The sequence below is a fragment of the Adiantum capillus-veneris genome, chromosome 30, assembly GCF_014529385.1.
Source record: "Adiantum capillus-veneris isolate H3 chromosome 30, ASM1452938v2, whole genome shotgun sequence".
Classification (NCBI taxonomy): Eukaryota; Viridiplantae; Streptophyta; class Polypodiopsida; order Polypodiales; family Pteridaceae; genus Adiantum; species Adiantum capillus-veneris.
The window spans coordinates 48,633,876-48,778,054 of record NC_140960.1 but is presented as its reverse complement, the minus strand read 5'-3'; the positions used below and the strand labels follow the sequence as shown (position 1 = coordinate 48,778,054).

General features: G+C 43.3%; 4 protein-coding genes across 5 annotated transcripts; 2 read left to right on the top strand and 2 right to left on the bottom strand.

Annotated features, from left to right (window-relative positions):
* The first annotated feature begins 32,307 nt into the window (after positions 1-32,307).
* Positions 32,308-33,192, top strand: LOC147417916 (pentatricopeptide repeat-containing protein At2g33680-like). Its single transcript, XM_086507183.1, has 2 exons — positions 32,308-32,885; positions 33,005-33,192. Exons 1-2 carry the CDS (start codon positions 32,489-32,491, stop codon positions 33,046-33,048), a joined length of 441 nt encoding a protein of 146 aa, XP_086363309.1. The 5' UTR covers positions 32,308-32,488; the 3' UTR covers positions 33,049-33,192.
* Positions 33,107-36,476, top strand: LOC147417915 (pentatricopeptide repeat-containing protein At2g13600-like). The gene is made up of 2 exons (XM_086507182.1): positions 33,107-33,244; positions 33,343-36,476. The coding sequence occupies exon 2, from the start codon at positions 33,419-33,421 to the stop codon at positions 34,907-34,909; it is 1,491 nt and encodes a 496-aa protein (XP_086363308.1). The 5' UTR covers positions 33,107-33,244; positions 33,343-33,418; the 3' UTR covers positions 34,910-36,476.
* Positions 36,477-42,563: 6,087 nt separating this feature from the next.
* On the bottom strand, positions 42,564-130,080 carry LOC147417914 (calmodulin-binding receptor-like cytoplasmic kinase 2). Of its 2 annotated transcripts, none has more exons than XM_086506556.1 (8): positions 129,384-130,076; positions 128,671-128,931; positions 80,965-81,209; positions 80,690-80,858; positions 80,524-80,613; positions 78,409-78,707; positions 43,295-43,498; positions 42,564-42,939 (listed from the first exon to the last, which is right to left on the bottom strand). In XM_086506556.1, exons 1-8 carry the CDS (start codon positions 129,649-129,651, stop codon positions 42,814-42,816), a joined length of 1,662 nt encoding a protein of 553 aa, XP_086362682.1. In that variant the 5' UTR covers positions 129,652-130,076; the 3' UTR covers positions 42,564-42,813. The 2 variants fall into 2 exon arrangements, 1 of the variants encoding a protein (XP_086362682.1); XR_015187240.1 differs by lacking the exon at positions 42,564-42,939 and adding an exon at positions 77,851-78,070 and having other exon boundaries at positions 43,361-43,498; positions 129,384-130,080.
* A 2,789-nt stretch (positions 130,081-132,869) lies between these two features.
* On the bottom strand, positions 132,870-135,191 carry LOC147417913 (uncharacterized). Its single transcript, XM_086507052.1, has 4 exons — positions 135,019-135,191; positions 133,603-133,744; positions 133,151-133,436; positions 132,870-133,084 (listed from the first exon to the last, which is right to left on the bottom strand). Exons 1-4 carry the CDS (start codon positions 135,189-135,191, stop codon positions 132,870-132,872), a joined length of 816 nt encoding a protein of 271 aa, XP_086363178.1.
* Between the last annotated feature and the right edge of the window lie 8,988 nt (positions 135,192-144,179).

The window sequence follows — 144,179 nt, the reverse complement described above, 5'->3', positions numbered from 1 at the left end:
TACCAAAAGGACTAAAAGACACATCACCTCACAAACTCATGATTCATAATTTTGATGATGTCCTCCTTGGTTTTGCAAGATTCCAACACTCATATACCTTTTTCCATTCTACATTCTCAATGCTAGGTCCTAGCAATGAAACACACATTAATGCTTCAAGTGTTTCCACATTCAAGCACAAGCATCCTCTTTCGTATGACACAAATGACACAGGAAGAACCATCATAACCTACCACAACTTTGTCAGATTCGCATACGTCTACATCCAATTCTTACTAGATCAAAAAACACGCCATGCATCTGATATATTCATACATTTTCAGCCATAATACAAAGTATCCATGAACAATAGAAACTCTACCTTACAACTTTCAATGTTAACTGAATCTCCAAACTTCTCAAGCCATTTTGAGACTTTTTTCTCCTTGGACTTTATCTCCTCCGCGATCTTTGTTCTGCAAGGATAGTGATGAGGGTTGAAAAGTCTAGATACATTGAATAAATAAACATTTGTAAATCAATCATTGACACATTCCAATGTCACCCCTTTCCTTATCCAATGGAAGCCCATTTGTATTATTGCCTGGAGTGCAGCAGTCAATAAAATCTTTCCAACTCCCTTAACTGGATAAGAGGCATTGTTGGCACAACTGATTGTATTCCCATGAGAGACAAACTCGAGAGAGGTAAAAGTAGCACCACTATCAAAGTACCACACATGTAAATCTGCAGCAGTTGACATGCATGCATCATGGATAGAAGGATCATAAGTGCACTCTACACTAAATTCCCACGCTACATCTATATCAGCATTACAATCTCCTTTCACAGAAGATTCTACAATAGTTGCACTTATAGTGGAACCAGCCTCTTTCTTCTTCGCCTTTTTTGCCTTCAATTTAGGACACTACTTATTCAAGTGATCATTGGCCTTGCAATAATGGAAACACATATTATTTTTTCCCTTTTCACCAAAATTCTCAGACAAAGTGATGCCAGTAGAAGCATTAGGAACAAGTGATTTTCCACTCGTGGAAGAATCATGAGAAGTGGCTACATTGTTATTACCTCTTTTTCTTTAAGCAGTAACAAAAGCATTTTCAACTGCATGTTGTTTAGCCCTATTCTTTCTTGAAAGTGACCCTTGCAACATCAATGTGAATAATGCAACTTGACCACATCACAATTTCCTTGGGTGATAAGTCTCCAAGTACTAGCAAAAGTCTGGTAAGAATTTGGCAAAGCATCAAGAACAGTCTGCACAAAGAAACTGTCAGAAATGACTTCGCTTGCAGAAATGAGTTTCTCATTAATATCCTTGATACCAACAAGGAAAGTTCCATGTCATCTTCCTCATGCATATTTTTTCACTCTAGCTCTTTACGCAGCAATGCAATTTCAGCCTCATTGCGACTTGCATAAAGACCAGCCGGAATATCCCAAGCATGTTTAGCTGATTTAGTTGAGAGAATGTGAGGAGTAATAGTGCGCTTCATAGATAATGAAATCAAAGCATGAGTCTGTGCATTCTAACATCCCAGCGAGCCTACTCATCCGTAGGCAAAACAGCTCTAGCAGTAGCAATTCTTCCACCAAAACCTGCATGTAGCCACAGAATCCGAACGTACATCAATACCCTGCACAACCTTCCAAATTTCCTTTGGCACAAGAACATGTTGCACCATGTAATCCCGCATTGGGTAATTGTCCCCATCTAATTTATCCTTAGCAGCAAACATCTTGAACACATTCGTGTTGTTGTCAACCATTATGAGTGACAACATCTGATGTGAAAATTGCCTCAAAGGAGGAGAAACGAAGTAGGACTAACACATGCTATATATCACAACCCAAAGAAGACTGTAACGCACTTGTTATGCAAAAAAATCACACTGACAAAAATTCGGCACAAAAGGAAAAAATTGTCTACGCAATACTGCATGTAGTGGAAACAGAGGCCAAAATGAGCCCAAATGGAAATTCTAAGCAAACCCAACTCGACGAGCCTTTTTGAAGTGTTTGTCAACGTGCTAACACTCACCCAAATCGGAGAAAGTGAGCAGGCAGATACTGGCAACGTTGACGAGTATGCCCGGGAGGATGCAACCTGCTCTGATACCAATAGTTGGAAATAGGGTTGCAGGGAAATAAACACAGCTTGCAGAATATGAAGAAGCTCAAAGCACACAATAGAGGATTGTATTGCTTAGTGCACAATGGAAAGATAAGTTAGCCCTAGAATGATGGGTGTATATACAATGCACGAGGGAAAAGACCTCCTAATGAGGAAAAAAATGCCTCGACAATCCTAAGTGTGCTCACACACATCACTACCACATATGATGGTAGCATAAATGATTAGATGCTTCTCTAAAGACCTATTTGTAGTCTCATATACCATCAAAGCATAACAACATACAAAAATTGTGCTTCTTTGAACCACCACATCCACTATCGATCTTATTGCTTGAAAGACGGATTTCCCACCTCAATGCGGCAATGGAAAATTGCACATGGGAAACTTTTTCACCATTCATGCAAGCATGCCTTATTTTAAATTGGGATGAAAAATCTAAACAAACACTATACTAACAATTTCAAGAGATTTACATTCAAAATGTTAATATGCATAGCTTTTCACTCATCCAAGTTGATCAATAAACGACCCATTCGGCCATAGAACAATCCACTCACAATAGTTGATTAGTAAAATGTCCCATTGCAACAATAATACCCTCACAATAGAAATGTTATCCATGAGTAGACCAATCACCTGATGCTTTAGTGATAATGTGTTATTCCACCAGATAGTTCAAGATGCTTTGAACTATAAATTGTAATGACTATTTTTTTTGAGTGCCACCACAAAAGTTGAAGTTAAAAAATTAATTTGTGTTGAAATGTTAAGAACTAAGTGCCAATCAGTATCATTTATAGTGTTGAAATCCAAAGATTGAGTGAGGAGAGAGCCCTCACCCCTAGTGTAGTAAGAATATTGCTAATGCATGTGTTGGAGTAAACTGCTACCTCTCATTTTGGTCGGAGCACCAAAATCTTCATCTCTTGCAATGACATAGACACAAAAAAATGTCAACAATGATGCACAAAGAGTGCCAACTTTTAACTCCTTTCCATGCAAAATATAAGCTTATAATCATACCAAGTAAAAGATAGTGTCTTATCATCATGAGAGAAAAAAATAATGATATCCATGCTCATTTGCAAAGCAAGGAAAGAACCACAAATTTCTCTTTGCACAGGAAAAGGAGGCTATCACCATAGAAATAAGGACCCAAACTTGATCCCCCGATGGCACCTCTGTAAATTGTTCAAATTTGATTTTTCACACACACAAAAAGAGAGGTGAGAGAGGGTTGGGGGGGGGGGGGGGGGGGGGGGGGGGGGGGGGAGAGAGAGAGAAGAAGAAGAAGAAAAAGAGAATTTTAACGTTGTAGGAAGCTCCCAAGAGACCTCAAAGATCTATCTGATTGAACTCAAGACCTATTATTCGAGAGAGAAATAGTATCACACACACACACACACACACACACACACACACAGATTGTTTGAATTTCTAAGATGGCCTCAAAAGCTTGGCCATAAATTCCAAATGAAGAAAGAGAACATACACAAAGGGTAGTTGATAATTTATCTGTAACTAGCCTACATGGCCTAACTTTGAAATACTTTATACATGGACTTGATTGAGATGACAATATCTTGTTGTGTTTTCTAGCACTTCCTTCAATTCGATGCTAAGTCTGATATGTGAAGGTAAGCTATGGACCCTCGTCTACAACTTTCCCCATCAATGGGGCTTACTCCATTGCTATCAGTCATAAATATGTACACTTTTACAATCACAGCTTTGAGACAAACACCCACATTTTTAACGTAATCCGTTCTCATAAAGTATCATCCTCACTTTCACTAAAAGCAGTTATGTAGGAGAAGTCAGAAGATACACAATATGATGCTCTTGTTGAGATGGGTTGCATATGAATTCCATGAGGAGATTCCCATGGTAACAAAATGACTAGCATCAGTATTGACAAAATAGGACCAGAAGTGTCATTGCACCTACAACCTTCATGTGCGTCTCGCTTGTTGCTTTCTTCGTGAGCGATTGGGATTCTTTAACTGTATGAGTCTGACAACAAACACTAAGCACTTCACTCATAATCTTTCTCATTGATCAGTGGGGAATCCTAGGTGCATCCTATTCTAGCTTCACAGGGGGTACATATAGGTCTAATGAACTAGTGGCTTGCCAAGACCGACAAAAAAGTGCTTATAAGAAATGCAAATTATAGACTTTTCAAAATGTCATTAAGGTTCGACCATTCCATTTTTTTTTTAAAGTCTAAAGGCCTAGTGAATCAATTGAATAGCATATACAAAGATAGATTGCCCTTGTAAAACCAAAAACACCTTTCGAACTCCAAGATTAAAAACAGATATACAATATCCTACTCAAACAGGAGAAGACCAAACATCAAACGTTGCTGATCACTCAACATCAATCACAGAAGAGAGAGAGAGAGAGAGAGAGAGAGAGAGAGAGAGAGAGAGAGAGAGAGAGAGAGAGAGAGAGAGAGAGAGAGAGAGAATCAGCCTCAAAAATGTAATGTGTTATCCAAGGCACTCTCAAGCAAGGTACACTTTCAGAAAAATCATGGCATTCCCTTAGTCATGTGGCTGGCTTGAGTAAGTTCATCTCGCACAAACTTGTCTATATACAATGATGAGAATCAAGATACTCTTGCCACTCCAGCTCAGCCATCCTCTCAATTATTGCCTTTTTACTAGTTTCTTGCAATTCATCAGCAAGGATAAACTCATCCAATATAAGATACAACTTATGAAAAATGAAAACCAAGTCAAGTTTGCACACATTACTGAAGAAATGATCTAGAAAATCTACACAAAGATGGATGCTTTCCAAGTAGACAAGTTCATTGTCAGTGATGTCCACTATAAGACTGCAGGTGATTAGGCATACTGCTCTCCTCCCAACCTCCCTACTTATAGCCCTTGGATCATGCAAGTAGGACACCTTAACCATATGCCCTTGCCCTTGGCCTAGCCGTAGGACCCTTGTCCTGACATTACTCCCCCCTTGGAGAAGCATTTTCGTCCTCGAAAACAAAAGTGATAATGTCTTCGTAAGAACCAAGATAAACATCTTGATTTTCCAAATTGTTCTCCTGTTACAATTGCTTGTATCCAAGACTGGGTGAATACAATAGTGTGTAGACCCAATTGATAACTCACGTGAGTACTCTAAATGAGTTACTACAACAACTAAGAGGTGTCAAAATGCATAGCCAGGTTTAAATCTTTTTTAAAGTACTAGAACATGTAAGAATATCTCATTGCCACCTTTCATGAAAGTAACATCTTGCCTACATCAGCACCGACCAAGTCCTTGACTTGTTGTCGGTTCGATCAAGAGGCAACCCCACCATAATTGGTGATCAAGGTTGAACACCTGACATAAACATGCAGGGATTAAACCTAGTCATAGTAGGTTTTTGGATCATGATGACCAAACTCCAAATTAGAAAGAGAATCTTTGCCAGCTGGGTTACTTTTCGTCGCTAACGTACACTCTTAGCATATCCTTTAGCACTAAGCTTGTTGCTAATGTATGCTCTTCGCATATCCTTTAGCGGATAAATACTTACCAATGGCTCCATCTTAACCCATATATCTTTAGACGAGTGGTAGTAGATATGGTGGTTGGCTTCTGCCCAACCATTAACAGATAGTCTGCCACAAAATGACTGGTAAATGTGGGGTCATGATTACTTACAAAAGTGGGGGACAATCCATACAAACTATACAAATTGTGATCAACCAGCATGGTTAAAGAGTGAATTTGATTGAAATAAACAGATACAATTTAATCAATCTATCTACAAACACCCATACCGAGTGCACACCTCATATAGTAGTTGGTAGATCCACAAAAAATCTCATAGAAATACTGCACCTATGGTGCAGTATGTGTCGTAAGCTATCTTGTCCATGAATTTGCATGTTGTTCCAAACAAACATGTGTTAAACACTAGGGCCCATAACACCTAGTGTGCATGCTTTCTCTGAACCCCCAATTTCATGACTAGGCTTCCCACGATAACCACACGAAAACCGTATAGCAAAAGTTGGACCATAAGAGAATGTGAAAACTCAATCACCTCTACAATGAAACATTTTCATTATGTGAACATAGCCGTGCTATATATGTAAACAACCATCCGTCAATGTTGTTTACAGAACCTGTAATCTCAACAAGTCTGTACTTAGTACTCGACAATTTTTGGCACTGAAATTGCTCCTGGTACGGTGTGCGTAAAATGGTCTAATAAACGGATGTGACCAGCACCTAGGGACTCTATCGCGACACATCAGTAGTAAATAGGCGCCAGTGTCGATCCCAGAGACTCATATTCTCCACATGTGGAATATGTCTCAAAGAGTGATGTCAATAAATATGACATCTTGCAAGTACAAAATGTACTTTGTGTGGAGGTAACTACAAACACTCAGCGACATGAGTTAGAGGGACCCTCATATACTTGCTCCACACTGTCTAAACCGAACTCCATGAGTTCTTAGACCATGTTGTACACCAAATTCCCAACAACATGTGCCAAACATATCCTATCATGGAGGTCTGAAACTGTTACAATAAGAAACGAACCCATCATGGTGTCTTCATGATGAACAGTTAAGAGAGAAAGTGACACTACTTTCCCCAATTGCCAAATTGCTATGCTCATGCATGACCTTGTCATGTGGCTAAAGAGAAAATTGGATGAAAGTCGTCTAGCTTATAATCCCTAGTAGGGTGAAAGCATGTATAGGTGGACCGCTTTTGCCACTATATAGTATATGGTTTTTGGGGTTGAGAAAATGGGTGGTTTAGGCATTTGAAACAGTGGGATTAAATTCAAAATTTATGGAAAAAAAGGGTTAAAATTTGACGTGTACTAAGTGAAAGTGCTTACTCATTAATGATCACCTCGAGGTACGTTGAAGCACTTAATGCAAATATTCTCTCGAGTCTCATCCCTCCCACTCTGTCTTGCTCGTTCCTCCCCCCTGTCTCTGTCTCGCCAGCGCTATTCAGGTTTCTGATTCCCTCTTTCCTCCCTCCTTTGTGTTTCTCTGCTAGCCGAAGCAACAAGCAGCAACATCACAACAACAGCAAGCAAATTCAGGAGGAGTACTGTTTGATGGGCTGGTCATCAACTTCAGTAAAAATCCCCTGCAGCAACAGGTATGTGTCATCATGTAGCTTGAAGCATTCTATCTCGAATGTTGGTTGAACTTGAATGTGGGTGGTTTTCCTAGGTAGCATTTCCAGGGAGCATTGATCCATGTTTTAACATGCTTCATGAAGATGTAGAAGCGTTGTATGCTTGTCTCTGAATGTGTGGCAAGATAACCAAAGGGGGCTTGGCCTAGTGGTTAAAGTGAATGGGTGGGTGCGTAAGGACCCAGGTTCAACCCCTGGCGATATGGTCTGCCCTCTGTTGGGTGGCAAGATAATCATGGATTGTAACTATTAATGATGCATGTGTAAGTTTAGAATTTATTTCTGGAATGTATATGCATTGTGCACATCTAATTGATCACCCTTGTGAATGCTTTATAAAAATGCATCATGCAACTTGAAGCATGAATGCAGATTTTATCAACTGTGTGTGCATGCTTATACGAATGCATCATGCAGGTTCAAGCATGAATGCATTTAACTATTGATCTTGTATCTATGTGGCATTTGTGATTTTTTCAGGATGAAGAACCAGGCTACAAAAGGACCTTCAGACTCTAACAAGGGTACACCTAGGAAGGGAAAGAGATCTACGCAGGAGTCGCCTATCAAAACAGGTTAGATGCATCATGCATGCATTTCTAAATTTGGTTTTATGTCTTGTAAAATTTCTGAATTTTTTGCACATGCATGCTACAAAAAGAACTTCCGAGTCCCCCAAGGGTACACCTAAGAAGCAAAATGTTCAGCAGGTTAGATGCATGTATTTCCCCCATGGATTCAATTAAAGTGTTTCTTTATTAGGAAAAAGTAGTGTGCACACCACTAGTAAATATCAAGTGGGTGAACCCCACTTTTAAAGGATACAGCACCACTAATAGGCTGTGTTGAAGTGGTGCACCTGCAGCACCCTTTAAAGTTGGGCAGAAACCATGGTTGCATCACTACATAGTTATGCTGATATGGTGCACCATCTCTTAAAAGTGATACTGGACCACTTTAAAGTGATGGGCAGCACTAAAAAGAGGTAAGGTTCTAGTAAAAACTCGCGATACAATGGGTGCATCACTTTCCAGTGGAAAACCCTAACTATTTTGTGGTGAAGCATCACTTTTAAGCAAAGCATCACGATGGTGCACCACTTTTCAGTGGTTTTACACACTTTTAAGGTCCCGAATAACGTTCTAGTTAAGAAGCACCACTTTATAGTGTGTAAAACCACTGAAAAGTGGTGCTTTTTAACCTGAACGTTATTTGGTTTAAAGTGGTAAACACCAATAAAGTGGTGCTCACCACTTTTTGTGGTTCAAATCACATTTAAGTGGTGTTTATAGTGGTGAAGACCACTATAAAGTGGTGAACATCACTATAAAGTGGTGCTTCTTAACTAGAACATTATTCGGTACCTTAAAAGTGTGTAGGACCACCGAAAAGTGGTGCTTCTTAACCTGAACGTTATTTGGTATAAAGTGGTAAACACCAATAAAATGGTGGTCACCACTTTTTGTGGTTCAAATCACATTTAAGTGGTGGTGCGTGATGGTCAACCACTTTCACTGCTGTAGAACCACTTTTTAGTGATGCTTTAAAAAAGTTCAATAATCGTTAGTTCTGCATCTTTGCTAAAAGTGGTGGTTAAGTGCTTTTAAGTGATGAAGCTTTACAAGGAGATACCACATTCTATTGGTGTAGCACCACTTTTTAGGAGTGTAGCACCAATTTTAAGTTGTGTACAACAATTCACATCGGTGTAGCACAATTGAACAGTGATTCAACCCACTTTTATGTGCTGGAGCACCACTTTAAAGTGGTGAAGAAACACCAAAAGGGGATGTATCACTAGAAAATAGTGGTGTAGCAGGACTTTTTAGTGTTACCTAACCAGTTTTAAGTGGTTGAGAACCATTTAGTGGTACACCACCACTTAAAAATTTTGCAGTACCACTGAGAATGGTGCAAAAATCATTTCAACCACTTCTTATTGTTGATAAAACAAGTTTAATTATGGCTCATTACATACTAACATGCATTCTTATATGTTTTTACAGGGAGGTGGACAGTACCACGAGTGGCCTTACCCACTCAAACAAAATTTTGCTTCATCAAGGAAGATTTTCATAACGAATATGGGCTATGCTTGGTTGGCCAGGATCCGAAGCTCCTATGTGATGATGATTTCTCAAATGAGGAGTGGCTTAGTGTATGGCTTTACAAGCGCCACCAAAAGGAGAAGATGCATTTAAAGGGGCTGAGGCCTGAAATGTATGAATAATGTCTCCTGCTATACCACAAAGTATATCAGGGAGCTCCCCCAAACAACAAGGTAGGCGTGCATTTTGCACATGGATTTACTTGGCAGAAGTGCAAGGCCGCTGAAGATTCTGAAGGTTTAGTTGCATGGGCTGTGTATGTTGAAGGTGTTATCAAAATGTTACACCAACAGAAAACTTTAAATACGAAATTGGAGAAATGGAGGTCCACAAATGGTCCATGTCTTGGAAGTGAGTGGAAATTTAATGAAGAAAATATGCCTAATTACACTGACAGTACTGGCACAGGCTTTGACTGGCAGACATACTCAGGTGGACATCAATTTTTAGGGCAGGCTAAGGAGGAATTTCTAAAGAAGCGGGCCTTTGGCTCGATGGGAACATTTGGATGTCAAATGTTTCCTCGACTACATTTTCTGCGTCAACGGCTGATGTAGCAGCTATTTCTAACATGAAGGCTAATGCTGTTGAAAAGTTAAAAGAGAAGCAGCAATGTCTCGAAGCAATAAAAATTTCTTTAGATCAATCAAAGACAAAGAGAGATGAGTAGGTTGGTTTGATGCGAGGCGCCGCATGGATTGTAGAGAGACTGAACAAGGATATAGAGGAACTCAAGTTGCATAAGGCTGGGCTTGTACCAAACGAGGAAGCAATGACAAATCTTGAGACCTTGATTCAAATCAGAAAGGAGGCTCTCAAAGACATGGGACTTGATATTGAAGTGCACAATCTCGATAACCTAGGTGAAGAGGCAGCACAGTTACAGGTATGTAAGCTTGATTGATTCACCTAGTAGTAGTTGATATTACTTAAAAGTGGTTAAACTCTAATTAGGAAAAAATGGTTAGAGACCATTTTATATGGTAAAAGACCACTTAAATGTGTTTATATAACACTCTTAAGTGGTACCACATAAAGTGATGAAGACTCTTGAAAGTAATGCACAAACACTTCTATTGTTTTATAAAGTACGCAGTGCTATTTTTTTACAGGGACAGCATGACACTTTGTTATGGGAAGTAGAAGTGGCGACAGGGCATCTTCGATTTGTGGAAACGATTATTAATTTGTTCAAGTCAAAAATGCCTATCCTTCCTGTCAGGCCGTCTATTCATTTGGGATCGGACAATAGCTGTGTGCAGTTAGGTGATTGTGTTGCTTGTGGGATGTCTATCATGCAGACTGTTGTGCCGGTGTCTACATGCTCCGGTGTCAACATCCGCACTTTGTTTTGTAACTGCCTGTAAGTCTGCTGGCAAGTGTCTATTTCATGGATGTGAGGAACCTTTAAAAGATGCTTCGAAGCTGCTGGCACCTGGAGAGGCAAACATGGATGAGCATGTTGGTACAGGTAATCGATGTTTTTATACCTTATGATATGAAGTTGATTGTAGATTCATTTCTTGACAATTTTGTTTCTTTTCTCCATGTAATTTCAGAGAAAGATCCAATAGAAGGCATCTTTGGATCTCATGTTGATGGAATTGGTAATATTCTGTGGAACATTCTTCTCTTTGAATGTTCACATAACTTAATATTGAGTATTATTACATTGTCTTTTATGTAGAACACTCCCAAGCTGGGTCATCACGCAAGCCCAATATTGATAGCATGTGTGGTGGGTGCGGGGATAAGAATGCATCCCAGAAACAAGCAAGTGAAGACACTCCGGACCAACAAAAGGCTGAAAAAAGAGCAGATGTAGTGGGAGCTCAAGGTGACGCATCCAAGGAGTCAGCCGAGGTGCCTCTGAAGCCAGAACCTGCAATGAACAAGGACGTAGAGGACGCTGAAAAATCATCTGAGAAGCCAATTGAAAAGGATACAACAGTGAACTTGTCTGATGAGAACTCGGATCTTCTTATTTCAGATGTTTGTGCACAGATTTTGGGGCGTAGGAAAAAGAGGAGCAACACTGAAGAGCGCGCCACACCAAAGAAAAAAGCTAAGGTTGCATCCGAGCCTCCAAAGCCTACTCCAGGAGGTAAAAAATCCAAGGAGCCTTCATCTGCTCGGAAAAAGACTAACCTCCAAGCACCCAACCTTAAACCTCCCAAACCAAAGTCCTGCAAGAAACTTCTATAGCCCCTATTAACCTTTTGTGCTTTGTAGCCTCTTTGTAATTTTGTCTTTGTACCCTCATTTTGATGATAATGAAACGACGGCTTTATTTTTCGTTCACTAGTTGTTTATTGCTCATTGATTGTCTATTTATTGTACTCATATTGTTCATTGACTGTCTATTTATTGTACTCGTATTGTTCTTTCCGACATCATCATGAGCATCTTCAAGTAGAGCTTATTTTTTCTCCAGTATCTCCTGCCAAGTGGACTATTGCCATAGAAGTTCAAGAAATTAATGAAATGGAAATCAATAGCCTGGAAGGTATACTTTTCAAGTGTATTTTGAAAAGGTTAATATGTCAGTCTGATTGAGGTTTTTAAGGCATGGTACTTGTCTATGGCAGAACTTAGCTGGATTGGAGATGTTCAAGAACCAGATGAGAAGGTTGAAGACATAACAGCTAAGCAGGATGCAGAGAAGGATGCAGATGTAACACTAGATAAAGTAGAGGAAGACCAAGAACCAGCAGTTTGCCCCGAAACTGAGGAGATTTCGCCAAACTGCCCTGGATGGGGATATCTTGTTTCAAATTTCTGCAAGATCAAAAAACTCATCATCCTTGATCTCGATGGACTATTCGTGAAACGAGATGTAACCAAACGTGATCCAAAGACTGGACAACTTAAACACCCTCCACGTCCAGCTTCCGACAGAGTTAAACTAAAAAGAGTGGACGAGAAGTTGTGGATCTACTACCATAGAGATGTTGAGCAATTTTTTTGGGATTTGAGGCAAATAGCAGATGCAATGATTTGGAGCACTTGTACTGCTGCTAACATTGAGCATATCCTCAGTACATGTTGGCCAGACATATGGGAACATAGGACTTATTACTTTAGGGATCTCTTCTCAAACTGGCAATGTGAAAAGTGGTCGTATTTTGAAGAGATTGCTGGAGCTCCAAGAGACCTTGCAGGTGAACCTATGTCTTTCAAGCCCCTTTACCATGTTTGGAACAAGTTTCCAGAATACGACTCCTCTCGGACATTGCTGGTAGATGACTCCAGATATAAAAATCTGCGCAATGTCTGGGACAATTGTATATGTCCACCCACCTTTGATCCTCTTGATGAAGAACAAGACCCTGATTACCTCACGCGCACATTGTTTCCATGGCTGTGCAGATGGGCACTAACCCCCAATACCCTGGAGTGTACAAAGGCAAACCCCATCAGCAATCCCAAAGATGAACTTTCGAGTCTAGTCTTTGAGCACTTTGTTATAAATGGAGATGAATGAGATTGTACATCTGAAAGTGCCAGAAACATTATATATTGTACATTCTTGGTGGATATGTAGACGTTTCTGGATAATTGTTGTAATATACTTTTTGTAATATACAGAAGTTCTGGCACGTTATTGTCTATGCACTATACATGTCTCTACACTTCTGAATGTCTCAGAACCACTTTTTAGTGGTGCTAAACCCCTAAAACGTGGTTAAATTTTTATTATGTTATTGCAACAATTTTTCTGGAACTACAACACCATTTAATGGTGATGTTTGGGGGGAGTGGTGAAGCATTCTTAACCACTTTTTAGTGGGGCTAAACCACTTTAGTACCACTAAAAAGTGGTAAATTTTTATTGAGTTTTTTTGAAACTACAACACTTTTTAGTGGTGATGTTTGGGGGGGGAGGGGGGAGTGGTGAAGCATTCTCAAAAACCAACATGTCAATTCCATCGTACGTTTACACCAATTCCATCTTGTTCAATCTTTCACTAGATGATATAAAATCAGATTTGATTTACAATTCAAAGGGCATGCTATTGTATATTGCCTCATGGTTTTCATTGGAAAGTTCAAACACTTCTCCTATGCCATCGAGCACTACAGGCTCCATAGGGAACTTTATTGCCCTTATCAAGTGGGAATATATGAAAACTAATGGCTTGTTATCCCACAGCTCATACAAGTTTGCTTGTAGGGATTTATACCAATGGCCCGTGACCATATAAGTATGCTTCTCTATCTTGTTGCCCCATGCATCAATTTGCTCGTTAGTTGTTAGGCCCTTAGCTACTACACACTTCAAACTGTAGAAGTCAACAGCCTCCTCGTTATTCTCTTCAGAAGTGACAGAAAAATCGTCTCCAGGTGTGAGAGCATCGCTTAAGGAGTCATAATGACCTGCATAAGTGGCACCATGGAACTCCTCATCGTCTGAGTCTCCGTATGACTGGGAATCATTAGCAAGTGGCTCCAAAGTGTGATATTTCCACGTCTCCACATGTGATCTGTTCATACACTTTCTCCAATGACCAAGCCTGCAAGGAAAACAAAAGCATGACAACCGTTTTGATCGCAATGCACAAGTGTTGTTCTCAGAATACCCATTCACACAGTGCATTGCTCTTGAGCCCTTCAATGGTTTGCAGTCCCATTGATGGGATCGCTGAACATCGCCTAGCTTGACCTCCCAGAACACCCTACTGACCTCCCTCTTTTGCTTGTCATACATAGTAGTTGCTCCAGTACTGAGATGCATTCTCAAAAAAGAGACAACTTCGACTGTACAAGTCAACCGCACGCTATTTGGCTTCAATTGCTCATGAGTTAGAGCCCTTTTAATGACAACCCCAGCCCCATCATGTTCCCCCTTTCCATATCCTGAGCAAAAAAAATTCCAATTCATTTCCATGCCAGTAAGGCTCCAATATCTAGCAACAAAGTAAAACGGTCGCTTTGCTTTAAATTGTGAAGCTGCGCCATCTGACCAAACCCAATGTTTTTTAAATCTTAGCCCTTGATCTCTAAACCATTGAGCATGTAAGATAAAAGCATGCTGCACAAATAAGGTGTCATGTTGTTTATCATCTGAGACAAAAAAGTGCATGGTCTTCTTTATTGCACCTGATGCGATGCGGAAATAAGTAATCAGGACAAAGATAGTGACCTGCTTAGTGTACCAATGCATTGACTGGATCTCATTTTGCTCCTTGAAGGAGTAGTTCTCTGCAAAGTCAACGACAGAGACAACCACATCATCTGGAAACAAAGAAATGCAGTCCTTGAACTGTTGTGCTTGCCACCTAAATATAAAATTGTGAGTGGCATACTTCTTCAAGTGGTCTTGGTACACTCGCAAAGGTTCTCTAGGCAGCATTTTCTTGTGGACAATGTCTTTCACATTGCTCTTTCTAGCTTCATTGTTTAATCCAGTAGCACCCACTATATTTTCAAAAAACTTCACAGATACTTGCTTACTCTGCTCAACTTCTTCTCTTGGACAGATCTAAATATTACCTACACCGCATGCATTGCATGTTCCCATTAAGCATTGATAGCTATGGAAACTATGTTCTGCAAGTATAGGGCAGAGTATAGACTCCAACAGTGAAGTGGTACTCATACTTGCATTTTTGTATGCAAGACATCCATGGTTGACAACTTCATCATGATGAAGGCATATAGGGAAGATGCACATGCAGCAAGAACCATGAAGATCAAAACTTCGAGTCTGCATGTGATTTACTACCTCTTTAAGGAAAATCATTTGTACATGCACAATACAATAGCAGGTGTAGCGATCCCTCAATTTTCGGACAAAGAACGGTTTCATAGACTCGAAGCAACGTTGCGAAATCTGAATATCTGCAAACTTTGTCTTGAATCTTAAATAAAGCTCCACCTGCAATATACATGTATAAAAATGTTAAAAATAAACTTAGCATTCAAAACTGGTTAAATTGTTTCAAAACATTAAAAAGTGATTCTATATCACTAAAAACTCGTGTGCACCACTAAAAACTAGTAATGATACATTCAGTAGTATTGTTTTACCTGTGAAAATAATGCACCACAAATACAAATTAGTGTAGAAACTAGTAACCATACAAAAAGGTAGAATATTAAGAGGTTGTGTGAGGAAAACTTAATAGTGGTGAGAAACTGTATTCAACGTAACTAAAAAGTGGTTTGGCACGACTTAAAAGTGAATTCAAACCACTTGACGGTGATGAACCGCCAATAAAAAATGGTGTGCACTGCTTGAATATGGTGGGAAATAATTAAAAAGTGGTGAGTAAGGACATGAAAGTTCTGGGGAAGTTCAGAACTAGCACTTAAAAAGTAGCTGGGGGGGACAAAATACTAGGCGACAGAACAGCATTAGCACTAGATAGTAGTCCAACACAACTTGAAAGTGGAGGAGCTCTTGTAAAAAGTGTTTGATGAACACTTTAGAGTGGTGAGCGACTAGTTCAAACTGGCCAGTCACCAATTAAAATCTAGCACTTAAAAAGTAGCTGGGAGGGACAAAATACTAGGCGACAGACCAGCATCAGAACTAGATAGTGGTCCAACACAACTTGGAAGTGGAGGAGCTCTTGTGAAAAGTGCTTCATGACCACTTGAGAGTGGTGAGCAACTACTTCAAAGTGGGCAGTCACCACTTGAACGCGGATTCTGGTCACTTGAATGCGGTTTCTGGCCACTTGATTGCAGTGACAAGGTTTTAGCTACCACTTGAAAGTGGTGTCTTGCCACTTGGGAGTGGTGCCTCAGCACTTGCATGGAGTGATGACTGACGTAGTGACTTAGCACATGAAAGTGGTGTCTCAACACTTGATGACCACTTGAAATTAGTGAGAAACTACTTCAAAGTGGGCAGTCACCACTTGAACGCTGATTCTGGTCACTTGAATAAGGTGTCTGGTCACTTGAATAAGGTGTCTGGCCACTTGAAATCGGGATCTTGCCGCTTGATTGCAGTGACCAGGTTTAAGCTATCACTTGAAAGTGGTATCTCACCACTTGATGACCACTTGAGAATGGTGAGAAACTAGTTCAAAGTGGGCAGTCACCACTTGAACGCGGATTCAAGTCATTGGAATGCGGTTTTCGGCCACTTGAAAGTGGTGTCTCACCACTTGGGAGTGGTGTCTCACCACTTGCATGGAGTGATGACTAACGTAGTACTTTGCACATGAAAGTGGTGTCTCACCACTTGATGACCACTTGAGAGTGGTGAGAAACTAGTTCAAAGTGGGCAGTCACCACTTTAACGTGTTTTCTTGTCACTTGAATGCGGTGTCTGGCCACTTGAAAGCGGGAACTTTCCGCTTGATTGTAGTGATAAGGTTTTAGTTACTACTTGAAAGTGGTGTCACACCACTTGAGAGTGGTGCCTCACCACTTTCATGGAGTGATGGACTGACGTAGTGACTTAGCACATGAAAGTGGCTTCTCACCACTTGAATGCGGTCAGACACCACGTGAAAGTGGTTTTTATACGTGTAAGTGTTGTGTGCACCGCTTCATTGTGGTGTGACAGCACTTGTAAGTGTTTACTAACAAAATGTGTTCAAACTCCACTAATATGGTTTTGGTTACCATCATAAGGTGGTGGGCAGCATTCATGCAGCAACAGTAAAAAGTCTATGGCACTACTATAATTGTTGCGCCATGACTAAAAGCTGCTACATCACTTGGAAAAAGTGAGTTGCACCACCAAAAACGTTTGCACCTTTAACACCCCTACGAGTTTGTAAAACACGCCTGTTAGCATTGGGTAAACAAGACTTTTTAGTGGGTGAACACCACTTTGTAGGGTTTATGGTGAAGCGTTGGTGCATTTCTAGTAAAAATTGTTTCTTAAACATTAAAACCTGCTGCAAAACATTAAAAACTGGTTCAAACACACTAAAAAGTGGTGTGGAAACACAAGTAAAGGTGCTTCAAAAACATTTAGAACTATTGATCAAATTTTAGAAGTGGTTCAGATACAATTAGAGACTAGTATAGTAATGTTTCACCACTTTTTAATGTTGCAGTAGCACTAGAAAGTGGTGCAAAACACCAAAACAAGCTGTAGCACTAATAAAAAGAAGTATAGAAACATAATGTTGTGGCAGTAATGAGTTGTAGCACCAATAAAAAGTGGTATAGAAACATAATGTTGTGCAGGAATATGAGTTGTAGCACCAATAAAAAGTGCTAAAAAAATATATCAATTACCTAAGGCTCCTCAAGAAGGTGGATTGGATGCTTTACATATGAACATCTAGCTAGTCTCTTACTGCAAACATCTTTCTTGTTGGGAGACACCCTCGTCTCATCCGTCCAAAATTGAAAGACTATGTCTTTAACAGTTTGAGTGATGTGAGTTCTCCGTGCATCATCTCTATGACACGCAGATGCAGGGAACGAACCATCAGATTCACTTGACACTATTAAGTGATGTTTTTGGCTGAATATAAGTTTCTTTTGTGGATCCCCATAAGCTTGGTAGCTTGCGGTATGTTCATGTCGGTGTTTCGCTCCTTGTTTCCACCATTCACCAACATCATCATTGCTGATTTCTTCACAAAAAACTCGTCTGAAGATCTTGGGACCTTCACATGATTCAAAGTGTTACGGATGTTTCTCAGCATAATTGCTTCTAACTCTTTGGATTTACTCTGCATAGTAAGGAAGCAAGGATGTTGAAGAAGTTCATCAAAGATTTCCTTCCTACCACTTGCATCCATTCCCACAGTTAATGTATCAAAGTGTTGTACCATAGATTGACATATCCTTCGTTTCTTTCTTTCATCCATCTCCCCTGTATTGCTTTCCGTCACAAAGTTGACCGTTGCCTTACGTTGCTTTCGTTTCTGAGCAGCCCAATATTCCCTCATTAATTTTTTGCGCTGAAGTTGAGCTTCTCTACTCAATGACGATGAGCTGATAAACAGTTCTTCACTGTGCTCCATTGTTGCAGTACTTTCAAAGGATTGCTCTACAAGAAATACAATACAAATCATAACTACACGCTATACTTTTAATTAATACATGGCACTTCTTGCACTAATTAGCAAGATACTAACAAAGCATAATAAGTGTTTACATACCTCAAGAATCATCAAGTAGAAGAGGAACCTATAGAGATAGAGTTCGTGAGAGAGAGAGAAAGAGTGCTAAGAGAGAGAGAGAGAGAGAGAGAGAGAGAGAGAGAGAGAGAGATGAGCGCGAGCTCAGACACAAGAGGAGCCATGCTTAGAGAGAGAAAGAGAGAGAGAAAGAGGGGGGGCTGAGCGATACAGAAAGCTCAGCAAGAGCTCTGTGAGAGAGAGACAGAGAGGAGCTAGATAGAGCTCCAAGAGAGATCTCAGAGACAAAGAAAGCTCAGACAGGTTGTAGCGGGAAAGAAGCGGCGGACAATAACCCAGCGTTCAGCAGTAAATTACATTTAGTCTCATTAATTGTGGTATGTTAGGAGACTTAATTGATGTACCTTAGGAGAGTGATATTCTTTTTGAGATTTGAAGCACTTTTAAGCGCAAAAAAGCAATGTCCTTGACATTACTTTCCAGACCACCTATACATGCTTTCACCCAGTAAGTAAACTTGTTTGGAAATCAAACTGGACCAAAAACATATACTTTCACCGAGGTAAATAATACTTTATACTTACCCAAATGGCCAGTGTAGCTTTCCACCTGGAAAGATACATCACAAAATTTATTTGACCTGTGAAACACTAAAAGAGAAATTAGTGAAGATAAAGAAATTTAAACTGGTAACCTTGGGTGTTGCCTCGGAAATCCAAACCCTTGGGTATATCTTGCCAATCCAACTCCCTTTGTGAGAGTTTGGAAAGACCTTACTAACTACCCCTTGGCAGATTTTGAATTCCTTTCCGTGAAGGTACAATTGTGAAGAGGTTAACAAATGATTAGCACCTCATATAGAGTGCTTTGTAAATCACGAGTAGGGCCATACCCCTGGAAATTGTGCTTCTAGAGACACACCTAGTGTGCCTAGAAATGAGAGATCCTTGGAATCTGATTCACAACTGGATCTGTGTTAGACGTAGAAGTCTATACCCTTGGGTTTTTCTGGACAACCGTGCTGTCTGAAACGTCCATGCATCATGGTAGAGATAAGTTTGGATGAGTTTAAGATCATCAAAAACTCAACTTGATTGTTGCAATAAAAGGATGTAGTACTACAAAAACACCCAAACCATCATTAATGGCAAGACTCTTGCTTGTCCATTAGAGATGATTGGAACCCAAAGAAATTTGATGTTGGACAAGCCGAAGAACACGGACTGTGAAGTAATGGCATTTCTAGAGACATGCATACCAATACGTCAGCACCTATTAGCCTCCAGCAACACTTCAGTACTGCTGGCCATTCAACAACTGGCTAGGATAGCAAAAACTTTACAGACAATTGTAGAATATTGTGGCATGTAAAGAGCTTCTCTTGCTAAACCGCGTGCAGGCGGTAGCAAATGTAGGCACAGTTGAGATTAGCAACAACAGTATACTACAGTGTTGCTCTTCAGCAGTTGCATACAAAGCAGATAAATGCTGATGGTGTGGATTTGAACGCACAACAATTACTGCTTTGGAGCTCCCTTCTTGCCAATAACCACGTTTCGATGATGGATCATATGAGCAAAGATCCATGTATGCAGCAGCTATTGGATCAAGTTCAGATGGCTGCAAATAGCAGACATCAGTTTTGTATTGTAGCCAACACAAACCCTCATTTTCCCTTGGAGGAAAGCTACTCCAGGGCCGGCAATGAAAATCCATTCACTCCTTCTCAGAGGCCTTTTGTTCAACAGGTGATCGAGGTAGAAACTCCACATAGTAGCTGTAGTATGCTGAACAGGCCAAATGTAATTATCGCCAACAACGACTTAACATTCCATAGCGCAGGGCATGCTGCTGTTAATATATTGTCTAAGTGTGGAACCAACTTTAGCATCAAGAGTACATAGTTTGTCTACTGTTGAATGCATTTTGCAACCTCAAGATTCAAAAATTATTTTATTTGGTTATACACTCAATATATCATATATGTTGGGTGCAAAGCGCCCTCTTGTGCAAATACATTCCTCATGATCATGCATCTTATCTTGGTTTTCTTGTAGACATGAGTCAGCTTTCTTTGCATCTCTTACTAGCTTAGTATATAAGATCCATTACATCGGCAAAAATTAGAGAAGAGTTGTCTGAACAGAGGGGTTGGCTAGAGTGCTTCGGATTGGAGGGCCACCAAAGCTTGAGAAGGAGAGTTGGCCGAATGGGGTGGTGGCAACGACATCAATTGGACTGAACATATGGAATCTGGTTGTATGCAAAAAAGGGCTAGATTTCTCGCAGTCTTCATGTCGCCACCTCAATTGCATCATTAACTAAGCTATTAGTACCTCTGTCATAAGCACTGGCTTCTGCATCTTTTGGAGGGATCGCACCTTGACAGCCTTCAAGTTGCATCTTTTGACTAGAGATAATATTCCTAATGGATGGTATTTGCGCCCCCTGCATGTAGAAAGTGGTTATTGGAGGTCCAAAATCGATGGATCTTTAGAGTTGTTTTTTCCTCATTATTGCTCAAAGCATGGGACTCACGGATGTTCAAAAGCGGATGCTCAAAGCAGAAAACAAATATATTGCTCTTGAAAATGAGATCGCAGTCAAAGGCATCAATAGATCTTTTACAATTGTTGGTGACGAGCTTGAGTATACCGTCTCTATGGTCACGAAAACACACTCATTATACCCTCACCTTTGGGCGGTGTTGAAGAGAATTGCTAGTTGATTGAGACCCTGATTAAACCCCTTGGAAATAACATATGTCAAACGGACTGAAAAAATTGGTGTTGTGTTGCCTTGGACCGCAGGATGATGTGTATAACATGGGGCATTTACAAGTTCTAGTTGGTCATAGCTTGCCACAATGCCTAGTAGACAGTTGAATGCAAGGTAGTATGGGTTTCATAACTGCTAAATATGACAACGTCCCCACCACTTTTTGGCTCTCTTTTGAAGGTCAAGCGGAACGCCACCCGTACTAATTCCCGTGAGCATCGCGTAATAGTAGTTCGCAAGATGCACGTTTGGATTATGATGAGCGAATTGAATATAGTGCCTTCCGCTATGCGGATGCCGACCTCAAGATGCCCATTATCATGTGCAATTAGGAAGCATGATACATAACACGTGTTAGTCAACAAGGAGGCAAGAAGACATAATTGTTGATCAAAGCAGCTTACAACACACACACACACACACACACAAAGAAGGTAATATTGATCAGAGGACATGGAACATAAAGTTACATTTGCGTGTTTTGTGTATGGCAGGGAGGACATACACTACACGTTCTAATTGCAGAAGTGCGATTCCAGCTTGACAACACTGCAAGGTTCGTTGTCTGTATCCAATTTCCCATGCACATGCGTTTGCTTGGCGCAACACATAAACGCTACGGGGCAAGGCACGGCTTCCGCTTTCTATAATTTTTTGGAGAGACCACAATGCCAACTCTCCACCATACTTTTGTATGGCACCTCTGTATGATGTGCACTACATACTTTGCACTTTCAATCTATGACGTTTCATTGCAAGACGATATGTTTAACTATTCACGTTGCTTTTTTGTAGCTAAACTTAAATACCGGCATGTAGATTGGACAATCGAAAAGCAGTAGTACAACATTGCAGGTCGGTAAAGCACTTCATTTATTGTTGCAGTTCATTCATGCTTTATCTATTTTCTTGTCTGCACATGTTAGTTACACACACGACTCTTTGCATACGGTTGCTAGCCAATGTATGTGAAGTATTGCAGTAGTGAATACTCAAGTAGTGAAAGCATGTGGTGTATCAAAGTAGTGAATTGACCTTGTGCATTTTTACTTTAGTTCTAAATAGTTGATATTATACTAGGTGTCTAAATAATTGATTCCATACTATGTACGTCCTCGTTTCCTAGTACTAGGTGTCAAATGAAGTTCTCAACACCTACAAGATTACAGTCCAAGTGTCAATAAGCTAGGGAGCAAAAACTGCAGCCAACTTGAACCTAGCTTATCATCCATATGCTAGGTCATGGTTTGAAATTTTTGTCATAATACCTAATATCTAATTCTCCTAAATGATTTTCTCATGTTAAACTGATCATTTAATATGGGGAAGTGCCAGGGGAGAAAAAGCTAGAGTATTGGTTAAGCTGGTAGACCGGCTACATTAGGGATCCAAAGGAGGGGCCATCTGCAAAAGAGCAAGATGCAACAATGGGCTTAAAAGACCCTAAGGTTCAACCCATTAACACTTCCAAAATGCTAAGGTTCCAAAATTCAAAGGTTGTGTCCAAAGGTCAAACACTAGGGAAATTGGATGCTTTGTGTGTGTCCCAAAAAGTCTTCATAATCCCTACATAGGAGGGGGCGAGCCTTGCAAGTAGGGGATGAGACAGAAACACGCACACACACACACACACAAGCTCCCTTTACACAAAGGGAATGAGGGACACATGTCAGCTCTCTAGCCGAGATGCCCACAAGGTATACTCAAATCCTATTGGATGGCCATGGAGGTGGACCAATGAGAATTAGGCTAGAGTAAATCTAGTTTAATTAATTTAAAAACACTTAATAAAAGACCCAATAAGAATTAAGCTCTCTAGAAGACTACTGGACAGTCTCCCAAGGGGTCGAATGAGCATTCAGCAGCCCAATGGCTTGCCTAATTCCTATTGGCCAGGAGACAAAGGGGTCCAATGAGACTTTAGTTGCATTTATTAGTTACCTAAAGCTCTCACAAAAGGGGAAAGGGGGACACAAGTCAGAAGGCTATCACTTATGCTCTTGAAATTCCATTGGCTAGGCCTGGGGAGGTCCAATAGGGTTGTAGCATGAGCAATGAGTAAGAGGGTTCGACCAAGAGAGAGAGGGGGGTGATTTTTCAAAGGCATTATTGCACACACACACACACACACACACACTAGTCCATGTGTGGAGTAAGACGACTCTCTCTCTCCTTCTCAAGCTTTAATGGAAAGCTTATTACCCCTACTCCAAGCTTGTGAGAAGGGAGGCCTACACCAAAAACTCTTGGCTTTGTGATGCAAATCCAACCAAGAGCCAAGCTTCAATGCATGCTCATCTCCTCTATCATGCTAATTACTAAGCTAAGATATGCTAATATGAGTGATTATGTGAGGAGATGTACATCTTTCTCGTAAGACTACTCCTTCCTCTCAATCTACTCTCATACCCCGCTAGCTCTCACCATCTTCGAAGGTGTGTGAGGTCTTGGGTCTGACACCGTGAGGGAATTGATGTTGTGTTTAATAAGTGTTTTGCTTAGTGCTTAAAGTTTCCATCTTCATTGCACTAGCTAGTATTGAAGGAACACAAAGAATTGTATTGTAAAATGTCTCTCTTGATGGGAGAAACCATAATACAAAGCCTTTTGGAGGGGGGACCGGCTCCATGCAAATCCGGTCCTCAATTGTTGTCAATAGCTTAATTTCTCTCTCTTTTGAAGTATTGTTCATGCTATCTAACTAGGTGTTATACTTTTTGTTGCTCTCTCCACCCAAGCACTCGTTTTATTCTCATTAGGAATCTATTCTAATGAAATGCTCACTATGTTCATGCTATTTTCCACTACACACAAGTTACTAGGCCATTAAAAGTTACATTGGTATCAGAGCACAAGGTTTGTATTTTCTTGCTCAAGAAGGGAGGTCCTCAAACTAGCTATAAATGGTTGGTACTATTAATTGCATTTGAGTAAGTAGAATAGGGATTTTTCAGTCTTGCAGTGTGCCTGCCTTCGTGCAATAACAGGGCATCACCGTCGAGAGCTATCGTCTTAATAGTGGAGTCCTACGGGGCTTGCCTATGGCTTAACCACTATTGAGCTATTAGAATCTTGACAGGAGACAGTGTTGTTTTGGTGTTAAACGACCCTCTCTTCTATTCCTTGCAATTAATGGTATTCGAGCCACAGGTACAGTAGCTTGAGTACGTTTTCTAAAGGGGCAAAGAGGAGTAGCAACTAGGGCTTGAAGTACCAAAGTACACCTAGAACGTTTACACCTAAAATTTGTTAGAATGGCTGACAATAGTAAAGACATTGAAATTAGTGTTGATAACTTTGATTTTGTTCATGAGCACGCTACTAATGATGCCCCTATGCTTGTTAACTACCTTGTTTCTAGGCTTCAACAAGCTATGGGCAATCCATCCCTCCAAAGTGAAGTGCAACGGCAGCTTCGTGCTCATGGGATTCTCCAAGCTCCCCACCATGACGAGAGAGTACCTAGGAAGCCTCCTTGTGAGACTTCCAAAAGAGGCCTCTCTCTTATTCGGGAAGAAGAAGAGGATCCATACGAAGGGCTCAAAAATTTTCTTCTTGATGATGCAGCTCCTTCCGAAATGAGAATTCAAGAGCCTCCATCAAAGGAACGAGAAAGAAGTGAGTCTCCTGCCACCTTGGCGGAGATGGCTCCACAAAGACGACGGGCTAAACGCTCTCCATCACCCCCAAGACGGAGAAGACCATCACACACTTCTCTACACCATACTTCAAAGAGGGAAGTGCAAGAGAACAAAAATGCAAGAAAGAGGACACCCTCTTCTCCATCTTCTTCATCCTCTTCCTCTTATGAAAGTGATGGTGCAGACCAAGAAGATCAAGGCAAGAAAAAGGCAAGAAAGAGGTCACCCTCTTCTCCATCTTCCTCAAATTCTTCATCTTCTGAAGAAAGTGATGGTGCAACCTTTGAATCATCAAAAAGAAGAGTCCATTGGAGATCCTATGCCGCGTGGAAGAGGTCGCCCAAGCTCAAGAAGTTCAAAGAGGGAGGAAAGAGCATCTCTTTCCTTACCTACAATGGCACCTTTGGTGCTACGGACAAAGTCTTGGCCTTTATCCAATAATTCGATGCGGCGTTTGGAGATGAGGGCTTCACGGAGTCCTCTAAGCTACGCCATGTAGCTATGTACTTTCAAAAGTCCGCCAGGCAATGGTGGTCTAGCCTACGGGCCAACGGTGAAGCTCCACAAACATGGAAAGCTTTAGGAGCTTCCATTATGAAGCAATTTTTGGCCAACGATGCCAAAGACAAAGTATTCATTGAATGGCGAAGCTTGAAGCTCTCTCCCTACGAATCCATTCACAAATATGTAGACAAGTTTTTGGGACTTACAACTCAAAGCCACTGTCTTCAAAAAGTTGGATTTTGGAGAGCAAAAGCAACAATTTTGTGCGGGCTTAACTGAAGAAATGGTGGAGTATGTGAACTCCCAAAGGCCACGCACCATATCGGCGGTTATACACCATACTATGGTGGCTTCTCGAATCGATTTCCAAAAAGGGGCTAAGAGATATTCTAAGCCCATGGAAAACAAGGGTTCCAATGAGCCTAAGGGGAAGGACAATGTCCAAAAGTCTCCTAAGGGCAATTCCAACAAAGCTAAGGAGAAGGGAGTTTACAAAGGCAAAAACAAACTCTCTTCTGAAGAGCTTGAGTGTTATTGCAAGGATAACCGTCGTTTCAAGTGCGGTGAGCAAGGGCATGTGTACCACGCTTGTCCCCAAAAGAACACCCGCCATGAACCTCTTAGAACTACCTTGGTCGAAATCCAAGAAGAGGAAACTCACCACAAAGGATCTCCTCTATGCCATGCTTGGGGAAAGGTCAGAGAACATGATGCTTTTATTCTCTTTGACCCTGGTTCTACTCACAATTTCATATCCACATAGTTGGCCACCAAGCTAGGCATACAAGCTTACGAGATGGTACCCGTAGACGGTGCTTTCAAGGGGCAAGAAGCTTCACTCACTCCCTTAATCGGGAAATTGAGGCTCCATGTCCAAAGCTATGTGGACAAAGAGGACTTCTTCATCTCAAGCATGAGGATGTAATCCTAGGGGCACCATGGTTTGATCACATGGCTACCAATGTTAAATTCCTTGAAAGGAGAATCTACTTTAGGTTCAGGGAAAAGGATATGTACATAGATGTTAAGCAAATGGGTAACACCATACCCATTGTACATAAGCAAGATTTTAACAAGTCAATAAGGAGCTCTATTTCCGTGTACATGATTTTTGTTGAAGATTCTCAAAATGAACCTAATGCTTTAACAAAAAAAAATATAAACAATCACAAAGAATTAGAGTTATCCAATTTTCTCAAGGGGTTTCAAGATGTCTTTATTGACGACATCCCTTGTGAGCTACTTCCTAAACGAGGCAATGATGACCATGCAATTGAACTTCTTCCAGGAAGTTCACCGCCTAATAAACCTCCTTATAGAGTTTCTCAAGCTCAACAAGAGGAGATTATGCGGCAAGTGCATGAGTTAGTTGAGAAGGCATGGTTAGGCCTAGCTCATCTCCATTTTGTTCTCCTGTGCTATTAGTACAAAAGAAAGATGGCACATATTGTATGTGTGTCGACTATAGAGCACTAAATAGGATCACTATCAAGAATAGGTTTCCCGTTTCACACGTAGAAGACCTGTTTGATAAGGTAAAAGGGTCCACCTACTTCAGTAGGATTGACCTAAAAAGTGGCTATCATCAAATAAGGATAGTTGATCAAGACATTGTAAAGACCGCATTTTGCACTACGTTTGGTCTTTACGAATATATTGTCATGCCTTTTGGCTTGACCAATGCACCAGCCACATTCAACCGCTTGATGGAGAAGCTATTCAAGCCTCATCGAACCTTTACTGGAGTGTTCTTTGATGATATCATCATCTACTCTAATTCATTAGACGAACACAAGCAACACCTCCAAGTAATATTTCAAGTTCTAAGAGAGAATAAACTTTATGTTAATCGAAAGAAAAGTGAATTTTTCTTACAAGAGATTCGGTATTTAGGTCAAATTATCTCTCAAGGCGGCATCCAAATGCACCCATCAAAGTTAGAGGTAATAAAAGGATGGCCTAAACCAAGGAATTTTCATGAACTAAGAAGCTTTATAGGTATGTGTGCGTACTATAGACGCTTCATAGAAAAGTTCTCACAAATTGCAGGACCATTACATGACCTAACAAAGAAAAACATTAGGTATACATGGTCTGCCAAGGAGAACAATGCTTTCGAAAAGCTTATCTCTCAACCTGTGCTTACACTACTGGATCTCTCAAAGCCATTTGAGGTCCAATGTGATGCTTGTGGTGATTGCCTTGGAGCTGTTTTGCTCCAAGAAGGGCATGCCATAGCCTATGAAAGTCAAAGGCTCGACCCTATTGAGCAAGCTCTAGGCATATATGAAAAGGAACTCCTCGCAGTTCTACATGCCTTAGACTCATGGAAGCACTACTTATTGGGGACTCCTTTCATTCTACGAACGGATCACCAAAGTCTTAAGTACTTCATGACGCAGACCAAGCTCTCCGACAAACAAATGAGGTGGGAAAATTTCCTTTCGCAATTTCATTTTCACATTGCTCACATTGTTGGCAAGCATAATCAAGTAGTCGATGCACTCTCAAGACGGCCGAGAGTGAATGCGGTTTCCATAGCAACTCACAATTATCTATCTTCTATGATAGATGAGTATGCTATTGATCTTGATTTTAGAGATGTGATTTAAGCCCTTGCACTAGGGAAGAAAGAGGAACCATTTACTTTGCAAGATGGTTATCTTCTCTATGGCAATAGACTATGCGCTACTAGCACCGTGAGAAAGTAATGTATGAATCTCATGCTCCTCCTTATGTGGGGCATAGAGGGATTCAGTCTACCCTAAAGGGAATTGAAACATATTTCTATTGGCCTACCATGAAAGCGAACATACAAGAGTATGTTTCTAAATGTGTGGTATGCCAAAAGACGAAGTTTGATAGAGGGAAGCAACATGGATTGCTTTAACCTTTGATAATCCCTAATTCACCATGGGAGAGCATATCCATGGATTTTATCTTTGGATTGCCTAAGTCTATCCATGGGAATACGAGAATATGGACGATAGTAGACAGGTTCAGTAAGCTCATTTTATACCTGTCAAAAAGATTATCAAAGCCCAGCAAATGGCAACCCTCTTCATTTCACTAATCTTCAAGTACCATGGCTTGCCAATGTCCTGTTGGATAGAATGACCAGTGATTTCTAGAAGGGTCTCTTTGAGAATTTAGGGACAAGGCTAAACTTCTCTTCAGCCTATCACCCACAAACGGATGGCCAAAGTGAAATAGCTAACCTAACAATTCTTGATCTACTAAAAGCCTATGTAACAGAAGTAGATCAAAGATCCCAATGGGAGAAGTACTTACCCTTAGTGGAGTATGCTCACAACAACACTGTACATACTTCCACGGGAAAAGCACCTTTCGAGGTAATTGAGGGAACATCAAAAAGTCCCCTGCTACTTAAGGTATACGGGAAGATCTTCAATGTAGATGAGTATAGCCGAGACCTACAAGAATCTTTCCAAAAGATTAAGGATGCTATCTCTATCTCACAGCAAAGGCAAAAGGTTGTTGTGTTGACAAGCACAGAAGATCCCAAGCCTTTAAAGAAAATGATTGGGTCTTAGTCAAATTTCGCAAGGCTCGATTAAGGCACACGATAGGTAAGAATCCTACGGGACACCAAAAGTACTATGCTAAGTTAGCAAAAAGGTACTATGGTCCCTTTCAGATTCTTAGGCCAATCAATGAGACGGCCTATCAACTCAATTTGCCCAGCCATTGGCTCATACACAATGCTTTCCATGTGAGCCCACTAAATCCTTACAAAGGAGAGCCATCTCAAGAACCAACTATTGAAGACCCACCGGAGATTGAGGACCAAGAAGAGGTGTTGCAGCCCAAGTCCATCCTCCGACATGAAGACAAGGTATTAAGAGGCGGTAAGACTATCCGACGATATCTTATTAAGTTTAAGAATTATCCTTTTGAAGATGCTAGATGGATGCAAGGCATACAATTAAAGGATAACCTAAACCTTCTCAATGCTTACAATGCTTCCCAAGAGTAAGCAAATGTACAAATGTTAAAAATGGACAAAGTTTTTGTCTTATAAGACTCTCTTTTTCTTTATTGTGCACAAAAATGAAGTAGTATGCATGCTTAGATCAAGTTTGTGGAGACGACGTCTCCCAAAAACCAAGTAGAGATTGTCACTCTACTATGGAAGATTGATAGGACTAATGTGCAGACATGCTTGCGGCAGCTAAGGCTCTCAAGCGCCAAATGGATTAGTCATCCATTCTAGAACGATGTTGTAGGGTAACATAGGGATCCTCTACCCACTAGAAAAAGGACTAATGAATATGCTTTATCTTCTCTACCCCATAGTCGAGGACGACTATGATTTCAAGAGAGAGGTAATGTCATAATAACTAATATCTAATTCTCCTAAATGATTTTCTCATGTCAAACTCATCATTTAATATGGGAAAATGCCAAGGGAGAAAAAGCTAGAGTATTGGTTAAGCTAGCAGACCGAACACAGTATGGATCCAAAGGAGGGAAAATAGGGATCCAAAGGAGGGGCCATCTGCAAAAGAGCAAGGTGCAACAATGGGCTTAAAAGACCCTAAGGTTCAGCCCATTAAGACTTCCAAAATGCTAAGGTTCCAAAATTCAAAGGTTGTGTCCAAAGGTCAAACACTAGGGAAATTGGATGCTTTGTGTGTGTCCCAAAAAGTCTTCATAATCCCTACATAGGAGGGGACTAGCCTTGCAAGTAGAGGATGAGAGAGAAATACACACACACACACACACACACACACACACACACACACACAAAAGCTCCCTTTTACACAAAGGGAATGAGGGACACATGTCAGCTCCTTAGCCCAGATGCCCACAAGGTGTACTCAAATCCTATTGGATGTCCATGAAGGTGGACCAATGAGAATTAGGCTAGAGTAAATCTAGTTTAATTGAATTAAAAACACTTAAAAGAACCAATAAGAATTAAGCTCTTTGGAAGACTATTGGACAGTCTCCCAAGGGGTCCAATGAGCATTCAGTAGCCCAATGGCTTGCCTGATTCCTATTAGCTAGGAGACAAAGGGGTCCAATGAGAGTTAGTTGCATTTATATTTAACCTAAAGCTCTCACAAAAGGGGAAAGGGGGACACATGTTAGAAGGCTATCACTTATGCACTTGAAATTCCATTGGCTAGGCTTGGGGAGGTCCGATAGGGTTGCAGCATGAGCAATTAGCAAGAGGGGTCAACCAAGAGAGAGAGAGAGAGGGGGGTGATTTTTCAAAGGCATTATTGCGCGCACACACACACACACACATACTAGTCCATGTGTGGAGTAAGAAGACTCTCTCTCTACTTCTCAAGCTTTAATGGAAAGCTTATCACCTACTCCAAGCTTGTGAGAAGGGAGGCCTACACCAACAACTCTTGGCTTTGTGATGCAAATCCAACCAAGAGCCAAGCTTCAATGCATGCTCATCTCCTCTACCATGCTAATTACTAAGCTAAGCTATGCTAATATCAGTGATTACGTGAGGAGATGTACATCTTTCTCGTAAGACTACTCCTTCTTCCTCTCAATCTACTCTTATACCCTGCTAGCTCTCACCATCTTCGAAGGTGTGTGAGGTCTTGGGTCTGAGACCGTGAGGGAACCGATGTTGTGTTTAATAAGTGTTTTGCTTAATGCTTGAAGTTTCCATCTTCATTGCACTAGCTAGTATTGAAGGAACACAAAGAATTGTATTGTAAAATGTCTCTCTTGATGGGAGAAACCATAATACAAAGCCTTTTGGAGGGGGGACCGGCTACATGCAAATCCGGTCCTCAACTGTGTCAATAGCTTAATTTCTCTCTCTTTTGAAATATTATTCATGCTATCTAACTAGGTGTTATACTTTTTGTTGCTCTCTCCACCCAAGCACTCTTGTTATTCTCATTAGGAATCTATTAATGTTCATGCTATTTTCCACTACACACAAGTTACTAGGCCATTAAATGTTACATTATTGCATTGTATAAAGGAGCATGCAATGTGACATCTTTGCTCACAATCTAAAAATATGTCCCTCCTGTACGGCGGCATACCTCACATATATAGCGATAAACAAGATCGATAGACCATTGAAATAGGCACTCTTGCTGCTCTCACTCATGTATTATCATTGGGTGCTTTGCCATCGGAGCGGTAACAACAAGACTTAGCAACATTGCATCTACAATCCATTACTAGTTCAAGATACCAGTCCCGAATCAATAGTATCCCCTCTCTATTCACGAGACCGATGAGTGATATTTGGACATAAAAGAGGCAGATATTATAATTATAGACGAGGTATCCATGTTAATCCAAACGAATTTTGACCTTATTGTAAGACAAAATGTCAACATAAAAAGTAGGACATTGCAGATCCCTTCAACAACAAATGTGTTCTCTTGCTCGGTGACCTTGCCTTACTATTCCCAATTTGTAGTCACGCACGAGAGCTTTATAACACATGCCATATCACAAGCTCCATCGATTGGCTACTTGCAACTTTATACAAGATGTCATGCTTTGTAAGACATGCAACGAACCTTGAATTGCTTCAGTTCTTAGACCATTATTTATTTGTGAAAGAAAACCAGTCCTAGATGAGATCAATTAAACATTGGGTGCATGTATTCTAGATGAATCAAACTGACATTCCAAAACTTGAAATGAATGTCAATTTGCATATGTCATGTTATATCTACTAATATAATATGGCGGAAGGGGGAGCTCTTTACATGTGTCGCAATCTGCAACTTGAAAGCTAAAGTCCAAAACAAAAACAAGCCCCTTTGCACGTGATAAAGAGGGAAAGAGGGGGAGAGAGAGAGACCGCCCGAAGGCGGCCAGCCGAACTAGTTCTATAGATGTTATAGGCCTATAGCAAGGCCCGCCAAGCAAGACTAGTTGAGTCTCGCTTGCACGTCGTTGATTCCATGGCTTGGGGTTGAGGCGGAGCGAGCCCCGGAATCCGGTCCGCTCTATCTCTCACCGTTCCCATACACGCCGCAGCAATGGCAAAAGTCCGTCCACCAAGTTTACCATGATCTGCAAGAAGCCCAATTCCGTTGGGCTGGAGCCGGCTGCATGAAGCTCAAGCAGAGACATTACTCAATCTCTGCAATGGGCACGTCCGAGCTCGACCCACGTACACTCAAAGCTCTGAAAGAGCTGAACACCACTACCCACGTCGATCTCGACACATATGCATCCCTTCTCCAGGCGTGCGGATCATCGAAGGAACTTCTGCATGCACGGCATGTGCATCATCACATCATGACTCATGGCCATGGCGCACACATGTTCTTAGGGTTCCTTATTTTAGAGATGTACAGTAAATGTGGAGCAGTTGAAGATGCAGCTACCTGGTTTGCTGAGATGCCTTGTCGCACTATCTGTGCGTGGAATCATATGATCGCGCTTTACTCACGGAGCAATCGGACCCATGAAGCTCTCCATCTATTCGATCAAATGCTGCAAGAAGGTATGTTTGCTGACAAGATCACCTACATTAGCATGATTTCTGTGTGTACCAGCTTGAATTTGCTTGAGCAGGGCAAAATAATGAATGCTCATGTTGTTGGCCGTGGATGTGAGTCGCAGGTTGTGGTGGCCACAGCTTTGATCACCTTTTATGGGAAGTGTGATGATCAACACCGTGCTCTACGCCTTTTTGATGCAATGCCCAAGCGTGATGCTGTCACATGGAGTGCTTTGATTTCGGGATATAAACAAAATAGGCATGGCAAAGAAGCACTGCAGCTCTTTGATCAAATGCTGATGGAGGGAGTGCTCCCATCTAGAGCTACCTTTGCATGTATATTATCCGCATGTACCTCCCAGGTATCTTTTTGCCAAGGCAAGAGAATGCATCTTTATGTCATTTATACTAATTTTGAATCAGAATTTGCCATATCTAACGCACTTGTTCGTATGTACAGCCAATGTGGCAGCTTAAAAGATGCCCAAAAGCTCTTTGACCTTCTATGCGCTAGGAATGTGGTTGCGTCAAATGCCATGCTTGCGGCATACTCCCAACACGGATCTCTTAGAGATGCCGTGAAACTTCTGGTTGGAATGCAGAATGAAGGCATCATTATTGACATGATTAGCTACATACACATTCTTGATGTTTGTGGTAGCCAGGCAGCCCTAGGAGAGGGCAGGCAGATGCATGATTGCATCAAACGCAGTGGTTATGGAGGAAGAATTATTATCGGAAATGCTTTGGTGAGCATGTATGGTAGGTGCCAAAGCTTGGAAGAGGCACAAAAGGCATTTGATGAGATGCCAGAGAGAGATGTAGTTTCATGGAATGCAATGATTTCAGTTTTTGCCCAAAATGGGGTTTGCAAGGAGGCATTGCGATTTTTTTACCTCATGCAGCAAACTGGAGTCATACCAAATAAGGTCACTTTTATTTGCGTGCTTGATGCCATTTCGTGTCAAGCAGACTTCCTTTGCATGAAGTCGTTTCAGGCTCGACTTGAACTCAGTGAATTCTGCTCAGATGTTGTTGTAACAACAGCTATGATCAATATGTACGGGAAAACGGGCAGCCTGACAAATGCAAGGGCATCTTTTGATCTTTTACAAGAGCCTAATGTTGTCTCTTGGACCACCATGATCTCTGCATACTCTTTCAATGGGCATGCTAAGGAAGCTCTTCAATTTTATGAGCAAATGCTGGAGCAGGGAGTGGTTCCAGATGTTGTAACATATTTGAACACCATTGTGGCATGTACCAGTCTAGCTGCTCTAAACGAGGGAAAAAGAATGCATGTCCATGTCCAACAGTATGCAACTGAATCAGAGATTGCAGTTGTCAATGGACTTATTAACATGTATGGAAAATGTGGAGATTTGTGTGCAGCTTCTAGTTTGTTTGGTGGAACGCTTGCTTATAACATAGCATCATGGAATGTGATGATTGCTCTTCATGCACAACATGGCCTTGGTAATGAGGCTCTTCTTCTTTTACAGCGAATGCAACAGGATGGGATGAGTCCAGACAGGATTTCATATGTAACATATTTGTCTGCATGCAGCCATGCAGGCTTGTTAGAAGAAGCTTTTGGCTATTTGTGGAACCTTAATAATGATACTTTTGGAGTATCACCAGCATTGGAACATTTTGATTGCATTGTAGACTTGCTTGGAAGAGCTGGCCAGTCTTGTGAAGCAGAAGCGGTGATTGAGATGTTGCCATTTCAGCCTAGTCCATTGTCATGGATGACGCTACTCACGGTTTGCCGAAACCTGCTTGATGTGGAGAGGGCAGAACACTCTGCAAAACATGTGGTTGAGGTGGATCCAGAAGATCATGTCCCTTACATCATGCTGGCAAACATTTACTGTGCAGTCGGGAGAGAAGAGGATGCGGAACGCTTATTAAGCTTGATTGATTATGAGAAGCGGCTTTTTTTGGAAGAAGATGGAACCAGTGAAAGGAACATCTTAGACGAGGAGTCCATGGGTAGTTTTGAGGTATGTTATGGCCACCCTTAGCTAGGTGAAAAGAAACAATTCGCTGGTTAACCACATAGTGGCATGGTCAAAGCTTGGTTAAGCACATGGTGGCATAATCGGGGCCTATGCAGCTCATTTTGTCCATCAGCCGAAGTAAGGCCATTGGGTCTGGTTAGAGACCACTTTAACAGTTTAACAATATGCCATTCAGTGCATGCTCACACACGGCAGGTCTGTTACAAGCAAGGCGGCTTATTTATCATCAAGTCGCGTGTCAGCAACGTGAAGAAGCTTTGTGTGTTGCAAAATCAAGCATGGCTATCCACAGCTCATTTGGTTGTCAACACGTTCATAGAGTCCCATCATTGGGAATTGTTATAGGAATCAAATCCTTGGACTGCTCATGCATCAGGACACCAAGAGGGCTCTCGGGGTTGTGGAGGTGAAGTGTTGGTCAACAACATTGCACATGCTTTGTTTTGACTCAAGCACCCCCACCTTTTTTATAAGGAAAGCGCTGGACTAACTTTGACTTCCCATTTCTATGAGAGGACTTGACTGCTTGTCATTGGCGCAGAAATGGCTTTTGTCTTATAGCCTCATAAACCTATTTTAAAGAATCATTCTTCAATTTGTTTGTGGTAGTTTGGATCAATGAGTTCCTCCACCTTTGTTATTTGGAAGGCAATGTGGAGTCATCTACTAGGTTCAATACCCATCGACAGCATGCCTTCATAAATTCTCAATGATATCCTGAGTCGCAGTGTGTCCAAAAGCACGGCAGAACTTTCATTATGTGATCATTCCCACTAGATGCTCTCTGTTCCCATGTACAACTGTATAAACTCAAATGGCTTTTCTATATATCAGTTTTTCTGACTGGTTTTGAGCTCAGTATTTTTTTAACAGTTGCCGTAAACACGCAGGAAAGATATGGTATGTGATTCTGCCGTGATCTGTTGCAATAAATTCAAACACTAAGGTAATTGGAATTTGCCAATGCCTCTTGGATTGAAGTAGTAGAGGAGTTTGAAATAAAGTCTGGCAGTTTTGGTAAGCCTAAGCATGTCAGTTTCTGGTCTGAATCCATTTGGAAAGGTTTTTCTCAGGACTTTTGGCATGGTCACTCTATACTTTAAAAAGTGGCTAATGTGCAGAACCCAAAAATAGAAGAATGGGACCCTTAGAGCTTCACTGTCCTCTTGAGCTTCCATGGTAGCTAGTCTGTCACAATGGCCCTGAAAACCAATCATAGTATACAATTCAGAGTGCAGTTATTTGCTTTTCTCTAGGTGCTCAGCCGGGGATGATGCCCACACCCACCCGGCCAACACGCGCATCATAGGCAAACCAGAGCTATCATTGAGTGCCCAAGAGGGAGATGCCAAGAAATGCGGAGGAAGATGCCTTGAAATTTTGATGCTATTATGTAAACTACACTCTGAAGATATATCTTCGAATATGAGCTTGTTATTCTTTTTGGCACGTGAAAACATGCCATACAAAGAGAAAGAGAAAGGTGTACAAATTCTTTTATTCAATTTTTCAGTTTGTAAATGGGCTCTTCAAAAGACAGATTAAATTGTAAAAGTCCCTTCATAAGACTTGTTGTTCGACTGTTCGGTGTTTGAGGATATCAATGTGAGTCCATCTTGTTTATAAAAACAAGGGATACTATGTCGATTTGAATCTACTGATTTACTTGTAAAAGCATGAGATAAGTCGCATATTCTTTTGTAAAATTGTAATGATAGCATGCTAGATAGGGATTGGCTGAAATTTGGAGTGGATGATGACCTGCACATGCCTCCTATTCTTTCTTTGGGGAAATTGAACGAGTCTTGTATAGAAACCTTTGCAAAGATACAAGAGAAAAAAAAAATGTTTCTCCATAAGAGAGCACAAGTTGAAATAGATGGAAAACGTTCATTTACGTATACCATTTCGGAGTTTGTTACCATTATTCATTCACCAACAATGTTTCAAGAAAACTTATAGTGTAAGTTATGAATGAAGCATGTCATTGAGTTGGGGAATTCTCTTCCTTTACCAATGGAGACCTGGTTCTAGAAGGGTACTTCATCAAGATTTGATTGTGAAACACATGAAGCATATTCGGTAGACTAGAGTTGATTCGGTTATACCCCATATTGTGGCCACACTCCTTGGATGTCACACACCTATCTCCAATCTAAAGAAAGTGCGGTTGTCAGGTGCACTACCTCTCTAGGGCCCTTGGATGTGAATCCCCGCATATCCTCATGATAATCATGCACTATCTTGGGTAACTGTTTGAGCAAGCTTCATTGCATAAGCATCTAAACATGTTTCACTGCTCAATTTGAGAAAAAAAGCAGGTAGAGCTTATGAAAGAGCATAGAAATTTGGCTTTTGAATAAACCATTTTTCTAAAACCAAAACATTCAAATGTAGTCAACTCACAAGATTAAAACCACCAAAGAAAATCTCTTCTCATGGTTTTTGACATTCAATCACCACACCTTCCCCTTCAACCATTGTTGCTAACCCCTTGATACAATTCAATGCGGATATCTTTTATGAGGAAGGGGAGAGAGAGAGAGATAGATTTTATTATCATCGTCGAAGGTCAAACATGACCTATGGGACCATAGATACATGTGATGTACTATGTATGGGGCTGATAAGTGATTCTCGATGCTCCAAGATTTGTGGTGATGAGAATCGCAACGGAGAGTTCACATTGTGGGCAGGAGAGTAAAGTGTGTAGGTCTAAGTCATGGCTGAAAATGTGAGACAAGCAAGTTCGGATGTGAACAAAAGCTGAGCATTGGAACTTAAGACTCTCAAACTTGCAATGAGTGTAATGTGCAGAGTCGAATTGACTCTTCTCCATAGCCCCAACGCCATGTCTCGCATCGAAGAGAGTGGGAGCTAGGCCGAATGGCTCCAATATTGTGTATCGTCCACAAGAGGATAGGCATATAAGGGCGAGTACGATTTCGTCTTTCGGTAAAGAACATGGTTTTGTAGTTGGGGACAATATGGCTGGTGTAATGTATGAAGCGCGGCACATCGGATTCCTCTTGAGGATTTGGGGAGAGAGAGAGAGAGAGAGAGAGAGAGAAAAAGACAGAGAGAGAGAGAGAGAGAGAGAGAGAGAGAGAGAGAGAGAGAGAGAGAGAGAGAGATTTTGTAGGCTTAATTTCAACCATTCAAATGTACTTTGTTCACTAGTCTCACTTTGATTCTTCTCAACTCAGAAGTGTTTGACCCTATGGCAAGTCAATAACAGTGATCCCCAGATAGGCCTCAGGAAAAACTACCACACACAGAGTAGCTCCATGAAATACATGGTCAAAGAAGAACATTATGCATTCTTATTGCTTGGAGAAACAAAGATGGGAATCACTGAGGCTGGCCTAATCTTTCCTTAGATGCACAGAGCTAGGGAGGACTTGGAAGGGGGAAAGGAGAGAGAGAATGAAATGAAATGAAATGTTATATTGAATGTTTTCAAAAGGTCAAAATGACCTATGAGACCAAACGGATACAATCCTTGTGGATCTAATCCAATGTCTGGGTACAAAAATAAAATGAAGTAAAGTGAAAGACTAAAACTAAAAGACTCAAATCGGCTGCCTGAAAAATCATCATCATCATCCATGCCTGAGGATGCCTGGCATCGGGCGTCGTCCGAGAAAGTATTGCATCAGTCGCTGAAGAGCTTTGTCAATGTCCGCCTCTCCCATGTCGTGCTAGAATAGTCATGATTCTCAGACGGAGCCTCCGTCGATGTCGTGGTCGCCTCGTAGACGTGGGCTTCTAGCTCTCCCGAGCTCAATGGCTCTCTCCACTAATATACCTATTGTAGAAGTGGGCTCTGAATTCTGTTGTGAAGCACGCAATCTAGCTGCTGAGTCCTTGCTCTAAAGAAGTCAGTGATCTCCCTCTGTGAATGTCTCTCACTAACTGGTCTCCTCAAGAGACTTTCCCTGTGTTTGTGCAGCTCTAGCAAAGACAACCCGAGGCACTCTGATCGTGATATCTCATGACTCTAGCCAACGGTCCAAAGCCCTCTTTGAACAGACAGTGGAAGCGGACTCGTATCTCGTAGTATACCGGACAATGACAAATGTGATGTAACTCTGTCTCTGGCTCTATACGACATAACTGGCATATCCTTGCTTCTACTGCAGTGCTCTCCTAAATCTGTCAGTTTCAATTTGTAGCTGATGCGATGATGTGCGCATCTGATCAATAGCACATCGTATCCCACAGGATGAATGAGTGTCCATATAGGCCAATCTGATCACATATCCATCCTCTATTAGTTCGAGGAGATGCTCTCTATAGAAAGCCATCTTCGTGCCAACTCTTGTACCGGCTATATCCATGTGCTTCTGGTATCTAGTTGAATCAAATCCTGACGTATAAGTCTAGTGGTCTCATCCGTGTGAGAGAAAGGGAAGGTTCATCCAAGGAGTACAAGAATGGAGGCAGTCTATCCATGCTGAAGCCGTGTGACTGAAACCATGATGTCATCTGCCCCATACCAACATGACTCAAGTGCTAGCCGAGCATATCTGTCTCTGGGAAGGTCCCATAAATTATGCATGAAGGAAGTAAGGGCCTCAACTACGAGAGGAGGGGCAGCTAGCTCAGCCCGAATAATCTCATATGGCACTGAGCCCGAATCATCCGAGAGATCATAGAGACTAGAGGCCTCTCCATACATCTCCATCCATCAGTGCTACCAGATCTGCCCTGATGACCCACTAAGGGGCCCCAAGTCTGAACCCCATAGAGCATAGCTGAAGCCACTAGAGTGTCAAAAGGCCACAGCTTTGTTTGAGGTTCCTGAAACTGAACCTGCGAACACATCTTCTTCAAACCTCCCAAGGCTGCATTAGTGCTCGTCAATCTAATCTATGTTGCTCTCCTCAATGAAAATTCCGGTCCACTGAAGACTACCCCGAGAGAGAGAAATGAAATGAAATGAAATGTTATATTAACGTCTTCGAAAGGCCAGAATGACCTATGAGACCAAACTGATACAAAAGTGGTGAATCTGTTACAATGTCTGGGTACCTTAGTACTAAAGTACTAAGTGTGAAAAGTGTGAAAGTGTGAAAATAAATGTGAAAAAACTAAATACAAAGTACTAAATAAACTTCTTAGGAGCATTCTGGGTGTCTGGCTAGAATGCTTCTAATCCTTTGTTGTAGTCTCCTCCGGTGAAGTGTGCTTCTGCATCTCGGTCGTGGTCGTCTCGATTTCCTAAGCTCAATCGCCCTATCAATGAGGGTGCCTTTGGTATGAATGTGGGTACTCCTTGGTATGAATTTATCATCCTTGGTAGGTCATATGACCAAAACATGCGTACAAAAGAATGTCTCCTCTCACCGTGGGGGATTGATTGTTACATTGAGACGTTGACTGGAAAATCAATGGTGCCATTGCCCTAGCCAAACCATGTCAAAGGCTCTAAAATCCTTTCTTACACTATCCTACCTCACAAATCCTGTTATCTTTATTTACACTAAATGAAAAGATCTTAGAGGAGCCACTCATTTTTTATTTGGATAAAAAGGTTCTTTTTCATTGGCTAGTTCAATGATCATATAGACAAACTAAAAGTATTTATAGTTTAAATGTTCCCATGGGCATCTCAAGAATAAAAACAATGAAATTAGACGTTTCATGCTATTGACAGCTGTCAAGTTTTGTTGCACAATGCCCAAGACACAAGTTCATAGAAGATATTATAAGGTGAAATCAAGACATTGCTTGATTTCACCTTATAATTTGTGGCTGTTCATTTTCAATGAAAACTAAAAGAAAAGCCCAAGTTTAAATGCACACTATATGCCAAGATTTACAGCTACAATACCCAGGTTTGACCTTGAATTATGTAATAAAACTGATTGTTCATTTTCAATTGAGGAATTATCATTGCAAACCCGGATATGTGAGGAGTGATTAGGAAATGATATATTTGTGTGTTATGGTTAATACTGAGGTCAACACACAACCATTTCAAAACAATTATTCATATATTGCACGTGTAAACTCAACGCTCGCAGTAACATGAAGCTTTTCCCCTACCAAGTTACCTCAAGGAGCCTATGTCTCAAATATGATAGTTTCCTTAGTCATTTCTTAAATCTGTGGTTGGAGGGGGATGTACACACATTTTGAGTGCCTAAGCACTTGGTCCTTCTGTCATACTTGTGATTCAAGGCAGGGCATTGCACACTCTAACCAATGGCTCCTAGGCATCATCCCCGCACGCGCACCATTTTCAACTTGTTTCCACCTCCTGCGTAGGCATAATTTTCAACATGCTCGATTGTCACCCACAATGCCCACATATAAGGGTGAGTAGGACCAGAGCACCCACATGGCTCATCATTGATTCATGCTCGTATTCTCCTTACCATCTCCCAATTGCTTTCTCATCCTCTTTGCTCTACCTTTGTTACCCAAGTCTTGTACCTAACCTTGAACAAAGGATGAAGACATTTATAGTGGGATTTCAATATGACCCTTAGCTTCTTCTCATGACAGAGATCATTCAAGGACAATGCTATCAGTACAAGGTTAGAGAGACACTGCTATAAGTACGATGTAATGGGAGTAGGCACGAAATTTGTGACACCAAGAAGCAAAAAGTTGTAAAGTTATCAAAGACGCAACAATCTCAAGCTGCTGAGGTTAAAGCAATGGAGGCCCACAGAAATAAAGCTGGCAAGTGTATACCTTAAACTACCAATCTTTGATGAAAATAAGGAAATTCTTGTCGTCAAAGCAGACATCATGTCAAGAACCATTCATCTCAAATAAAAGCCGAGGATAGGCATCTATAGAGTGCGACACTGAAGCTCTACACCAACCAACTGCAGAGGATGATGGTGTAAGAACTTTGGCCATTGTTCTCCCTTGGTAACGACAAAGAGGGATTACACCTAGTAGGGATGCAAGTAGAGTAAAACTAGCATGCAATGGGTCATACAAAGAGACCACTTCATGCCTCACAACAGTAGAAACTAGTGAAAAAGACAACCGTCAAAGTTGAAAATACAGGTGCTATCATTCCATAGTCGAGAGAGGAACGAACGAAAGCCACACATGAATGCTGAGTTCAACAGAGCATATACATCAAAGATGAAATATGCAGATTTTTCCCAAAGCTCTACAGATTCCAAAAATTTAGCTTCTCAAAGACATAATTCACAGTTTTTCAAAGTGCATATTTTAGTTCCCAGGCAAAAACCAGGAGCAATGTGATTGTCTGCAGGTTTTATGTGAACACTGGTGATAAGATCCATTGACATGTCCATGCTGCTTTAGAGGACCAATGGCCCCAGGACCTATTTATGGGCTCACAGATTAGTTGAGGAGACTAAAAGGAATACCCACATCATAATAAAGGGCCCACAACTTAAAAAGTAGAAAAACACTGGAAAATCAACAATAGACGTAAGAACACTTGTGAGAGTAATACCTAAGCCTAAGACCAAAACAAGGATAATCGGCGATAGGACAAGGCACCTAGAAGGTGAACACCGTGACCCATCTCAACAAAAAGCAACTATTTGGTGTGGTACAGTGATAAACACATGTTCAAGAAACACAGAAGGTTTCTTGCTATCAAATTTACAATGAACATGGATTTGCACAAAGGAATAAAACACAAATGCCTGCATCCATCTCAGCAACAAAGAGCAACTATTTGCCATGAAACAGTGCTAAATACATGTTCAAGAATGTAGAAGGTTTCTTGCTATCAAATTTATATGATAAACATGGATTTGCACAAAGCAATAAAATACAAATGTCTGCATCCATCTCAGCCTGGAGAAGTATTTTTAATCGCCAGACGCCTCTCCAGGCACTGCAGGTGGTGCAAACAAAGTTGGGAAAGAGAAGAAATATTGAGTTGACTTTCAAGAACTGGAGGACTATCCTGGTGTAAGAACGCTTACATGATATACAGATCGTGTACTACAGTGAAATGGTTCACGAAATCCTTTGATACAAATCACATACACGGCTTGTACCGACAGCCTCGCCAACATCAAAGTGCTCTGTGGAATAGCACACATGCACAACTTGGTCAGTAAGTGCATTGACTGTGGAGGCACTAAGACGACGAGAAGGAAAAGATACAGCTGGAAAGAACAATGAGTGCAGTGTTGGCGAACGGGCTGGATATCCACACGGCAATGACAGAACTTGCTTGCACATTTGTGGCTTGTAGCATTTCGCTCCTCTTAACTTCTGACATTATGACTGGATATCCACATGTCGGTGACAGAATGCCCTTGCTTCCACATTCATAATTCAACATTTGCTGCTCTTAGCCCTTTCCATCCCCCTTTGTGATAAAACTTGGAGGCATCAAACATTTTGTTTCTCCGACTCGCATCTGTTTATCCGCACCTCCAATAGCTCCTGATATTCTTTTCTGACATTCCAAAGGGTTTCTGCAACTTCTTTCATGGTTGGCCTATCTTGTTTTGTGGGTGCTGTACACCGAAAGGCGAGTTCACAAACTCTTTCTGCCACCTTGCAGGCTGCATTTGTCTTTTCTAGTCTGGGATCCAGCACCTCCATAACCTTTCCATTAAGGAATAGCTTGAAAGCCTGACATAATCTCATGTTAGGAAGAAAATCTATTATAACCTTATAGTTTAAAAAATTCAGAACTACATTGTAAAAATGCCATAAAGAATATGAAAGTGAACTTAGACACAACCCATGATGTGGGAGTCATACATGAAACTGCACTTCCAACTCCTACATAGTTTTTCTTGACAGACAGAGACAGACACAGAGACGCGCACACACCTGCACACGTGCCTTCTTTTCCCCCATCTCTAAAAAAACCCGAACCCTAAACCCCAGGGAAAATTTTTGCTTGTTCTAAATACCTTTTTTGCATGGGAAAAGGGAGGGCCCTACATGCCTCACGCCTCATATAATTCTTGAGCCTTGTAGTGGTAATTTGAAATGATAGTTTATTTTCATGCTTTGCTATTATCTCCCTCTCTCTCTGAGTTAACTCGACGGGCTGCCTGCTCGTGGTGGTGATGAAGGAATGGGGGTGCAAATCTCCAAGGCAACCAGGCCAACCTATAAAATTGTAAGGTGAGCCCCTCTACTTAGTCCTTCGTGCTTAAGCATGGCTTGTGTGTTGGGTCACTCTCTTTTTATTAGGTAAAGACATGTGGTACTCCCCATAACAGAGGGCTCAAAGAAGAGGAGGCAACTACATCCCAGGTAGTCAACCTTGTCACGATTGTGACTAATATGTTAACAGCAATACATCTACTCCTAGTTGCAGATACGCGAAGTGCCATGCCAAGGAGGACCCCTACGCTTGGATGGTCACACCCCTTCGTCCAAAGGACGTGTCTCTTCGCCAAAAGCCACACTCCTTCGACGATTGGTCACACCCCTTCGCTTTACGGGTGCGACTCTTCGCCCAATGGTTGCAGCTCTTCGCCGAAAGGATGTGTCTTTATGTCTAAAGTCATGTCTCTTCACCAAGAGATGTGTCTTTTCATTTGTGTCTATTCGTCTCCTATATAAGGAGCCCTTGTATCACACATTTCAATCAATCAAACACAGAGTCTTCTAAGTCTTGTCTCAAGTACAGTTCAAGTTTCTTAAGTCTTAATCATGAGTTTAAGTACTTAATTAAGGATTAGTACCTAGAATCCTTACAGTGGTATCAGAGCAAAAAAAAAAAATCCCGGGCCTTTGGACTTGGCGTCTACCTAGCCTCGCCGTTGCCGACCCTACCCGCGACACTCACCTCGTGTGTTGTATGGCCGCAGAGGAAAGATGGTGTACTTCTACTACGCGTATGAGGTAACTTAAATTTATTATGTTCCAATTACATACATATAGAATAAAGGACAGAGATGCAGATGTGTGTGTGCGGGCGTACCGGTGATTGTGACCCTTCATAAGGAGGTTCGAGCGGATGTGCCTTATCGAATCACACTCACACCCCTTACGCAAAAGGGCACAAGACACATCTTTTCCCCAAGTGCTCGAGCCTCGCACACCATCTCCCCCGTGCTCACACCCGTTCCCGGCGGCGTGCCTTTCAATTTGCGCATCCCTTCTTGATGCCTCTTCGTGCGTTGGCTGCCTTTCATGCTGAAACGCTGCCATATTGAACGCTGGCTGAATTTCCACGCGCTGAACGTTTTGCTGGGCATTCTTTTGCGCTGATTTTAAATTCTCCAAGCGGCAGAGTTTTGTTTACGCTGGCTGGACAGCGCTGCTCTTTCTTCTTACTCTGGGCAGATTTTAACGATGGCAGCCTTATTTTGACGCTGGGCAAATTTGCCTATTCTAAAGTTTAAGTGGCCACCTAAATTAACTTATTAAGTGGCCGCCCAAAGTTCACTTGCCTTGAGTGGCCGCCCACTACCCAAATTTTTTAAAACCCCATGTGAAAACCCCCAATTTTTTAAAAAGCCAATGCCAACACACCTTATCAATTAAAAAAAAAACCCCCAAATTTATTAAACCCAAAGTGGCCGGCCAAACTTGGCTGGCCTACCCCAAAATTTATACACAAGAATTACAACCCATGTGCAACCATTAAAAGAGCCTTACACTAAAACAAATAAGACCCATCATCCGAGCAAAGCCTTCCTTTTCATCAACGGTTCATGCTCGAGTATGGACTCTCACCTCTCATTGTGGAAGCAGCGGGTAGCCGCCTTGGAACAAGACATCTCCTCACTTACAGTGAAATTGGACGCTATCCGGCGACAATTGCAACAACCTTTTGGTATCAAATAGTTTTCGACGGTTTCTCAGCAATCTATTTCTCACCCTCGACATGTTTCTTCAGAGACAACCCAACACAAACTCACTTTGCTTGAGCAACAACGTGCTCAGAAGCAACATTCTTTGCAGCATTACTGCTATAACAAGCCTCAACCTCAAAATGATCATCGGCAAAAGTCAACAACATGAAGCTTTCAGAAGATCTCCCCTTAAAGAGCATTCAACCTCTTCGAAGTGGGCTCACATAGTGGCACATATTTCCGACCCTAGTCAAGTACTCGGTCGTGAACGCCGCAACGCTAGACAAGTTCCCCCTTGCGAGCCATGCCATGCTTCTCCTACTCTGGAAGCCTTAATACCCGCTGATAAAGCTGAAGATTCAAGAGATTTTGGTTCATGTGTGGCATCCCAAACACACACAACTTCTTTGGTTGTGGTCCAGGCAAAAACAAAATCCTTGTCACCGCCCTTGCAGAATGAAGTCTTTGTTTCTGATGAGATAACTGATGCTGTGGTGAATGATAATTCTTCAAACTTGAAGATACCAATTCTTACCTTCAATGATACAAAGGATAAAACGGATACAAAATCTTGCAACACAACTTCAGTCGCTGCAATTGAATATTTGGACACAACTTGTTTCACAGATAAACCTTTACAGATGGATATACCTCCAAACACTAATCTGTCTCAGTCTACGACATCCCTTCAAAAGGATTTTACGGTTCCAGACAAACCAATGGAATACCTTACAGATTTCCAACCAGTGGTCTTTACTCAAAAGAAAACTCAAGTCAGTTTACCAATAATTTCACTCGAAGCAGATACAAACTCAATCTTTTATTGGACAAAGCTCGAAGTTACAAATGACTTTGACAAAGGCAATAATTAAGTTGCAAATGTGATACTCGTACTTTTCACAAAGATGAGACAAGTTGCAGATATGATCATTTCACAGTTTGGCAAAATAGTCATGGTCAATAACAGTGCCATGACGTGGGACTTCACAGAAAGAGCTTTGGATGCAGAAGCACTACAAAAATACATTTCCTTCTTCCCGGAATTTCTTCAACTACCCTGGGTTTTATTTAAAGAGGGAGGGAATGTCACGATTGTGACTATGTTAACAGCAATACATCTACTCCTAGTTGCAGATACGCGAAGTGCCATGCCAAGGAGGACCCCTGCGCTTGGATGGTCACACCCCTTCGCCCAAAGGACGTGTCTCTTCGCCAAAAGCCACACTCCTTCGACGACTGGTCACACCTCTTCGCTCTACGGGTGCGACTCTTCGCCGAATGGTTGCAGCTCTTCGCCGAAAGGATGTGTCTTTATGTCTAAAGTCATGTCTCTTCACCAAGAGATGTGTCTTTTCATTTGTGTCTATTCGTCTCCTATATAAAGAGCCCTTGTATCACACATTTCAATCAATCAAACACAGAGTCTTCTAAGTCTTGTCTCGAGTACAATTCAAGTTTCTTAAGTCTTAATCATGAGATTAAGTACTTAATTAAGAATTAGTACCTAGAATCCTTACAGACCTCCTCTCTGGCTTTTGCAAATTGTGTGGGATGGTTGAGTTCTGTTTCAACACAGTTAAGGACAAACTTGTTAGTGTATAGAGACACCCCATAAATGCTATCGCTTCTATAACCAAGAACGGAGAAAACTAACCCCGTCTCGGGATTTGCGTCTATATTTGGTGATATGTCCCTTTCTTCGGAGGCTTTGACTTATTCACTATTGTGTAACTGCTAGATGCCATGGTATGCCACAATCTATTGTCAATGATCGTGATCCTTGTATGATGAGCCTATTTTAAAGTGGCTTGTTTGAAAACATGGGCACTACGCTCAAGTTTTCAACCTCATTTCATCCACAAATTGATAAGACAGTCAGAAGAGGCTAATTCTATTGTCTTAGATCTGCTTAAATGTTATGTGTCAGACAATAAGGGCAAGTGGGAACAGTATTTACCTATGCTTGAGTATACATACAACAATACGGTGCATTTGTCAACAGGCAAGGCGCCCTTTGAAATTGTTGAGGGTGGCAAAAAGGTTCCTCCCATTTTGCAAACAAAGGATAAGATTTCTCAAGCAGATCGATATGTAGAGAATATGGATGAAAATGTATAAGAAAACCAACCTTGCCTTGGAGAAGACTCGGGCAAAGCAGAAAAGGGCTGTTGATCGTCACCGACGTGAACTGTTGTTTTAACCTGGTAATGTGTTCTTTTGCACTATGGGCCTTTTCAGGTACTTGATATGATCAGTGACATTGCTTATAGGCTGAAATTGCCTGACGGTTGGAAGATTCATAATGCGTTTCATGTGAGTCTTCTAAGACCTTTTGTGAGTGATGTGCCGGAACTATGGGCTAGAAGATATGCCAGATGAAGATCAACCTGAAGTGGAGGAACTTGATGAGATCTTGGTACCTGAGTAAATTTTGGCACATAAAGAAAGAAAAGTTGAAAGACATTATTTGGTGAAGTTCAAAAACTATCCACCTATGGATGCAAAGTGGATGGAAGAAAGTGAACTCGTAGATTCACCAAATGTATTGCATCTTTATCTTGAAGCCTTTTGTTTACAACCCATGTATGCCCCAACTCAGTGTGCATAAAAGAGGGGTGATGTTGGACCTAGCACATCATATGTACATACAGATTTAGTGCAATAGTAGTGTATATTGCTTAACAAGTGTTAAAGGTATAATGCTCACTTCTTTAAGTCATTTGTATCTATGTTTCATAGTCTTTTTTGCGGATGCATGCAATAATAAAAGGGTGTTGATTACACTCGCTCATTTGTGGCATGTATACCACGCATGCAATCAAGGGCGTTTGCAATTTCAAGAGGGGGGTATGTCACGAATTTGAGACAAACACTAACCTTAATTGTTGGTTTCCTTCCCTTTATTTTTAATTAATTTTTGGGACCTCTTTATGAAGTCACAAATGGCCGGACATTGTATGGCCAGTGTGAAATGGCCCATGAGTTTCACCCACAGCAGTGAAGGCCAGGCAGCCAGGAGATGGTTGGGCTGATAACACTGAAACTCGACTGGTAAAAGGGTGGCTAGGCTCAGTTAAAGTTATTTAGCCCCTCGCCGAGACTTCATAAGTTGGTGGGTACTAGGAATTTAAACCAAAAGGGCAAAATGGACCTTGGCAGCTCCATAGCTATTCCGCAAGACTTTAAAGGGCAAGTAGCCTACAGGTGCAGGAACTCAAGAACTACCTAAAGGTGCGATTGGCACGCAAAACAGCGCCCGAAACAGAGAATTACAGCTTGCTGTAATTTTTTGCAGGTTTAGGGTTTTTACCCTTTTTGATGCCCAAAGGTCCCAAGAGCTTTGGGGAAGCTAGGGAATTGCCAACCAGGTGTTCTAGTGCATTTTAGAGGCTGAAAACAGAGAATTCAGCGTGATGTGTTTTCTCGCTTCAACTACTGCCTCATGTAATGTCTGTGTCAGTACAATAGTTAGCTCCTCCAGAGGTCGCCTCGGGTCCTCAGTGCATAGGCGTCTGTAGATTCCGTCCATGTATACAGAGTCCGTCTCCCTTGTGAATGTGTAGCGAGTAGGGACTGCTACTCGTGGCCTGTGTGCTGCACTGAAATGGAAGGAGATGGTCATTGACACCAGAGCATGATCCACCGCCACCCCGACCGGTCTGGGCCCAACTGTGAGATCCTCGATACTAGAGATGAGATTCGGTTGTGCCATGACATAGTCCACCGTGCTAGCTCCATGTCTGTGTGGGAAGCATGTAAAGCCTCTCGCAGCAGGAAATCTCTGTAGGCCGTTCAAGATGGCCAATCCATGTGCAGTGCCCATGTCTATCAGGTGTCGCCCATACTCAGTATATTCCATATCGTGTGATAGTCTGGCAAGGCCCGTCTCTACCATATCTATCTCTCTTAGCATCTCCTCTGAAGTATCATAAAACACTGCCTGGTGATGGGCAGTCCTAGCATTGAAGTCCCCGAGGATGATAATGTCACCGTCCCTAGAGAACTCCCATATGTCATCATTCAAAATAGAGAAAGGGGATTGTCCTTTGGGTGGTGCATACACTGATGTACTCGGGGGAAAGTAACAAATAGCTAGATAGAGGTATCTGCCTGTCTCTGCTTTCAGTCTCACCCACATGTACCTAGCCTGCTCGTCCCTGCGGGCTATATATATCACTGGCTGCAGATCCTCTCTAAATAACACTGCCACTCCTCTCGAGCCCCACCCTCTGTGCTCTGAGCGTGTCTCCTGTCTGTAGGCTGTCTCCCACCTATATCCACTGATGTGAGGCATGGATTGCCCAGGGGCCTGGTGTCAGAGTTACCGGGGAACGCCCCCTAGCCTCCGTTCTGGCGTTCCGGGGGACAGTTCCCTTCCCGAACGTTCCGAAACGTCCAGGAACGTCTGACGTTTCGGGTGGCCAGTGCAAACAGGAACTGCCGTTCCGGAATGCCCCCGGAACGTTCCGGAATGCCCCTGGAACGGCCAACGGCTACAAACAAACTTGGCAAAAATTGAAAAAATTGAAGTAAATGTTTGGGCTTCTGTTTGAAGTGTGCAAGGCCTCAAGGACTCATAAAATGCACCCCCCTCCCCCTTTCTCTCCACAAGCTAATCCTCAAGGCTCAAGCTCTCACACTCTCAAGATCTCTCTCTCTCAAGACTCACTCTCTCAAGGCTCAAGGCTTCAAGCCTTCAAGCTCTCTTCCTCTCCCTCCCACTCTCTCAAATCTCTCCCTCTCCCTCTCACTCTCTCGAGTCTCTCCCTCTTCACTCTCTCTCTCTCTCTCTCTCTCTCTCTCTCTCTCTCTCTCTCATCATCTAGTCATAGCAAGGTTGAATGGTCTTCAAAACGAGTTTTTTGTGAGTATTAGAGTCAAAGCACTCTAATACTCCTTGTATTTAAACACAAGGAGCTAAAAAATGCACTATTTGGGTGTTTTTTATACCTCCCGTTCCGCGCCGTTCTCGTTCCGGACCCCTAGCCGTTCCCTCGTTCCGTGGTGATCGCGTCCCCGTTCCCGTTCCACGTTCCGGGTAACTATGCCTGGTGTGTCTCACAGTAGAAGATGATGTCTCTTCCAGTAAAGCTATCCTCAAAAGCACCCACATCAAGACGCATAGATCCATTGTAGTTCCAGGAAGCTACTTTAAGTGTGGTCCCATAAGTCTCGCACCGTCATGTGGAGCGTCGCTCAAGTATTACCACTTTTCCGTCTCGGTAAAAAGCGATCTTGCCTTTTTCCCTTGCCGCTCTAATCTCCGGCATTACTTCCTGCATATGAGCGATCTGCGAGAGGATGAGATCGTCCCCAAGAAAGATGCCAGTCTCTTTAAGAGTTGGTCTTTTCTTCAAGAATGACTTCTTTGCTTCCATGGAGGGAAAACGGAGGATGAGTGCTCTTTCTTTTGAGGTTTCTCCACTGTCTCCATTTTTCTTTATGTTGCCCACTCTCCATGCCCTTCTGTGTGTCGGCTCATGAATCCCCATCAAGGCTGTGAGTTCTTTTACTTCTTCGTCCACATTGCCTTTGTCTTTAAGACCGGCAGCGGAGCCAATGTTGGACGGATACGCCGCGACGGACGTTAGCACAGCGAGAACTCACCTAACATGTAATGTCAGCTAAGGACGAAGCTCGACCCGCAGGCGCGTGGAAGCAAGCATAAGGTGTCAACCTACACTCGACCGACTCCTAACCAATTCCTACAGAGGTCTCTACCAATTGTCTAAGTCACAGCCTTCAAGAGTGCAAGAGAGGAAACTTCCTACAATGCTTTCTACAGCCGAACACCCATCAAACAATCTCGAAACACCATAGAACTTGAAGGAGACCCTACTAATACCAATAGGTCACTCTCCCTAAGGTCTATGAACCAAAATCCTGACCCAAAACACCCCGTGCAGAAACACGTAGGATGTCTCGCCGAAATCTACAGGTCTTCGTTTCCGAAATCTAAAGTGCCTAATGTGTAGTTCTACTCAATGTGAACGCGTGGATATGCTGCAATGCAAAATCGGACAACGTATGCTCACCCAAACAACCGATGAAGCTCGTAGAAGGAGCTCACAAAGCCGGACCGTACGCGCGCAATGTTGGTATCGACGCGTAGCTCTTGTCGAGGGCAACACGCTGCACTTCTTCGCACTCGATTCCGACCACCGGAGCACACGTAGCGTCAAGATGAAGCTCACACACTCTCTCTCTCGTACACAGTACGCTCACTCACAGACTTCAAACCTGTTTTAAAACGACAAAAGGTCCTTCATTAAGGTCAAAAAGTGGTATATATACCTTACAATGTCTCAAACCCTAAAGTTCCAAAATCAACCATCTACTCAATCTAACTATCAAAACTGGGATACAATCTGGAAACTTCTGTAAGTCCCAATAATTACAAGATGAAAAATCGGGTTTTCCTTAATGAATGAATAATTACAAAAATAATAGTTCTCGGAGTAGTTAGATGTCGTGGGGTGTGTCAAGCTTCCAACACTCCCCCCCTCCTTGCTCATGTCGTCCCCGACATGGCCTTGATCTGCTGCTTCATCTGATCGTTTCCCGCATCTTTGGCAGTGATTCGTACCTGGCATGTAGGTTCAGCATTGTTCGGCAAAAGATATCTGTCTTCATGCTGAAGAATCCCGTATAGAATGCTTCTTCAAAAGCCTGGAGGTGATAGGATGGTAGAAACATGATTCTTTGATACAGCGCATGTATCACCTCCTTGGAAGGCTGACCTGACAGATCATAAGCACATCTGTATGTATCTTGGAAGAAGAATATGTTGTCGGTCACCTGGCCTGGCTTGAAGGTCTCGAACACTGCTAAGATGGTTCTGCAAATCTTCCTCATCATAATGCATGTAAGGTCAAGTGAGCCAATGAACAACTTTATGGTGCCCGTTAGGGTTTTCACCATGTATTGGACACTTATTCTCTCACCTGCCTTTACGCCTGGCAGCTTTGGGTAGTTCAGCCAAGTGGGTTGGCTTCTTTGCAAAATTTGTTGTGCCTTCCACGTCCTAACCCTTGGTAGGAGATAGAAGCTGAGATTGTCTCTGATATCTTTAGGTGCCTCTACCAGGTGGATTAGGTATTGTGGGTACTTTGTAAGCTAAGCCTTCCTCTACTTTGGCTGAGAATCCACTATAAGCTGAACTCCTTCTGGCTTCGAGGTGTCTGCATTGTAGAGAGGTACCGTTGGCTCTTCTCTCATCCGCTTGTTTATTGTAGCTGACTCATATTTCAGCAATGGATATGGGAGAGAGGGTTGAAGCCACTCGCGCCTGAGAGTTCTGACGTCGATCTTCTGGATTGTCATAGATTTGAAGACCCTTTGCTCCCATTCCAAGGCTTCCTTCGTGCTTTCTCTTAGCTCTTTCTCTATTGCCTTATGCAATTTTTCCTCCTCTTCTTGTGTTAGATCCTGTGGCTCTTGAGAGGATCCTGCTATGCTTTCCTCTTGCATGTGTGTCCACAGGATCTGCCACATTTTCGAGGTCAATGACCTCATTGGCGGCTGGCCCTGAGCTTTCTGCTTCTCCTCCTTGCTGGCCTTTCAACTCCTCAATTTGTCTGAAGAGTGTTTGCTTTTCCGCTTCAGCTTCTCCGCCCATATTCACGAGGAGGTCATTAAGTTCAGCGTTTACTCTTTCCGCCTCCTCGAGCTTTTTCTTTATGTTTTCCACTTCTTCTTGCAAGGCTTTTTGGCCCTCCTCCATTCTTGTTTGCATTACGATAGAACCTTCAATCATCATTAACCTCCGCTTTTTGTCGAGAGTCAGCTCCTTCTGAAGTTCCTGCATTTGCTCTTCATATAGTTGACTCTCGGAAATGATTTGAGTCGAGCTCGTAGCTCTAACTCTAGCAGGTGATGCTCGCAGCCTCTGGATGGTTTGATCTTGACTTTTAGTTGGTCCTTGAGCTCAAGGACCTCATCCAAGCTTGCTTCTTGTTCTATCTCTGCTTTTTCTTTGGCATTTCTCATGGCCTCTACTTCTTTCGATTATTCGGCCAGCTGAAGTGTCAGATTATCCCTTTCTCTTTCGGCGTCTCGCAATGACTTGCTGAGCTGCAGACACTCTTCTTCAGCTGCTTGTATTCTTTTTGTTGTTGCCTCATATGCTTCTTCCATTGCTTGGCAATTTTGTAGAGCCGTTGCCAAGCTGACCTGCAGGTCATCTTCTCTCTCTATTTGCCTTTGGCTTTGTGTTTGCAGAGAATCTACTTCCTTTTTTATCTGTTCTTCAGAGGCCTTGAGAGTTGTCATTTCTTTCTTTGAAGCCATGGATTGTGCTCGCAATCCAGCTAGCTTTGTCATCACCATGTCCCAGTCATTGGAGGGCGGGTGCAGATCTACCGTGTCGGTAGCAATTTCTTTTAGCTCCACTAGCCGGATGCCTTGCATCTGTTCTTTATGCTCTGTCCTCGCCAAGGCCAATGCAACTGTGGCGGCTTCTTCCTTGGTATAGCCTGCAGCTAGCAGGTCCAAAAATGCATAATAGACCTCATCTAATCTTTTTTGCTGAGATTCAAGCTTGGACTCTTCTTTTGGTTCAGGTTCCTGTTTTTTCTCTTGCTCCTCTGCTCGGCTTTCGTCTTGTTTGTCCTCAACTGCATTATCTTCTTGTGGAGGGCTGTTGGGAGGTGGTGAGGGCGATGGAGATGGCTGTGGGCTGGGTTTAGGGCTATCTGGTAAAGCTGCCGGTTTGCCCTTTCTTTAAGTCCCTGTCTGCTTTTGTTTTTCTTTCTCTTTCTTGGCTTTCTGGTTCATCTAGCAGTGTCTGCCTTATCTGCTCCACTTCCTCCTCGGTGAAAGGGACATGGGGAATGTTTTCTGCTGCAGCATCAAGAATCTCGAAATTCTTGATATAATCTTCAAAACGGTCCCTTTGCACTTTTCTGGATGATCCGGACATAGACTTGAGAGATGGCTTCCAGAGTTCGTTTAAATCACCCTTGAGGGCTCTTTCTGCTTGGAAACTCTTCATCAGCCTCTCGAGTCTTGCCGCTTTCTAAGACCTGGTTTCTTTGGCCGGCACTTGAGCAAACTCTTTCTTTCCTTTTTTCTGCTCGGGTTGCTCCTCTTCAACTAGCTCTAGCCGTCTTTTCAACCTCGTAGCCACCCTTGGTGCCCTTTGCGGCTCATCTTCCTTGTCTTCTTTTACTCTTAGCCAATCATTCTGAGATGGGGGGTCACGCCACCTTCCTTTAGCGTGTAGTGCCCCATAAACCACCTTGGTGATCAGCTCTCCTGGCACTATGTATGTTGGCTTTTTATTGCCCATCTTTACTAAGCTGTGATGTATGTATGCCGCATAGTTGATTATCTTTGGGGTGCCTTTTGTCATTGCCCAAGTGAACGTCGTGGCAATTGCACCTGGCGGCATCCTGTACCATAGTTACCCGGAACGCGGAACGGGAACGGCGATGAGATCCCTGCGGAACGGGGGAACGGCTAGGGGTCCGGAACGGGAACGGCGCGGAACGAGAGGTATAAAAAACACCCAAATAGTGCATTTTTTAGCTCCTTGTATTTAAATACGAGTATTAAGGTGCTTTGACTCTAATACTCACAAAAAAACTCGTTTTGAAGACCATTTTCAACCTTGCTATGACTAGATGATGAGAGAGAGAGAGAGAGAGAGAGAGAGGGAGAGAGAGTGGGAGGGAGAGGGAGAGATTTGAAGGCTTGAAGCCTTGAGCCTTGAGAGAGTGAGTCTTGAGAGGGAGAGATCTTGAGAGTGTGAGAGGGAGAGAGCTTGAGCCTTGAGAATTAGCTTGTGGAGAGAAAGGGGGAGGGGGGTGCATTTTATGAGTCCTTGAGGCCTTGCACCCTTCAAACAGAAGCCCAAACATTTACTTCAATTTTTTCAATTTTTGCCAAATTTGTTTGTAGCCGTTGGCCGTTCCAGGGGCATTCTGGAACGTTCCGGGGGCGTTCCGGAACGGCCGTTCCGGTTTGCACTGGCCACCCGGAACGTCAGACGTTCCGGGACGTTTCGGAACGTTCGGGAAGGGATCTGCCCCCCCGGAACGCCGGAACGGGGCCTAGGGGGTGTTCCCCGGTAACTCTGTCCTGTACTTCTGTGGCCTCTTAGTGCACATGTGGAAGTATTGGTTGTACAACTGGCTCATAATTGCCACCTTTGGGTTGGCAATGTCTTCAAAGGTGTAATTTGCCTTTTTCTCTTTGTACACTTTGACTTCATCCCTTCTTTTTGTCACATTGTCTCCCTCATTGGAGAGGTCTAGTGCATGGGCTACCACCCGCTCCGTGATTATGATCTCTGTATCTGGTCTGCCTTGTAAATCTGTTACCTTGGCCACTCCATCCTCTTTGATGCTTGTTACAAACTCCCAGACTCTTTTGATGTCCACCCCCGCCGGTATTACTTCGAAGTAGTTGTGGAGGTCAATTTTCTCCAAGTAGCAGGCCATTTTGCTTCGTACAAATTCATTGAGCTCTCTCGGCAGCATTGGTAGCTCTATGACATTGCCTTCATTGTCTTTGAACACTCCCTGGTAGATTTTTAGGTCATTGGACTCTAACAGATCCTCTTGTATCCAAGTGCTGGTGGGCTTTAGTGTTCCCTCTGGAATGACAAAGGGTTCCACATCGTCCAGATAATCCTTGATGGTCATTCTTTTCTTTTTTGCCGGTGACTTCGAGGCCGCCATAGATCCTGTTGCACTCAGTAGTCCGAAGTTAGAGTTTGTTTTTTCATATTAGCTACGAAACTGAGTTTTACTTATCCAAATGACTTGAAAATTGAAAATAAAGCTTAAAAGGAACTTGTGAAGCTGTGCATGTGTTCACTTTGCAAATCTGGCCAAAAATTTCCATCTAGACATCCTACGCATAGGATGTCTTTTTCATCAGAATTGGTTCATACTTGATATGCAGGTAGTGTAAGGCTCATGGAACAAGGCTACATGCTTGGATTTGAATTTGGATATCAAAAAGTGGATTTTTGGGGCTTATTAAGGCTTTAGGTCACAATTTGGGTAGAATGTCCATCATAGGTAGCAATTGATGTCCAAATGGGTTAAAAATTGGTATATAGGCTCAATGCACCATGGTATTGGCTCTCATGATGTCATTCTTTGCACAAAAGGCTAAATTTATACTGTAGGATGTCTTTTTCATCAGAATGACATGAAACTTGTTCTGTGGGTTGTCCTTGGCCTACGGAACATGGCCATATTCTTGGATTTGAATTTGGACAAGATTTGATGCTTGTAAGGCTCTGTGAGGTGTTTTTGGGCTCAAAAAGTGTATCTTGAAAGTGTTGGGGGTCAAAAGTGATTAGAATGGCTTCAAACTTGACATATGGGCTCTTGATGATGAAGTAATTGGATCTGGAATGATAAAACATCCCTTGCATGCCAAAAAGGTCCATTAGACATCCTACGCGTAGCATGTCTATTTCATCATTTTTTCTCCCTGACCACACAGATTGTTTGCTGATGTGTTGGTGAATGTGTTGTGCAAGTTTCATGGGATTAGGACAAGATTTGGTAGGTCTTTGGCCCATAATTGCCTCTATGCCGTAACTTTGCGTTTTTCCATGCATATGAGGTCAAACTTGGTCCAAATGTGATGAAACTTCGAGTATGGCTTGTAAATGTCATTCAGAACATGTGCATGATAAAAAATGTTGGAGTCTGTGCCAAAAAGTGCCCTTGAGACATCCTACGCGTAGGATGTCTCATAGTGATTTTTTCAATGCTAGTGCTCCCAGTGCTTGCCCTTTGCTCCCCTAAGTTCCTTTTGAGCCTAATTTCAACAAAAAAGTCAAATGGATAGAGTATAACTCCCTGTGTGGACTTCAGAGCCTCCGAGCCGTTTTTTGACTTTTGGAGTTCTTTTGGCGATGAAATTTCTCGATGTTGATCTCCATAGCTTCCCGATCCCTTGGGGATCCTTGCCGTATGGTTTCCGTCGACTTTGGCTTCACTGGAGCTCCATTTGGCAATTTGTCGCTCTAGAAGCACCCGTGGTTGCGTTTACATACCTTTGATGATTTGTGCTGGTCTACCACCATAGGATTTGGTTGTTGATGGTCTAGGAAAGCCGCTCGTGAAGTTTGGTGGCAAACGGACTTGCGGTTTGGCCGCAAGTGCAATTTGACGCTTTGTGTGTCTGATGCCGTTTCTGAAGTTTAGTGCCGCTTCGGGTCACTTTTTAGTCATGCGGGTCATATAGACTTATCGGGCATGTCGAAATGCTCCTACCCATGAATTTTGATAGCATTTGGTCGTCGTTTCGCCGATTTCTCATTTGGTGGCCTCTTGCGGGTTTATGGGAATTAGAGTTTTTCCCGATGGTTTCCTATTGCTTTTGGACATCCAGGACTGGTCTCCTAGACTTGGGTAAGGTGCCGATGAAGTCTTGTTGCTTTCGGGTTAGCCGTTAGGCCGCCGTCTCTACTTGTAGGTCTCTACCGCTAGCTTTGTGTGTGACCACTACGCTAGTTTTCGCGACATAATGACAAACATGCGCGAAAAACTCAAGGTGGTGAGCCTACCTCTTATGTCTGGAGCTCGTCGGGTAGTCGTGCGCGTCGTAGAAGCTGCTGGAAGGTCGATCCGCTCTAGGTGGCAGAAGCTCTCTCCACAAAGTCAATAGTGAGAATTAGCTAAAAATGGGGTAAAAATTTCTTATAATAGAGGTTCCCGAACCACTTTTCATGAAATTTGACATGTGCTCCTATCTTCTTGTGAGATGCGGTTTAGGCTCAAAAATTTCTTGATTTGGACTCCATTTGCTCTGTTTACCAGAAATTTGGCATTTCGGTCAAAACCTGGTCAAAACACGCTTTCCACTCCTCTCATAATTGCACCCCCATTGTACCATAGATTGTCCTATAGTCACTGATCATCACCATATTTTTTGTTTTTCATTACGACTATTTTTCACCTGCTTTTTTTATTTTTGAAGTTTTTCTACCGAAAATTAGCAAAATTAAAAAGAAAATAGCAAATCAAACCCAGAAAATCCCCAAAAATCATATAAATCACAAACATCACCGCAACACATTATATACACTCGCATGCAATTTTTATGGCCAGATTTCTCCATTTTACCAATATTTTGCCTGAAAAATGACCATTTCTACTTATACACACACACCTAGGGGCTTGATTTGGAGTTTGGCCCCATATACCTGTAGATTCATGTTGTATAAGGGCATATGTACTTGGGTTACTCCAGAAAATTTCGCAATCAAACAACAACCCTTAAAATAGTCGAAAATATGCCCTTTTTTGTTGTTTCTGTCATTGGTTCCGCATTTGAGAGTGCCTCTAGAATGCCTCCCCCCCTCCTAGACGGAGTCCTCCCGGACGACAAGGTTTCGCCTCGGAGTATGTGCCGTACATATGTTAAAAAAGTTGTGCTAATGCCTGACCGATTAATGTGGCCCTACTTTATGCATACTCTGTCAATGCATGGAAAAATTAATGTTGTGCAAGAGAAGGGAATAAGCAAGATGCTTATTGACATTCGCCGTCGAGGTTTCCTGCTTTCTTTGCAAGGAACAGCTGTAACTCTGTTGCTCTCTGTTTAATTGTCTTTTTTGCAAAAGGCAATTGCTTTGCTGACACTGTTGATGGAGTCGTAGTTGTTTCTAAGGATAGAATTGGCTGGGATGTAATGGCTATGGGCCTTATGACCTTGGCTTTCCATTGGTATTTTGTTGCTGCCGATTTTTGTAGATGGTTTGGCTCTTTCTTGTTTACCACTGGTTTGTCTTTCATCGGTATCCATATATGTCGGTTTTCCTTTTTGAAATGCCGATGTCTGCTTTCCATTGTTGCTTGTACAGAAGGTAATTCCTTTGGCTTTTGCTTTGGTATCCAAATGTGAGTGACATTTGGGTTCTGGCTAAGCATTTTCTTTGGGATCCACATCTGTTTTATGACCTTGGTTTGTGGTTTAACCGTCTGCTTTGTTGGAATCCTTTTGTTACATTGTTGTTTGTTTGACCATGTCATTTCTATCTTTCCGCATCCATACTTGTTTCCCGGGTTTTGGTAGCCTAGATCTTTGCATTGCGGCCTGTGACTTCATATGTCTGTAATTAGCATGGTTGGCTTTTACTTGATTGTTTGTCGTGGGTATCATGTTCTTTAATGGCATTTGTGCTTTGGGCTTTGTTTCCAATGATTGCATGGCTTGCAGTTGATTATGCTTGTATTGCTGAGCAAAAGCTATCACCTGTTGTTCATGTTCATGTTGAATTTTGACCGCCTTTGCTTTCCAATCTACCTGCACATTATATGCTTTTTGCCAAGGTTGCCCCAGCATCATTTGGTGTTGTGTGCTTTCATCTGTCACCACATAGAATTTGTGTGGGTAAATATATTGATGTATCTGTACATGCAATATAGTCCATCCCAATGTTTTCAATGGATGTGATGTGCTACTTTCCAACACTTGGGGAGTAGGATTAAGTTGACCTGTGACTTTGAGCTGTTGGTATAATCCGTAAGAGATCAAATTTGCTTGAGCTCCCGAATCAAGCAATGCTGTTGATTCAACTTGATTGTTGCCCATTTTTACCGTAATTATTGGCTCCACTATTTCCTCCTCCAACTTCGTCAATCAAATGGCATTGATTCTCAATGGTGGTCCACTTTGTTGTTGTTGTCGCAGAAGCCGTCTTTTTGCAATTCGTTCTTGTGCTTCAGCTTGAGCTTCCTCCCGTACTCTCTGTTTTTCTTTTATTCTCTGTTTTCCTTGATAAATTTGTTGGAGCATCTCCTGTGTGAGTGGTAGATGATACCTCCTCAGTCGACATCCACTAATCCAGTTTAGCACTTCTTCACCTGCTAATGTAGCAAGCTTGAAAGCTCCACTTTGTGATAGATCACTAATCACAAATGGTCCTATCCCTCGCTTTTTAAGTTTCTTGGCATGTTGCTTCAAGGTATAAACAAGTACGTAATCAGCTGTTTTAAACTCTTTGGTACGCACATGTTTGTCAAAAAATTCCTTTTGTCTTCTCTTTTTAGCATAGATTGAAGCGACAGCTCGTAAGCAGAGTTCATCTAGCTTTTCAAGATCATCAATCCTTGAAGAGAGCTCATGCCCTGTCCATTCCAAGCTTTTTGTTACTCGTAGATTTGGGATTAAAAACTCTATGGATAGTATAGCATTTAGGCCAAATACCATGTTGTATGGTGTTGTTCCTATTGATGTTTTGTAAGCTACCCTGTATGCCCATAGTGTTGAGTGTAGTTGCTGATCCCAATATGTTCTTGATTTTGACACTATTTTAGTGAGAACCGTGCATAGTGTTTTATTTGTGGCATCAGCTTGCCCATTGGCCTGTGGATGGTATGGTGCGGATTTCCTATGTATGACCATGAATTCCTCTAGCAGATATTCAATGACTTCATTGAGAAAATGTGTTCCACGGTCACTGACAATTTCTATTGGTAACCCGTAACATACAAAAACATTCTCATACAAAAATTGTGCCGTGGTGCGTGCATCAGCTTTTTGTGTTGCTTTGGCTTCAACCCATTTTGTGAGATAGTCCATAGCCACAATGATATATTGGGTATGGGTGCGATATGCAGGGGTGATATAGGTCCCACAAAATCAATGCCCCATTTTGCAAATGCTCTTGCTCCCATCATTGGCCGTAATGGCATCTCATCTCTTTTTATTGGCATCTTGGTGCGTTGACATGCGTCACAACGCTTTACGAACTCTTCAGCATCCATGTGCAATGTAGGCCACCAAATTCCTGCGGTTAAGACAATTTTTGCCGTCTTATCGCCCGAAAAATGGCCTCCACTTATTCCGCTATGTGCATGTTCTAGAATCAACAGGTATTCGCTTTTACTTGCACAGATTCTAAGTTGATTGTCCTTTCTCCGCTTATAGAGTTGATTCCCAATTAACTGAAAGTCACGTGCTTCCAGCTCTATAGCTTTTTCCGTACTCTTGTGATGTTCTCAGGGAACGTCCTGGTGGTTAAGAACTCAATGATATATTGACTCCATGCAAGTGCTATGTTTACTTTAAACAAAGTTGCGTGATCCACTGGTCGTTTGGCACTACATATAGTACAATTGGTAACATAGGAATGTGTGTCCGCATATATAGTTGGCCAATAAACCCCTAACCGTTTCAGTCTCTGGTGCGTCTTCACTGTTGAATAATGAAATGCACAACCCTGGACATGTGCCTCTTCAAGGTAGCACTCGAATTCTTCCGGATTAATACATAATCGTAGGATTAGGTCATATCCAAGATGATACAGCCGTCCTGCTATCAACTGGAAGTTTTTTGTTTGTCGAATTGTTTGCTGTTTGAATCCGCATTCCGTATTATCAAACTCACTTCCGAAGGAGAGAATGCTAACAATTGCTTGAGACCATTTGGGTACCATTTCAATGTTAAAAAGATAAGCATCTGGTATGTCATCATCTACTCCTTCAGGAGCTTCCCCGTTGTGTATCCTTGAAAGATGATCCGCTCGTAGATGGAATTTACCCTTTTTGACCACCACTGTGAAGTCAAATTCTAGTAATATAATAAACCAGCGTACGATTCTCCCTGTATTGTAAGGTTTATTTACTAGGTACAAAAGAGCTTGATGATCTGTGAAGAACACAAATTTGTTTGCAAGCAAATAATGCCGAAATTTCTTTACAGCATAAATCATTCCTAACCCTTCCCTCTCGGTGGTTGTGTAGTTCTTTTCTGCACTGTTTAACTGTCGGCTCGCATAGCAAACTGGAAAATCCATTGTTCCATCTCCAGGTTGAACTAGAATACTTCCAATGGCATATGCTGAAGCATCAATGTGTACATGGAATATTTTTTCCCAATCTGGTGCCTTTAGTACAGGTGTTGATATAAGGTTTTCTTTCAGCTTTTGGAATGAAGTTTCACACTCCTCGGTCCACTCGAAATTGATTAGCAAACGATACAAAGGTTGTGCGATAACCGCATACATGTATATAATCTTCGATAATATCCGCAGTGCCCCATGAAGGATTGCACTTGTTTCCCATTAGTAGGCCTAGGCAGGTCTACAATGACTTTGACTTTGTTTAGGTCTGTGGTTATGCCATTTCTTGAGACAATGTGTCCTAAGATTCGTCCTTGCTTAACCATAAATACACACTTTTCCGGGTTAAGACAGATTCGATATGTCCTGCACTTTTCAAAGACCTTTTGCAAATGGTCCATATGTTCCTCTCGCAGAAGAGAGTGTACACACAGGTCATCCATGTAAGTTTCTAAGAATATTCTTAGGTATTCCTTGAATGCGTGAGTCATTAACCTTTGGAAAGTGGCTGGTGCATTAGTTAAGCCAAATGGCATAACTCGATACGCATAAATCTCCCATTCTGTGGCAAACGCTGTTTTGTGTTGATCTTCCCTTGCTATTGCCAGTTGGTTGTATCCTGAAAACCCATCCAGAAAGGAATAAGCCCGTTTCCCGGCCACTCGCTCAAGTACATGTTCTGTAATTGGCAAGGATAATTATCCCTTATGGTTGCTGCATTCACCTTCTTGAGATTTACACACACGCGCAGTTTTCCATTCTTTTTGGGAACTACCACAATTGGTGACACCCAATCTGTATGTTCGATCTCATAGATGAATTCAGCTTCCATCAGTTTATCAATCTCTGCTTTGATTCGTTTAGCAAATGTGTCATTATATGTATAAGGACGTTGTTTGCTAGGTTTTGCATCCGATTTCAAAGGAATTGTATGTTGGCATATCAATGGATCAACTCCTTTGAGGTCTTTATAGGACCAAGCGAACACATCTTTATACTTCTTGAGAAGTTGTGTTAGCTGTGCTTCCTCCTCAGGCTCTAAATCGTTAGCTATATTGATCGGCTGAGGCTTTTCACCTGGTTCCGCGAGGTCTATCTTTTTTGCATTTTCAAGCCCATCGTAAGATTCTTGGTTGGTTCTTTCCTTGACTGGTGTCATGATGATTTTTCTGTCCTGGATAGTAAATTTCCGATAGTGTGATGGTACATTCATGTTCCCCTTTTCTGACTCCCCTTTATCATCACTATCTTCTTTCGTAGTCCATATCTCTCTCAAAGACCGTTTCAATTCTTGGTATTTCTGTTTACGCTCCAGTTTGGTCCACTCTTGATTCTTTGTTATTTCTTTTTTTGATTTTTCAGATTTTTGTGATTTTGTTTCGGTTTTAGCTTTTCGTACCTGTTTTATTTCCTCTCGCGTTCATTCTATTCGATTTTTTGAGAATTTTCCTGATACTTGATCTTTTACACAATCCTCTGCTTTTACAAGCATCAAATAGTGAGTTTTACCTTTTATCCTGGGCATCAGGTTCTCTCTCGCCTTGTTTCCTGCTCGTTTCCTCCTATAGCGTTCTTGGCGTCTAGGGTGTTGATTAGCAAAATCATAAAATTTGATATTCTCAGCTTCATTTCCATGCTCACTTGAGGTGTCTGAACACTCCTTATCTACGTCATCATTTACTTCCAATTGTTCAGAGGAGTTGTAAAACTCTTCTTGTTCCGGTGGTTCTACCGTCTCCTTTTCTGGTACAACGCTTACCATGTAATAGGGTAACACATCATAGCCATCCTTATCGCAAAATTTTGTTGTTGGACTGTCGGTAATGGCACAGACATCCAATGTTGCCAGTATGTGTTCCCATTCTAGAGGTTCCAAGGCATCTTCAGGGAAAGGTTCCGAAATATACTCCTTGTCCTCAATTACTCTTTCTAAGACGCATTCCTCTCTTCTTAAGCTTCCACAATGTGAAGCTCCGCACATCCATAGCTCTTTTGGTTGCCCTAACCATGCTGGTAGTTCTGATCCTGCTACTGTAGCTGAATCAAACTCCTCTATCGGTGTTTGGTTGACATCTTTGTAACTATGGTCTTTCACGTGTATTTTAGTTGTCGTTTCGCCATGTCTGAGGTATATGTGGTCATAACCCCAATCTTGAACCATCTTCAGTTGTCGCATGAATGGTCGTCCCAAGATGATCTCATAATTGTTCTTTTTGTCGAAATCGACTATTGCAAATGTATGCTCATACTTGATTCCGCAAGAAGTGACAATCACTTTTTCTAAGAGTCCTAAAGGCTTCTCCATGAACCCATCTGCCAATTGCAGTTTCATTCTGGTAGCCCCCAAAGCTGGTTTTCCCCATTTTTTCCAGATTTCCTTGGTGGCGATTGCAACCCCCGCTCCACAGTCAAGAATAGCTTTGGAAACTACTCCTTGAAATTCTACCAGTAGAGTGGTGTTTCCGTCTTCTCCCTCGCAATATTCTCCAACCTTATTCAATGGTATTGGCCTAGTGTTTAGTTGAGGCGTGTCCAACTCTCTGATCCCTTATTATAGCTTCAAGGTGGGGTCTTTCACTCCAAATTTTTCTAGGCATTTTCCTACTGTGGTTTACATGTTTGGCCTTAACCTTAGGAGTTCTGCTAACGCGATTGTGCATGCCACCGGAGTGGATAACAACTCGATCAATCCTTGCGAATCCATCACCTTGTTAGAAGAAAGTCTTTGAGATGAGATTGCTCTCACTTCCGACTTAGCTTCGTACTCTCCCAGGTAAGAGGGTAAAGTTCTCAAAGAGTCTGGTTGGCTGTGCCCCGAACTAATTGATCCTTGATCTCCCCCTTGTGAATGTATCTCAAAGTTCATCTGAGATCTTGCCTCAAATTCTTCAATAGGAGGTAAGATCACATTCTTTTCTTTTCTCGTGCTAGTCATATGGTTACTCATCCTATTAGCCTCGTTGGCGTCACGGATTTGCTTCCACAATTCATATAAACCGTTACAGTCCTTACCCATTTCTGCCAATATTTTAGACTAGAACCCGTCACTCGCCCCATCGGTGGTATTTGGCACTATGATAGGCTCTCCTCTAGACTCATAGTCATTAGTGAGTCTATCCTTTGTTTCCTCATGTTTCTCTAATGTTGGTTGGATAGGGGTTGGAGCTGGTGCTTCATGACAATTTGCCGATTTACCCAACAGGTCTTCCATCAATGATTGAGCCGTCTCGATCATCTTTCTACACATATCCAACCTCTGTTTTTCTATTTCTGCATATGGATAAGTCATCCACCTTTGCTCCTAGGTTTGGTTCTTATTAAGTCGAGCTTCATAAGCTTTTAGAAGCACATCCAACTGCTCGTTTACCTTGTCTACCAGTACAGATCCTCCTGATCCTGCACTTTTGGGCTCTGCTATTTCCTTGGGTGCTACGGCTGCTATGGTGTGTGAGCTTAAGCTAGCTAAATCCTCTAACCGCTCCAATCTGTCCTTGGTATGTTTCAACTCCTCGAATAGGGCTGTTTGCTCTCGTTCTTTCCTTGCTTTCCTACGCGCCTTTCTAGCTTTCCAAGTGTTTCTCTGATTTTTCATTTCTGAACTTTGGGCATCGGTTTTTGGTTCTTCAACTATGGGTTCATTCGTCTTTCTTTGGGCTTGGGCCCGTGTTACCGCCTGAATAGGTATGATTGTTTCATTTTCCGATCCTCCACTGGAAGGTACCGTTTCTAACAAGTTCAAGGTGGTTTTTGCTCCTTTGCTCGGGTTTTTAGGGCAATCGGGAATCAAATGAGTAATTCTGCATTCTGGGCAATACGCATTGACTCTAATGATTTCATCATGAGGACAGTCTCTCAACCAATGGTCTCCTCCACACTTGGAGCAGGGTCCCTTGGGTTGTTGAGGTGCTCCTTGAGCTCCTCTTTGTTGGTAAGCATGTCTCTGTCTGCCCATGCCTCCATTGGCTATGAACATCAATGTTCGTTCATCTAAGCTATATCTTCCTTCTCCCGCGGCATGTGCAGCAGTTGGTGGTCCTTGATTCCCTATCATGCTCCATGGTTCTGGTGTCGAGGGTTCTTCTGGTGGATAATAGACAGGGTTTGCCGCATATCCATTGGGATCTTCATAATATGCATACATAGACACCAAAGCCTTTTCTTCTAATTCAGTTACTGTTGGTGTGTATCTTATACCAACTGGTCGTATTCCTGGTAGGGGTGGTGGTTGTCCCAACACCGGTTGTGGTCTTTCTACACCTACAGGTCCTAGTAAGTTGCCTGCTTGATATCTAGGCATCGGTGGAACTTGAGGAGAAGCTATTGGAGCTTGGGGAGCGTAAGGTCTCTCTCTCACATATCCCTTGTTATAATAACATTCCTCGGTCCCATGGTTTGTCCATTTTTGTTCAATAGCACACCACTTGGGCTGTTTAGCCTGGGGTTTGGTGTACAAGTTGATCTTTTTTAGCACTTCATCTACGAGCTGCTCCTGGTTTACCGCTACTTCTCCTTTCGGTGCTGTCTTAGAAGACCTGCTTCCACTTTGCTGTGAAGAAGAATCGTCATCAAGGTCCTTGAACTCCCCTTCTTTGTAGACCGCACAATTGTCCACAAGGTACAGAGCCTCCTTGGTCAACTCATTCAACGACGTGCTCCTCTTCATATGTAAGTCTTTCTGAAGATCTGCATTCCTTAGTCCTTGGATGAATATCAGCTTAAGTCTGGACTGAGTTGACAGTTCTTCAACAGGACAGAACTTAACATATCTTTTTAGTCTTAGGGCTGCCTTTCGTACAGATTCTCCATCTTTCTGTTTGAATTTATGGATCTATGAGACGGTATTATGAGCTATTCCTCTTTGAGAGAATTCCTCGATAAACTCGTCAAACACTTCCTCCATCGACTCAAAGTCCCTACGCTCTACAGAGTCAAACCAAGTGGCAGCATCATCCTCTAGGGTTAGTCCAAACCCTGCAAATTGGGTGGGAAAATCTAACACCTCTTCGGCTCTAATTATACGCACAAAGGCTGCTACATAATCTCTTGGGTCTCTGCTTCCTGTGTATTTCTTGTTTATCCATTTTTGCACTTAAGAAGGTCTAATTCTTCGATGGTCCACAAACCTTATCATTGGATCCCCCCGTCCTAGTCTATACACCTCCTCAGGCCTTCTGTAATAGGCTGGTTCCTCTCCCAATGGTGCTCCTAAGCCATAATTTCTAACGGTTCTCGCTGGAGGTGGTTCTTCTCTTCGAACTCGTTCCATGGGTGGTCCTCCAGGCTCTGTTGACCCTTGAGTCTTTGGCTTACTCTCTGCCTGATACCTTGAATAGAGTGGTGGTTCTTGCAAATCCCTGAGCCCTCGTACGCCTTGATAATCATCTCGGTTTCGGTCTGGTTCCATTGTTGCACTCTGTCGAAGCCATGCCTGCAATGATGGCTGGTTTGCTCGTTGGTCTTGGTTGTTGAATGCTTGCGGTCGGGTGGAATGTGAGGTAGTGTCATACTCATCTGAAAAAGGATCGTTGACTTGCTTGGGACGTGGGCGGCTCTTGGCACTTCCCCAGGGACATATGCTGATGCTCCTGGACCTGTTGCTCTTTCTACTTCCTCTATGAGAACACGTTGGTATTCTCGTCCGTATCTATCAACAAAAACTATGCCCTTCCCCGTAGTAGTTTCATAAGAGAATAAGTAAAGAAACTCCACAACTACTTCGAAGCAATACCGACGGGGGTGGACATCAAAAGAGTCTAGGAGTTTCTAACAAGCATCAAAGAGGATGGAGTGGCCAAGGTAACAGATTTACAAGACAGACCAGATACAGAGATCATAATCACAGAGCGGGTGGTAGTCCATGCACTAGACCTCTCCAATGAGGGAGACAGTGTGACAAAAAGAAGGGATGAAGTCAAAGTGTACAAAGAGAAAAAGGCAAATTACACCTTTGAAGACATTGCCAACCCAAAGGTGGAATTTATGAGCCAGTTGTACAACCAGTACTTCCACATGTGCACTAAGAGGCCACAGAAGTACAGGATGCCGCCAGGTGCAATTTCCACGACGTTCACTTGAGCAATGACAAAAGGCACCCCAAAGATAATCAACTATGCGGCATACATACATGACAGCTTAGTAAAGATGGGCAACAAAAAGCCAACATACATAGTGCCAGGAGAGCTGATCACCAAGGTGGTTTATGGGGCACTACACGCTAAAGGAAGGTGGCGTGACCCCCCATCTCAGAATGATTGGCTAAGAGTAAAAGAAGACAAGGAAGATGAGCCGCAAAGGGCACCAAGGGTGGCTACGAGGTTGAAAAGACGGCTAGAGCTAGTTGAAGAGGAGCAACCCGAGCAGAAAAAAGGAAAGAAAGAGTTTGCTCAAGTGCCGGCCAAAGAAACCAGGTCTTAGAAAGCGGCAAGACTCGAGAGGCTGATGAAGAGTTTCCAAGCAGAAAGAGCCCTCAAGGGTGATTTAAACGAACTCTGGAAGCCATCTCTCAAGTCTATGTCCGGATCATCCAGAAAAGTGCAAAGGGACCGTTTTGAAGATTATATCAAGAATTTCGAGATTCTTGATGCTGCAGCAGAAAACATTCCCCATGTCCCTTTCACCGAGGAGGAAGTGGAGCAGATAAGGCAGACACTGCTAGATGAACCAGAAAGCCAAGAAAGAGAAAGAAAAACAAAAGCAGACAGGGACTTAAAGAAAGGGCAAACCGGCAACTTTACCAGATAGCCCTAAACCCAGCCCACAGCAATCTCCATCGCCCTCACCACCTCCCAACAGCCCTCCACAAGAAGATAATGCAGTTGAGGACAAACAAGACGAAAGCCGAGCAGAGGAGCAAGAGCAAAGGCAGGAACCTGAGCCAAAAAAAGAGGCCAAGCCTAAATCTCAGCAAAAAGGATTAGATGAGACCTATTATGCATTTTTGGACCTGCTAGCTGCAGGCTATACAAAGGAAGAAGCCGCAACAGTCGCATTCGACTTGGCGAGGACAGGGCATAAAGAACAAATGCAAGGCATCCGGCTAGTGGAGCTAAAAGAAATTGCTACCGACACGGTAGACCTGCACCCGCCCTCCAATGACTGGGACGTGGTGATGACAAAGCTAGCTGGATTGCAAGCACAATCCATGGCTTCAGAGAAAGAAATGACAACTCTCAAGGCCACTGAAGAACAGATCAAAAAGGAAGTAGATTCTCTCCAAACACAAAGCCAAAGGCAAAAAGAGAGAGAAGATGACATGCAGGTCAGCTTGGCAACGGCTCTACAAAACTGCCAAGCAATGGAAGAAGCATATGAGGCAGCAACAAAAAGAATACAAGCAGCTGAAGAAGAGTGCCTGCAGCTCAGCAAGTCATTGCGAGATGCCGAAAGAGAAAGGGATAATCTGACACTACAGCTGGCCAAAGAATCGAAAGAAGTAGAGGCCATGAGAAATGCTAAAGGAAAAGCAGAGATAGAACAAGAAGCAAGCCTGGATGAGGTCCTTGAGCTCAAGGACCAACTAAAAGTCAAGATCAAACCATCCAGAGGCTGCGAGCATCACCTGCTAGAGTTAGAGCTACGAGCTCGACTCAAATCATTTCCGAGAGTCAACTATATGAAGAGCAAATGCAGGAACTTCAGAAGGAGCTGACTCTCAAGAAAAAGCAGAGGTTAATGATGGCTGAAGGTTCTATCGTAATGCAAACAAGAATGGAGGAGGGCCAAAAAGCCCTGCAAGAAGAAGTGGAAAACATAAAGAAAAAGCTCGAGGAGGCGGAAAGAGTAAACGCTGAACTTAATGACCTCCTCGTGAATATGGGCGGAGAAGCTGAAGCGGAAAAGCAAACACTCCTCAGGCAAATTGAGGAGTTAAAAGGCCAGCAAGGAGGAGAAGCAGAAAGCTCAAGGCCAGCCACCAATGAGGGCATCGACCTCGAAAATGTGGCAGATCCTGTGGACACACACATGCAAAAGGAAAGCATAGCAGGATCCTCTCAAGAGCCACAGAATCTAACACAAGAAGACGAGGAAAATTGTGTAAGGCAATAGAGAAAGAGCTAAGAGAAAGCACGAAGGAAGCCTTGGAATGGGAGCACAGAGTCTTCAAATCTATGACACTCCAAAAGATCGACGCGAGCACTCTCAGGCGCAAGTGGCTTCAACCCTCTCTCCCATATCCATTGCTGAAATATGAGGCAGCTACAATAAACAAGCGGATAAGAGAAGAGCCAACGGTACCTCTCTACAATGCAGACACCTCGAAGCCAGAAGGAGTTCAGCTTATAGTGGATTCTCAGCCAAAGTGGAGGAAGGCTTAACTTACAAAGTACCCACAACACCTAATCCACCTGGTCGAGGCACCTAAAGATATCAGAGACAATCTCAGCTTCTATCTCCTACCAAGGGTTAGGACGTGGAAGGCACAACAAATTTTGCAAAGAAGCCAACCCACTTGGCTGAACTACCCAAAGCTACCAGGCGTAAAGGCAGGTGAGAGAATAAGTGTCCAATACATGGTGAAAACCCTAACGGGCACCATAAAGTTGTTCATTGGCTCACTTGACCTTACATGCATTATGATGAGGAAGATTTGCAGAACCATCTTAGCAGTGTTCGAGACCTTCAAGCCAAGCCAGGTGACCGACAGCATATTCTTCTTCCAAGATACATACAGATGTGCTTATGATCTGTCAGGTCAGCCTTCCAAGGAGGTGATACATGCGCTGTATCAAAGAATCATGTTTCTACCATCCTATCCTATCACCTCCAGGCTTTTGAAGAAGCATTCTATACGAGATTCTTCACCATGAATACAGATATCTTTGGCCCAACAATGTTGAACCTACATGCCAGGTACGAATCACTGCTAAAGATGCGGGAAACGATCACATGAAGCAGCAGATCAAGGCCATATCGGGGACGACATGAGCAAGGAGGGGGGGAGTGTTAGAAGCTGGACACACCCCTCGACATCTAGCTACTCGGAGGACTATTATTTTTGTAATTATTCATTCATTAAGGAAAACCCGATTTTTCACCTTGTAATTATTGGGACTTACAGAAGTTTCCAGATTGTATCCCAGTTTTGATAGTTAAATTGAGTAGATGGTTGATTTTGGAACTTTAGGGTTTGAGACATTGTAAGGTATATATACCACTTTTTGACCTTAATGAAGGACCTTTTGTCATTCTAAAACAGGTTTGAAGTCTGTGAGTGAGCGTACTGTGTACGAGAGAGAGAGAGTGTGTGAGCTTCATCTTGACGCTACGTGTGCTCCGGTGGTCGGAATCGAGTGCGGAGAAGTGCAGCATGTTGCCCCCGACAAGAGCTACGCGCCGATACCAACATTGCGCGCGTACGGTCCGGCTTTGTGAGCTCCTTCTACGAGCTTCATCGGTTGTTTGGGTGAGCATACGTTGTCCGATTTTGCATTGCAGCATATCCACGCGTTCACATTGAGTAGAACTACACATTAGGCACTTTAGATTTCGGAAACGAAGACCTGCAGATTTCGGCCAGACATCCTACGTGTTTCTGCATCGGGTGTTTTGGGTCGGGATTTTGGTTCATAGACCTTAGGGAGAGTGACCTATTGGTATTAGTAGGGTGTCCTTCAAGTTCTATCGTGTTTCGAGATTGTTTGATGGGTGTTCGGCTCTAGAAAGCGTTGTAGGAAGTTTTCTCTCTTGCACTCTTGAAGGCTGTGACTTAGACAATTGGTAGAGAGCTCTGTAGGAATTGGTTAGGAGTCGGTCGAGTGTAGGTTGACACCTTATGCTTGCTTCCACGCGCCTGCGGATCGAGCTTCGTCCTTAGCTGACATTACATGTTAGGTGAGTTCTCGTTGTGCTGACGTCCTTCGCGACGTATCCGTCCAACATTGGCGCCGCTGCCGGTCTTAAAGACAAAGGCAATGTGGACGAAGAAGTAAAAGAACTCACAGCATTGATGGGGATTCATGAGCCGACACACACAAGGGCATGGAGAGTGGGCAACATAAAGAAAAATGGAGACAGTGGAGAAACCTCAAAAGAAAGAGCACTCATCCTCCGTTTTCCCTCCATGGAAGCAAAGAAGTCATTCTTGAACAAAAGACCAACTCTTAAAGAGACTGGCATCTTTCTTGGGGACGATCTCACCCTCTCGCAGATCGCTCATATGCAGGAAGTAATGCCGGAGATTAGAGCGGCAAGGGGAAAAGGCAAGATCGCTTTTTACCGAGACGGAAAAGTGGTAATACTTGAGCGACGCTGCACATGACGGTGCGAGACTTATGGGACCACACTCAAAGTAGCTGCCTGGAACTGCAATGGATCTATGCGTCTTGATGTGGGTGCTTTTGAGGATAGCTTTACTGGAAGAGACATCAGCTTCTACTCTGAGACACACCAGGCCCCTGGGCAATCCATGCCTCACATCAGTGGATATAGGTGGGAGACAGCCTACAGACAGGAGACACGCTCAGAGCACAGAGGGCGGGGCTCGGGAGGAGTGGCAGTGTTATTTAGAGAGGATCTACAGCCACTGATACATATAGCCCGCAGGGACGAGCAGGCTAGGTACATGTGGGTGAGACTGAAAGCAAAGACAGGCAGATACCTCTATCTAGCTATTTGTTAGTTTCCCCCAATACATCAGTGTATGCACCACCCAAAGGACAATCCCCTTTCTCTATTTTGAATGATGACATATGGGAGTTCTCTAGGGACGGTGACATTATCATCCTCGGGGACTTCAATGCTAGGACTGCCCATCACCAGGCAGTGTTTTATGATACTTCAGAGGAGATGCTAAGAGAGATAGATGTGGCAGAGACGGGCCTTTCCAGACTATCACACGATATGGAATATACTGAGTATGGGCGACACCTGATAGACATGGACACTGCACATGGATTGGCCATCTTGAACGGCCTATAGAGATTTCCTACTGCGAGAGGCTTTACATGCTTCCCACACAGACATGGAGCCAGCACGGTGGACTATGTCATGGCACAACCGAATCTCATCTCTGATATCGAGGATCTCACAATTGGGCCCAGACCGGTCGGGGTGGCGGTGGATCATGCTCTGGTGTCAATGACCATCTCCTTCCATTTTAGTGCAGCACACAGGCCACGAGTAGCAGTCCCTACTCGCTACACATACACAAGGGAGACGGACTCTGTATACATGGACGGAATGTACAGACGCCTATGGACTGAGGACCTGGGGCGACCTCTGGAGGAGCTAACTACTATACTGACACACACATTACATGAGGCAGCTGCTGAAGCATACCCACACACCAAGCCTGAGCAGAGCCGCCGATTTGGGAGCATGCCTCAGAACAGCTGGTACGATGAGGAGTGCCGCAAGACTAGATCCAGACTTCAGAGGGAGGTGTTGTTGGGGGACATCACTCACAGACAGTCAAAGATGGACTTCCAACGCCTGGTGCGGCGAAAGAAGAGGGCTTTTTTGGCTAGACTCGAGAAGGATCTATATCAGCTATTCTCGAGTCAAGACTCACGTGAGGCGTGGCGGCTCTTTCATGAGCAGTCCCCCCCCCCCCCCCCCCCCCGCTATTTCCTCCACAGAGACCTGGGGTCAATACGCATCATCTTTGTACACAGTACCTGGACAGCCGCCCCTCCCTAACCCCCCCCGACCCATGCCCACATACATGTGTCTTTTTCACTGCTGAGATGGTGAAGAAAGCCATTGACAGGATTAAGACTGGGAGAGCATATGATCATGAGGGCCTAGTAGCTGAGCATTTCATACATGCCAAAGACCTACTAGCAGAGCTTCTAGCAGTTATGTTTAACCGTGCCATGTGTGAGGGCCTACCGAACACTTGGAGCCTATCTACAATCGTACCTATCTTCAAATTAGGAGACCCCATGGAGCCTGGGAATTATCGTACTATTATGATTGGACACACACTGGCACGGTTGTATGCATCCATTCTTGAGCAACAGCTGAGTAGATGGGCAGAGAGGGAAGGAATACGTGCAACTGGGCAAGCAGGATTCAGGAGAGGCTTCTCTACTCTTGACCATATCCTAACACTCAGGGCCATCATCGAGGAAGGCAGATCTCATGGGAGACGAATCTATTGTAGCTTTTTGGACTTCCGCAAAGCTTTCGACACGGTACCCAGAGCTAGACTGATGCGCAGATTACAGGACTCATTTGGGGGATCATGGCATTGTACAGATAAGTAGTAGGGCATGTACGCACCCCGGAGGGACTTTCTACACCGGTTCACTCCACTATTAAGGTGAAGCAGGGCTACCCGTTCTCTCCCACTCTTTTCGGTATGTATGTGGATGAGATTTCTGACTACATTGACAGCGATGGGGATAAAGGTGCTCAGTTGGCAGGGACATGGATTCCACTTTTGTTATATGCTGATGACATAGTGTTGATCTCCGAATCCCCAGAGGGAATGCAACGTCAATTGGATGCTCTGCATACGTTTGCCCACGAAAGTGGTTTGTCTGTCAACCTGGGTAAAACCAAGGTTATGGTGTTTAATACCACCCCACAGTGGATCAGGAGGTCAACACCTACACTCACAAACGGCCAGGAGACTGTGGAGTACACAGACGCTTACACTTACCTTGGAGTGGTTTTTAGCGGACCTACATTCTCACTCAGAAGAGCAGAAGAAACCAAACTTACTAGAGCCCACGCAACATTGGGTAGATTGGAGAGGATGTGTTCGCAGGTTCAGTTTCAGGAGCCCCGGACGAAGCTCTGGCTCTTTGACACCTTGGTGGCTTCAGCATTGCTCTATGGAACCGAGATATGGGGACCTTCACTGGATCACCACGGGAGGACGGGTCGCTCAGACGGATGGGGGAACATGGAGAAACCTCTCGTCTCTATGATCTCGCGGCTCATTAGAGCCAAGGCATCAGTACCACGGGCCATTATCCGAGCAGAGCTAGCAGTCCCCCCACTTGTGGTGGAGGCGCTCACCAGATCAGTCTCCTTCATAAACCGCACATGGGCACTTCCTAGAGACAGATATGCTCGCATAGCACTTGAAGCCTCTCGACAGTTAGCCATACAAGGAGATACAACATGCTGGTATGGGGAGATGACATCATGGTTTCAGGCACATGGGTTCAGCATAGACCGCCTGCCACCATTCCATTACTCATTGGATGCACCATCTCTCACCCTTACACAGTCAGAGATCACCAAGCTCATACGCCAAGACCTGACCCAACTAAACACCAGAAGGACATGGATACAACCAGCACAGGAATTGGGCACGAAGATGGCTTTTTACAAAGACCACCTTCTCCAGCTTACGGAAGATGGTTCTGTGGCGAGACCCAGATACATGGATACCCACTTGTCTCATGGGATACGATGTGCTATTGGCCAGTTACGCACATCTTCTCACCAGTTGCGGATTGAGACAGGGAGATACAGCGGAGTACCAGCAGAGGACAGGACATGCCCCTTGTGTAACATGGAACCTGAGACAGAGCTACACTATACATGTTGCTGCCCCGTCTACTACGAGATACGAGGCCGCTTCCATTGCTTGTTCAGAGAAGGTTTTGGACCACTCTCAAGAGTCATGGGATACGAAGATCAGAGATGTCTGGGTTTGTTCTTGCTCGAGCTACGCAGAATCAGAGATAGCCTGATGAATGGCGAGGCTAGCCAGTCTCAAAAACGGATCACAGACTTGTTCAGAGCAGACACGGGACAGCCGCAAGAGCCACTCCCACAGCAGAGCTCCCCCTCGTCTCATACCAGAGGCACACTGATTGACCGAGCGATTGAACTGGGGAAATCCAGGCGCCCGCGACTGCGAAGAACTACACAGCATCGACGAAGGCTATGACAGAAAATTCGGAGCACGCTGACCAGGCATGCACGACGCCCGGTCAGACTACTAACCATAGAGGAAATTGATGAGATTCGCCAACGATCGATGCTAGATCTCTTGTGATTCAGCTATCCCAACAAGCCGCCCATTTTTTGCTTGGTCTTTTGCTTGGTCACATCGATCAACTTAGGAACCCATAGTATATATCTTTGTTTTGTACTGTTGTTAGGTTATTTTGTTACTCTGACTTTGTATCAGATCCACCACTTTGTAACTTTCGGGTCTCATAGGTCATTATGGCCTTTTGAAGACATTAATATAACATTTCATCTCTCTCTCTCTCTCTCTCTCTCTCTCTCTCTCTCTCTCTCTCTCTCTCTCTCTCTCTCTCTCTCTCTCTCTCTCTCTCTCTCTCTCTCTCTCTCTCATGCACACAAAAACTTATAATGTTCCAAAACGACAACCCTCGATGCAACCTAGTTATTGCTATTGCGTCCCAAAATTTCAAGCGAAATTGTAATCAAAGTGTTGATTGGTGTGATTGGCTCTGATACAGAGGTTCAAGGCTCAATCAAAAGCAAAGCTATCCACAATAAAAGACACACAAAAGGTAAGTCAGAATAAGTACTACGATTACTTTGTGCTAATACAAAGATGAAGGGAAATTGCCCACACATAGGTGAAATTAATTATGGATGGTGCCCACTAAAGGGCTTACTGAAAACCTAAGGAGGAACTAGGGAGAGGGATTAGATAAAAGTCTAATGCTTGACGCAAAAGCTATTCTCTTCCAATCAATGCCAATCGATCAAGAAGGGTAGTGTCTCATTGGGAGTTCGAAGAACTTGCCCACACAATCAACTAATCAATGATTAGTAAAGAGATGTTAGACTAGAGATGCTTAATTACCTAGAGGGCTCAATGGATTAGGAGGTACTAATTCTCTTACCATGTGTTGGGTTAGGGTGGATAAACCAAAAAAGTCATTCGCGATTAAGAGATAACAAAGTAGATATTACTTACATTATTGAGAAATTGTCTACGTGCACATGCATAGAATACATTTCCATCTTTGGACATCATGGTAGATGCTTCTAGGACTCATGTGAGTACTAATAATCATGGTAATCATCTCATACAAGGAGAGGTTGACAAAAAAGGTTAAGAGTCATAGGCTAAAGCCCATCTCCAACATTCTTGGCCGCCCTAGTGTATTCATCACCAGGATGAAACACCTATTATCAATAATCACATCCCAAAGGTGGCCTTTCATCTCAATCTACACAATCCCCAGTGTAGCTTGCTCTACGTGGCAACTTGAACCATCGTCAACTCCAATCTGAAGGGCCATTATTCATGTGAGTCACTCTTTGGGACCCCATCTCACAACCATACCATTCACTTGGGGCCGCTGAGCTGCGTTAATCATTGGAAGAGCCCCAGCACCCAAGTTTCATTGTCCAAGGACTAGAGGCTTCAAAGAGAGAGAATACAGGACATCTGATAGAAGCTACTTTACCTCAAGCGAAGTCCATATGATTTGCTTCAAGGGAGCAGGAGTAAACGAGCTGTAGTGGCTAGAGCATTGTGGTGGTGACCAGCATACTGATCTGCATATGGTACAAGCCACCTTGTAAACTTCTCCCATGCCATCTCCCATACAGTATAAAGTGCGGGTGCACTGCAGTTGAGCCCCCACTGTAGTTTATGCCCACCAATTCCAAGCAAGGTGTAGCACACTAACACAGCCAAGAGCTATGAGAACTCACAGCAAAAGGACTGAATATACATCATGAGATTGAAGTATCTTGGCAAACATATATAGACTGACTCTTGCATTCAGGAACAACAACAAGAACCTGCTAATTGCCACATCATACGAAGAAACTGACATGCAGCCAAACACACAATGAAGGGGTATAGGCAAAACAGTTTCTTGCTTTGATTTCATGCTAGCAAGCTGACAGAGGCAGCAAACTCTACAAATGGAGAAGTTACCCCTTGTAATATACCTCACTCTTTAATAACATGGTGACAAACTGAAAGAAGCAGCATACTCTAGAGATAAAGAATTTACCCATCTTAATACTACTCGCTCTTTCATATCCTTCTTCTCATCGATAGGCCGCCTTCCAGTAAGGATCTCTAACAGAACGATACCAAAAGAATAAACATCACTTTTTTCAGTCAACTGGAAAGTCTTCAAGTATTCAGGATCAAGATAGCCAGTGGTTCCTTTAATTTCCGTGGAAACATGTGTTTCTCCAATCTCAATAGGTCCCATTCGAGAGTACCCAAAGTCTGCAACTTTAGCCCTGAACTTTTCTGTTAGAAGTATATTAGAAGGCTTGACGTCTCGATGAATAATAGGCTTACCTGAGCATAGCCCCAAATTCATCAATTAGATCTTTCTCAATCGACACCTAAACAAGAAGTAATTAAAACAACTGTAACCATAGATACAACTATTTCCTACCCTACCTCCTCTCTGGAACAGAATTTTGGAACTTTAATCACTAAAACATGTTTATGGCAAAGAATAAATCCATTACAATTTAAATGAGTTTACCACAACTCCTGAATACAATACAATCTAACTTATTATGCACGGGCGTATCACACCCGCCAATTTCACGCATTCATCAGCCAATCCAATGAAGTGAGAACCTTTTTTTAATAAGATGGGAGATGTCTAATAAAATAGAGATGCTGAGAAGACGTGAAAGAGGTGACTAAAGGAAGCTTTTGGTTCTCTCCTTTAGCCAGCTACTATGGCATGCCTAACTGCATTTGAGAAAAATAGCTCCTTTAATTGGACGAATCTGCCAACCTTGCATGTTTTAACCTTACTCCTAACCCTCTCCATAATGGACACCCACACAGCATTTCCATTGTAATGGAGAGTCATAAGTAAGGAAGAAATCATATACACGTGAGGAGAGGATTTTCCGGCTGTCACTAAAAATGAAATTGCCGAATGGGCAATTAAAAAGATTCCATTTTCTCTTTGGGCTGCAAAAGATTGTATTTCACCTCTTTCATAAATCCATAGAATCCAAGATAGCAAGAGCTAAATTTAATTGCCATTACAAAGATCCTTGATTACGTTTGGCAGCCACCACAGTAGGACATCAATCGCCCCAATATGTTGCGAGCCAGAAAAGCTGGAGAGAGCTTGCCTTAAACCAAAAGGCCCTAAAACAACAAAATTTCCAGGAAATCCAAGCTATCTTTCCTCAATAGCAAGGACCTTCTATGGAAATGAACTTATCTTTCCTTCGGTTACACATGGGAGGAGTTTACTTAACACTAGTATCCGTAGCTTCATATGAGTCTCTTCCAGTCCATATTTTACATGACCCGACCATAATGTATGGCTAATCTTGCACTAGCCAGTGTTTACTTAACAATAGTATCTGTAACTTCATATGAGTCTCTTCCAGTCCATATTTTACATGACCCGACCATAATGTATGGCTAATCTTGCACTAGCCAGAGCTTGCATGATGCCACTAGCTCTTGTCTCCATTTCCATGGCTTGTTTAAAATGTCATTTATGTTTTTCGGCTAATGCAAAATAAAGTATTATCAGATGTCCCCAACACATGGATGATAACTTGGCTGCAATGGCAACAGCACGGTTCTAAAAATGCTCTCAGAGGTTGTTAAGGAAAGCAACTTGCTTCACAAACATTAAGAACTCCAGGAGGGATAGATACCTCCAGGTCTCTGTCAAAAGTGGTGACATAATGCTGGTTGCATGGGAGAATTCTAGCATTTGAAATACACTGATACATTTGCTGGCCTTTTCTTTTTACAAAAGCAGAACAAGAAGTCCATACAGAAGAAGTTTAAGAAGTTGGGACATTGAAGAGAATCGAATAAGAATCTCAAAGGAAGTAGTCACTCTTTTGACTCATTTTATTCAAGTACAAGACACGAATGTACCGACGGTCGCAACTCCAGGATGAGAGGAGGCTTTCCAAGAACACCAATACTTGAAAGGCATGACAAATTTGGATGTTTGATTCTCTTACACAAAGAGCATAGAACTCGGCATTATACTCTTTCACTCAATTACACATCCATCTTCCTAACCTTGAACATGACAAGAAAAGCTAATCTAAATACGTATTCTGGAATATCATTCTATGAATAACTAGCCAAACCTCATTTTGAAACATGAACATACCAGCATACATGTGAAGATATGTAAGTGCATGAGCAACATCTATACAGATCTCCAGGCGCATGGAGAGATCTAGGATAACCCCGTGTACACCTGCAAACCAGGCCTAATAAATAAGGACTCAAGGAATATGACAAGCCATTAATCGCAGACAACCAGCTACACATACCATCAAGGTGCTCTCGCAAATTGCCGTTGGGTACATACTCCACAACAAGAATGCGCTCATCAGATTCATCCAAATACCCAATGATTTTGACAAGGTTAAGGTGGTCAATACTAAGAAGCATCTCCACCTCATTATCAAACTCCGTTGAAAGACGTGAATCATAAACCTTCTGCTCAAAACCACGTGATTCTCAGTATGCTTCAGCATGCACCAAATGATGGAACAATTTATGATTTTGGCGTAGGTTAACTTTTTTACAGTATTAGAAGCCTGACCTTCTTGGCCCTTTTAATTGCTACAAGAGTGCCATCCTCAAGCTTTCCTCTGTAGACGATTCCAAAACCGCCCTGCCCAATCTTACACAGTAATGAAAACTTTCTGGTTGCTCTACTAAGTTCTGCCAGAGTGAATGTCCTCCCCCCTTGAGGTCTTTGCCAAGGCTGCTGAGAAAAGCTGCTGCGGGCAGTTGAACTAGAGCAGCCAAAAGAGCTTTCTGGGCAAGAGATTGATACAGAAACACCTACAAAATGTGATCTTCAGAATAAAACTAGAATTTTGAGCTTCTACTTAAATACAAAACATAGCAAAACAGCGGCAACACCACGAAACATATCTGATGATTGGAGGGCAACACTTGTATATATGCTCATGTTGCACTAGCAACACTGCCTACACTAAGATCTAAGGAATAAAAGGTGAACCAAACGTATCAGCAATTGCATTTTTTGTTAATGCACACTGCAGGTTTTGTGTAACATCCTAGAATGGGGTTCATAGGATACGTTTTCGCTTATAAAATACACCATATATGTACTGGAGTATGCTGCCATCAAAAAGTGTCGCTTGGCATATCCCCTGTAAGATCTGACTAATTAAGCCAACTAATAAAAGATTTCTTTGATTGCCAACTTCCTCAAAGGCATGGAGATACCATCTCAAGTAATGCATAACCAACTATTGTGAATACCACTCACAGGCCCACTTACATGCAGAAACTTTGAGAAGTTAAGATTAGGCAAAATGGAGTAAAGGATTCAAAGAGAGGAGAAACAGACACCAAATGTGAATCCAAGTCTACTACTTTGTACTCATGATTTTATACTTACTTGGTGTGACGACTATATGGAGAACATATTGGCGATTAAACATGATGAGTTTTAGTGGCTGAAAAGGTGCTTTGTACTCGAGGTTTTATACTTACTTGGTGTGACGACTATATGGAGAACAAATTGGCAATCAAACATGATGAGTTTAGTGGCTGAAAAGGCTGACATGCAGGCTTGAAATGCATCTGCAATATCGATGCACTAAGCAAGAACTGCACTTTCAGAATGAAGCAGCTTTCCTGACTTTGGAAGCTTATGGAAAGTTGCCTCCAAAAAAAGCCATATCAAACCGTTCCATAAAAGCCAAAGCTTTGCTCGCATCTTGAGGCCCTGAAAAAGTATGGAACTTCAGACTTTGGCCTCCATCTTTAAAGTCCTTCTGTGTCTCCATAGGCGTCAAATGATCATGCATATTCTGCCTCATAAGGAGATTGCCCTCTTAACCAAAGGATGTCCCTAAGGCTGGAGGCATCTTAACATCATCAATCATTGGCTTGATAGGGTATCCACAGCAATCTTTGTACATGCTTGGTATAGCTCTTATGTATTCTTCTCCTAGGTCATGAAATTGCTTCTTCAAACATCTCGAAATTGTCAGGTTTCTACAACTTCCATATGACCCATAGGCACCACTATTGGCACCATAAGATCCATATGCATCGGCACGTGCACCAAAAGCATATACCTAGATGAATCCAAGATAAGCCCAGACTCACCCTTAAAGGAAAGTGCAAGGTAAAGACCCATGGTAGTCACCCACAGCTCATGGTAGTCACCCTAATAGGAAAGTGCAAGGTATAGACCCAAGACAATATAACCATCAGCTCCATCATGCATAGTATTGACTAAATACTACGACATTCCCATTAATGTAGTCAGTGCCCAACAGTGAATGTAGAACTAGGTACTAATGTATGCTCCCAAAACACGACACACACCACACGCGAGCATACATCAACACAAAGTTCAGCGTACTGAGTTTTTGGCCGCCATGTCTTAACAAGGGGATTTCCTACTCAAAAAGCCTAGAAAAGGTGATGTCTCATGTCGCATGCTCAACCAATGCCCCATGTCCATCACTTGCCGTTGAACTTGCTTTTGGATCTCTCTTTGAATCTAACATTGATTCACTATAGAACAAGATCCCTTCTTCGTGCTATATGTGTTTGCCTTCATCTTCGTCTATGTCTTGCCTTTAGGTCAATCGCTCCCTTTCATTGCCGATAAATTGTATTCATAGACGACGCCTTCATATGCTTTGGGTAGTGAGTATCTTGAGAATAGTCGAGTGTGTGATCCTTAATAGTGTGCACTTCTTGTTGCCTCTTCAAGTCCTAAGCATCGGCTACATGAACACATGATTCAAGCTCCCCTTTTGGCTCACCCTAATCACTAAATGGTTCTTCTTGGGCGATTCCTCTTGGATTCCTTTTTTTCCTCGACTTCAACTTCCTCTTTCACATTCTCATACTCCTCAGAAGGAAAATAGGATTGAAGAAAATAGAATCAGATTCTCTGAAGAAGGAAAGTCGATTGATTCTCAAATAGCGCCATAACTGGCAAGTCGTTGACAAGGCGGTGAAATTGACAAACACACCACAAACTGAACTGAAACAACAAATACCGATGTCCATCTGCTGCCTTCTTAAGTCGTTCTTGTGATTTCGCTAAAGCCTCTCAGACCTTGGCAAAAGCAGTGTCAAGTCCCTCGTGTACTGGTTGGTCTCAAAAATCTTATCTTTAGTGCTAAGGAAGGGTGGAACCTTCGGAGCACCTTCAATGATCTCAAATGGCCCTTCCCTGTCGAAGACTGGATCGTGTTATTGTAGGCGAATTCCATAAAGGGCAAAAAAAATTCCCATTGAGTCTTCTGATCAGAGATATAAGACTTCAATAAATCCAGAACAACTACATTTGAAATCTCACATTGCCCATCTGTCTACGAGTGGAATGATGACGAGAACTGCAACCATGTGCCAATGTTCTCCCAAATAGCCCTCCAAAACAAACTCGCGAATCGGGGATCTCTGTCAGAAACTATTGTCTCAGGCATGCCATGTAGTCGGAAAACCTATACAACAAATAGTCTCGCTAAATGATCCGTCTTGACTGTTGTCACGTAACACATCCAACCCTATGTGTCCGAGGACAAGCTACAACATGACCAGGGTTCAGTTCAGTCAAGTCAGTCTAGAATAGGAAGTGATCTCGCACTTTTGAGTCTGTTCGCAAACCGTGCATGACCAGTCACATAGATTAGATGCATATTCTCCGGTTGCACACAACATGATCATCAGATTTCCATCGGAACCCATCAAGAGCATTTTTACAGTGCATAGACCTATTTTCCCTATTTTTGACATTTTTCACTTATTATTTTTAAGTAACTTTTGTTGGAAACTAGGTAGGGCAAATTTACTAAGTTTGTATAAGTAGAAACCTAGCGCTAGCACTTTCTGGTAGAAGAGGCAGCAGGAGCACCGCTCAACATGCACCTTCTCAGCAGGACCCCCAATAGCATGGCCCAGCGTTTTTGCAACTCAGCATTAAGCTAGCGTTTATGGCAAGACAGATCAGCCTTGGCGATTTTGCATTGCAGAGGACCTTCGGCATTAGCAGACACAGCAGGACCACTTCACGACAGCAAATCGGCCCTAGCGTTAGTGGATTTCCCGCAACAGCAGAACTCAGCCCCTAGCGTTTTTGCAACAGCATTACACTTCAACGTTTTGCAGATTCACCGCGACGGAACATCAAGGAACACCAGCGTTTTCAGTTTTCAGCATTCAGTACCCACAGTAGAACCCCCAAACCTTGCAGATCTCACCTTCCCGCAGCAGATCCTCGCCACACGGTCAGATTCCGCGAAGTTTGCAGATTCAGCCCGAAAAACGCAGATTTCATTCAGCATCTGCATTTTCAGTGCGTCGTCGTCGCATCGTCATCATCGACATCATCACCAACATAGACTCAGAATCCAACAGATAAAGATTTGCAGATTTCAGCCCTTAGCATTTTCAGATTTCAGCCCGTCGTCGTCGACAATCGACAAGTCCAAGCATTTAGAGATTTGTGCAATTCATAGGTAGACCGCTCTCGCCGAAGAGAGTGGGGCCTTTGGAGGAGGGTTTGACAGCATCTCTGGGTGTCGTATTCTCTTCTCTCTCTGCCTCTCAGTCTCAGCACCTTCACGCACAGTGTCTATTCACTTTGTTTGTGTCCATTGCACTCTCTCACTAAAGGAACGGAAGGCTCTCCCTTCCGTAAGTAAAAGGAATCTTGAGCACAGTTCGGAGCACTCATCTTGAGCAAAGTTCAACATTCACTTCCGCTACACATTACATTGGTATCAGAGCTTTGACAGTGTTTTGTATCACTCAAGGAAAGAACCAAAAGAACCACATAATTATTTTTTTTTGCTTGTTGCGGTCGCACGTAACCCAAGTCCTCTTGGGCGTGTCGATTCCTAATCTTGTTTTTGAAGAGTGACAGGAAACCCAAGAAAGAAGGGCTTGTCTAGCCTCCCCTTGTGCCTCTTTTCACTCATTGAGAGCGGATCGTGCACTTAGCGGCCGGCCAATCGACGTGAGGTGGGAAAAAGCAACCTTGGTGTGAGCGCAAGGCCGCCAAGGGTGCACCCGTGGAAAAGAACAGAACTCGGGTGAAGAGAAGATCCTTCTCTAACACAGATTTCAAGCGAAAGAAGAATTGCCACAATTGATTGATATAGATCAGAAAGACAAGATTCGATCTCATTGTTTGCGTGTGTGTGGTGAACGGTTTGGCACTCCGTCTCTATGTTCATCTACATTGAATGCACAGTCTTTAGAGAAGACAAGAGCTTTTCCGGTCACTTTACATGGAATGGGTATGTTCATGTTTTTGTGTTGGAAGCGGTTTCAGGAATTTTCAGCCTCGGAGATTCTTGAAGAAGGTAGACGCATCACTATAGACGAAGTTGAAGCATTGAAGGAGCCACAGATAACTTTGTGTCGCTTTCGGCGCAGCCCAAAGAAGCAAGCATTTCAGACCTTTATGAAGTTCAAGTATCGTACGACCCACGCATCCAAGTGGGCCGGCGAAGAGTCCTTTCCAGGATTCTGGATGTTATTGGCGATCTCCCTCCATGCCATACAATTCGGTGCCAATACCTCACTTTGAAAAGGAGGGGATGTCACGTGACACATCCAACCCTATGTGTCCGTGGACAAGCTACAACATGACCAAGGTTCAGTTCAGTCAAGTCAGTCTAGAATAGGAAGTGATCTGGCACTTTTGTGAGTTTGTTCGCAGACCGTGCATGACCAGTCACATAGATTAGATGCATATCCTCCGATTGCACACAACATGATCATCAGATTTCCATCAAAACCCTTCAGGAGCATTTTTACACTGCATAGACCTCTTTTTCCTATTTTTGACATTTTTCACTTATTATTTTTAAGTACTTTTGTTGGAAAGTAGGTAGGGCAAATTTACTAAGTTTGTATAAGTAGAAACCTAGCGCTAGCACTTTCTGGCAGAAGAGGCACCAGGAGCACCGCTCAACAAGCACTGTAACCGGCCTATTCACTTAACTGGGACGTAGTCCGTAAACCTTATCTAGCTTTCACCCAATTTATTGTCGCCCACTTAACCTGTACTTAAAGACACAGTAGAAAAGAGAGGTACAGGCTGCTAGAATGCACCTGTATCCGAGACCGACACCAGATAGGCCCCTAAAACAGGCACCCCTTTCGGTATTTCTTTATTCTTTAAGAAGGAAAAGTTACAAAATAGAGTCCTGAAGGTTTCCACCTGTATCCCGCTAGGTGGCTACTGTTCCATCAAAATTTCGACAACACAACGGCCCCAGAACTTGCTCGGAATAAACCCCCATGCTTGGACTCACTTCCAATGAGCTAAACCCTCTGTTTTCAGCCCAAAACAGTAAATTCCTGCTCGCTGTAATTTACTGTTTTTTACCTGTTTTCAGCCCTAATCACTCCCATTACTGTTCTCTGACAGTTAGGCAATGTTCCCAATGCTTCTGGCACTGCAATGGCTGAAAAACAGCCCGTAAACAGTCCAAAACAGCACCTAATTTGGGGCTGAATTTGCACCTATACGGTGAGGTTATCACCCTCACCTGTGCCTGCTTTGGAGTAGCAATTAGCTACTCCCGTTCCTGTTCAAAAAGGCTCTTGCCTCAGCATAAGAGCATAATGCCACACAACTGTACATGAGGTCAATTGAAGAGCCCTCTTGTGGGGCATCACATTAGTGTGCGTAGGGGGGAGAGAGAGCAGTGAAATGTGCGCAAGGCATCACTCTTGCACTTCACTGTACATGAGAGGGAAAGCAGGCATTCAATAGCTCTTCACCTGTTGCAAGCCGCTTTAAAAAAAGTTTGCAAAAATCAGCCCTTTTGTAAAAACGAGCGCTAGTTCTCTCTTGGAAAGTGTGCCGAAATGTGCCACTTGGCACTCATGTGTGCAATTTCCCGTTCCAGCCTTCAAGTCTAAAAAGATCTTAAACGGCGCGTCAGTTGACTTAGCGGCAGAGCAATGAAATGTTCCCCTCGACATTCAGGAGCTAATGACGCGAAGACCTTTCATGGTCCAAAAATAGCAGTTCCCTAAATTTTAGGAGATGCTGCCATTACTCCCAGCTGAAATATATGGCTTTCTTGAAAACGCATCAGCCACAACATTCTTCTTGACTTTCACATGTACAATCTGGAAGTGACACATAGAGAGAATGTTTGCCCATCGCATATGCTTTTCCGATAGCTTTGACTGTGTCAAGAAGTATCGCAAGGTCTGATGATCCGTTTGGACAACGAAATCAGCACCTAGCAGGTAGTGTTTCCAACTTAAGAGCGCATGAATCACAGCCAGTAACTCTTTCTCATAGACCTGCATGGTCATCTCTGGCCCTTGCAAAATTCTGCTCTCATAGGCTACTACCCTGCCGTCTTGCATTAGCACTGCACCAATGCTACTGCCACAAGCGTCACACTGGACCACAAATGACTTCCTGAGATCTGGCAGCACAATGACTGGATCTGAAGTCATCTTTTCCTTTAAGAGATTAAAAGCTGAAATCTCTTTTTGGGTCCATCTGAAAGTGACCTCTTTCTTTTGCAAAGCATGTAAAGGTGAAGCAATCTCTCCAAAGTTGCGAATGAATCTTTTGTAGTAAGAACATAGTCCCAGGAAGCTACGGACATCATGCAGAGTCCTTAAAGCTGGCCATGTCTTGATTGCTTCTACCTTCGTAGGATCCATTCGGACACCATCTTTTGACACAATGTGCCCGAGAAAGTGGATCTCTTCCAAGAAGAACTCGCTCTTCTTGCCATTCATGAGCAGCCTGTGCCTGCGTAATTCTTCAAACACAATGGTCAAGTGACGCCTATGCTCCTCTTCATTCTTCGAATACACTATCATGTCATCGAAGAATGTGCCAACAAACTTTTGATGTGGGCGGAAAATCCGATCCATCATCCTATTGGACGTAGCAAGAGCATTCGTAAGACCAAATGGCATCACTAAAAACTCATAAAGACCAAATGTCGTTCTAAACGCAATCTTATGCACATCTTCTGGCCTAATTCGAATCTAATGGTACCCACTTTTAAGGTCGATCCTGCTGAAAATCGCCGCACCCTCTAGGCGGTCAAGAAAATCATAAATCCTTGGAATAGGAAACCTATTCTTGATGGTATTCTTATTCAACGCACGGTAATCAATACACACGCGCCACGAGCCATCCTTTTTCTGCACTAAGAGTACTAGAGAGCAATAGGGTGACGAGCTAGGCTGAATCAGCCCTTTCTCTAAGAGCTCCTCCACTTGGCTCATAATCTCTTTCCGCTACGCCTCACTAACCCTATACGGAGGCCTATTTGGTGGGCTACAACCTGACACCAAATCAATCGCATGATCCTTGGGCCTCTCCGGCAGTAGCTGAGATGGTAATGAATCAGAAAAACAGCCATTAAACTTTTGCAAAAATGCTAACCTGTCTTTATCTAACACAGATAAATTTGACTGACAACTATCTGAAACATCACGTGCAAAAACCAAGTACGCGGAAAGATGATTCTTTATTACATAAGTGATAGCAGAAGCAGATACAATAGGGACTGACTCTCCTTTGAGCTTTACATCCAAAATGTGATTTTTGCACCTATGCTGTACATTGATCTTTTTGTTGAAGGCATCCAAGACTCCATGTACTCGGAACATCCACGGGATCCCCAACAAGGCATCACACCCTTCTAGTGGCATTATGTAAAATTCCTGTGTGTCCACATACGACTGGATATGCAGACGCAGTTTTCCAATGATTGGAGTAACACACTCTAAGTGGCCAGGGCATGCCAACCCTGCCTTTGCTGTGTACCCCATCTCTTCGGCTTTAATGCCCAATTTGCTGGCCAACTCTGGGGAAATGAAATTTGCCTTTGCACCAGGATCGAAGAAAACGAGAGCTGTGTGATCCTTGATCTTTCCCCATGTTCTGCATAACTTGCTAGCATCAGAGCTAGGCTTATCACCCACCATGTCTGGCACTAAACCTGCCGTGTGCTTGGGCTTCTTGCCTTTTCTGTCCTCTTTGTCCTCGGAATCAGCTGGCCTCTTCCTCTGGGGACAATCTGCAGCAAAATGGTCAGGCTGCTCGCAAATAAAGCACTTGTTCTCAACCATTAAAGCCTTCTTTTCCTCGAGCAATTTGCGCGCAAAAGGCTTTCTTTTCTTTTTCTTGCCCTGTGCTTCAAACGCATCAGCCGAGTCCTTGCCTTTTCTGACCCCTGTGATGTATCAGGGGCCGCTTTCAAAAAGGGCTTCTTTGCTGAATTTTTCTTAGGCTGGCCCCCTTTAACGTTGCCCTGGAACCCACTGTCCTCTCCCTTCAACAAGGCAAGACTAGTGTTGGCAACTTCCATAAGCTGAATTAGGGTGGCCACTCTGTTCTTTGTACAGTAATCCCTAAGCCCTTTTGGCAACCCGCAACAATACTTCTCAATCTGCTCTATCAGTGGCACAAACCTGTAGGAAGTTACTGAAAGCAAAGCTTTACAAAACTTCCGATTGTATTCCTCTAAACTCCTGCAAGTAGCCGCAGTGAGTTGGTGTCAATCTGTCATGACATCGGCTTTGAATTCATTTGATAGCCACGCAAATGCAACCATTTGCTTGAAGTAAACCCAAGTGGCGGGTGCCTGTCCTTGCATCAACAATGTCGTCCACCATGTACGCGCATTTGATTTCAAGAAAGTGGCAGCTTTCCTGACCTTGGATGCTTCGGTAAAATTTCCCCCTGCATATGCACTGTCAAACTGTTGGAGGGAGGTAAGAGCCTTCGTCTTATCCTCGAAGCCACTAAAGGTTTCAAACTTGATTGCTACACCACCTTCTTTGTACGGCTTGGGCTTCTCCAGTGCCCCCAAATTGTCGTAGGGAAGTGTCTGCAACATGGGCACTGTCATAGGGATCATCAGTGCTCCTTGGCCATCGACATTCTGCATCACGGGGGCCATATATGGCTGCTGGTCGGGAAAACCAGCCATGCCAAAATTACCTTGCGGCACCCCAAACTGGCCCTGATTGCACTGAAACCCTTGCTGCATGCCAATACTACCATACATGGGGTTTGGCATCATGCCTTGCATACCCCCAAAAACTGTTCCTGGCATGTACTGTTGGTTTCCAGGCGCATAACCAGCCATGCTCTGGAACACTGATCCACCCCCGAAATACCCAGGATGTACCGTGGGTGGTGGTAAAACCTGTTGCATAGCTTGGAGTCCTGTTCCCTGTCCATTCAACACAGCATGTGGAGTCTGAAAAGTGGCGGGCTGAACCGGAAAAACTTGTGGAACCGGCGTCCTAACACTTGTTCATGGACAGAAAGGATTTGTCTTGGAACCCCAACTGACTCTGCAACGTGCGAGTGCTCCCTGCCCTGCTAGGACACATAAGGTACCTGGGCTTGAATCTCAATAGGCTCTACTAGCTGAGTTGATTGCCTTGCCTGCTGTGACCCTGATGGAGCTTGCAAAAAATCCATAAACCTTGGGTTCTGCACCAACTGTGTGAACACATTCATAGCGGCAACCAACTGTGTCCTGAACGCATCCTCATCAAGCTACCCAGTCATATACCCTGGAACCTTTGCAGAGAAACATTCGTATCAACAAGAGGTACAGAGAGTGGCGGTCGTGAACTCTCGCCAACCTCATGAACCATAGGAATCGGTTGTCTGCCATGTGAAGAGGAACCCTCTTCCCTATTGTCGTCCATCCTCCTGTCAGCCATAGCGTGCAAGTCTCTAACTCTTGACTCAAACTCTGGTTCCTCCTCCCTATTGTCGTCCATCCTCCTGTCAGCCATAGCGTGCAAGTCTCTAACTCTTGACTCAAACTCTGTGTGTCTTCACTCAAACAGACCCTGGCTCACTCCTTAGGGAAAAAGTGATTTAAATCCCGGCGATAAGAACCATGTAACCGGCTTGTTCACTTAACTGGACGGTAGTCCGTAAACCTTATCTAGCTTTCACCCAATTTATTGTCGCCCACTTAACCTGCACTGAAAGACACGGTAGAAAAGAGAGGTACAGGCTGCTAGAACGCACCTGTATCCGAGACCGACACCAGATAGGCCCCTAAAACAGGCGCCCCTTTCGGTATTTCTTTATTCTTTAAGAAGGAAAGGTTACAAAATAGAGTCTTGAAGGTTTCCACCTGTATCCCGCTAGGTGGCTACTGTTCCAGCAAAATTTCGGCAACACAACGGCCCCAGAACTTGCTCGAAATAAACCCCCATGCTTGGACTCACTTCCAATGAGCTAAACCCTCTGTTTTCAGCCCAAAACAGTAAATTCCTGCTTGCTGTAATTTACTGTTTTTTACCTGTTTTCAGCCCTAATCACTCCCATTACTGTTCTCTGACAGTTAGGCAATGTTCCCAATGCTTCTGGCACTGCAATGGCTGAAAAACAGCCCGTAAACAGTCCAAAACAGCACCTAATTTGGGGCTGAATTTGCACCTATACGGTGAGGTTATCACCCTCACCTGTGCCTGCTTCCAACAGTTAGCTACTCTCGTTCCTGTTCAAAGAGGCTCTTGCCTCAGCATAAGAGCATAATGCCACACAACTGTACATGAGGTCAATTGAAGAGCCCTCTTGTGGGGCATCACATTAGTGTGCGTAGGGGAGAGAGAGAGGAGTGAAATGTGCGCAAGGCATCACTCTTGCGCTTCACTGTACATGAGAGGGAAAGCAAGCATTCAATAGCTCTTCACCTGTTGCAAGCCGCTTAAAAAACAGTTTGCAAAACTCAGCCCTTTTGTAAAAACGAGCGCTAGTTCTCTCTCTCTTGGAAAGTGTGCCAAAATGTGCCACTTGGCACTCATGTGTGCAATTTCCCGTTCCAGCCTTCAAGTCTAAAAAGATCTTAAATGGCACGTCAGTTGACTTAGTGGGAGAGCAATGAAATGTTCCCCTCGACATTCCGGAGCTAATGACGCGAAGACCTTTCATGGTCCAAAAATAGCAGTTCCCTAAATTTTAGGAGATGGTGCCATCTTACCATCTTTCACCATTGGGACCACATCCAAAAATGCAATGTAGCCCAGTTATCGGGTGATTTTCTATTGGCAACCCCACCTTAGCTAGCCTTAGCAATTCTGGCAATTTTGTCCGTCCATTTCATACTATGCAACTCTCGGGCCTTTAGATTTCAAGAGGGGTGCTTCTAAAAACAAGTCAAATAAAGTTTCCCCCGAAAGAAAATCAACAAATCAAGCTACACAGACTCGTGACCGGCACCTTCTCAGCAGGACCCCCAGCAGCATGGGCTAGCGTTTTTGCAACTCAGCATCAAGCTAGCTGTCACGAGGACGTGGCCACTGCTAACCTTAGTTGTTGGTTCCTTTCCAATGATTTTTGTTTAATTTTTGAGACTCTCTTTTTGAAGTTGCAAATGGTTGGACATTGTATGGCCAATGTGAACGGTAGTTTCACTCGCAGACGGGAAGTTGGTCGGCACTAGAACTCGTAAAGGTAAAAGGATGTCTAGGCTCAGTTCAAGATCATGTAGATCCCCCCGTCGCACTTAGCAAGTTGGTGGATACTAGGAAGTGAACTCAATAAAGGCATAAAGTCAAGGTTGGATCACCAACAGAAAGTATCCGATAGTTGGGCCACGTTGCACTTTTGGATGTGGTCCCAATGAGGATAGATGGTCAGATGACCACAGGGAGCCCAACGGAATCATTTCCTAAAAAGTAGGGAACTGCTATTTTGGGCCGTGAAATGTGTTTGCTTCATTACCTTCGGTATGACCAGGGGAACATTTTATTACTCTGCTGCAAAGTCAACTAATGCACCAGTTGAGAAATTTTTAAGCAGGAAGCCCAATTCGGGGAAATTGCATGTATGAGTGCCAAGTGGCACTTTTTGGCCAATTTACCAAGTTTGAGAGAACAGAACTCGTAACTGACTTTTTGGAGCAGTTTTGGAGGCCGATAACTTTGATTTTCAGCCATTTCTCTCCATTTTTGAGCTTCCCATGACTTTATCTAGGTCCAAGGGGCTCATTTTCAACATCGGAAGGCAGATGCGTGTTTACAGGGCTGTTTTGCTGCGTTTTCAGCGATATGCAGGTTTTGGCAGCCATGGAAATCTTCCCCTTTTGGCATCTATTTGTTCACAGATGCATTACAGGTCAAGGGCAGCAGAGGGGGCGCTCGATTTATGCTGGGGGGATGCTTCATTGAGAACCTGTCACAGGTTAAGAGCTATGGAGTGCTTTCTTTCCCTCCCATGTACAGTGTGGTGCTAGGAGTGATGCCGTGCACACTACACACTGCTCTCTCTCTCCCCTACGTGCAATTATGTGGTGCCCCACAAGAGGGCTCTTCATTTGACTGATGTACAGCTGTGTGGGTTCATGCTTTTGTGTTGAGGCAAAAGCCTCCTTGAGTAGGAACAAGGGTAGCTAGCTGCTACTCCAAAGCAGGCACCGGTGAGGGTCATAACCTCACTGTACAGGTGTGTTTTCAACGTTGTGTATACGTTGTAAATTGACTGTCTTTCAGCCATACGGACGCCAGAACCATTAGGAATAGTGCCCCACTCGCAGAGGACAGTCAGGGGACTGTTTGGGGCTGAAAACAGGCAAAAACCAGTAAATACAGCGTGCTGAATTTACTGTTTTTGGGCAGGAATCAGAGGGTTTACGCCAGTGGAAGAGAGTTCCAACAGGGGAATTGGTTTCGCGCAAGTTTTGGAGCTGTTATGCTGCCAAAATTTAGCCAAATCATGTAGTATCTAGAGGGATACAAGTAAAGGATTCCTAGGACTCTACTTTGTAATTTAATCTCTCAAAGTATAAAGAAATACCGAAAGGGGCGCCAATTTTGGGGCCTATAGGTTGTCAACGTCTGCTCGGGGCATTCTAGCTTCCGAGCCATGTGTGCGTTTAAGTGTTAATTCTCGTCGCAGGTTCCCTTTGCAAAGTGCTCTGTGTGTGTGTCTAAAGTAAAGAATTTCGGGTGAAAGCCAACGCCTACCGCCCTATGGGCCTGTTTCACTAGTGTTTTTGACAAGACAGATCAGCCTTGGCGATTTTGCATTGCCGAGGAGCTTCGGCATTAGCAAACACAGCAAGACCACTTCACGACAGCAAATCAGCCCTAGCGTTAGTGGATTTCCCGCAACAGCAAAACTCAATCCCTAGCGTTTTTGCATCAGCATCACACTTCAGCGTTTTGCAGATTCACCGCAACGGAACATCAAGGAACACCAGCGTTTTCAGTTTTCAGCATTCAGTACCCGCAGTAGAACCCCCGAACCTCGTAGATCTCACCTTCCCGCAGTAGATCCTCGCCGCATGGTCAAATTCCACGAAGTTTGCAGATTCAGCTCGGAAAAGGCAGATTTCAGCATCTGCGTTTGCAGCGCGTCGTTGTAGCATCGTCGTCACCGACATAGAGTCAGAATTCGGTAGATAAAGATTTGCAGATTTCAGCCCTTAGCATTTTCAGATTTCAGCCTGTCTCGTCGTCGTCCTCATCGTCATCGGCAAGTCCAAGCATTGTAGAGATTTGTGCAATTCATAAGTAGACCGCTCTCGCCATAGAGAGTGGGGCCTTCGGAGGAGGGTTTGACAACATCTCTGGTGTCGTATTCTCCTCTCTCTCTCTACCTCTCAGTCTCAACACCTTCACGCACAATGTATATTCACTTTGTTTGTGTCCATTGCACTCTCTCACTAAAGGAACGGAAGGCTCTCCCTTCCATAAGTAAAAGCACAGTTCGGAGGACTCATCTTGAGCAAAGTTCAACATTCATTCTGCTACACCTTACAATTGTTTTCTTCATTGGAATAAAGTGAGCTTGCTTGCTAAATCTGTCGATGACAATCCAAATGCCATCATGCCCACTCTGAGTCTTCGGGAGATCAAAAATGAAATCCGTTGCAATACTTTCCAAGGGGCGGGTGGGAATGGGTAAAGGTTGTAGTAATCCCTGTGCCTTATACATGTCAAACTTGACTTTCTCGCATACTAAACAACTGCGAACAAAGCCGTCCACATCTTTCTTGAGTCTCGGCCAAAAGAAGTAACGCTCGACACCTTTGAAGGTGGTGTCGATGCCACGATGACCGGTAAAAGGTGGACAATGACACTCAGTCCAAACCTTTTCTGTCAATGGATGTGCGACGCACAACATCGTTTTCTTCATCAAGTAGCCATCCCGTATGGAATATCCCGCTACTACCTCCCCATTCTCTATTCGAGTGAATACATCGGAAAAATCCGGATCTATGGCGTACTGATCAACCATGTCCTCGAAGCCAAGACTAGGGGCTTTCGAAACAATGCATCTGCCACCAAGTTTTTTTGTCCCTGAACATGGACAATCTGAAAGTGAAACTATGACAAGATGTTAGCCCACCGCAACTGCTTTTCCGAAAGCTGCTTCTGTGACAAGAAGTAGTGTAAATTCTGATGATCAGTAAAGACCGTGAAATCGGCTCCGAGTAGATAATGTCGCCACTGAGTAAGAGCATGGATCACTGCCAAAAGCTCTTTCTCATAAATCTGTGCTGTCAATTCTGGCCTTGAAGACAATCAGCTTTCATAGGCAATCACATGGCCTTCTTGCATTTAGACCGCTCCCATATTACGACCACAAGCATCACAGTATACTTCGAATGACTTTTGCAAGTCCGGCAAAGTCAACACTCATATCTAGTAGTTAAGTGTTTGAAAGGCGGTCACCTTTGTCGGTCCCCACGAGAAAGGGACTCCTTTCTGAGCCAAAATGTGCAAAGGAGAAGCTACCACTGCAAACTTTCGAATGAACCGCCGGTAGTAAGAACACAAGCCCAAGAAGCTTCTAACTTCATGAAGATTCTTCAAATTTGGCCAATCACGTATAGTGTCAATCTTGGCCGGGTCTAATGTACTCCTGCTCTGCTGAGACGATGCGTCCCAAAAAGTGTATCTCCGCCAAGAAAAATTCACTCTTTTTGGCATTGATAACTAAGCTGTGATCACGCATGCCTGAAAGACCTGTAGCAGATGGTGTCGATGTTTTGCTTCATCCTTGGAGAAGACTATAATGTCATCAAAGAAAGTGCCGACAAATGATCTATACTCCCGGAAAATCCTATCCATCATTCGATTGAAAGTAGTTGGAGCATTGGTAAGGCCAAAAGACATCACCAAAAATTCATACAAACCGAAACTTGTCCGAAAGACTGTCTTGTAGACATCTCCCGAAGCGATTCTGATCTGATGATATCCGCTTTTGAAATCAATCCTGCTGAAACAAGAGGATCCCTGAAGTCGGTCAAGAATATTATCGATCCTTGGAATCGGAAACTTGTTTTTGATAGTGTTTTTATTGAGAGCTCTATAATCAATGGACATTCTCCAAGATCCGTCTTTCTTTAATACCAACAACACCAGAGGGCAGTAGGGTGAAGTACTCGCCTGGATAGACCCTTTTCTAGAAGGTCTCACACTCGGTTCATGATCTCTTCATTCTAGGCTTGGCTAACACGGTAAGGTGGCCGGTTCGGTGGTGTGCTTCCACGAATAGATCAATAGTGTGATTCTCAGGACGAGATGGGGGTAACTCGCTTGGCAGGTCCTCAGAGAAACAATCAGCATGCGTGTGGAGAAAATCTTGGCGTTCTTTGTCAAGCTCAGACATGTTCGTTCTGTGTTCATCATTTAACTCTTTCAGATAGATCGAGTAAGAGACCGAATGTCATTAATTTGGAAATGGCCGAATCCGATGCAATAGGGACAAACTCGCCCTTCAGTTTTATATCAAATACAATTTTTCGACCCTTTTTATTCGTCAAGGTTGCTTTCTTTGCCCGATAGTCGACCACGGCGTTGTTCTTATGGTACCAAGGGACTCCTAGGAGGACGTCACACCCTTCCAAAGGCATGATGTAAAAGTCTTCATGCCCTAAATACCCCTGACAATGCAAACGAAGTTTGACAATGACAGACGTAGTGGCTATGTCCCGTCCGAGCGCCGCTAGAACTAGAACTGCCTCTGCTGGTGGTCCCATCCTGTCGGGTGTAATCTCGAGCCGCGCCGCCAATTCAAGTGAAATAAAGTTTGCCTTGGCTTCTCCATCGAAGAAAATCAGGGCTTCTTGATCTTTCACTTTGCCCCAAGCTCAGTAAAGTTTTGTACTTTCATCTATCAGGCTTGGGTCAGTACCCATGCAATGGTATCAGTCTTGCTTTCATCTTCCCTTTTCTGCCAAGTTCCTCTGCTACTCTCGAACTCTCTGGCGTGTCTTCACTCTGTCCTTGCTGTGCCTTTTTGGGGCACTTTGCGGAGATGTGTTGTAAGCTGCAACGGAAGTGAATGTTGAACTTTGCTCAAGATGAGTGCTCCGAACTGTGCTCATGTTAGGTGCAGCGGAATGAATGTTTGCGCTTTGCTCAAGATGAGTGCTCCGAACTATGCTCAAGGTTCCTTTTGTTCTTATGGAAGGTAGAGCCTTCCGTTCTTAATGAGAGAATGTTATGATCACAACAAAGTGAGTGGACACTGTGCGTGCAAGTGTATGAGACTGAGAGATAGAGAGAGAAGAGAGATACGACGCCAGAGACGACGTAAAACCCTCCTCCGAAGGCCCCACTCTAGTCAACGAGAGTGGTCTACTTATGATTGCACAAACTGGTACAAACGGTATGCATGAGACTGATGCAAGTCTAGGCTATGTCGACGATGACGACGGGGATGACGAAGTCGACCTAAGGGCTGAAATCTGCAATCTTCCTACTACTGTCCAAAAACGTTATGGGCTGAAATCTGCTACGGGTCCAAAAACGCTAATTTTTGGGGCTCTTTCTGTGGTTCTTTGACGCTGAAAATCTGCAGGTTTAGGGCTGAAAACTGGGGATCTTCAAGGCTGAAAACTGATGGTCTTACCGGGGCTGAATCTGCTACTCTTCGAGGGTTGAAACTTGCGGTTTTTCTACTGCTGCAAATCGCTGCATTTGCTGAATCTGGGAAGGCTGGGATCGGCAAGCGCTAGGTCAAAAACCGGTAGGGCTGATGTTCTCAAAAACGCTAGGTTGGTGTTTCCCAAAAACGCTAGCTGCTTGTAGTCTTCTACTGGCGATGATGTTGATGGTGCAAAAGCGCCAGGCCGCAATGGCTTTCCAAAAACGCTAGATTGGAGAGGATCTTGCGGGGGAATCTTGCTTCTTGCTTGGAGGGAAGTCCACCAAGGTCTTGATGAGAAGTGGCCTGCTGAGCTTGGCTCCTGTTGCCTCTTCTACCATTTAGTGCTAACTTTGGTTTGCTTATATATTTTCTTACCCAAATTGCCCTACCTACTTTTGTTGGAAAGTCACTTAAATTAATAAGTGAAAATTTCCAAAAATAGGTAAAAATAGGCTAAATGCACTGGAAAATTCCCCTGATGGAATCTGATGGAATCTGATGGATTCTGATGGGAATGCTTATGATCATGATGTGTGCAACCAGAGAATATGCATCTACACTAAGTGTCTGGACATGCACGGTCTGCGAACAGACTCACAAAAGTGCTAGATCACTTCGTATTCTAGACTGACTTGACTGAACTGAACCCTGGTCATGCTATAGCTTGTCCACGGATACATAGGGTTGGATGTGTCACGTGACATCCCCTCCTTTTCAAAGCGAGGTACTGGTACCGAACTGTATAGCGTCGAGGGAGATCGCCAACAGCGTCTGGAATCCTGGAAAGGACTCTTTGCCGGCCCACTCTGATGTGTGGGTTGTGTGATACTTGAACTTCATAAAGGTCTGCAAAGTCTTTTTCTTTGGGCCGTGCCGAAAGCGGCACAAAGTCAGTTGAGTCTCCTTCAATGCTTCAACTTTGTCTATGGACGTAGGTCCATCTTCTTCAAGAATCTCCGAGGCAAAAAATTCATAAAACCACTTCCAACACAAAAACATGAATATACCTATTCCATGTAAAGTGAGTGGAAAAAATCTTGTCTTCCTAAAAGACTATACATGCAATGTAGATGAACAAAGAGACGGAGTGCCAAACCGTTCACCACACACACACAAACAATGAGATCGAATCTTGTGTTTCTGATCTAAAACAATCAACTTTGGCAATTCACAACGGAAATGCCCATGCTTGGTGCTCATACTTTCTGTGCTCTTTCTACAAATGTGTCGTGCCAAGGAAGAAACATGGAATGTGACTTCCGTGAATGCATACTTTTCACTTTTTCATGAACAATCCACATACATCCGTGCTCATTCATGAGTGAAACATGCTCAACGTACAATATGTCATGCCTAGGAAAAGGAAGCATCTACTAACGCATCATCCTTGTGAACAATCACATCATCTTCATGCAACTCATCATGCTGGTGAGAAATCACATCTTGATCATGCAAATCATCATACTTATCATTATCATCCAAATCATCATGCAAATCATTGTCATTCAAATCATCATGCTTATCATCATCATGCAAATCCTGTGTGCCATGCTTGGGAGAAGAAGAGACTGAGAGAGTCTCCTTTCCCCAAATCTCTTGCATCTGTGCCTGAACTTGAGAATAGAGTCCCCAGAACTCTTTGTTTTGTCGGTCGCTCTCTTCTTGTATTGCTTTGTTCTCTGCTTGTCTTTCTGCGCGCTCACGATCCAATTTGGCTTGTCGTTCTTTGGCTTCAAAGCGTGCTTGCTCGCGCTCACGCGCTATGGCTGTCATTCTTTCTTGGTGTTCGCGCTCCATTTCTACTCTTCTTGCTTCGCTTCTAACTTCCTTTCCAGAAACATACGGTCTAAAGCCTCCATAGGAGTTAGTGCAATCCTTGACGTAGATGGGGAAGGGGGAGGGTCGCAAAAACCTCCTGGTACGGAAAATTCTTCTTCGCCTCTCTCATGCTCATCACCTCCAAGCGAAGTATCCATTCCACTTTGAGTGATGACCATTCTGAAGTCGTGGGTTCTTGTGGTCGTGGGTTCTTAAGTTCACGAGGAACTTGGGTTCTTGGGGGTCTTGGTTCTTGGGTTCTTGAGGGTCTTGAGGTTCTTGAGGTTTTCTTTCGCTTGCAAACCGCGTTTGAGAAGGATCTTCTCTTCACCCGAGTTCTACTCCTTTCTGTGGGCGCACCCCTTAGCGGCCTTGCGCTCACACCAAGGTTGCTTTTTCCCACCTCACGTCGATTGGCCGGCCGCTAAGTGCACGGTCCGCTCTCAATGAGTGAAAAGAGACACAAGGGGAGGCTGGACAAGCCATTCTTTCCTGGGATTCCTGTCACTCTTCAAAAACACGATTAGGAATCGACACGCCCAAGCGAACTTGGGTTCGTGCGACCGCAACAAGCAAAAAAAAATTCTTGTGATTCTTGTGGTTCTTTCCTTGAGTTATACAGAACACTGCCAAAGCTCTAATACCAATGTTAGGTGCAGCGGAATGAATGTTTGCGCTTTGCTCAAGATGAGTGCTCCGAACTGTGCTCAAGGTTCCTTTTGTTCTTATGGAAGGTAGAGCCTTCCGTTCTTAATGAGAGAATGTTATGATCACAACAAAGTAAATGGACACTGTGCGTGCAAGTGTATGAGTGGACACTGAGAGATAGAGAGAGAAGAGAGATACGACACCAGAGACGTTGTAAAACCCTCCTCCGAAGGCCCCACTCTCATCGACGAGAGTGATCTACTTATGATTGTACAAACTGGTACAAACGGTATGCATGAGACTGATGCAAGTCTAGGCTATGTTGACGACGACGACAGGGATGACGAAGTCGACCTAAGGGCTGAAATCTGCAATCTTCCTACTGCTGTCCAAAAACGCTATGGGCTGAAATCTGTTGCGGGTCCAAAAACGCTGATTATTGGGGCTGTTTCTATGGTTCTTTCACGCTGAAAATCTGCAGGTTTAGGGCTGAAAATCTGCAGGATCTTCAAGGCTGAAAACTGATGGTCTTACCGGGGCTGAATCTGCTACTCTTCGAGGGCTGAAACTTGCGGTTCTTCTACCGCTGCAAATCGCTGCATTTGCTGAATCTGCAAAGGCTGGGATCGGCAAGCGCTAGATCAAAAAACGCTAGGGCTGATGTTAGGTGCAACGGAATGAATGTTGTTCTTTCTCAAGATGAGTGATCCATATTTGCTCAAGGTTCCTTTTAGTTCTTATGGAAGGGAGAGCCTTCCGTTCTTAATGGAGAGTGCTATGATCACAAACAAAGTGAGTGGACACTGTGTGCGCAAGTGTATGAGACTGAGAGATAGAGAGAAGAGAGATACGACACCAGAGACGACATAAAACCCTTCTCCGAAGGCCGACAAGAGTGGTCTACTATTGATTGCACAAAGTGGTACAATGATGATGCATAGAAACTGATGCAACTCGGGGCTATGTCGATGATGACGACGGTGATGACGAAGTCGACCTAAGGGCTGAAATCTGCAATCTTTCTACTGCTGTCCAAAAACGCTATGGGCTGAAATCTGCAATCTTGTATCTGCTGAATTCTGACTCTATGTCGATGGCGACGACGACGCGCTGAACGCAGATGCTGAAATCTGCGTTTTCCGGGCTGAAACTGTAAACCTTGCGGAAACTGACCGTGTGGCGAGGAACTGCTACAGGAAGGTGAGATCTGCAAGGTTCGGGACTTTATTTGCAGGTGCTAACTGCTGAAAACTGAAAACGCTAATGTTCCTTGCTGTTCCGTCGCAGTAAAGCTGCAAAACGCAGGGGCTGATCTGCAAACCAAAAACGCTAGGGCTGAATTTCTGTTGCTGTCGCCAGTTACTCTGCAAAATGCAAAACGCTAGGCTGCTCTGAGGTTCTGCTGTCGCCGGAATCTGCAAAAGCAAATCGCTGGCTGATCTGTGATGAAAACGCTAGGTGATTGCTCTGCTCCAAAAACGCTAGGTCTCCTGGGGGGGTTCTGCTGAGAAGGTGCCTGTTGAGCGTGGAGCTCCTGCTGCCTCTTCTGCCAAATAGTGCTAGCTCTAGTTTGCTTATATACAAACTTAGCAAAATTGTCCTACCTACTTTCCAACAAAAGTCACTTAAAAATAATAAGTGAAAAAAGTCAAAAATAGGGAAAATAGGCTAAATGCACTGAAAATTTCCCCTGACCGATTCTGATGGATTCTAATGGGAATGCTTATGATCATGCTGTGTGCAACCAGAGGATATGCATCTACACTAAGTGACTGGGCATGCACGGTCTACGAATAGACTCACAAAAGTGCCAGATCACTTTTAATCTAGACTGACTGGACTGACTGAACCCTTGTCGTGCTGTAGCTTGTTCACGGACACATAGGGTTGGATGTGTCACGTGACAGTTGATGTTCTCAAAAACGCTAGGCTGGTGTTTCCCAAAAACGCTAGCTGCTTGTAGTCTTCTACTGGCGATGATGTTGATGGTGCAAAAACGCCACGCCGCAATGGCTTTCCAAAAACGCTACACTGGAGAGGATCTTGCGGAGGAATCTTGCTTCTTGCTTGGAGGGAAGTCCACCAAGGTCTTGATGAGAAGTGGCCTGCTGAGATGGGCTCCTGTTGCCTCTTCTGCCATTTAGTGCTAACTTTGGTTTGCTTATATATTTTCTTACCCAAATTGCCCTACCTACTTTTGTTGGAAAGTCACTTAAATTAATAAGTGAAAATTTCCAAAAATAGGTAAAATAGGCTAAATGCACTGGAAAATTCCCCTGATGGAATCTGATGGATTTTGATGGGAATGGTTATGATCATGCTGTGTGCAAGCAGAGGATATGCATCCACACTATGTGTCTGGACATGCACGGTCTACGAACAGACTCACAAAAGTGCCAGATCACTTCGTATTCTAGACTGACTTGACTGAACTGAACCCTTGTCATACTGTAGCTTGTCCACGGACACATTGGGTTGGATGTGTCACGTGACAGCTCAAGGGTTCTTTCTACTTACGGAAGGCTCTGCCTTCCGTTCCTTTAGTGAGAGAGTGCAAATGATCACAAACAAAGTGGATAAACATTGTGAATGAACTTTGAAGGTGCTGAGACTGAGAGATATGAAGAGAAGAATACGACACCAGAAAAGTTGTCAAACCCTCCTCCAAGGGCCCCTCTCTCGATGGCGAGAGAAGTCTATGCTATTGATTGCACAAATCTGATACAAGGTGCTGATGCAAGTTCTCGATGCTACGACGCAATGAGGATCTAAGTTGGTGATGAGGGCGACGACGAGGCGACGACGGCTGGCTGAAAATGATAACTTAAGGGCTGAAAAACGCTGCTTCTTCTGGGCTGAAAACGCTGCTGTAGTAGGGCTGAAAACGCTGGAACAGCAGGCTGTAAAACGCTGATCTTGCTGCTGTAAAAACGTTGATTTGCTGATGTAGGAAACGCTGATCTGCTGATGTGCAAACACTGATCTATTGATGTGCAAACGCTGGCGCTGAAGTTGATGTTCTTGCTGAAAAACGCCAAGTCTTGTTGAGGGTTCTTGCTTGAGAAGAAATGCTAGAGGGCCTGCTGCAAGAGGTTGCTTGTGCTCTCTTTGCTTCTACTGAGTGACTGCCAGTTTTCTTATATATTAACTCAGCAAATTTTCCCTACCCAGTTTCCCAACAAAGTCATTTATTAATAATAAGTGAAAAATGGCTAAAATAGGGAAAATGGGTTCTGTGCCCTGTAAGATGCTCATGATGGCTACTGATTGTAATGCTGATGATCATGCTGTGTGCAACCAGAGGATATGCTGATGTGCAAACGCTGATTTGCTGATGTGCAAACGCTGGCGTTGAAGGTGATGTTCTTGCTGAAAAACGCCGTCTTATTGAGGGTTCTTGCTTGAGATGAAGTGCTAGAGGGCCTGCTGCAAGATGTTGCTTGTGCTCTCTTTGCTGCTTCTCCTTCTACCATAGTAACAGGGAATGGCCGTTTTCAGGTCTCCAATCCCTGTTCTTATTCTAAGTTCCCGTTCCAAATCCCCGTTCCGTGTGTCGAACGTGAGTGCTTGTAACAGGGAATGGCAATTTGTGGCAGTTGCTGTTCTGCGTTCCCCGTTCCGATTTCCCGTTCCTGGTAACTATGGAGCCTTCTACTGAGTGACTGCCAATTTTCTTATATATTAACTTAGCAAATTTGCCCTACCCACTTTCCCAACAAAGTCACTTATTGATAATATGTGAAAAATGGCTAAAATAGGGAAAATGGGTTTTGTGCCCTGTAAAATGCTCATGATGGCTACTAATTGTAATGTTGATGATCATGTTGTGTGCAACTAGAGGATATGCAACTACTCTAAGTGCGTGGACAGGCACGGCCTGCGCACAGGCTCACAAAGGTGCCAGAACACTTCCTAAGCTGACCTGAACCCTCGACTTGAAGTAGCTTGTCCACATGCACATAGGGTTCGATGTGCATGTGACATGTGCCCTTGTTCTCCGCAATCAAAACACTTCCCCTCTTTGATATAGTTAGGTCTTTCTCGAAGAGTCAGTCGGGGTCGTGTATCCTTCTTTTCCTGGGAACTCTTTTTCTTTCTACTTTTATTATTGGAGATCTGTCTGGTTCTTTGAGTCAAGATCTCATCAGTGGAGTAAGTCAAATATCCCGAATGTATCAAGAAACCCCGTTTCGCATGACCCATTAATTCTTGAATAGAATTTGACTTTTGTTCACGGCAGTAATCTCGGATCTCTGCAAGGAGTCCGTAGCAAAACCGCTCAATCTGTTCCTTAAAGATGACCTTCTTAAATGAAGAGGTTGGTAGAAAAGAATCCCAAAACCTCTCGCAATAAGCGTCCAAAGAATCTCCCTTGGTCATCCGAAGATGGTTCCAAGCGGTTCTTATATCCCGTTTGTACTCCAGGGTCAGTCAAGAAGAAATAAAGAGCCTTTTGAATTTCAACCACTTGACTGGAGCTTCTTTCCTCAGAAGAAGAGTCGACCACCATGTTCGAGCATTTCCTTTGAGAAAAGATGCAGCCCTCCTAACCTTGGAGTGCTCTGAGTAATGCCCTCCAGAGAAGGCTATGTCAGACTGCTGGATGAAGGCCAAAGCCCTTGGAGCATCTCGAAATCCAGAAAAGGATTCAAATTTTATCGACTGTCCACCTTCTTTGAATTCTTTTGCTTTCTTACTCTTGTCTTCGAAGAAGTCATATTGGTTGGCATAAAACATATGGTCATCGGAGTCCGAACTGTCAGAGGATGACTCCTCCGTAGAGCTATCAAAAACTGGGCGGAATGTGAGTTTCTTTGCCTTTTTCTTGCCCTTTCCAAAGCTTTGCTTTTTGCTTCGCTTTTTGCCCTTTTTGTCCTCCTCGCTCGAGTCAGAAGAGCTAGAAGAACTGTAAGAAGAAGAGGAAGAAGAAGAACTGGGTGGTCCTTCAAAGCGTACACGCTTCTTCTGCTTTCTTACAGATGCAAAAGAAGATTGACGGTCCAAATAACCAGGGTAGTCAGTCCCCTTCTTGCGCTTTTTCAATTGCTTTTTGAATTGATTTTTCGAGTCCAAAAGCTGACTAATTTGAGTCTGAACTACCTCTTGAAGTTCTTGTTCTGAAAACATCCTCGGAGAACGAGGTTTCTTGATTGCCAGTTTGATTGGTGGTTCGATGGCCTTCTGCCACTGATTGTGCACTTCAACGATGGATTGCTGAGACAAAAATTTTGCAAATTGAGAGTCTTTCGCAAATTTAATCATCTGCTTTGTGCACTCGTCAACCTGTTGTCGATGTTGAGTCTCTTGAAGTCCATACCGAGTAGGCCGAGGTGGCCCGTACTCTTCATCTGTTAATTCGTTTAAATCTTCTGCGTGGTCTCCTCCCGCATCAACAGATGCAGAAGAAATCGACCAATAATTTTCGGTATCCATAAGTGTCACGAAATCAGGGATCGGATTTCTCAGTAGAAGAGATCAGGGATCGGATTTCTCAGTAGAAGAGAAATCGACCATGCTTTGATACCATTGTAACAAACTTGGGCACCCCAAGTCAAGATTCTGTCGCAACGCAACAGAGATTCACTTCAAAATAACTCACAGAACAAAAGAGAGTCGGCATGGCCCAGCGTAGTTCCGTGCCAAGAGATATTGGCCACAAAGAATGGCGCCCTTTTCAGCATTTATTTTTATGCGAGGGTGCTCGCTCTCAAGACTCTGCGTCCAGATGCTCTACAGAGTGAGCCCCTAAGGCCACTTATAAACAGTTTACAAGGGATGCTAAAAGTAGAGCCCCAAGAGCTTCAAACTCAAAAGCAATGATCTCCAAAAGCTACCAACGCTAAAAATTGCCAAAAAAAGCTGTCAATGTAATTTGCGGAAAATCCATACGCCTTGTCAACGCAAAAAGCGGACGCTCGTACTGTCTGCCACGTCGGCACCTGTTAGCTTGTATCGCGAAGATCCATAACAGCCAATCAATGCCAGTCGCGGAATTTCGTACTGCCACGTCAGCCTATCGACGCATTTCCGGGCATGTGCCATGTCACCAGTTTGTGACACATGGTAGGGAGTAGTTTGCAATGAAAGAAAAAGAGGAAGCAGGTGGTAATAAAGGGCCGCTGACGGGATTCAAGACATGGTCGGTATCGACACGTTCGTGCACGATTACAATTCTTTTATCGACCATAAGCTCTTCACTGTCTGCCAACCTTACCAGCCACTCGCATTCTACCATAAATTGTATATCTGAGTGTGAGCCACCTGCTCTACAGGTTTCAAGGGTAGAGACGAAGTGTGGGGAGGGGGTGGGGGGGAGCATGGTCCATCATCATCAGCCATGGCCACAGGCACAGCACAGGGTAACTAGGGAGCAATGATATCGCATGATCTATCTGCACGACTATCGATTGCTACTATTGTTGCTCCAATATCGTTGCTCTGTCTAGCTCGCTCCCTTCAACCCTCTACTCCGGAAGCCATGAGGTATATGCTCCTTTGTGTCCAAGCTCCTTTGTTGGTGATGGGCATGATGATGATGTTGGTGACCCTAACTCCATGGAAGCTCTTTTTCACAATGCAGCATTCATGTCATGCATAGCTGAAGCCTCAGCTCCATCTCGATTCTCACCATCTCTAGCTGACCAATGCATTTTGATCTTCCCTCGTCATTAGCATTCTGTTTTGCAGTTTTGGGGCTCAAGCTTTGGTAGCGACTGGCATCAACGTCGGAGTGTTCATTGTTCTCATCCATTTCTTTCTGTTGCTATGGCTCAGCTCTAGAAGCAAATCTAGAAAATTAGAGAAAAACCAATCTGTCATGATTCCCATTGTGTCCAAGGAGATCAATGTAGATCATGTGAGGAATCCCAACCTTCCTCAAAGCGGCCTCGACCATTTCCGCTGACAATTTCGACATAGAGAGCAGAGGTTCATGCTAGTCAAAATATTGAAAAGAATGTGGAAGACTCGATATACTTGTAAACCATGGAAGTTGGGCTTCACAGTCTCCTTTCTTTGTTATAGGCAAAAACAAGCTACATAACAATGTAGAGCCACGTAGCCATGTACCTTGTAAGAAGAACGATAACTTAGCCGTTGGGATCGCTCATCTATGCCATCCGCAATCCAAAGAAAAAACCAATGAGAGATTCAGAGAGATCATTGTCACGTGCACATCTAACCCTATGTGCATGTGGACAAGCTATCTCGGGTCTAGGGTTCAGGTCAACTTAGGAAGTGTTCTGGCACCTTTCTGAGCCTGTGCGCAGGCCGTGCATGTCCAGGCACTTAAGAGTAGTTGCATATCCTCTGGTTGCACACAGCATGATCATCAGTTGGACATTCAGTACCCATCATGAGCATTTTACAGTGCATAGAACCCTTTTTCCTAAAATACACATTTTTCACTTATTATTTAATAAGTGACTTTTGTTGGAAAAGTGAGTAGGGCAAATTTGCTAAGGCACTATAAGAGAAACCTAACGCTAGCACTTTCTGGCAGAAGAGACAGAAAAAGTTTCAGCAACTTGCAGTGCATCTTCTCAGCAAGACCGGCAGGAGGCCCTAGCGTTTTCAGCCAACAAAACATACAACGTTTTGGGATTCTCTCCCTAGAGTTTTCAACTCTCTAGCGTTTTTGCTATAGATCAGCCTGGCGTTTTCACTTTGCAGATCCAGCCTAGCGTTTGCAGTTTACGGTGTCAGATCAGCCCCAGCACTTCAGCGTTTTCAGTTTTCAGCACTTAGCCACAGCAGATTCAGCCCTTAGCCTCGCAGATCTCACCTACCCGCAGCAAATCCTCGCCGTACCGTAGAGGAGAACAACGTTTTCAGATTCAGCCCGTTGTCCGCAGATTTCAGCATCTGCGTTTTCAACGCATCGTCGTCGCGTCGTCGCCATCGCTATCCTCGCCGACATAGTGTCAGCATTTATCAGAAAGTCAGCAGTTTGCAGATTTCAGCATTTCAGCCCTAGAGTTTTCAGTTTTCAGCCCGTCCTCGTCGTCGACATCGTCGGCAAGTCCATTGCATCTAGACCATTGTACCAGATTTGTGCAATCTATAGCATAGACCTCTCTAGCCATAGAGAGGGGGCCCTTGGAGGAAGGTTTGAGAACCGTATGGTGTCGTGTTCTTCTCTCTCTTTTCTCTCAGACTCAGCACTTTCATTCACACTAGCATTCACTATGTTTGTGATCATCGCACTCTCTCAATAAAGGAACGGAAGGCTCTCCCTTCCGTAAGAAAAAGGAACCCTTGAGCACAGTTCGGAGCACTCATCTTAAGCAATATCAACATTCACTTCCGCTACACCTTACATTGGTATCACAGCTTTGGCAATGTTTTGTATCACTCAAGGAAAGAACCATAAGAAATTTTTTCTTGTTGCAGTCGCACGTAACCCAAGTCAAATTAAAGAACGGGAGGCTCTCCCTTCCATAAGTAAAAGGAACCTTGAGCACAGTTCGGAGCACTCATTTTGAGCAAAGTTCAACATTCAATCCGCTGCACCTTATATTGGTATCAGAGCTTTCGCATTGTTCTGTATCACTCAAGGAAAGAACCACAAAAACCACAGAATTTTTGTTTGCTTGTTGAGGTCACACCTAACCCAAGACCTCTTGGGCGTGTCGATTCCTAATCGTGTTTTTGAAGAGTGACGAAACCCAAGAAAGAAGGGCTTGTCCAGCCTCCCCTTGTGCCTCTTTTCACTTATTGAGAGCAGACCGTACACTTAGCGGCCGGCCAATCGACATGAGGTGGAAAAAAGCAACCTTGGTGTGAGCACAAGGCCGCCAAGGGGTGCACCCGCGGAAAAGAGCAGAACTCGGGTGAAGAGAAGATCCTTCTCTAACACAGATTGCAAGCGAAAGAAGAACCGCAAGAACCTCAAGACCCTCAAGAACCCCAAGGACCAAGACCCCCAAGAACCCAAGTTCCTCATGAACTTAAGAACCCAAGACCACAAGAACCCACAAGAACCCAAGACTTCAGTGGATGGTCATCACTCGAAGCGGAATGGATACTTCGCTTGGAGGTGATGAGCATGAGAGAGACAAAGAAGAATTTTCCCCACCATGAGGTTTTTCTGACCCTCCCCCTTCCCCATCTATGACAAGGATTGCACTAACTCCTATGGAGGCTTTCAACAAGAGGATGATGGACAGGGAGTTAGAACGCAAAGCAAGAACAACAAAAAGATTGGCAGCCATAGATCGTGAATCCACAGAAAGAAGGGCAACCATAGATCGTGAATACGAAGCAAGAATGGAAGCCATAGAGTGTGAGCACGAGCAAGCATGCTTGGAAAGACAAGCCATCTTTGATCGCGAGAATAAAGCAAGAAAAGAAAAGAGCAACCAACACATGAAAGAGTTCTTATGACTCTTTTCTATTGTGCAGGCGCAGTTTGCACAAGATTGGGAAAAGGAGACTCTCTCAGTCTTCTCTTCTCCAAAGCATGACACACAGGATTTGCATAATGATAAGTATGATGAATTGCATGATAATGATGAGCATGATGATTTGAAGGACAATGACAAGCATGATGATTTGCATGATGATCAAAATGTGATTTCTCATAAGTATGATGATTTGCAGGAAGATGATGTGATTGTTCACAAGGATGATGTGTTAGTTGATACTCTAGTGAAGCTAACCTCATTGCAGATTCGAGCAATCACGAAGAACCGATCTTGGCTCTCGAGTCGAGGTCCACAGAACCCCCACACGAAGATTCGATAGATCCCGAAGAACCGATCTTAAGTCTCGAGCCTAGGTCCAAAGAACCCTCACAGGAAGTACTCTGTGTTCGTAAGATTAGTCAACACGCATTGTTCGAGTGTTTCATTCGTGATCGTTTCCTGTATTTTAGTCAGCGTCTTTATGTGATCCCTTTTCATAGGCATGCCATATTGTACGTTGAGAACGTTTCACTCATGGATGAGCACGCATGTATGCGGATTTCTCATGAAAAGCTGAAAAGTATGCATTCAAGGAAGTCACATTCCATGTCTCTTTCTTGGCATGACACACTCATAGAAAGAGCACCAGAAAGTATGAGCACCAAGCATGGGCATTTCCGTTGGGAATTGCCACAGTCGATTGATTCGATCTCATTGTTTGCGTGTGTGTGGTGAACGGATTGGCACTCCGTCTATTTGTTCATCTACATTGCATGCACAGTCTTTAGAGAAGACGAGATTTTTTCCAGTCACTTTACATGGAATGGGTATGTTCATGTTTTTGTGTTGGAAGTGGTTTCAGGAATTTCCAACCTCGGAGATACTTGAAGAAGGTAGACGCATGACTCTAGACGAAGTCGAAGCATTGAAGATGACTTTGTGTCGCTTTCAACCCGGCCCAAAGAAGCAAGCGTTGCAGACCTTTATGAAGCTCAAGTATCACATGATCCACGTATCGGAGTGGGCCGGCGAAGAGTCCTTTCCAGGATTCCAGACCCTGTTGGCGATTTCCCTCGACGCCATACAGTTCAGTACCAGTACCTCACTTTGAAAAGAAGGGGATGTCACGTGACACATCCAACCCTATGTGTCCACGGACAAGCTACATCATGACCAGGGTTCAGTTCAATCAAATCAGTCTAGAATAGGAAGTGATCTCGCACTTTTGCGAGTCTGTTCGCAGACCGTGCATGACCAGTCACTTAGATCAGATGCATATCCTCTGGTAGCACACAGCATGACCATCAGATTCCAGTCAAAACCCATCAAGAGCATTTTTACAGTGCATAGACCTATTTTCCCTATTTTTGACATTTTTCAATTATTATTTTTAAGTGACTTTTGTTAGAAAGTAGGTAGGGCAAATTTACTAAGTTTGTATAAATAGAAACCTAGCACTAGCACTTTCTGGCAGAAGAGGCAGCAGGAGCATTGCTCACAGGCAACTTCTCAACAGGACCCCAAGTTCTCTAGCGTTTTTGCATCACAGCAGAAGAGCTAGCGTTTTTGGATCAAGAACCCAGATCAGCCAACGTTTTTGCATCTGCATCAGTCTGGCGACAGCAGAAGACAGATCAGCCCTAGCGTTAGCAGTTTGCACCAACAGATCAACAGCGTTTTTGCAGATCAAGACAAATCAGCCCTAGCGTTTTTTGCATCAGCCTGACCTCTAAGCGTTTTTGCAGATCTTCGCGACGGAATCAGCCCTAGACTCAACGTTTTCAGTTTTCAGCAGTCAGTACCCGCAGTAGAACCCCCCCGAACCTCGCAAATCTTGAAACCGGCCCGTAGGGCGGTAGGCGTTGGCTTTCACCCGAAATTCTTTAGGAGGGTAAATTACAAGGTAAGGTCCTGGGAATCCTTCACGTGTATCCACCTAGATACCATTTGATTTGGCCAAATTTCGGCAGCATAACAGCCCCAAAACTTGCGCGAAACCAATTCCCCTGCTGGAACTCGCTTGCACTGTCGTATACCCTCTGATTCCTGTCCAAAAACAGTAAATTCAGCACGCTGTATTTACTGGTTTTTGCCCTGTTTTCAGCCCTAAACAGTCCCCTAACTGTCCTTTGCCAGTGGGGCACGATTCCCAATGATCCTGGCGTCCGTATGGCTGAAAAACAGTCAAATTACAGCGCATACACAGCGCTGATTTTGCACCTGTACGGTGAGGTTATGACCCTCACCAGTGCCTGCTTTGGAGCAGCAGTTAGCTACCCCTGTTCCTGCTCAAGGAGGCTCTTGCCTCAGCACAAAAGCATGAACCCACACAACTGTACATCAGTCAAATGAGTAGCCCTCTTGTGGGGCATCACATAACTGCACGTAGGGGAGAAAGAGAGCAGTATGTAGCGTGCGGGGCATCACTCCCGTCACCATACTATGCATAGAGGGCAAGGTAAGCATTCCATAGCTTCTGTACCTGTTGCAATCCGCCTGTGGCTGAAAATGGCGCCCCCTTTGATGATATGCAGCTCGTTTTTGCCTCCCAGAGTGGCAGAATCGCTCACAAGCTGACACGTCGCCCAGTTTCCGAGTTTGGGCTTTCCCTGCTAAAAATATCTCAACTGGTGCGTCAGTTGACTTCGCGGCAGAGTTGTAAAGTGTTCCCCTAGTCATACCGAAGGTAATGACGCGAACACATTTCGTGGCCCAAAATAGCAGTTCCCTAAATTTTAGGAGATGCTTCCGTTGGGCTCCCACTGGTCTTCTGACCATCTATCCTCATTGGGACCGCATCCAAAAATGCAATGTGGCCCAACTGTCGGATACTTTTTGTTGGTAGTCCCACCTTGACTTTACGCCTTAATTGAGTTCACTTCCTAGTATCCACCAACTTGCTAAGTGCGACGGGGGGACCTATATGATCTTGCTCTGAGCCTAGACATCCTCTTACCATACGAATTCCAGTGCCGACCACTTCCCGTCTGCGGGTGAATCTACCGTTCACATTGGCCATACAATGTCCGACCGTTTGCTACTTCAAAAAGAGGGTCTCAAAACAAATAAAATAAACCCCATTGGAAAGAAACCAACAACCAAGGTTAGCAGTTGCCACATCTCTGTGACATGGTTAATAACTGCCACGTCCTCGTGACATACCCCCCTCTTGAAATCGCAAACGTCCTCGATTGCATACCATAAATACACGCCACTGATGATCTTGTGCTATTAACACTCTTTTATCATCGCATGTATCCGCAAGAAAGGTCGTAACATACATAGATACAAATGACTTAATGAGGCCTTCATACTTTTGCCATTTCCATCTATGGCACTGAATTCATATGTACATTCGATGTACTAGCTCTATCATTACCCCTCCTTTGCACACGTTGGGTTGGGGCATAAGTAGGCTGTAACCCAAAGGCTTCAAGGTAAAGCTGCAATACATTTGGTGACTCTGACAGTTCATGCTCTTCCATCCACTTTGCATCCATAGGCGGATAGTTCTTGAACTTCACCAAATAGCGTCTTGCAACTTGTCCTTTAACTTTTCTGTGCTTATGTGCCAAAACTTGCTCAGGTACCAGGATCTCATCAAGTTCCTCAACTTCTGGCTGATCCTCAACTGACATATCTTCTGGCACATCACCCACGAAGGGTCTTAGAAGACTCACGTGAAACGCATTATGAATCTTCCACGCATCAGGCAATTTCAACCTGTAAGCCACATCGTTGATCTTGTCAAGCACTTGAAAAGGCCCATAGTAACGCATGCCGAGCTTAGGAAACAGCCGTTCCTTACCCTTCATCTTCTTTAACCTTGCCTTTTCGAACCTTAAAAGAACCCAATCACCAGGTGATAGTAGCAATTCACGACGGTGACGATCAGCAGCCTTTTTCTGTTTTGCCTGAGTCTTCTCCAAGGCAACTTTAATCTTCTTATACATCTCATCCATGTTCTCAACATATCGATCTGCCTCAAAGATCTTGTCCTTTGTATGCAAAATGGGAGGAACCTTTTTGCCGCCTTCAACAATTTCAAAAGGTGCTTTGCCAGTAGACGAATGCACCGTATTATTGTACGCATACTCAAGCATAGGCAAATACTGTTCCCATTTGCCCTTATTATCTGACACATAGCATTTCAGCAGATCTAAGACAGTAGAATTGGCCTCTTCTGACTGTCCATCAGTTTGTGGATGAAACGAAGACGAGAACTTGAGCGTAGTACCCATGTTCTCAAACAATCCTCTTCAGAACAAACTGGTCATGCGAGGATCACGATCACTGATAATCGATTGTGGCATACCATGGTACTTAAACACATTGTACATGAACAAGCGTGCCATCTGATCAGATTTTATCTTCTTCCTGACAGGGATAAAATGGGCCTGCTTGCTGAACCTGCAGATAATGGTCCATATACCATCATTCCATGTTGGCGTCCTTGGAAGATCAAAGATAAAGTCCATAGCAATGCTTTCCCATGGCTTATCCGGAATCGGGAGTGGTTGTAACAACCCTGGTGCCTTTTGCCTGTCAAACTTGACCTTTTGGCAAACTATGCATGCTCGCACAAAGGCATCCACATCTCTCCTCAAGGTAGGCCAATAGAAGAACGTCTCTACCGCTTTAACTGTAGCATCAATGCCACGATGCCCGGCATACGGTGGGACATGACTCTCTTCCATGACCTTATGTCGCAGTGGCCTAGTGACACAAAGTCTGCCATGCATCATCATAAAACCATCTCTGAGGAGGTAGTGCTCGTGATGTTGCCCCTCTTGTAATTGTTCAAAGATCCTTGCAAAATCTTCATCAGCAGTATATTGTTCCTTCATGTCATCTAACTCATGATGATAAGGAATTGACACAGCTGAAATTTGTGGCTTTCTTGATAACGCATCAGCCACAACATTCTTCTTGCCTTCCACATGCATAATCTGGAAGTGGAACATGGAAAGAATGTTTGCCCATCGCATATGCTTTTCGGATAACTTTGACTGTGTCAAGAAGTATCGCAAGGTCTGATGATCTGTTTGGACAACAAAATCAGCACCTAAGAGGTAGTGCTTCCAGCTAGAAAGCGCATGAATCACGGCCAAGAGTTCTTTCTCATAGACTTGCATAGTCCTCTCTGGCCCTTGCAAAATTCGGCTTTCATATGCTACTACCCGTCCATCTTGCATTAGCACTGCTCCGATGCTACTGCCACACGCGTCACACTGGACCACAAATGACTTCCTAAGATCTGGCAAAACAATATCTGGATCTGAAGTCAACTTTTCCTTTAAGAGACTAAAAGCTGAAATCTCTTTTTGGGTCCATCTGAAAGTGACCTCTTTCTTTTGCAATGCGTGAAGAGGCGATGCTATCTCTGCAAAATTTCTGATAAACCTTCTATAGTAGGAACACAATCCCAAGAAGCTTCTGACATCGTGCACAGTCTTCAAGTCTGGCCATGTCTTGATAGCTTCGACCTTTGCGGGATCCATTCTAACACCATTCTTTGAGACTATGTGGCCCAGAAAGTGGATCTCTTCAAGGAAGAATTCACTTTTCTTAGGATTGACAAGTAACCTGTGACTGCGCAGCTCTTCGAACACAATGGTCAAGTGACGCCTATGCTCCTCTTCATTCTTCGAATACACAATCATGTCAACGAAGAATGTTCCAACAAACTGTTGATGCGAGCAGAAAATCCGGTCCATCATTCTGTTGAACGTGGCAGGAGCATTTGTTAGCCCAAACGGCATCACTAGAAACTCATAAAAACCAAATGTCGTTCTAAACGCAGTCTTGTGCACATCCTCTGGGCTTATACGAATCTGATGGTACCCACTCTTCAGGTCTATCCTGCTGAAAATTGCAGCACCCTCTAAACGATCGAGAATATCATCAATGCGAGGAATAGGAAACCTATTCTTGATGGTATTCTTATTCAACGCACGGTAATCAATACACATGCGCCATGAGCCATCCTTCTTCTGCACTAGGAGCACTGGGGAGCAAAAGGGTGAAGAACTAGGCTGAATCAGCCCCTTCTCTAATAACTCCTCAACCTGGCCCATAATCTCTTTCTGCTGCGCCGCACTAACCCTGTAGGGAGGTCTCTTTGGTGGGCTACACCCTGGCACCAAATCTATCCGATGGTCCTCAGGTCTCTCTGGCGGTAATCGCGACGGTAATGAATCAGAAAAACAGTCACTAAACTTTTGCAAAAATGCTGACCTTTCTTTATCTAACACAGATAAATTGACTGATCCCTATCTGAGACATCACGTGCAAAAATCAAGTACACAGAAAGATGATTCTTTATTACAGAAGTGATAGCAGAAGCAGATACAATAGGGACTGACTCTCCTTTAAGCTTTACATCCAAGATGTGAGTTTTGCCCCTATGCTGTACAGTGATCTTTTTGTTGTAGGCATCCAAGACTCCATGCACTCGGAACATCCACGGGATCCCCAACAAGGCGTCACAACCTTCCAGCGGCATGATGTAAAACTCTTCAGTGTCCACATACGACTGAATATGCAGACGCAGTTTTCCAATGATGGGAGTAACACACTCTGAGTGGCCAGGACATGCCAACCCTGCCTCTGCTGTGTACCCCATCTCTTCAGCTTTGATGCCGAGCTTCATAGCTAACTCTGGTGAGATAAAGTTGGCTTTGGCACCTGGATCAAAGAAGATGAGTGCCGTCTGATCCCTAACTTTACCCCATGCCCTGCATAACTCACTGGCATCTGTGCTGGGCCTGTCACCCACCATGTCTGGCACTAAACCTGCCGTGGGTTTAGGCTTCTTGCCTTTCTGGTCTTCTTTATCCTCTGAGACAGCTGGCCTTTTTCTTTGTGGACAATTGATAGAAATATGACCAGGCTGCTCGCATATAAAGCATTTGTTCTCAGCCATTAGGACCTTCTTTTCCTCGAGCGACTTGCGCACAAAAGGCTTCCTTTTCTGTTTCTTTGCCTGCGCTCCAGAAGTCCCAGCTGAATCCTTATCTTTGGTGGCCTGTTCAGACCCCTGTGACGCATCAGGAGCCGTTTTCACAAAGGGCTTCTTCGCTGAATTTTTCTTTTGCTGCCCTCCTTTATCACTGCTCGGAAATCCACTGTTCTCTCCTTTCAACAGGGCAAGACCAGTGTTCGCAACTTCCATAAGCTGAGTAAGGGTAGCCACTCTATTCTTTGTACAGTAATCGCGAAGCCCTTTAGGCAGCCCACAACAATACTTCTCTATCTGCTCTGTCAATGGCACAAATCTGTAGGAGGTCACTGAGAGTAATGCTTTACAAAACCTCCTATTGTACTCCAGCAAGCTCTTGCACGAAGCTGCCGTAAGCTGGTGCCAATCTGTCAAGACATCGGCTTCAAATTCATTTGATAGCCAAGCAGATGCAAACATTTGCTTGAAGTAAACCCAAGTGGCGGGTGCCTGTCCTTGCATTAACAATGTCGTCCACCATGTAAGCGCATTGTCCTTTAAGAAAGTGGCAGCTTTCCTAACCTTCGAGGCCTCTGTAAAATTCCCTCCTGCATAAGCTGTATCAAACTGCTGGAGGAAAGTGAGTGCCTTTGTCTTGTCCTCGAAACCACTGAAGGTACTGAACTTTACTGCTGCACCACCCTCTTTGTAAGCCTTCGGCTTCTCTAGTGCCCCCAAATTGTCATACGGAATGGTCTGCAACATGGGCACTGTACTAGGCATGATCGGCACGTGTTGGCCATTCACATTTTGCGTCAGAGGTGCGATATCTGGCTGCTGTCCAAAAAAACCAGCCATGCCAAAATGACCCTGTGGCACCCCAAACTGGCCCTGGTTGCCGTGGAAACCTTGCTGCATGCCGATAGTACCATACATGGGGTTTGGCATGATGCCTTGCATACCCCCGAACACTGTTCCTGGCATGTACGGCTGACTTCCAGACGCATAACCAGCCATACTTTGGAACACTGATCCACCCCCGAAATACCCAGGATGTACCGTGGGTGGTGGAAAAACTGAGTGCATAGCCTGGTATCCAGCTCCCTGTCCATTCAAGACAGCATGCTGGCTCTGAAAGGTGGCGGGCTGAACTGGCATAACCTGTGGAATAGGCGTTCTAGCCACCTGTTCAAGCACGGGAGGAACCTGCTTTGGAGCCCCTGACTCCGCAACATGCGAGTGTTCCCTTTCCTCCTGCGCCTCATGAAGTACCTGGGCTTGAGCTTCAACAAGCTCCGTACGCGGCGTAGGTTGCCTATTTTGTTGTTGCACTGGTGGCGCTTGCAAGAATTCCATAAACCTCGGATTCTGCACCAGCTGCGAAAAGACATTCACCGCGGCAACTAACTGAGTCTTAAACGCATCATCCTCAAGTTGCCCTATCATAAAGCCCTATACTACTGGAGGGACATTCACGTTGACAGGAGGTACAGACTGACGTGGCCGTGAGCTCTCGCCAATCTCAAAAACCATAGGAATCTCCTGCCTGTCCTTTGGAGAGGAACCCTCTTCCATAATTCCCTTCCCCTTGTCGGCCATAGTGTAATCCCCGCGTTCTTGCACTGTGTGTCTTTACCCTGAACAATCCAGGCTCACTCTTTGAGGAAAAAGTGATTGATGTCCCGGCAACGGAACCATGAAACCGGCCCGTAGGGCGGTAGGCGTTGGCTTTCACCCGAAATTCTTTAGGAGGGTAAATTACAAGGTAAGGTCCTGGGAATCCTTCATGTGTATCCACCTAGATACCATTTGATTTGGCCAAATTTCGGCAGCATAACAGCCCCAAAACTTGCGCGAAACCAATTCCCCTGCTGGAACTCGCTTGCACTGTCGTATACCCTCTGATTCCTGTCCAAAAACAGTAAATTCAGCACGCTGTATTTACTGGTTTTTGCCCTGTTTTCAGCCCCAAACAGTCCCCTAACTGTCCTTTGCCAGTGGGGCACGATTCCCAATGATCCTGGCGTCCGTATGGCTGAAAAACAGTCAAATTACAGCGCATACACAGCGCTGATTTTGCACCTGTACGGTGAGGTTATAACCCTCACCAGTGCCTGCTTTGGAGCTGCAGTTAGCTACCCCTGTTCCTGCTCAAGGAGGCTCTTGCCTCAGCACAAAAGCATGAACCCACACAACTGTACATCAGTCAAATGAGTAGCCCTCTTGTGGGGCATCACATAACTGCACGTAGGGGAGAAAGAGAGCAGTATGTAGCGTGCGGGGCATCACTCCCGTCACCATACTGTGCATAGAGGGCAAGGTAAGCATTCCATAGCTTTTGTACCTGTTGCAATCCGCCTGTGGCTGAAAATGGCGCCCCCTTTGATGATATGCAGCTCGTTTTTGCCTCCCAGAGTGGCAGAATCGCTCACAAGCTGACACGTCGCCCAGTTTCCGAGTTTGGGCTTTCCCTGCTAAAAATATCTCAACTGGTGCGTCAGTTGACTTCGCGGCAGAGTTGTAAAGTGTTCCCCTAGTCATACCGAAGGTAATGACGCGAACACATTTCGTGGCCCAAAATAGCAGTTCCCTAAATTTTAGGAGATGCTTCCGTTGGGCTCCCACTGGTCTTCTGACCATCTATCCTCATTGGGACCGCATCCAAAAATGCAATGTGGCCCAACTGTCGGATACTTTTTGTTGGTAGTCCCACCTTGACTTTACGCCTTAATTGAGTTCACTTCCTAGTATCCACCAACTTGCTAAGTGCGACGGGGGGACCTATATGATCTTGCTCTGAGCCTAGACATCCTCTTACCATACGAATTCCAGTGCCGACCACTTCCCGTCTGCGGGTGAATCTACCGTTCACATTGGCCATACAATGTCCGACCGTTTGCTACTTCAAAAAGAGGGTCTCAAAACAAATAAAATAAACCCCATTGGAAAGAAACCAACAACCAAGGTTAGCAGTTGCCACATCTCTGTGACATGGTTAATAACTGCCACGTCCTCGTGACAGATCTCACCTCCCCGCAGCAGATCCTCACCGCACGGTGAAATCAGCGAAGTTTACAATTTCAGCCCGGAAAACGCAGATTTCAGCATCTGCATTTTCAGCGCGTCGTCGTCGCATCGTTGTCATCAACATAGAGTCAGAATTCAGCAAATAAAGATTTGCAGATTTCAACCCTTAGCATTATCAGATTTCAGCCCGTCTCGTCGTCATCCTCATCGTCGTCGACATCATCGGCAAGTCCAAGCATTGTAGAGATTTGTACAATCGATAGTAGACCGCTCTAGCCATAGAGAGTAGGGCCTTCGGAGGAGGGTTTTGACAACATTTTGGTGTCGTATTCTCTTCTCTCTCTCTCTCTCTCAGTCTCAGCACCTTCACTCACAGTGTCCATTCACTTTGTCCATTGCACTCTCTCATTAAAGAACGGAAGGCTCTCCCTGCCATAAGTAAAGGGAACCTTGAGCACAGTTCGGAGCACTCATCTTGAGCAAAGTTCAACATTCATTCCGCTGCACCTTACAGAAGGACTTGTCGAGCCTCCCCTTGTTCCTCTTTTCACTCATTGAGAGCGGACCGTGCACTTAGCAGCCGACCAATCGACGTGAGGTGGGGAAAAAGAAACTTTGGTGTGAGCGCAAGGCCGCCAAGGGGTGTGCCCGCAGGAAGAGTCGAGCTTGGGTAAGAGAAAAGCCTTCTCAAACACCGATTGCAACCTCAAGAACTCAAGAACTCAAGAACTCAAGAACCTCAAGACCCCAAGTTCCTAGAGAACTTAAGTACCCAAGATCTCAATGTATGGTCATCACCCGAAGCGGAATGGATACTTTGTGTGAAGGTGATGAGCATGGAGGAGGTGTAAGATGCAGCAGAAGTGAACGTCGAACTTTGCTCAATGTATGACGATAAGATGGATGCTAATGTTATTCATTCTTGGTTGCATCAATTTAATGCTTACTTTGCGACAACTAAGAAAACGGGAAATAGCAAAGTTTTGATGGCAACAATGTAGCTTGTCGATGATGCCATAAATTGGTATCACACATGGCAAAAGCCACAATAATGCTTACTTTGCGACAACTAAGGAAACAGGAAATCGCAAAGTTTTTTTACGGCAACCATGTATCTTGCCGGTGATGCCATAAATTGGTATCACGCATGGCAAGAGCCACAATTGACCGTGCACCTAGAGGAAGCCAAAGAAGGTGTGCCCCTTTCTTTCAATTGGGCCGACTTCCAAGACAAGCTCAAGGCACGGTTTATGCCACCTCAATACCTAGCGCGGTTGAAAGACGATTGGCGCAGTCTCAAGCAAAATGGTATGCCAGTTATGTCTTTCTCTAATCGTGTTTTGCAACTCGGCACCCAACTACGCAAATTGGATGATGACCGCAAAGAGGCTGTCACATGCACATCTAACCCTATGTGCATGTGGACAAGCTACTTCATGACAAGGGTTCAGTCAACCTAGCTTAGGAAGTGTTCTGGACTTTTGTGAGCCTGTTCACAGACCGTGCATGTCCAGACACTTAGAGTAGATGCATATCCTCTGGTTGCACACAGCATGATCATCAGCGGTACCATCAGATTTCATCAAGAGCATTTTACAGTGCAAAAAGCCTATTTTTCTTATTTTAACCATTTTTCACTTATTATTAATAAGTGACTTTGTTGGGAAACTGGGTAGGGCAATTTGACTAAGGCAGTATATAAGAAAAGCTAGCGCTAGGGATTTCTGGCAGAAGAGGCAAGTGACCAAAGTGAAGGTGCACCTTCTCAACAAGACCGGCAAGAAGACCTAGCATTTTCAGCCACCAAAGATCAGCCAGCGTTTTTGATCAACAGCAGAAGAAGCCTAGCGTTTTCAGCAGTTGCAGACCAACCTGGCGACAGCAGATTCAACAGCGTTTTTGCAACAGATCAGAATCAGCCCTAGTGTTTTTTGGAGTTGCAGATAACCTAACATTTTGCAGTTCCTTGGCGACAAATCCAGCCTTTGCTTTAACGTTTTCAATTTTCAATATATAGACACCGCAGAATAGTCCCCCAAACCTCGCAGATCTCACCTTCCCGCAGCAGATCCCCGTTGCACGGTAAGATCAGCAAGCGTTTGCAAATTCAGCCTGCTATTCGCAGATTTCAGCATCTGCGTTTTCAGCGCATCATCGTCGCGTCGCGCCGTCGTCACCGATGTAGAGTAAGAATTCAGCATATACAAGATTTGCAGATTTCAGCCCTTAGCGTTTTCAGTTTTCAGCCCGTCTCGTCGTCGTCGACATCGTCGGCAAGTCCATTGCATTGTAGAGATTTGTGCAATCAATAGTAGACCGCTCTCCCCATAGAGAGTGGGGCCTTCGAAGGAGGGTTTGACAACATTCTGGTGTCGTATTCTTCTCTCTCTCTCTCTCAGTCTCAGCACCTTCATTCACAGTGTTTGCCACTTTGTTTGTGATCATTTACACTCTCTCACTAAAGGAACGGAAGGCTCTCCCTTCCGTAAGTAAACGGAACCCTTGAGCACAGTTCGGAGCACTCATCTTGAGCAAAGTTCAACATTCACATTCGATGCACCTTAAGAGGCATTCCTTTACAGGTTGGACGAGTACATCAAGTTTGATGTCGAAGTACTCAACCCAATAGATCTCAACAAGGCGGTAGCGATTACTCTCGCACAGGAGATGAAACACAACAAAGGAAAGCCTAAGGAGAACAAGTCTTCTCACAATACCTCTCAGACTTCTCAAAACCCACAGAACGGTAAGAATGGTAAGAATGTAAGAATGGTAACTCTTCTAGCCAATCTTCCTCTAATTCTTCGAAAAAGAACTCTCAAAATGAATCTAAGGGTAAAGCTAACACACCTGCTAAACCTAATCTCACCCCAGATGAAAAAAAGAATTATAGAAGGATACATAACGCCAAAAGAACAAGTCATTTATGCTAAGGAAGGTCGATGTTATCAATGTCACGTCAAGGGTCATATAAAGAAGACATGTCCTAAGAAAGCATCCAATGAACCTCAAGAACCCACAACCCACATCCTCTGTTAATGCCATAAATGAGAACACTAGTGTGTCCCAAGTTTCTAATGATCATCTAGCTGATGAGTCTCTTATGAAGTGTTATTATTATGTGAATGGTCAACGCATGGTGATCTTGTTTGATTCAAGCAGTATGCATGATGTGATTGGTGTCTCTTGTAGAAAGAGCCCGCTTGGAGGTTAGCCAGACAACTCCTCTCGAGGTGTCGGGCTTCGCTCCCGATATGGACTCTCTCATTACACGAGAGTGCCTCGATGTGTTATTCACTGTTCAGCAAGCGTCTTTCCGTAAAAAATTTGTCCTGTCTCCTCTATCAGGATGTGTTATGATTTTGGGCATTCGATGGTTTCGTGAGCATAACCCTCTCATTGATTGGACAGACAATACGCTAACTCTAAATGCCAAAAGTGACTCACTCATTATCATTCGTGGTGAGGAGGGTATTCATTCTTTACCTCTCATTTCTAATGTGCAGGCGAAGCTTGAAAAGAAACGTGAGAAGGAGACTCTCTCAGTCCTTTCTTCTCCAAAGCAGGACACACATGTTTTGCATGATAGAGATGTGATTGTTCGCAAGGATGATGGTTTGCATGATGATTTTTCTAGTGAAACTAACCTCATTGCAGATACGATCAATCACGAAGGACCGATCTTGGCTCTCGAGTCAAGGTCCAAAGAAATCACTCAAGAAGTATTCTGTGTTCGCGTGATTAGTCAGCACGGATTGTTTGAGTTTCTCATTCATGATAGTTTCTTGTATTTTCGTCACCATCTTTATGTGTTCCCTTTTCACAGGCATGTCGTATTGTACGATGCACATGAGTCACTCACGGATGAGCACGGATGTACGCGGATCACTCTCGAAAAGGAAAAAGTCTCAATAAGAGCACGAGCAAGATTGTCCATAAAGCATCGGCATTTCCATTGTGATTTGCAACAGTTGATAGGTGACATTTCGACCCCACTTTTTGCGTGAGTTTGGTGGACGGTTTGGCACTCCGTCACTTTGTTCGTCTGCATTGCATGCACAGTCTTTTAGGAAGAATAGTCTTTTTCCAGTTACTCTACATGGAATGGATCTGTTTATGATTTTGTGTTGGAAGTGATTCCAAGAATTTTTCTCCTCAGAGATTCGTGAAGAAGGTGGACCACGACCATCGACACAGTTAGAGCATGAAGCATGCTCAACAGATCATTTTGTCTCTCTTTCGGCACGGCTCAAAGAAGCAAGCATTGCAAACCTTCATGAAGTTCAAGTATCGCATGACCCGCGCATCAGAGTGGGCCGGTGAAGCGTTCTTTGCAGGATTCCAGGAGTTGTTGGCGCACTCCCTCAACACCATGCAGCTCGGTACCAATACCTCACTTTGAAAAGGAGGGGATGTCACGTACACATCTAACCCTGTGTGCATGTGGACAAGCTATCTCACGTCTAGGGTTCAGGTCAGCTTAGGAAGTGTTTTGGCACCTTTGTGAGCCTGTGCGTAGGCCATGCATGTCCAGGCACTTAGAGTAGTTGCATATCCTCTGGTTGCACACAACATGATCATCAACATGACATTCAGTACCCATCATGAGCATTTTACAGTGCATAGAACCCTTTTTCCCAAAATACACAATTTTTTCACTTATTATTTAATAAGTGACTTTTGTTGGAAAAGTGAGCAGGGCAAATTTGCTAAGGCACTATAAGAGAAACCTAGCGCTATCACTTTTTGGCAGAAGAGACAGAAGAAGTTCCAGCAACTTGCAGTGCACCTTCTCAGGCAAGACCGGCAAGAAGCCCTAGCGTTTTCAGACAACGTTTTGGGATTTTCTCCCTAGCGTTTTCAAAAGCAGATTCTCTCTAGCGTTTTGCTACAGATCAGCATGGCGTTTTCAATTGGCAGATCAAGCCTAGCATTTGCAATTTCGATGTCATATCAGCCCCAGCACTTCAGCGTTTTCAGTTTTCAGCACTTAGCCACAGCAGATTCAGCCCTTAGCCTCACAAATCTCACCTACCCGCAGCAAATCCTCGCCGTACCGTCGAGGAGACCAACGTTTTCAGATTCAGCCCGCTGTCCGCAGATTTCAGCATCTGTGTTTTCAACGCATCGTCGTCGCCGTCGTCGCCGACAGCGTCAGCATTTAGCAGATAGTCAACAGTTTGCAAATTTCAGCATTTCAGCCCTAATACAGTTTTCAGCCCGTCCTCATCGACAACATCGTCGGCAAGTCCATTGCATCTTAGACCATTGTACCATATTTGTGCAATCTATAGCATAGACCTCTCTCGCCATAGAGAAGGGGGCCCTTGGAGGAGGGTTTGAGAACCGTTTGGTGTTGTATTCTTCTCTCTCTTTTCTCTCAGTCTCAGCACTTTCATTCACAGTAGCATTCGCTTTGTTTGTGATCATTGCACTCTCTCACTAAAGGAATGGAAGGCTCTCCCTTTTGTAAGAAAAAGGAACCCTTGAGCACAGTTCGGAGCACTCATCGCCATGCTCTTTCACGATTCAGCCTCTCTCCCAATGTCTCACTCTCCCAAAGAAGACAAAAACACGCACACTCAACTCACTCTCTCTCTCTCTCTCTCTCTCTCTCTCTCTCTCTCTCTCTCTCTCTCTCTCTCTGTGTGTGTGTGTGTGTGCGCGCGCGCGCCGCCCATGTATGTACAATAGGTACATTAAAGTTGCAAGTTGCAAGCCAAGAAAGAGTTGAAGGAAGTTGGTTGTTAGTCCAGGCTCCCTCAATGTTGACTCTGTTGCCAGCTCGCAATTTGCCTACATGTCACAGTAAAAGGTTCTAATATGCAATACTTTTTGTTGGTCGGTACGCATGTTTTTTGCCCATTTAATGCAAGGCAAGAATTTGAAGAGCAGCCAAGATTCAGTCGATGAGGACAAGGATGACAAAAGACCTTAGCTATCTATGGTGGCACTATTCCATTGAGCGCAGCCAAGCTTCAATTGAAGAGAACAAGGATTTCACATGAGAGGAAAGAAGACCTTGGCTATCTACGGTGGCACTATTCCGTTGGGTCAAAGACTAGAGGAGCATTTTCAGACACCTAAACATCCAAGGTCCTCTCACTTTGTCAAGAGAGCATGTAAAGCTTGAGCACAGAGAAAATAATGTGGGAGAGCATGTTTATGCTATTGATCATGAGGTTTCTCAGTTCTACAAGGTTGTTCAATCTACTTCTCCATTGCAGAGCAACGTTACTTTCAAGATTTCACCAATATTTATCGAGGACCTCCAAGACAACATCCATCACTAAGTAAGTGTTGTTGATATCATTAGATGCATGCCACCGCATACCAACATTTGTCAAGGGTGTTGCTGACATATGCTCGGAATTGGCTTCACTCGATTTTCTTTGCTCGTTGATTGGAAACCCTCATGGCTAAATGATTCATTGGGATCACAATTTGTTATGAGTTCTCAACAAGGACTAAGACGTGTGATTGTTACTACATGTTCTTTGTGCTACTACATGCTTTGATTTTGTATTGTCCTCTGAGTGATAGCCAAATGCATGTCCACATGCAGCCAGCGTCTATCGAATCCTGATTTGTTATCTATTTTGGACATGCAATCGAGGGCGATTACTTTTCTTTTAAGATTGAAAGGGGGTGTTAGAGCTAGACCAAAAGCAAGGACCCAAGTTTGAGTCCAACGACACATGAATTGCAATTTGCAGGGGGAATCCCAACCGAAATTGCAGTTTGAATCGCAAGGCTATTGATGCGGTATCCGTACAGTGGGGGGTGTTGTGGCAACGTTGAGGCGAGCCGCTTTTTGGCAAGTTAAGAGAGCGTGACTTTGTAGAGCTTTGCGGCGTCAATTTTTCTTAGCAGATGCTTTTTAGGGCGACTAGTAAAAGCCGCGCCACAAAACTATAAATATGAGGCCTTGGGGGCTCCATGCAAATCAGTGCATGGTCGTAGATTTATAGAGCGCCTCCCAGACACATGTATTTTTCAAGATCATTTAATAAAGGAGTATTGCAAGGAACGCATCGGCGTGAGAAACTCCACCCCACTATGCCTTGTCTCCAATTTTCAATTCTCTTTTTTGTTCCAATACTCGCTTTTTCAGTTCAGTTCGTGATGTGCTTGTCTATTACACCCCCTTGTCAATGACTTTCCCGTTACAAACAGTTTTTGCGTATTCTCTCAAAGACCGTTACTTGATGAAAGCCTAAATTATGTGTGATGACAACTTTGCACCCAAAAGTGTTGTCGGATTCCCATAATCCGTCTTTTGTTAGGCATTGAGACAACACTCAAGGCAATGAAGAGCTACTTCTATTGGCCTCAACTCAAGAAGGATGTGGATGCTTACATATGGACCATCGAGAGTACTGCTATGGATTTCAATTGTGACCCTCCACAGACTCAAAGTGGACATGATGGCATCTGGACTACTGTTACTTACAATGGATAGATTCAACAAGCACGCTCATTTCGTACCACTAAAGAAGACAATAGAGGTCAATCACTTGCAACGTCATCGTGGAACGTTTAAGGCCAAAATGTTCCACCCTCAATACATGGTGTTTCAACACAAAATGTTTCGATCTAATATTGTTGAAGCATTTGAAGCATAATGCAACCAAGGGCTGAAACGTGCATATATAGATTTTAAAGGGCCCTAAAACCTAAAACTATGGTAGCTTGTTGTTAGTGAAAGGCATGTGTTTCACTTGATAAGCAAAACACTTCAAGGCTCGAAACATTTCACTTGTTCGAACCTGCCGAAACATGTTTCATGGTGACCATGATCTCTTGGCTACACTATTCATTGCACAGATCTTCAAATATCAGGAATGCCAAAGTCGACTGTCGGACAAAGACTCAAGATGTAGAGCAGTGTGCAAAAATTTGGGTACGACACTCAAGTTCTCTTCATCGTTTCACGCACAAACAGAGGGGCATTTACAGATACTGACCCACTTGTGCTAGGCTTGTTGAAGTGCTATATCTCATTGGTGGAGTTTGCTTACAGCAAAAAAGTTCAAGCGGGGAAGGCACCAATTCAGATATCAGTCAGTTTGTCATGCTGTTGCATTGTTTTACCGCCTTGTCACGTGACTTGCCAGTTTCATTGACAATCAAGGGTAGCAAGAAGGGATGGGTCACCCTGGGTCTTGCCACAAGTGAATGCCAAATGGATGGCTGCATCTTGCCAGCCTTGATGTAGACAAATGTGTGACAACACCCAACTACAGTCAATCATCACTTGCAAAGAGGGTCATACGATGTGCATATGTATCTGACAAGTTCGATTCTGCAGGTCTATTGAAAAGACTCACAAGATTGCAAATATAACCACTTAGGCTTCCCTGCACTAACCTGGGCACTTCAGACTGAAAAGTGAGTGCATGTGACTAATATAGACTCATACATATAAAAGAATAGAAGTTATGTACTCAGCCAACCTTTCAAAATATATAAGACGACACAAAGAATGAGCCTACCACATTCAAATTATGAAATTCAATCTTATAGCAACAATCACAAGCATATAAAGTACAAACTTACTTGTCCCTTTTGAAGGAAAGTCCTTGCTTTCATGTTTCTTTTGACGTCTCAAACACGGAAGTAAGAGAGCAAAAGTCGCAAGTAGGCCACCTCCAAAGGCACCCATAACATTTATGGTCAAGGGGTTGTCAGAGTCCACACTAGAGCTATTCGCCAGTATGAAGTTAGCTGCAGCAAATCTTGGCTCTTTCTTGAGTAGAAAAAGACCTTCATTTTCAGAGGTGAAGCTATGATATGCAAGAATCTTCAACCTTTGAGTATCTGCAAAGCAAATCAAGCATTTCCAAATCAAATGAAGAGCAAAGAACCCAAAGATACTATTAAATCTTTGTGATAGGAGACTGAAATTGACCACAGATACTATTAAATCTTTGTGATAGGAGACTGAAATTGGTATGAACACAAAGAAAACCAAAGGAAAGATGACGGAAAAATGTCCTGAATACAGTTATGGAACTTTCTGCCCTGATCCCAGTAGTTTCTATCTCCTGCACTTATGAAGTAAAAGTCTCCATCTCCAACTGGTTTTACCCACGAAAAGTCCCTGTATCGTGGATGGCCGTCAGCCCCTTCACATGGATTCATTCACCCTCATATATTTCTGGACCTAGAGATGCTTTTGCTTGCGGACTTTCCAAGCAAAAACATTCGTTCAAAGCTGAAATAAAAGAAAGTGCTTCAAGAACGGCAGCTTTGGCCATGCAATGGCTAACCTGGATGGAATGCTGCTTTGCATTGCGAGGGAGGAAGCCCCAGGAGGAAATGAAGAAAGTCCTCTTCCAAGTTGCTCGCATATGCATGGGTCTCAAAGAACGCTAGGAGTGTCAAGCACTTCACAAATGTTAGTATAAGCCCTACATGGGCGGAGCGCCCACTCATCATGAGCAGTGAACTACAAGCAACTTTGGGTGAGTGAAATGGCCCTCGTAAAGCTGCATGCTTAAAAGGGAGGAATTGCATATATTCTCTGCTTATCTGCATGCATCTGCTCTGATGATATACCCGAGCTTGTAAACCCAACGTAACGTCAAAGGCATCAGCTCATTATCTATGGACTTCTTTCATTTCCTGTTTATGTTCTTCTTGCTTTGTGGATGGCAACGATAGCAGAAGGAGCTTCATTCTCTACTGTCGCTCTCTCTTTCAGCATAATAAAAGGTCCTGGCAGTGATATAATGACCTTGCAGGTTTGTACGCCCGTGTGTGTGTGTGTGTGTGTGTGTGTGGTGGCGCTCGCGCCAACAAAACCACAACATGTTCTTCAGATGTAAAGAAAGCCTCTTCTGCAGCCAACCAACTTCGGACTCTTTTCCGTGACCAAGCAGAAGAAGGAAACAAACACCGCACATGGGCCATGGGCCATGGCACAAGTGTGTGGGAGTGAAGTCTCTTTAATCGCCGTCCTTTCTTGTACCTCTTGTGTACTATCTGGTAAGGATCATCTGTATCTATTCATTGTCGATTTGCTCCCCTCAGCACTATCTACCACATGGTCAGTAAAACCCAGGGTGGTGGGATCAACGGTTGCGGACAGGCTGTGGGGATCTCGAGGAGAATGAGCGGAGGAAAAAAAAGTCAAGGCATTGACCCGCGACCCTCCGCGTCGACGACTCGAAGCTAAGACCTGCTCGTTGTTAGCCCAACTCCCTACCCCACGCGAGTCCCTACCCACACGCTCGCGTGGGTTTGCGTGGGTTTGCTTGCGTGAAGCCACTATCTCATAAAGTGAACTCGGACAGGGCCAAAAGTAAACACTGGCCAAAAAAATAAACAAAGACACATCGGACGGAATCTGTGCTTCGCGGGAAATGTGCTTCACTTCAACGCCCTAGATCCCACTACTTATACTTCATCCAATACCCCGTGTTAGACAGTGCTAAGGATTTGCTCCCCTCATGACTAAGTAACACTCATGGTGAATAAGGAGATCCACGGTGTGCAACTCTGGCATGGATTCCGAGCCCCTAGGACCGTTAGATGGCCTTAAAAACTAAACTCACACACTCACTACCTATAACATCATGTTCGAGCACCACTTTTCCAAACACGTGTGTGTGGGCTTGGTGGTTATCACACATGCCAAAAGTCATTGGGACATGGGACCGTAGGTTCAAGCCCAGGTTTTGCAAGGGTGCCCTTCATTTTGTGAGGCCATGTTTACCTCGAGATTCGAGATGGGCGCCCTTCGTCTTTAATCCCCTTACTCCACCCCACATGCGGGTCCCTGTCACTTAGTGCCATGGATTCAATCCCCCAAACTCCCATATTACTATCACATATTGGCTCATCTCTTATTTTACTAATGAGCTAATTTTTTTATTTAAAACCAGTTGCACGCAGGGGCTACTAGTCGGCAGGTGGGAGAAGGGGTTGCGACAGGAGCTGGCTGCACGGGAGAGATGAGGGCGTTAGCATAGTTTTTTTCTAATATTGTGGCTTCATGCATAAGCAAGTAGCTGCTCATGGTTGCATGGTTAGCGGAGAGATCTCTTCCTGCATGCGGCCTCTCAAGTTTGATTTCGCGCTGCAATGTTCTTTCAGTTATGAAACATCTTAGACAATCTAAGGTATAGGTGAAATCTATGAAGATTCCACCTAATAAGTATCACGCACGAGCCAATATGTTCTGATTTTTTTTTTTAAATGTCAAATTTGAAGCATCTTTTTACCAAATTGTAGTCACATACGTATATTGCGAGCTTTTTAAAAAAAGATAGAATTTGAGGCATCTTTTTGGCAAATCGTAGGCACATACGTATGTTGCGACGTTTTTTTTTAAAGGTCGAAGTGGAGGCATCTTTTTACCAAACCATAGGCACATATATATGTTGCAACTTTTTAAAGAAAAGGTCAAATTTGAGGCATCGTTTTACCAAATCGTAGGCACATATGTTTGTTTCGATGTTTTTTAAAAAAGTTCAAATTTGAGGCATCTTTTTACCAGATCGTAGGCACATACGCATGTTTTGACTTTTTTTTCAAAAAGGTCGAATTTGAGACATCTTTTTACCAAATCGTAGGCACATACATATGTTTTCGACATTTTTAATAAAATGTCAAATTTGAGGCATCTTTTGACCAAATCGTAGGCACGTACATATGTTTCGATGTTTTAAAAAAAAGGTCAAATTTGAGGCCTCTTTGACCAAATCGTAGCTTTCAACTTTGTTGGATAGAATCTTTGCAATTCTAGAGCCTCAACTCGCAATTGAACTCTTGTCAGATGCTTTGCAAAGGGACTCTCTTTGCTAACCACTCCACCCACGCATCCTCTTTGCACACTGTTTGGTGTTTGCTATGAAAAAAACAGTACGACATCCAGCTTTCCCACCATGTATCCCTCATTGCCTATCCCTCGTCCCTGCTACAGTGTGTGCCCCATCTCTTCTGCCTTGTCTTGGCCCGTGCATCCACGTAGGTGGAGGCCATCGCCCGCCATAGGCCACCACCCTTAGCTTTCGCACCACCCTTCCCTTTCCTTTCCAATCTAATGCACAAAATCTTGCAATCACTCCATCTATGAACGATTTTTCCAAAATCATTTATACATACTGGCTCATATTTCCCTGGATCCCTTGGATACTCACATTTTGTATTTTTCAATCAAAACTATGGGAGCAATTGGATTTGAACATGAGCAGGTTTAAACTTGGCTCTGCGTCCTCTGATAAGAAACGTGGAATACTAGAGTTATCTCTGGAAACATATATTGACAAGGTCTTGTAATGCTTTAATATGTAGGGGGAAAGATTCTTTTGAGTACCTCAATGTAAGAATATGCACAACTTAGCAAGAATGATGCCCCCAAGTCTGATGTTGAAAAAGCAAAAATGGCCAAGGTGCCATATTCTTCAGCAATTGGCAATCTTATGTATGCCGTGGTAGCCACCATATGAGACATTGCATTCGTAATGAGAGTGGTTAGCAGGCTTATGGAAAATCTTGCAAAAAGCACTCGGATGCCAAATACATTTTATTAAATTCTATTAGTACTAATTATATTATTGGAAATTATAGAAGTTATCTGGAAACGGATCCCTCCAGGGGATATGTACATGACGGTGACCTTGATTCAGCACGCTTGAGTCTTTCTGTGCGGCTTCTTTCAACAAGTTGGCAAGCATCCATAAAATGTTTAGGTGTTTTCTTAGTTGCATAGAAAAACTTGTCATACCTTGCCAACCCCGTAGTCTACTAGATCATTCATGATCAACAGCGGCAATTTCCAGGGCAAACAAAGAGCGCATATCATCCCCAGAAGTTACCTCCACATGTTCTTCAAGAAGTATATCATCTTTTACAATTGTCATCATTCTTTGCACATACTTCTTGAGCCTATATCCATTAACTCTAGATGAGTGCATGTTTCCATCCAAATCAGCAAGCTGATAAGTTCCATTCTTGTACTTCTTTGCTACCATAAATGAACCCTCCCAATTGATTCAAAACTTTTTTTGAAATGTGCTATACAGTCTACTACTGTATCTTAACACTAGTTCAGCCTCCTTTATCTCTTTGTCCTTCACAGTTTCATTGAACTTTCTTTGTTGATCATGTTGACTTTTCTCATAATGCTCAAAAGCAAGAGAACGATCAAGTTGTGAACATTGTAAATGCAAAAGTCTCTCTTCAAGCATGTCCGTTGCCTCTCCATTTAGCTTTATGAGCATCTTGATAGAAGGAATCTCAACTTCAATGGGCAACAACGCTTCCTTTCCAACACCAAGTGAAATGGAGAAAATCATGTTCCTGATTTCACAAATGTTCTATAAGCCCACAAAGTACATGAAAGTTCAAGATCTTATGTTTTACTATGACTTTGAGTCATTTTGGTAAGTATCATAATAAGCTCTCCATTGAATCTTTCATTCAGTCCATTGCATTATGGATAATATGGAGTGGTGTACCTATGTTGTACCTTCAACTTCTCACATCGATCGACTCTCCACACAATCCCGGACCATTATCAGAGAGCAATTCCAATGGTACACCAAACTTACAACACATATCCTCATACACAAAATTTCCAACATCCTTGCTAGTGATTTTCTTTACTACCTTTGCCTCTGCCCATCTTGACAAATAGTCAACTGCAGTAAGAATATAACATTTTCCTCTACTAGTCATAGGCAATGGCCCTATTGCATCAAGTCCCCATTTCCCAAACACCTCATAAGCCAACATAATGTTGCAAAAATAAGCTTTGTGTACTCTCTTACCCATACATTCGCATGGTAAACATGATTTTCACTAATGACGGATATCCTTTTGTATGCTTGGCCCCACATACCCTTCTTGTAAGATCTTTTGTAAAGTTACTTTCATTGCAAATTGTCCACCACAAGATCCCTCATGGTTCTCTTTTAAATTCTATAAATCTCTTCCTTCCAAGGTACACGACGACGTAGCACCAAATCACTCCCTTTCATAAAAAGTACATCATCATGAAGCACATATTTACCATCTTTCCTCATGAATGCATACTTCTTTGATGCCAAAATGTGTTGTGGTAGTGTAAAACCATGGCACCAATATCATCTTCTCCCACTGATGGGTTCGCATGAAACTCTTTTTCTCAATCTGGAGCTTGCATAGTAGGAAGAGAACCCAAAATCTTCTTGACTTTCTCAAAAACCTCTTCACATTCAACAATCCAAATTAAGGGGTCAATCTTTGCTGCTTGCTATAAAGGATAGAGAATTTGTGATGATAAGGACATGAATCTACTCATATATCTAGCTTTTTGGATAAAAGTGGCTAATTGCTTTGTATCCTTTGTGGATGGTAGAGACATTAATGCCTTGACCTTCTCAGGATCTGGATCTATTTCATTCTCTGATATCACATGCCCTAGAAGCTTGACTCTAGGTTGTGCCAAATAACATTTGTTTGGATACAATTGTCCTCCACAGTCATGAGCTTGGGCTTCTTGGTGAACTTCATGAGTACTTTGATCCCCTCTTATGTCCAAAGCAAAATCATTGCCTCTATTCGGTAAGTTATGGGGAAGAGGGTACAGATCACTGTGAGTGCTATATATGCCCAAGCTCTCCACAATTGTAGCATGTAGGAATAAATATTTTACCAGGATACACACCACGTCCACGTCCAAGATTTCCAATAGGTAGTGGAGCTTCATATTGTTGATGATCCCCTCTTCTTGCTTATGGTGGAGCACCTCTAGTATAACCAACTCTTCCATGTCCACCTCTAATGACATTTAGGCGCAATTCTTGCATCATATTCATTATGTTTTCCATATTGTGTTGCATTTGCTCCGTATTCATTTGCCTATGGGATCCTTGTTCACCATGGCCTCCATTTGCTTGAACTTCTCTCTCATATCACCTTCTTTCCACTTCATGATCCGCAATTATTCCATATTCACTTAATCGTAGTGTCTTCCACTCCTTTTGCCTGGCTATGGTTACTGCTTCTTCAAAAGTGGCTGGCCTCATTAACTCCGCTTTGAGATTTATACTCCCTTTGAGGTTGGCAATAAAACGGTTCTTCTTTAACATGGTTGGTGGAGTCTCATCTCCAAGAGATAAACACCAATGATCCCAAACACATGTAAACTACTTCAGTTAATCATTAACACTTTGATTCTCCTTCTGCACATAATTTAGAATCTCATGCCAAACAGTATCTGGCTCCTCTCCTTCTCTAAAGCGATACCAAAAAGCATGCTTAACTAGGTTGTAATCAAGCACAACTGGTGGATTTTGTGCTTGAGCTTGTGCCTCAGAATCTTGCAACCACCCCCTTGCATCACCTTGCAAGGTGTAACCAAAAAGACGCAGCATAACGGCAGGATTTTGTATGCCACGTAGTACTTGGCCAATTTGGACCAAATTTGACCATTTTTGAGCCATTTTTGACCTATTTTTGCTAACAAAAGCCATTTTCGATGGGGATTGGGGCAAACGGCTACCAAAAATTGCCAATTTTGTCACGTGATTCCTCAAAGCATTTCAAAGCACTCCATTTTAGAATCCATCACTTTCTATACATGATGCACGTGATCTGGATAAAATATGCAAGGATATAGCCGAGGTCACGGGCGACTACACAGATCACGTTTTGCCCATGAGAGAGAATTCTCTATACTTCCACTTGTTTTATTGAGACTCAAAAGCATATTTACATCATGTAGAAGAATTCTAGAAAACCATGATGCCACAAACAAGGTTCCAGTCCCTCCAAGGGATATGTACATGACGGTGACCTTGATTAAGCATGCTTCAGTATGTACATGGCATAGACATATGCAACTTCTTTCAACAAGTTGGCAAGAATCCATAAAATCTTTAGGTATTTTCTTAGTCGCATAAAAAAACTTTTCATAACTTGCAAACCCCGTAGTCTGCTAGATCATTCATGATCAGCAACATTAATTTTTAGGGCAAACAAAGAGCGCATATCATCCCCAGAAGTTACCTCTGCATGTAAAGTGACATTTGAGTTGTCATGCTCTTTAAGAAGTATATCATCTATTACAATTGTCATCATTCTTCTCACATACTTCTTGAGCCTATATCCATTAACTCTAGATGAGTGCATGGTTCCATCCAAATCAGCAAGCTGATAAGTGCCATTCTTGTACTTTTTTGCTACCATAAATGAATCCTCCCATTTGATTTGAAACTTTTTTTGAAAGGTGATATCCAATCTACTATTGTATCTTAACACTAGTTCACCCTCCTCTATCTTTTGGTCCTTCAGAGTTTCATTGAACCTTCTTTGTTGATCATGTTGATTTTTCTTATAATGCTCAAAAGCAAGAGTACGATCAAGCTGTAAACATTGTAAATGCAAAAGTCTCTCTTCAAGCATGTCCGTTACCTCTTCATGTAACTTTATGAGCATCTTGATAGAAGGAACCTCAACTTCAATGGGCAACAACGCTTTCTTTTTAAACACCAAGTGAAATGGAGAAAATCATGTTCCTGATTTCACATATGTTTTATAAGACCACAAAGCACATAAAGTTCAAGATCCCATGTTTTACTACGACTCTGAGTCATTTTGGTAAGTATCCTCATAATCTCTCCATTGAATCTTTCATTCCGTCCATTGCATTGCAGATAATATGGAGTGGTGTACCTATGTTGTACCTTCAATTTCTCACATAGATAGTTGATCAACTCTCCACAAAATCCCGGACCATTATCAGAGATCCACTCCAATGGTACACCAAACATACAACATATAACCTCATACACAAAATTTCCAACATCCTTGCTAGTGATTTTCTTTATTGCCTTTGCCTCTGCCCACCTTGAAAAATAGTCAACTACAATAAGAATATAGCATTTTGTCATAGGCAATGGACCTATTGCATCAAGGCCCCATTCATCAAACACATCATAAACGAACATAATCTTGCAAAAATAAGCTCTTACCCATATGTTGGCATGGTAAACATGATTTGCACCAATGACGGACTTCCTTTTGTATGCTTGACCACACATACCCTTCTTGTAAGATTTTATGTAAAGTTACTTTCATTGCAAAAATGTCCACCACAAGGTCCCTCGTGGTTATCTTCTAAAATTCTATAAATCTCTTCCTTCCAAGGTACACAATGTAGCACCAAATCACTCCTTTCATGAAAAGTACATCATCATGAAGCACATATTTACCATCTTTCCTCATGATCACATACTTCTTTGATGCTAGAATGTCTTGTGGTAGAAGGCCTGTCTGCAAAAATTCTTCTTCTTTTGACTTAAGGGTTCTCTTCCATGATACATAGCCTCATTAGATTTAATGACAAACACTTTAGTGATCATCTCATGTGCAGCATTATGAGCTTCTTCATTTTGGGACCTATCAACATGCATGATGCAGCTCCAAGTTCAAACTTGTTTCAGCAATTGCTTCACTTGAAGACAAAGGCCCTTCAATTTTGGAATATTGTTTTTCCACAATCCCATAACTTGCTTAACCACTAGCAAGGCATCGCCCCTTATTCGTAAACTATAGATTCCAAGTTGCAAACACATGTGCAAACCACTTTGAAAAATAATGTAATTAGCCTCATTGTTGCCTTTTACATTAAGCTTTACGCCTTGCTTCCTAATCAAAACTCCTTTGGGTCATAAATTACAATGCCTCCAGATGCTACATCATGACTTTTCCGATTATATGAGCCATCAAAATACATTAAGCATACATTTTCAAGTTCTTGTATTCTCACCCTTTCTTGCTTCAAGGCTTCCTCTTTGATCAAAAGTGGACTCTCTTTCTACATAAGGAGATCTTCCAAAGTAGCTCTAGTGCTTTCCTCGCGCGACCGTAAATGAGAATTGAAACTCTTGAAGCTCAATTATCCATTTCATCACTGTCTTTGACATGTTTGAGTTATTGAACAATTGAGGAAGTAGAGAATAGCTCGTCAAGAAGGTAAAAGGCCGTGGTAGTAGCTGATTCCCTAATCTTCTACAAGCATATACATTGCTAATCATAACAAGCTCCACTTCAGAATAACCTCTCTCAGTAGCATTCTTAACTCAGCTGGAACAATATATGGGCCTCATATATTGTGATCTTTTTATTTTTTGTAAAAGCATGGCACCAATAGCATCTTCTCCCACTGATGGGTTCACATAAAACTCTTTTTCTCAATCTGGAGCTTGCATAGTAGGAAGAGAACCCAAAATCTCCTTGACTTCTCAAAAACCTCTTCACATTCAACATTCCAAATTATGGGTTCAACCTTTGCTGCTTGCTATAAAGGATATATACTTTTTTATGATAGGGACATGAATCTACTCATATACCTAACTTTTTGGATAAAAGTGGCTAATTGCTTTTTATCATTTGGGGATGGTAGAGACATTAATGCCTTGACCTTCTCAGGATCTGGATCTGTTCCATTCTTTGATATCACATGTCCCAGAAGCTTGACTCTAGATTGTGCCAAATAACATTTCTTTGGATTTAATTGTCCTTTACAGTCACCATATCATCCAAATGCCATCTAAAGCTTCATACAATGATCTAGTGGAGTACTATATACACAAAAATCATCGATGAAACCTTTGACAAACTTCCCCAAATATGGAGTGAACACCCAATTAGCTCTTCTTTGGAAATCGCTAGGTCCATTGGTAGGCCCAAATGGTAGCACACAATAACAAATTGTTATGAAAGTATTCTTCTTCCAATCTTCAAGAGCAATAGACATTTTGAAATAACCTAAAACACCATCACACACACTATATCGTTCATGTCCTGCAATTGAGTCCAGAACTTCATCAATAAAAGGCAAGGGATAAGGATCCTTCTTTGTGGCTGCATTCAATGGCTTATAATCAACACAAACTCTCCATCTTCCATCCTTCTTGGGGGTCACCACAACAAGACTTACCCATTCTACATTATCAAAAGGACATATGAAACCTCCTTCCAAAAGCTTATTCACTTTTTCTCTTAAACCTGCCATTTTCTCATGTCCAAGCCTTCTATGCTTTTGCCTAACAAGTATTGCTCCATCCTTGAGTTCATTCTGCACATCCTGTCCTTAAAAACCCTTATTTCTTGGTAGGAGGTGATAAAAATATTTGGGAACTTCTTTAACATCCTTAAGAACTCGTGGAGCACTTCTAGCATAACCACCTCTTCCATGTCCACCTCCAATGACATTTAGGCGCAATTCTTGCATCATATTCATTATGTTTTCCATATTGCATTGCTTTTGCTACATATTCATTCGCCTATGGGCTCCTTGTTCACCATGCCCTCCATTCGCTTGAACTTATCTCTCATCTCCCCTTCTTTACACTTCATGATCGGCAATTATTCCATATTCACTTAATCGCTGTGTCTTCCACTCCTTTTCCGTGGCTATGGTTACTGCTTCTTCAAAAGTGGCTGGTCTCCTTGACTCCACTTTGAGCTTTATACTCTTTTTGAGGTTGGCAATAAAACGGTTCTTCTTTAACATGGTTGGTGGAGTCTCATCTCCAAGCGATACACACCAACGATCCCAAACACGTGTAAACTGATTCAGGTAATCATCAACACTTTGATTCTCCTTCTACACATGATTTAGAATTTCATGCCAAATAATATCTACTCCTCTCCTTCTCTAAACCGATTCAAAAAAGAATGCCTAACTAGGTTGTAATCAAGCACAATTGGTGGATTTTGTTCTTGAGCTTGTGCCTCAAAATCTTGCAACCACCCCCTTGCATCACCTTGCAAGGTGTAGCCAAAAAGATGCAGCATAACGGTAGGATCCTGTATGCCACGTAGTAAACATTCACCTTCAATATTTTCCACAAACACATTAGCATATTTTTGTGGCATCCATGAAAGTTAGGAAAGATTTGTGCCATATTTGTCTGCCACATTATCACTTACATGTGATGTCGATAGGGTAAGGGATGTCGATGGATCCCTCTAGTACCTAATCCACCTCACACTGGGTAACTCGGCCCCAGTGCTTGGATTCACAAAACCTCATGACCCTCAACAAAGGCTGCAATCCAATTTAATTAGCGCCTCATATGTTGCCCACAATTTGCACATAGATAGGTGGTTGTCTCAAGGGACCCACGGCCATATACATCATCAACTCCAAGAACTACAATCCAAAAGTATGCATAGAGTTCTTTCCCTCCTCAGTAGGGCCACAAACAAGGGTCCAATCCCTTGAGGGGATATGTACATTGATGGTGACCTTGATTAAGCACGCTTGAGTATGTACATGGCATATACATATGCGACCTATTTCAACAAGTTGGCAAGCATCCATAAAATCTTTAGGTGTTTTCTTAGTCGCATAAAAAAACTTGCGAGCGTCCAAGAACTCTAAGAAAGAGGAAGAGCCCCTCTTGATGTGTGTGTTGCTCCTAGCCAAGGTCCTTTGATAGAGCAAGCCAGGGGGAGGTGGATGACAAGAAGGAATCTTGTGAAGATTCCTTTGAATGAGGAATTTCCGAAACGTAGGGGTGTATACTAGTATAACCTACTGGCTACTTCTTCACTTCATTTACGAGGAATTTTTGCAAACTCCTCCCAAGATTATCTCAATGATGTCGACCACAACCTAAATGGCTGAGGACCGAGCTAGAATTGATTTGACGAGAAGGCTTTAAAATAAGCATTTCTCATGTAAGCCACCAGGTAGCCAAACACTTGTTGCTTCCATCGTCAAGCCCTTCTTTAAATAAAAAAAGAGAGAGACTTTGATTGTTAAAATTTTCAAAACATTGAATGTGGAAGTAACAAGAATATGGAATAACTTGTCATCCACTTGGGAGCCACGAGGTGGACTGCAACACTCTTCACAAATGTTTTCCTAGTTCTCCACACTCCATCTCAAAGGAGTAATGACATTCCAAAGAGACCTATAAATGAAATGCATGGATGTAAGAGGTGGATGTTGGTGTGAATCATCTTGTGAAGATTTTGAGGCCCCTCTAGCACTAGATATACACCTCGAATGTGAAATGTAGTGTATCCCTTTTTGGATGACATTTTATGTCAAGAAGAATGACAATTCAGAGGGACAAGCTTACGCAAAGATGTGTCAAGAATGAGCGCTAGGGAGAGCATCAGTTGTTACCATATATGTGGTAGTGGTGTGTGAAAACACTTAGGACCATTGGGGAAGTTTTTTCCCTCATTCTAGAAGTTATTTCCCCCTCGTGCATTGCATATATACCCATCACTCTAGGGCTAGCTTATCTTTCTATTTGAGCTTCATTATCTTCTCCATGGTGTGTGTGCATCCTTCAATCTTAATCCCAACTATTGATATCAGATAAGATTGTGACCATTGGGCATACTTGCTATCATCACCCCCCCCCCCCCCCCCCCCCCCCCCCCCCCCCCCCCCAAACTCACTTTCCTTGATTTGAGTGATCTTTGGTAAGTGTCAACATAGAACTTTGATTCGGACCCATTTTAGCCTCTATTTCCACTACAGGCAGTACTGTGTAGGCAATTTCATTCTTTTGTGCAAATTTTCTATCGATAAACTTTTTTGCAGAACAAGTTTCTCGAAGTTGTCTTTGGGTTTTTCTATATAGCACGGGTTAGTCCTACTTTGTTTTTTTTTCTCTTTTGGAGTAGTTTTCACATCAAGTGCAATCACACACCATGACTAACAGCAGCACATATATTTTAAAGATGTTTGCTAATGAGGATTGGAAAGGGATAACTAGCCAATGTGGACTTAAATGATGACACATATTCTTATGTTATAAGGCTTCTAGAATTTTATGCAAGGCATTGATGTATGTACATCCTTTGTGCATAGGCTCTGTTGAGGATGTTGTAGGTTCTAGTAGGTCTATTGTGTTGGAGATATATATGGCTCACTCTACCTAGCTTGATCTCACCTATATATATGAAAGTGTCCTCAATATGAAATTGAGAGCGTACATGGTGTGTCTCTTCTTTCATCTCTATCTCTCTCTCTACATCTCAACATGGTAATATGGTATCAAAGTGGTGACGATCATGTAGTGATGTAGCTCGTGATAAAGAAATGAGTATGTATGTACGGCACCTTTGCAAGACTCACACTTGCTACAAATTTTATTTTGAGGAGAGATTATTGTTAATAGTCACTATTGTTTGGTTATAAGATGAATATATTTAGTGTTTTGAGTGGTGTTTGTTTCTAATTGATGTGATTAAATTTTGCTTACATTTACTTATCAATATGTGTTGTGACACCCTCAACTTCAAATCAATTTTTAAGGGTCTTTTTCTCAAAATTTGGGGAATCGGATAGTGTAATAGATTAATGATATATTTTTCTTTGGTCAAAACCTATTTGTTTCCTTGCGCTATTCATTATGAGTCTTAAGTTGCAAAAAATGGAGTTCATACCTTTAAGTTATGGTATTTATAGTACAGTTGAACTTGACATAGGTTTCATTAAGTATCCTTTTAAAAACTCTCATCGAGTATCCTTTTTTGCTCACTCCAGCAAAGTAAGCTAGTGATACTTCTCGTTTGATATCCCTTATGGCCTTCATTGTATATGGTGTGCCGATTTTGTGATCTTATCTTATACGTCTTCTCGCAACCTCTATTCTTGTCAATAATTTTCCTTTTGGCCAATGTTTTGTTCCTCCTTTTCAAGGCCAATGTGTTTTCCTGTTTGGAAAGCAAAGATGATGTTAATTTTTAAAGGCAATGAACTCTCAAATTTTATTCTTGGAAAGTGTGTATGTCCATCTCAACTTATTGATCCCGATCATAACAATGTTCTTATCACTGAAGGTCTTGTTTTTGAAGAGTAGTATCTTACTTATACAGATTAGCAGCAATGTAATGAAGCAACTTATTGGTACATTCTTTTTGCAACAATTCTCTTTTGCATGATGTATATAAACTTTCTACTTTCCATGGCCTATGGGAGTATCTTCTAGAAAAATTCATAAGAAGTCTACTACAAAAATACTTTATTTGAGAGGTCTTCTTACTAAGTTATAGTTGATGGGTTAGTGGTTGCGGAAGAAAACTCCCTAATTACCCATGATTAGCATTAGGCTATGGGGGGTGATGTTGGAAATGGGATCGAGCTAGCTAGGGTGGATGAAAGGGAAACATAGTGCAAGCGTGTGTGTAAGCAAGATTATCACTCAAGTGAATTAGGTTCCAAGATAGAATTAGCTTGGACTCATAAACACAATCTTGAGTATTGACTTAGCTTAGAACATGCTCACCATAGACAAGCATGTAGTGCAAAATAGAGTTGTGTTTATTCATTCATGAAATGAGCTTTAAGTAGCTCTACAGCCTTGCTCCACAGTATGTGGGATAAATCCACTCTCCTCTCCTTGACTCACACTTTACAATCCTCCCCTTGAGGTTTGGACTATGACAAGATACTGAAAATGCAAAATCCACACAGGATGATAAGTTGCTATCCACACAAGTTAACAAAATCCACAAAGGATGGTGATGTCCACACAGGATGATAAAATCCACACAGGAAAAATCTACAAAGGATGGTGATATCCACACAGGATGATAAAATCAACACAGGAAAAAAGTCCTCCCCTACAAGTAGAGAGGCTGCATCTTCAAAATGGGTCTTCATAAAAGACAATGTTGCTCTCTCCTTTGTCTTCTTCGTCTTCTACTATGTGAGCTGATCCTTTGATAGGTCTCTTCTCTTCGTGACTTCTGCTACTGCTTCTACTGCTGTTGCTTTCTCCAATGCTACTACCTCCATTTGAGTAGCACCGAGAAGGAGGGTGTCCCTTCTTACCACATTTGTTGCAAGGTTTGTTTGTGTAGCAGTCTTTTGCTATGTGTCCCATTCTTCCACATTCATAACACTTTATTCCGTTTGTCGATGTCGATGGCAAATTCCTTCCCCTTGAGGATGTTGCAATAAAAACTCCTCATGATGAGGTTAATGAACCTCTTTGCTTTCTTTCCTCTGCTTGGACTGAGTTGATGACATCTTGAAAAGGTGGAGCCGGTTCTTTTTCTTCAAGAATTGTGACTAAGTGGTCATAAGAAGGTGGAAGTGC

Bases quoted from the DNA above. Each gene is read 5' to 3' on its own strand.
- LOC147417916 (XM_086507183.1), top strand. From the start codon at position 32,489: ATGAAGCTCAAGCAGAGACATTACTCAATCTCTGCAATGGGCACGTCC. The intron at 32,886-33,004 runs GTATGTTTGCTG...TGTGAGTCGCAG, and splicing joins CGATCAAATGCTGCAAGAAG to GTTGTGGTGGCCACAGCTTT.
- LOC147417915 (XM_086507182.1), top strand. From the start codon at position 33,419: ATGCTTGCGGCATACTCCCAACACGGATCTCTTAGAGATGCCGTGAAA.
- LOC147417913 (XM_086507052.1), bottom strand. From the start codon at position 135,191: ATGTTAAAGAAGAACCGTTTTATTGCCAACCTCAAAGGGAGTATAAAT. The intron at 133,745-135,018 runs GTGATATGAGAG...CTATTTGTCAAG, and splicing joins GATCATGAAGTGGAAAGAAG to ATGGGCAGAGGCAAAGGTAG. The intron at 133,437-133,602 runs GTGAGAAGTTGA...GTGGGCTTATAG, and splicing joins TGTGTGGAGAGTCGATCGAT to AACATTTGTGAAATCAGGAA.
- LOC147417914 (XM_086506556.1), bottom strand. From the start codon at position 129,651: ATGCAGATAAGCAGAGAATATATGCAATTCCTCCCTTTTAAGCATGCA. The intron at 128,932-129,383 runs GTTAGCCATTGC...TTTGCTTTGCAG, and splicing joins CAAAGCAGCATTCCATCCAG to ATACTCAAAGGTTGAAGATT. The intron at 80,859-80,964 runs GTCAGGCTTCTA...GGTTTTGAGCAG, and splicing joins CAATTAAAAGGGCCAAGAAG to AAGGTTTATGATTCACGTCT.